This window comes from Trachurus japonicus, chromosome 8 (assembly GCF_045865225.1).
Source record: "Trachurus japonicus isolate A0001 chromosome 8, Traja_1.0".
Classification (NCBI taxonomy): Eukaryota; Metazoa; Chordata; class Actinopteri; order Carangiformes; family Carangidae; genus Trachurus; species Trachurus japonicus.
The window spans coordinates 18,340,132-18,457,918 of NC_140914.1; the positions used below are offsets into that span (position 1 = coordinate 18,340,132).

Consider the following 117,787-nt stretch of genomic DNA (forward strand, 5'->3'; position numbering starts at 1 on the left):
CTAATTGCAACTGACTTGAATCTTATTCTCAGTAATTCCTCCCATCTTTTTTATGTTTTCTTGTATCTGAAGCGATGTCTGCGGTGAGATCTGAGTCTGAAGTGAGTCTGTGGGCTCCTAAGAAAAGGGCTAATGAGTTACACACTCACAGTTTTATGTGTTGCGTTGTATCCTCAGGGGACTATGATGTCACTGGTTGGTAAAATAACCAGTTGTTTTTCTTTGATCCGCGAACAAAGCACAAAAGCATAAGAGGACAATGTTTTGCTATTAGCAACCCTGCTGCTTTGAAGGATGTTTTATCCCTTGATGTCACCTGGGTAATCTAAATTTTATATGTCGCATTGGCTCATCAGGAGAATTCTCTGCAGAGGCCTGTCTCTTTGAAGCCCTAACCATCCTAATTGCTTTCCTTGTTGTTAACGTGCTGAAGTTAATCTCAAACCTCATTTGGCTCATCTTTCCCCCTTTACGTCCCCCTCTTCCCTGCTCCTTGCTCTTTCTGCCCCCATGTCACTCACCCTTTGCTCTCCCCCCACCCATCCAGGTGGCCCAGCTCCCCCTGTCAGTGAGTGACGGGCGCTGGCATCACATCTGCATCACCTGGACGACCAGAGATGGCTTCTGGGAGGCGTACCAGGACGGTGAGCGACTAGGCACCGGTGACAACCTGGCCCCCTGGCACCCAATTAAACCTGGAGGGGTGATCATACTGGGTCAGGAGCAGGTGAGACTAACGGAGAGGCTTAGGTGGTAGAGAACAGGTGTGTGTTAATGTGTGTGTTTTTCCTTGTGTCGGAAAGATCCCTGTGTGTAGTCTCCCCTGAGCTCACTGCCAGAGACACAGCACAGGGAGCAGGGGGAGGGGGCACAGAGGCTCTTCTCACGCTACCGTGGCCCTTTCAGAATTACCTCATTCATCTACCCATAAATTGCAGCATTTTGCCCTTGGGAGCTACGTAAGCAGGGTATTGTAGTTGTTAGCTGCATGACAGCTCCCTGTATATGTTGAACAAACATACAGTGATGTATGAATGATCTCCACAGTGAGCTGTTAACTCATATTGCATTGGTTTGCAACCTTAGCAGCGCCGCTTTATGTTTCAGTCGCAGACAAGGTGAGATTGCTGCAGATTGCACAATACTGACGATCGCACTTGGAACACTTGGAGGTTTTTAAAGCGGCAGTGCACTGAGAAATATCCTGCACCATTTAGCAGTTTGATGAGAATCAAACAGAATTGATTAATGTTAATTAACTTCTGTTTACATTTCCTTCAGTAGACAACTTGTATCATAAACTTTCATCCTCTCTTCTTATATGAAGGATGTAGTCGGAGGCCGCTTCGACGCCACACAGGCCTTCGTGGGAGAGCTGAGCCAGTTCAACATGTGGGACCGAGTACTACGGCCTGTGGACATCATGGGTCTGGCCAACTGCTCAGCCTACATGCCCGGCAACGTGGTGCCTTGGATTGACGCTAACGTGGAAGTGTTTGGTGGCGCAAGTAAAGCTGCTCTGGAAATCTGCGAAGATCGTGCTTTTGATTCCTAAAGGAACAACTGTAAGGAATCCAAAAAGGCCGCTGGGACTGAGAAGCTAAGTATTCGGACTATTTGCTGCTTCTGTCGAATCCCGAGAGACAGGGTATCAGTGCAACATTTTTTCTACATAGCTCTACGCAATCACACAGACTGAGTGTTTATTGGGCTCACATTGGTCTGTCCTTTCAAGTTGAATCCTAAAGACATCACAGGAGATGGCAAATTAGCACCCTCATTTGAAGATCTGCTGTTGCATCAGTCTTCTGTAGTGATATTACCTACTGTCGTTCTGTGTTTTCACCTCAGTGGATCAGCCTTCATTTAACTCATCTTTGGAAACAGCTCTTTTTTGGTTGCATTCCCTATACTGACAATGCTGCACTGTATCCGTAGTGAATGTGAGCTCAAACAGGCTTTGATGTGCTATGGAACACTATTCCTGAGTTACGCGGTAGAGCGCTACCCGCTGTGAGCTTCCTCATTGTTTGACGAGCACCGAACCAGGAGCGTGGTGACATGAGGAGGATGTACGTGAGTTCAAAGTGGCCGAGAACAACCTGCTGATCATTCGGGGGGCGTCCTGACATGGGAAGATTTGTCTAAATGTTTTTAGCATGAGCGCGAGCAGTGAATGGACATCCAGTTCAGGAGGGACAGTGCATGCTTTCTGTCAACACACACAGTGTGTGTGTGGCATGTCCAAACAAGCCAATGCAGCGTGCTGACAACATTACGTAAGAGTGTGTGTTTGTGTGTGTGTGTGTGTCTGTGTGTGTGTGTTCATGTGCGTATGCCTTGTCTTGCGTGTAAAAAGACCAGAGATTATGAGGGAGGGAGGACATTTTCATTCTTGTAAATCTATGCTTAATACCTCTCTGCCCCTTGAGCAGCTGCCATATCCCAAACAGCTTTATGGATGGGCTGGCTCTGCTCAGGTTAATGACGATGTCGAACAGCTGCCCAGGACTGGCGCATCGACAGAGCTGTGGACGCCAGCCGAGTGCCCAGTGAGGCCAGGGATTGGGCTTGACCTTCAAGGACAATCCATCATTCCTCATTTGGGTAGTAATTATCTGTGTTTATGAATGAATGAGGCAGAGAGCAGTCACTTGTGTCTCTTGGCTGTGTGTCCTTATTGATACAATATTGAGATTTAGAGGTTCAAATGTCAGCAGCACTCTATGGACATGATGAATGTCACTGTCTGGTGGACTATGGTCTTGATTGCTGAAACAGAAGAATAGTTCTGCTCTGTGGATATGATAGATTACAGAGATACCGAGAATCAATACATTTTGGCAGCGCTTCGTGAATAAAAATGATGTTCTCTGCAGTTTCATTTATATCGGTCTTTAATGTTGTGGTGGACATTTGCTTCAACACTGTTTCTTTTTTGATAAACAGGGTAAAATATTCAAAGCAAAAGCCTGGTGCTAAAGCCCCATAATGGAACAAAGACGTTAACTTTGGTGTCACCTCCAGAGCTTTTCTGTCCTCCTTGTGGACTTTGAATAGACACTGGTGAAAAAAAAGCCATTAAAAAGCTTCTATACACATTTTGAGAGAAAAAAAAAACTAAAATGCAGTAGGTTACTGGACAGCGCAGAATGTTAATAAAAGAGCGTGCACACTCACTGTTAAAAAGACTTGTTCAATATGTCGCCAACATGTTGTGATTGTTGCTCTTCTGAGTGTCTCTGTTAACGATATTTCAATGTAAAATCAAGTTTTATTTCCTGTAGAAAGTGTATTTTTCTTGCTTTTTCTGCTCATGATTTTTGTCCATCAGCAGCACATTATGTAAAAAAAAAAAAAAAAAGCAGCAGTAAAAAAAAAAAGGCATATTTAAATGGTGAATGGCCTTTTGTGAGAACCATATGTGCTTTTGCTTGTGGAAAATTGGGATTTATTGTCAGCTTTTACAGAACTAACGGCTCACTAGCAGCACAGACAATGAAGGACTCAAGAAAAAGACACGTGTTTGCAATCATTGTTAAAGTCACCTTCATGTGCAGTACCCATTCAAAGTTTAGCACCTTTCTGCCATGTGAATGTCTTTTTTTGCACCCAATAAAAAGAGTGAACAAGTTCCAGAGGTGTGACAATTTGAGCAGCGACTCGGCAACAGAACAACTGAACAGCTGTATGAACGGTGGAGGCGTGTTTTATTAAAAATATCACTGCACAGCATGAGTGATGAAGTGAGAGCGGGGTGTGACCCGCTGCCAAGGTCGTGGCCCGTTCCACCATCGAAACCGCGCTTTAATCTTTGATGGAGATTAACAAAGCTCGCTATCTCACTGTCACATTTTTTGGTCACATTGATTCTAATGGAGATACAGGTGTTTGTCCAGTTGGTAGCCATATCATTTGTACAGGTAGGAGCAGCCATAATACACAGGGGAGGATACGTCCTCTCATCTGGGCAATGTAATGTTGTCAACAGTGGAGAAATCCTCTGGATTGGCAGACATCCAGGTGGAAATGAAAAAATCTGCCCATGCGGATTATGGACGCTGCTACAATGTAGGACACTGTGAGCCTGCTTCATTCTCCTGTGACGCTGTGTGCCGCCTGTGTGTTGATGGTGACGCAGCAGTAGAGAGGGGGGGGGGGGGGGGGGCCTGTTTTTTAATAGAACAGCAGTCTGAGACCTCCACTTGAAAACAAACCTATGTGAAAAGTCTCTCCCAGTGTGTGATGCTTTATTGATGTATTATTTAACATGTCTTTTTTGTCTCAATCTCACTGCTACTGTATCACTGAGCATCTAATGTTCTCAAGCACACATTATTTATTGAAGAAAGCTTTGTAACTAGAGTTTGAATAAATGATAAATAGATTAGTTTGTGCAAAACATACATCATTTCAGAGGTTTAAAGAAAAACAAATGCTGTAGATAATAATGACAATGACTAATGTTTGGAACTTCATCTCAACACTTTCAGCTGGGGTGAAAGAGGACAGAGATAAAATCAGACATCCAGAGGGTTGTTGTTTTTTTTTCTCCTGCTGCTGCTACATTGTGTTCTCTGTTGTGTTAGTATTAATGCAGGAGCTAATGTGTTGGCTGAAGAGTGAAGGTGCCTGTCTGTGCAGCGACAGAAACCCAACCAGAAATATTTGCACTGAGGGTTATGATCAATTGATGACTGCTGCTTTAACTGCAACTGCAAGCGCTCCCTCTGGTTTGATGAATGTGTGTCAGTTATCTTTCAGAAAGTGTCACATTTAACTGAGAGGGAGGGCTTCAGCAATTTCTCCGAATTTTTACTGATTTAATCCGTCTCTCTCTCTCTCTGACGGTGGTACGATTCAGCAGGGTAAACAATGCGTGTCTGTGTTTTTTAGTGTCAGTGTATGTGGGTGTGCGACAGAAAGCAACACTTAGTTGGTGTTTTGGTTCTGGAGAGTAGATTTGTTTTTTTTCTCTGCCACTGTGGTAAAAAAAAAAAAAAAAAACGTCAAAGGGGAGTTCTTGGAGGGATTTTGAAGAAATGATATGAGCAGCTGCTGCAGATGTATCACTGAAAACAAATTACAGATTCAGTGGTATTGCCAGCTTGTCCGTTTATCCATTACACACGACTGGACAGAGTGACAGTGAATAATTATTTGGCACTTTTTTTATTATTCGTTTTTATTATTATTATTATTGCAGTTACTCTTCCACATCCATGGGTTCTTTTCCCACTTCTCCGGATCATCTGGCTTCCCCCAGCATCGCCCCAAGGTTGTGATAAAGTGTGTGTGAGAAGCCCATAATTAAAATCAAATCACACCGAGTGTATTTGATTGTCTCTGGGTTTATGTGCAGCTCTGCAGGGGAGTGGAGGAGATGCTTGTAAGGTGGTGGTGGTGGTGGGAGAGAAGGGTGGTGGGGGGTAGGAATTAAAGCGCCATTCTGCTCCCAGCACCCTTTGCCTCGCACGCGGAGTCCCCACGGAGTCCCAAAAGATCGAGCGTCATAAAAGACTGTGAGAAAAATAAGTTTCAGAGTTGAGACTAGAAAAATCCTTTGGCTTAGTAATTAAAGCCTAATGGAAGAGAGGCCTGTGCAGAAGGCCAGGCTCTCTGAGGCATTTGAAAACTGCTGTTTTCTTGGATGTCACAGACTATTAGTGAGAGACCCACAAACGCCCTTCAGCCTGTATCCCTGCCTTTATAAAATTATGCATCACAAATGTTATATTCTGTTCCCATGCTTGGCTGTCTGGCAGCCATTTTTAAATTAGGCACACAACTCCTCTCACTTTCCAGCCTCATCGTGCTTGCGCAAAACAATACGTGGCCTTCTGTAACTGAGATATTGTTGGATCGCCATTCGCATTATTCATTTATTTATGGAGCATATCAGCACAGAGATAATCTTTAAGGGGGAGAGGTTAAACGTATCTCCTCTTCCTCTTCGCACCGTTTGACTTATTTATGCTCAGCTGGCCAGGGAGAGCTACTTGAATGTTGTTTTGGGGGAATGAGAATAAAAAAGAAGGAAAACATAAATGACGTGAGGGGAGGGGAGTAACAAATTCATCTGCACAGGAGAGGAAACAGCTGCTGTGTGACAGTTTGTAATGCCACCTCTCTGAGGATCAAAGAGCCTGTGGATGATAGATGGAGATATTCATTCAACTTTATTCTGTTAAGCATCGCGCAGTGTTTTCAAGCATTGTAGAAAATCAGAAATCTCACACTTCTCCATGCTCAGATTACAAAGCTCCATAGATTCACTGGCAGAATTTAAAGTGTTTAACCTGAGTACACTCCACTCTAAATGTCTAGTCTAATCTTACACTTTGTTCTCCGTTCCTGAGGTTGACATAATATACTCCTACAGGGACCATTAACATTTCTAACAATATTCAAGATTTCTGCAGAAGAAACTTTAATAATAAATCTGGAAGATGAGACCGTGATATATAATATTCTGGCTGCAAAGTTGAGATCTAAAATCTCTCCCACAAACCTCCTCAGATCATGCTTTCTGGCACCTGTGTAGACTGCAAATAGAGGAGCTTGACTGCCTGTTTTGCAACAAGCAGTAGAGCTTGCAGCTGCAACTACAAATCTCTCATTGTGCCTCTCTGAACATTACTTTCTCCCTAACGAATGTGTTCCCCAACAAAAAGAATAATAAACATGCTGACTTTAAAATGGCCTGTGTCTGATTTGTATTTACTTGCCACTTGACATTTAATATGCCTGCGTACTGGGATTGCGTCTTGGCTTGGAGCAATTACCAGCCTGGAGTGAGTCTCTGCAGTTTGCCCGGCACATATGCCCCTTGTGAAACTACAAGGGGCTAAAGGCTGACTCACTTTCCATTGGAGTAAACCAGGCTAATTCCCCCCTGTTTCCAGTCTTTGTGCTAAGCTGAGCTAACTGACAGCTGGCTGTAGCACAATCTTCTCCTCTCTCTTCCTACACTGTTATTGTAACACTATTTAAAATATACAGTGGGCTATTTCATATGAAAATGCACATCTTTTTAATTCATTTTTCATGATGCAAACACTTAACGAAAAAAGTGACACCAAATAAAAAAGAAGAATTCTGAGTATTATAAAAAAGACCAGAACAGTATCAAATTAAAACATCTCACATCAACACTGCAAAAAGATTTGTAAATAGAAGCAGATGTGTAAAATCAACAATTAAGGATGAAACATTATGAATAAAACATGTGTTGGGCATTACCAAAGGCTAAGACGAGGAAATGCATTTTAAGAAGAAATTTAAAGTGGGTTAAAGATTTTAAGTATCTTAATTGAAGTGGATGAGAGTCCCAGAGTGTCAGACCTCTGAGCCCAGTAAACCTTGACCTTGGGGTGACCAGTAGACCTCTCTGCATCTTCATTCTTCATTCTTGGTTGGGCACATACCCTGTCAACAAGTTAATGATGTAATTAGAGGCACACCAATGAAAACCTCAAAGATGGTAATAACACTTTAAGATCAATCTGAAATCTAACTGTGAGCTGAGCAATGGAGTAATGTGGTGGTACCGGCTGCTGTGATTAACCTGTTATTATTATTATGATGTGATATAAAGAAGAATAAGATCTGGTCTGAACTGAACTGAACAGATTTAAAGGTACAATACCCCATTCCCAGCTCACAACCACAAAAAACAAATCAGTGGCTCTTGACCTGAGATTAAACACAGTTAGTCATCACTTTATCATCTGCTGGTGATTCATGAGATAGACTTCCAGAGTCACCCGGTAACAAACTAGACATGTGACTCTTTGTGATCCTTTTATCTTTGTGGAATCTAATCAGATGTTGGTGGCTCGCCTCCCCCCACCCAGAAGGGCCGTGGATAAGTGCATTATCTGGATCATTCCACCACTGCTAACAAAATCGCCATCAGCCAATGTTTCCTTCTCAGGAGGTGAACCCAACTTCCCTTCAACCAACTCAGAGAACACACACACACACACACACTCGTGCTGGTGTGATTAAGTCCTGCTCTCGACTGACATTAGCGGATCATGTGACTTTCATCAGGGAAGGGATCTAAGGACATAAAACCTTTTTTTTTTGGGACATAAATCCGTTCTATAAATAGGGCCTGTGTGGATGCGTACTATTTATGAATATGAACTTCCTGTTCCCACAGGCTGAAAGTAAGCTCATCCTGCTTTGGATCAAACTACAAACTCTGCTTTATTTACTTTACTCTGAACAAAAGACAAACAAGGGGCTACAGGTTGAGACAGATGGGGAAACATGGCTGGACAGAGGACGGTTGTGAGAAAACAATAGTTCTAGCTTGATGTCTGAGCTTTTGACACCAAAGGGAGAGGTAGGGATCAACAGAGCAACTGAGAGCATGAAAAATAAGCATCTGTGTGAGAGGAATGGCGATGATACAATAAGAACGAGGCAGTCGAGATCAACAGCCTTGCCTCCGCCAAGGTCAGAATCGTCACGTTACCCATATGTCCCTCCTGCAGCCTCCACTTGGCTGAGACGAAGCGGATTTAAGCGGAAGCAGATGTGCAGTGTCTTCATGTATAGGCTTCACATGTTATCATAATAATGTGTGTGCATGTGGTTTAAACACCTTTTTAGTGACTGAATGAATTGGATTAGCGAGTGATTTGTGTGCCCGCTCTGAAAGATGTTTGTCACCGTGGGGTTTTCAAAAACGCTGGGACTGTGTATTTGTTCAAACCAAACTTTGAGCCACACACAGATGTACAGCTAATGAGTGTTTTCTGGATACTGCCACGAGTCCATGAGGCGATACACTGAATCGAAGCAGAAGGATTACATAATTTGATCATGTTTTAGCCTTGTTGTTTTTATGATTGAAATGCATCATGAGTTGCAGATAAAACCATTAAATAATCACTCAGTGTGCGAGGCAGTGAAACGCTGTTGATATGCACAGTTGGAGGAGATTTAGAGGCGGGCAAGTACTCGGCAAGGGCTTGGTTCGTGCCAAGGAGCCCATCCTTCACGTGAGTTACAGTGGCTGTGATTGATCACAATGAGAGTTTAGACTGACTCATTGTGGAAAAGCCCTGCAAGAGTTTCAAGGTTGTTTACATTAACCGCGGTGAGGTTTGCATAATTGATAGCAAGCATGTACCAAACAACTCATCCTTCACAAGACCAAAGACAACCAAAGCCATACTTTACCTCACTAATAGCATTTTCAGGCCCCAAATGTAATCCAGCTGGGTATGAATATGAACACGTGGTTTATAGACTGAAGAAGTTTGAGCAAAAACTTATGATGGATGTCGCTGAATAGCTCTGACACACCTGGAAGGAGATAATAACTCTGCATTTATAACAGCATGAATGAGTTGATGAACATTTTTCTTTTGAGAGATCCTTAAAGCAGAAGTAAGCGATATTTTTGTGTTAATATAAGTCTTAAATAGTTCCGACAGCAATCACTTACATAGAGTGTTTGGACCTAAACACGGGTCTCTCAGTCACTCTGCTCTGCTCTGAGCCGAGGAGAAAACTTTTCTTGTATCCTACAATTTTTATCCAATGAGGAGAGAGAACGGCATGAAGGGCTGTGTGTGCAGCCAAGGGATGCGCCTGAATGTGGTGACGTAGGGACGAGGACCAATAGATCCATGACGAGGGCGGGGGCTGCTAACTCCATCGGCTGACAAGAAGTTATGGTGCGTTCAAGGCAACTCGTAACTCGTGTTTTTCCGACCTGTGAAGTCGTACCAGTTCGATCTGGTACGAGTTCACGGGTCGGAAGTTACGAGTGGCCGTTATAGTGACTTTCACAGGTAAAACAGGTCGGAGAAACACGAGTGGGTTGCCTGGAACGCTACAAAGTCGTAAGTTGTGACTTGAAGCTGTAATTTACGGTTTCAAAAGCCTGCCTGGAACGCAGCATTAGCCAAAACGACCGGATCGCTTACTTCTGCTTTAACAGACACAAAATCAATAATATTGTTGACATGTTCATCATTACAACATTCAGAGTTGTTTGGGAAAAAATAAGCAGATTGGAGGTGTGGGTTAGAGACTTACAAAAACACCCAAACATTTTGAGTCTGTTTTTCCACAAGAGGCATCTGCTGAAGTGAACCATGCCTCAAAAGAAAGTAAAGATGAAAAACAAACAAAAAAACAAAACAGAGCTCTCTGGTTTATTTGCATTAAGGTGAACAGGTGTCAAAGAGTTTAGCTATTCATCTGTCTGTGAATGGAAAAGTTTTGGTTTTGTGGTAACAAAGAGTAGTACTCCTAAAGGTTAATGGCTTGAAGGAATCTTTAGAGCTGGTTATTGAATTGACCCAATGCAAGTTATAGTGCCTGTTGAATGAGGGGAAAAAACAAAATAGCAGCTTCAGATTGCAATGCTGGGAAAATGTTTCGTGGAATTAGGTTGTTTGGGCATGATGTAAAAAGAGAACTGCAGACCAATGTGAAAACATCATGGTGAAGATGAAGCATCGTGATATTGCGATTTTCTGCCTCTGGGCCTGGACAGCTCCACAACATTGAGGGAAAATCAATTCCCAAGTTTATCAAGATTTCTTATAATGTCCTGGTGTCTGTCCACCTGCTCAAGCTCAGTAACAACTGGGTGATGCAACCAGACAATAACCCTGAACATTAAAGTAAATCTACTACAAACTGGCCTGACAAACAAAATAAAGACAGGGCTTCTCCGGTAGAGATGCCCTGTCTTTATTTGTGACTTAAAGGGGAAGTCCGATCGCTTTTCCGCTGTTTTGCTGCTAACCCTACTCCCGGCCATGGGCATTTGTTTTCAATGAAGCCGGCGAGAAAGTAATCCATGGGGTGGTGGATAACACGATTTATGTTATATGCGTTACGATCCTAGCTATTTGTGTAGTCTTATCTCTCATAAACAAGAGATTACACCGGGGCAGAGGCGCTGATCTTGCAAGGATGGTTTTCCACCAAGACACGCCAGAAGTCATTTATTTAACCATCACAATTACTGCAAAGCTGTTTAATTAAGGTAAACTAAAAATAAAGCATAGTAAAAAAAATATATATATGGGTCATTCCAGAATTGGAGGACATTTACGGACTGAAACACCTCAAAATATATATATTTCGTCTTTAATGAAGATCTGATCAGATTTTTATGCACGCTACCTTTCAAGAGGGTTCGCAAACTTCTTTCTCCCATAAAGTGATAGTTGAATATTTTAGGAAATACACCTCAGTACCACTCTTGATTTGTAAAATGAAGCTACAACCAGCAGCCAGTTAGCTTAGCTTAGGACAAGGGGAAACAGCAGCGACTAAACTTAGGCTACTTTGCCCAACATTAACAAAATCCACTTAACCAGGAATTCTAGCTCACTCATTAACCTGGTGTGTCATGTTTGTGTAAAAATAAAATGCTAAGATGAGTTAAACTTGCAGGTGTTATTTCTTGGCTTGGAGCTAACTTCCCAGAATTAGCTTGTTGCCTGAGAACTGCTCAGAGGCATGAAATGGCTCTGAAGGTATCCTTCTGTAAAGCAACAAATTGTTATTTTTCCACTTCAGTTTTTGTGCTCATTAAACAAACAAGATACAACATGTTAGTGGGCAGATTAAACCACCGTCAGACAGTGCCTGGCTAAAGTCGTTATGCTAAACCAATCTACAGTAACTGCTGCTGGGTGTATTTAAAGTTTCATTGTGCTTCTCTTGCCTAGAGCCGTTACTTAGCATATTCTATTTAATAAAATTTGTTTCCGAAACCATCATGTCTCGGTGACAACTGTCGTATGTTCTTGTGGGATTTCTACATTATAGCTGGTACAGTGCTCAAACAACTGGAGGACATTGCATTATTATCCACAGCTCTAACCAGTGCCCTTTGAGGGGATTTCCAAAGCCTGTGTAAATATGTACCCACTCAAGGGTGAGTTACACATCCATGTTTAATCAGCAACAGAAAAATGCACAAGCACGCACACAAATACACCTTTAAGCATCCTTTACCTCCTGTGTACAAAATGCCTAATCATTCTATTCTGTCAGGAGGATGCTGCTGCTGAACTATGAATTAGTTAGATACTTCTTGGCTGTGGTTTCTCTTGCAGGTGGGAGCAGCTTGTGTAACTCCTCAGCCAGACACGCAGGTAGCTCATCTCTGCTTGACAGATGTCCTGAGGGACTCTGATACCAAATGAATGTGATTCTTTTAGGGTATGATATAGATTCGAGACTTGTTTGTAGCGGAAAATATGTCATGTTCCCGTTTAAATCATTAATACAAGCGTAAGCAATTTAATTTGCCACCCATGCCCTATGTAATGCGTTTGCAGATGAGGGGGAAAAAGGCAACGCATTAAATGGCAGGCTGGTAATGTTACACACCCAGTGCAAAGCTTTTCTTGTTTGTCACATGGCAAATTTGAACAGTGCTGTAGATTTGGAGGGATTAGGAAGGTGTAATTAACCCAGATACAAACCTTGAGTATTTAGGGAAGGCATCCTGATGACAGAGACAGCAATTAGTGTATGTGTGTGCGTGTATGTGCATGTGTTTGTGTGTGAGGAGCCTTCAAACACAGTGAATCAAGGTCCCCAAGCGCAAAGCTTTGTAGCTAAAAATGACAGCTCTTGTCTCATTCAGACAAGATTCGTGGGCGAGATGTCTCAGTGCCGCATTACGAGCTTTTGCAGCTCTGAGATGTTTAGTGTGATCAAAAATGTCTGGATTCCACGAGGAGTTCAGCACAAACACAATGATTATGGGATCAATGTTCATGTTAATGCCGCCAGCAGGCATGGAGGTGAGTTTCAAAATAGTAGGCCTAGCTGTTTGTGAGTTTTAAATGGGAGTCTGTGCCACCGCACAAGGCTGCAAGCAGTGCAGTGCATTGAACTCAGTGGATTTCTCCATGTGAGTCCTTTCCCGGGGGGGAAAAAGTTCACCTGTGATCTGTGGTACATTTGAAATGGCTCTAAATAACCATGGAGGTCACGAAAAAGAGATAAATGTCCCCTGACTAAAATGGGAGTTTTTAAAGAACCTGGCACAAACACTGCCTGTTTTCTGCCGTGCACCTAGTTTAATATTATTCATCCCTGATAAATAAAACGCCTCTCCTCAATGACACTTAGTGACTTTAGTTATATAAAGAAACTCACTGCTTCTACATTTCCTGCACCAGCTCAAAAATGGATAAGAAAAATAAAATGTTTAAAAAGGGATATCGACCAGCCCCCCTTGTTGTTGATACAGGAACCATGCCTGTTCTGTTAACTGTGGTTAAATGTTTTGGGGTGTCAGTGAAGCATGCAGAACTCATAGGGACTTCCTCCTTACCCGACCCGACTGATCCGCGGGGATATGATGCCTGACATCAACTCTGTTATTAAATTTTCACACACTGCTGACCGCAATATCATCAGCAGGAGCAAACGCTCGCGGCTGTGTACCCATGGGTGCCCAGGCATGCCTACTTGGGTGTGTTGTTGTATGTGTATGTGTATGTGTATGTGTATGTGTATGTGTATGTGCATACAGTATATGTGCATGTGTGTGTGTGTGAGCTGACGAGTGTGATATAGTGAACCCGTTAGAAGTCCTTTGACTTACATGCTTTCCTGCTTTATTTGTCAAAATAAGGCAAGTCAAACAAGCTCCTGCATGGTCCCCAGAAAGATGACTTATTAATTATGTTACTAATAACAAATGTGCATGTGATTTACGACAGTTTCAAGAATCTTCCTGTTCCTCGCTCTGCCGTACATCAAATCACCTCCTGCCTTTCTCCCTATAGTGTTGCAGAATACCTGAACAGATGACTCAGCTTTAGTGAAGCAGCAGTTTTTCCTCATGAGAATAGAAATCACACCTTTGTTCTTTTCATTTTAGAATAAGAATGAGTTTAGAAATATGCTTCTACCGCTGAGGAATGAACATGCTTTTAAAAAACAAGATCTGAAAATTTCAAAATAAAGATAAGACACTGTGCAGCACTAAATCTCAGAAATGGATAGCCTGATGGAGCTTTACCAGATTTTTAGCCTTGAGAACCTCTTTAGATTTGGGGATATTGAATCTTTGTACTAACCCTTTTTCATATTAACATTTTATTGCTGTAATCATTATATTTTATCGCGACCTGGCAAAAAGAAAAAGAAATAAGAAATACAAAATTTCCAAGTTTCCAACTTAAATATTTTTCTGTCTATTTAAAAATCTGTTTCCATGTGACGTGAATTTTTCCTCATAAAACTCAAGTACTCCAAGCATCCTCCAGACACATCTATTCAAGTTTTCACTTTAGATGGAGATTCATGTGTGCCTAGACGTGGAAAGGGTTTCTAGGGATAATCTGCACAACCAAAAAGCTGCTAAAATCCACTTTCTGTATCCATCACCGCGAGACTGTCAAAACTCAACGCTGATGCCTGCTTGTGATTTCTACCATGAACACTGTGACACAGGAGAAGACTGCTGCGCATAATGGATGTTTTGCAGCCACTGATTCACTTAAGCTCCTACTGATTTTCTGCTAAATGCACTGTGCTGCTCATTCACTGTCTTACAGCTGTTTTATTGACAGAGCACACAGCTTTACGGGAACATTAGCCTGTTGCATCTCTTTAACTCCCTGATCAAGCTGTTAATTCGATGCAACATATGAGAATTAGTTGTTTGGCTTCAGGTCCTCGGTCTGCCCATTAGATTAGGCTTGGGTTTGTGATCTTGCTCGGTGAAAGTAATGAGCACCAGCACTGCAGCTCAGTCAGGAAATAATAATGCTCTTACACTCTGTCCTCTGGTGCTGGTCAAAATGAATGAGTTTAATGACGAGTTTTGTATCTTCATCATCCTTGGATTTATTTCATGCTTGTTCTATTTTAAGAACAGTATGAATTAGGCCTACGTCAATAATAAGAAGGAAAAAAAGAAATGAGAAAAAGAGTTTATGAGAATCAGGGTTAAAATAAACACAGTTGCACATCATCTTTTCACACATCTACTGTTGATTAGACTTGCTAGGTTGTAAACTGCAAAAACTCATCTCAACTTCAAGGGCGAAAAGCAAATTCTGAAGCCGTCTACAGTACACGGTCTATCTATTGCTTATGTGAAGCACTGCTGGGGGAAAAAAATGCAATAGCTGCAAAGGAGGTGGCCTTGCTAGCATAACATAAGCAAGCTGTCTTTTAAATGCCTTGGTGCACTTAGCTATTCTGTCACAACGAACGGGGAGCTGTCCTTGGGTGGACATGCACAACAGAGACAATGAATGAGAGGTCACTAGCTTGGACACGATTGGCAGAGTGTCCTGGACTCACAGTAAATAGGCTGATGTGATATTTTGTGGATGAAATGTTCTGCTTTCAGTATTTTGATGAAGCACGACTACACACAAATACAAGACTAAGCCATCTGAGATAAATAGCGTTATATATTCAAACACGTAGTAACACACTGTGCACTGCTTTTATTTTATGCTTAATCATGTCTGATTCTTCTCTTCTGTCTCCTTGGCCCCCAGCTAGTGCTCATAACATAATTCTTTTAATATTGGCTGACAGGCTTCGTGATTGGTTGGACTCATGTACGCAATCACACAGATGAAGTGAAAGGGATATTGAAATATAATGAGCTCTATATATGTGGTTTCTTGAAAAGAAAATTGCCTTAGAAATATATTATCATAGCACATCTGTTAGTGAAAGCAAAAAAAAAAAACAGTTGCTTTTGAGTCCTACAGAACTCTGAGTGATGTGTTATAATTGACCCTCCTATTGCTTTATTCAGTGTGATATCTCCTTGCTATTGATTCTTGCCAACAGGAACATAACACAGAGGGAGGTTATTGGGACGGCCAGGATACAAGAGATAACAGCAAGCAGCAAGAGAGGTGAGAAAGTGAGAAAGAGGGTACCTCTCATATGGTGGCTTTGGAGACTAATTACATTGTCTGCGTCACCTTACAGCATTTTGAGAGGTTGCAAGCATTTGGTATGTGTTCAGGGCCTGAGGGCACAATCTCATTTGACATTCAGCTCGTTTTTGGAGCTCTCTGCGGCTGCAGGGAGCTCTCCAAAGTTTTTACCATCAAATGACATTTACAAAGCAAAGAATCGGCATATTTGCCCCCCCCCCCAATTGATACTCGTGACATTTGCCATTGCTTTGTTTGATTGGTTGCCAAGATGTCCAAATGTGCTACCAGAGGGGGCAGAGCTTGTGTGAGCAGATGCAGTGATATTGATTATGTCATCTGAGCTAAATCCTAAAAAATGTTAAAAGAAATATTCAAAATACCACTGAACAAAAAGAATATTTAATTCAAAAGGACAGCAAAGTATAATGGGGATTTGCATTTATAAATATATCATGCATATGCATGTATAGGCTATGTTGATTTTGTATTTCTGATGTTGAAAAGCTTCTCTCAGCTTGAGAACAAATGAGCTGACCATGGGGGACATCTAGTGGTAAATCATGAAACTTCCACTCATCAACATGTCACTATTCGTGTCAAATAAAATTGTTCAACATGCCGTCAGTTGGAAGAAAAAAAAAGATGAAAAAGTAACTGTTCAAAACATTTGATAGCTGATAGACATGTCCTGGCCTGTATATAGGACATGAATCCTTCACGGCCTCCATGAAATCCTTGGAGTAGACCTAATTCAATTCACCACTGCCTTATATAATTAGGTGCATTGAAGCTGCTGTATGTGATGGTGGGAGCAGCTTTAAATTTATGGAAAAATCGTGTTTTTATTTCAAGTCCACAAACAAGTAAAGATAAAAGGAAAATATTGATTACAACCCTTGTTAATTAGAATATAACAGCATAACCTGTAAGCCTATAGACAGGGTAATTACAGATATAGGTTTATAATTTAAGGCTTTTTCATGCTTTACCCGTCTATGCTGTCTTTTTAGTTTCAACACGCTGTGTAGCTACAGTAGATGGTGTGATGTGTTTTCTCAGCATGCTGTGGACCAGTTGCCTCCAGGGAGCGCCCGTGTCCAGTACTATTTAGTCTATTGTCCACCTTTTCTACCTGCCTACAGCAAGTGTCAAGTCAGTTGGGAATATCTAGAACCGCACAGGAATTAGCCCTTCAGAATAAAAGCGGACAGAAACAAGACGTGTATGAGTATGACTTCACCTTATACTTTAGACATCGAGTAGAAGAGATGTTAAACAACTATAGTGTTTTTTTTGTTTTTTTGTTTTTTGAAGTAGAATAATTTGACAGATTTTTTTCTTCAGGTCAGAGGAGTAAAAGTAAACGCTTTAATTTTAATTTGAAAGTAAATCCAACCGGAACAGGTGGTTTAATTCTTTAATTGCTGTGGGCTTGACGTCTGTCCATCTCTCACCTCCACAGGCCTCCTCCCCTCCGGTGAACTAACCACCTACAACAAGTTTGACAGCTCAGCTCTTTTAGTGCTCACATGCAGAGCAGCAGCAGCAGCAGCAGCTACAGACAGCTGGACTCACTCTCCTCCACTGGCACTACTTTTATCTCTCCCTCTCTTTTTTGATACCTCGGTTTCTCCCTTTTGTTTTTGTTTTTGTTGGTGATGAGTGAGTGTTACGTCTCCTGCTGGCTATGAGGAATTTCATGTGTCCGTAGGGTTTGGTTACTTTTTTCTTTTTCTTTTTTAAATATTTGGGGTGTAGTTTTTTTTTGTTGTTGTTCTTTGTCTTTTCTTTGTCGGACGTCGTAAAGGATTTAAACATGTCGAGGAGCGTGGAGGAGGTGAACAAGCTCACCGAAAGTACATACAAGGTGGGTGGGAAATACAACAGGTGCGACCACAACACGAGAGAAAAATACCTTTGTAGCTACGTCTTATGTCCACTATTGAAGCTGTTTCTCCCGCTGGACTTAACTTTACAGTGTCCTACAGTGACCACTGTTACCGGTTTAACATCCAACAGGTGTTTTTAATCAGCCTGATAGAGTTGGCGCAGGAATATAGCCTAACTTATGCTAATGTAGCATCTGTTTGAAAGAAGTGTCAGTACTGTTTATAATCCTTTTTCAGGGTCCACCCACTGAATTATAGGCTATAACCTGTTTTCTTTATTTACATTTGCATCACTGTAATATCAGGCAGCAGTGTGTAAACAGTTTAGTGCGGTTTACTTGGTGTTTAAAGGCTTTCTGAAAGCCACTAAATGGCTCCTAAATGAGTTTGGATCACTGGTTTTGAAGTGAAAATAGCCCCACCCTAGGAGTGCTATTTCCTCATTAAAGAGCTGCTCTGGTTGATCAGCATCATTTGAGCCCCTCTGTGGTGTAGCTACTCAGGCATCTGTGGTGCTATCCAGTAATTTACTTAAACTTATTTACTGAAGATAACTACTTCTTCTTTCTTTTTTTTCACAAGTGGTTCTAACCTACTGTATGAAATAGACTGCTTGGCTGAATGTGAGCCACCACACTGAGTAAATCCCTCTCAGAGTTACCACGCTGTACACTGAGCACTCCACAGGTGGGTCAGAAAGGGTGACTGTACAAAGAGGCTGAAGTGGGGGGAGAAAAAAAAAGGCTTAACGTTTCTCCTTTGAAGCCTTCAGGCTCTCTTGTGTAGTTGTTATCTGCTGGGCTGCTCTCGGGACAGCCCCCACAGCTCCTTGGTGTGATGAAATGCAGGAAAAAGACTCCTGGACTCAGGTTTAATAATTTAGCTGGCTGTGTGTGTTGTGTGGTAAGACTATACAGCAAACCTCTCCAGCCCTGCAACTATAATCACCCCGGGGCTCCAAGATCACTGTATGTGAACATGACTGGAGCACAGAAATAGGGTGGGGTTGTGTTTTGTTTGTTGCCTAGTGAATTAAGTTGTGTGTGGTTTAATTAGAAAAATACAAGGTGTCATGTCTTATGAATACTGTTATCAGAGTGACAGTATCTGAACCTACGTGTCACATAATGCTCCAGTCAGCCACTCCTGATACACTCCTATTTGTCAGATTCTATCTTAAGGTTGTAGACTGAGTTTTATTCATTTTCTGCATTCAGGGCTTGGTTGTGAACCTGAAGCTAAACCTTTATCCTACCATAGCCATCACTAACGACCATAATATGGAGACAGATTTGCAGTGTAATTTACATGATTACAGACATAAGTGCTCAGCTTATTGATGATTATGGATGGTAGTTTTTCTCTGATATTGATTAAGGAGGGTTAAGAATGAAGAGCCCACTAATGCTGGTATTAATTCATCTAAAATCCTCCAATAATAAAATATCTTATTGCCGTATGTCTTCATTGTCTTGTTAGTTTTGCATCCTCTCATTCTTTGGTTATTCCAACTTCTTCTTTTTCCTTCCTTGTTAGTATTTCATGCAGCCTGTCTGTCAGTCTAAGCTGCTGTTAATAATTAGTCAACAGGGTCCAATGGAAAATGTGTCACCCATATTTCCCACATTCAATTCAAACCAATTTAAAATGAATAAATAAACAGATTCACATTGTAACAAACTGACTCACCTCTTTTGTCTTCACCCACCCAGAGTGTGATGGACCAGTTCAACCCAGGACTGAGGAACCTGGTCAACCTTGGCAAGAACTATGAGAAATCAGTAGCTGGTGAGTATTTTTACTGCATTAGTAAACATACATAGTTCCCAGTCCACTTTTTTTTTTTTTTTTTTAATGAATGCCTGGACTGTGTTTTTGGTCTAGGTGCACCAGGTCAAATACCTTTTTATAAGAACATTGTGTGTGTCAAGTGGTGTCAACAGGTGTTAGGGAGTCTATTTTATTTAACCAAACCATTATGACAAACATTAATGATAATTTTATCATTTTCCCAGCAATGATCCTGGCGGGAAATTTGTATTTTGATGCAATGTCTAAGATTGGGGAGAATGCCGCAGTGTCTCCTGTCTCCAGAGAACTAGGTAAGTTTCCATGTTGCCCTCTCCTCTGGCTCTCTTCTGGGATAAACTTGGGGAGATCTGCAGACTGTGGAGATGGGTCCTTCTCTCCTGAAATAGTTGTTTATCTGCCTTGGGTCTCAGGGGAATGTGTTATTTTGTTGCCAGAAGTTCTTAAGACCATGCAAATTTAGCAGTATTAGCTGAATAGTACATGATGTTCATCAGACCAAGCTTTCCTTAAGTTCCAACTGCGAAAAAAGGGGCCACCTCTTTCTCTCCAGCCTCAATTTGTCCTCAGATATCCACTGGACAATCCATGCAAAGCCTTGAACTTAATTTACTGAATCAAATCCCAGATGTTAACTATTGCAGCTGTGGTACTGCCGTTGCACCTGTTCTTTTACTGAACAAGGTAAAGAGGAGGAAGTAAATGTGTGTGTACAAATCAAATCTTCTCCTTGTTGTTGAGATACACAACTCGATGAGCAATGTAGTGGCAGTTATACTTTGATAAATGGCAGCATGGTGCTTGTGATGGATGTGCTACTGTGTGTGTAGGTGTGTGTGTTTGCGTGCACGGCAAGCGTAGAAATACATTGTGACAAAACAGTTTGTTTGAGTGTTTGTTTGGAGCCAACTCCCCAGGCTTCAGCTCCCAGAAGCTCATTTGCAGTCCAAAGATGTCTGGCATCCTAAGTCGTTGTCACTAGTGGCACACTTTGATTTAACCACTGTACGTCTCTCAACTCCCCTGCTGATGCACTGCAAAACTGCTAATTAAATTCAACAGCACAATGGGAAGTGCCACCTGGTGTTGTATAGGTGACGATCTCCTGGCACACTCCAAGTGATCCTCCACACCAAAAATGAAACGTCTTCCCCTCATGCAGACTTGAAAGGTACGGGTAAAAAAAAAGAAAGATAATTTTCTCTATGAGGACGACCTGTGGATGGTTAACTGGGGTTTATGTTGGCAACAGCGGATTATATTGGCAAGACTCACAAGATTTTATTCTGCTAAACAGTATGAGTCTCATCTTTCTCCTCGAATGTATAAGCTGGCAGCAGCTGACAGCTGTCTGTAACAGCAGGCTGTCAAATATCTACAGATGGTGGGAAACAACCCAAAATGTTGATTTTTCATCACTGTTTAGTTTGTGGATGTGACTTTATTTGAAGCCAGTTTGTGATCTTCATTCACACATTGTAGATGAGTATTTTATTATATGTACAAACATTGTCATATGGCAGCAGTGGGTTGTAAAATATTTTAGTTGTTTAGATGATCCTTTGAAAATCAAACCTCCGTTTCATGACGCAGAGCTGTCTATTTTAGGAGTTATAAAGGATTCACAGTGTTGAATATTTACTAAAAATACCCAAATGTCTAAACAGGATGCAGATCAATTTGAAACGATTTTTCAGCTGGATCGAATGTCCATGTGCATCCAACAATTGCTGCTGTAATCAGAGTTGCAGACAGTAAATCATGTCCTCTTGTGGCAAGAACTGCTCGGGGTATGCTTCCTGTAATAGGAAGTGAAGAGGAAATGAGGGGAGGGACACAAACAAACTGCTGATTATTATCAGTGTTGATTTCGGTAATTAAAAATTGCATTTTTACCCAATTACACCTGTTTCAATTTCCATGATGAGCCCAGATGAATAACCATTAGAAAACTAAAGGTAGAACCAAATAAGTCCAAGGATAACACAGACATTCCATTAGCATTACAAAACGGTTTTATGTCGAGTGAAGTCATGATGTACTGGCTGAGTCACATTCACCCTGACCTGTGGATACACTCCAGTCCCCACTAATCCCTGTACGGGAGAGAGACACAGAGACAGAGAGAGAGAGAGACGCTCTGGTCTCATGACAGATCAGTTTAGTCTGAGTCATTATGAGGGATTATGTAGAACAGGGGGTGATTAAATGCACATTGCAAACTGTCATCTCGTCTCACCAGGCCCATAACCCTAAATGCATTATAAGCGATATATCTGCACTGCACATCCCGATTTAACCGAGTCAGGACGTCCACCTTGCGACACAAGGTGCTGTGATCAAGTCTGAGCACCTCGCCTCTTCTGCTGCTGGTGGACGTAGTGGATCTGCCCTGTCAGAAACCTGAGCTTCAGTGACGCGTAGCCAGCCAGAAACCAGATACTCTTGAGAGGCACTGGAGGACTGGTGCACCTCATTCCTCCTACCTACTTCCTTTAATTCTTTTAGTCTCCCACTTCCTCCTCCTCCACCACCTCGGCCAGAGTTCAGATGTCAACAGCTCTTTCATTCAGGCACTCGGGTATCGTACTTGTTCCGTTTTTTGGTCAAACAAAGAACAAGGATTAAGATGTGAAGGACCAGGATGACACACACCTAGTTTAGACCTTGCTGAATTTAGTCTTTTTATCTTCAAACTGTGTTTGAGGTGAAACTAAACCTCACTGATGCTGGAAAATATGTTGTTGATTTTTTAAGGGAACGTTGATAAGGGCTGCACATTGTTTCCAAAAAAAAGTATTAACCAGCCTGTGAGCATGTGAGCATTTTGTTGTCTGCAGGGAATTTAATCTCTCCCAGTTTTGTCCTTTCGCAGCAGAGAGGGCTTTATAGACGCTTCACAGACACAAGCAAACACACAGAAACACACAGGCATTCGCTGTCCTTTGATGGTCCTGGCCCCTTCAAATGGCATCAGGCTGACTTTACATAATCCAAGCATGTTTGCATGGTGTGTCAGGTGGCTCTCGCTGATGCCAAGATTATTTTGCCGACAGTCAAAAACAGTGGAAGAGCTGTGGGCCGCTTTGCATGCTAGCAGCAAGATGTTGTTTTCAAAATCAGCTCAAAGGAGGGAGTTTTTTTTTTCTTTCCGTCTTTCTATTTTTTGCAGACATTCACTTCTGTTTATTTCACTCTCAGACTATAGGGTATGTTTCATTTCTCTCTGCTTGTTCTACTTTATATCTGCCTCATGAAAGCCACATATCAGGAGAATAGAGCTTGATGATGTTTTTTTAATTTTAATATCGTATTCTGTGCAATCAAGCGATCATTGTTCAAAGAATGTATTTATAACAAGGCTGAGTATCTACCTCTCCTCAAACACAAAAACAAAAATGAGCATGGCAGATCTGCACAATGTGATTAGGTGAGAAAAGAACATTAACTCTCCTTTAGAATGATCAAACAGACCATATACTTGTTTGATGTTTGATATGGACAATCATCTGTGTCTTTTATATACTCATTTTGTCATTCTCGGCAGTCTCTCTGCAAGAGATACTAGACCTGCAATGCATAACTGAAAAATAATTTCAAGTCAGCTGTCAAAACATCTTGTGTTTGTGTCTTCTGTTCACCACTTGGCACAGCCCAACTCTCCAGAGGCAAAGACAAACTGATTTAAATCACCAAAGTGTGGGACAAACGTCACATACTGACACTGATATAAGAAAACTGAACTATATACTGTAGAACAATGAGTACAGCACCTACAGTCTAAGCTGTATCAAAAAGGCACCATAACATTGACAGCTTGGTACAATTTCTGAGTAGGTTTCTGCTGATTTGATGGACAGTTTTGCATTAGGCCCCTTAAGCTTGCTGCATTGTCAGATGCTGTCTTTTATATTTGAGCTGTTACATTGTAAATGTAAAACTGTTCCACAGAGATCACAGTCCCCAGCCTTGACTCCAGCCTGTCTTTATTCTGTGGCTTTATTTCACTCTGGTTTTGTTAGCTAATGGCGCTGCTCACATCATGACACGCTTTTGCCCTCACACCTTGCTCATTGAGCACACCTGTTGCTCAGCAACGTTTTGCACAGATTGTGTCAACAATAAACAAATGAGTGAACCGAGGGAAGGTGACTGTTAAGTCCTGTCTTCCTGGATTACTGTAACTAAGACACCTAAATGCAGTCCGTCACATGACGCATTTGCATTGATTTCGTTATTCAAAAAGTGACGTGTTGATGACTCATAACTACAAGTAAACCAGTCTGTCAGGTGTTCGACTTTCCTCACCTGCTGTTGTTCAGATTACATAATTCTTATTGTAACATAAAGTCAGATGTATCCGCCGTTCAGTATGAGGCAGTTAGCCTTGTCAGTCAAGCTACTGTTGTACTTTTAACTCTTTACTCCCTATCCTTTGGTGTCATGAGGTGGACACCAACATACCTTTTCTAACCTTTTCCCCCTCTCACGTTCTCATTTTCTCTCTCAGATATTTCAGTCTCTTGTCTCTATATCCAACATGTTTCATCCCATCTCTTCAATACCTCAGTACCTTTTTCTGCCTCACCATGGACCACCTTAACACATCTGTTCTTCTCCTCCTCCTTCTTCTTTTTCTGCTCCCCTCTCCTTCCATCTTATCTCAGGCTTTGCTCCCCTCGCAGTCAAGTGTCTGCTACACTTTCAAAGGACAGATTTACTGGGATGATCTGTTGGCATTTATCTTCTGAGCTGTTTGAACTGCGCTGAGTGACAGAACCAGTATGCCATAAGGGGAGGTGGAGCAGTCTGGGTGTGGAAGTGGAGCAGGGAAGGGCAGTGTTTACATACTGATGAATGTACAGGGGACAATGATGCATGGGACAGGCAGCCTATTGAACATCTGTCAGGGATTTGTGCAGTAAATTTGTACACGTCAGAGGGTTGTTGAGTAAGGGAATTGGGATTGTTTTTTCCACAGTATTCACCACCACTGATGACATGTGTTGATTTATTGAATTTGTGTAGATAATGACTGTCAAGGCACAAATACTGCATCTTTACAAAACCCTTCTGTGGGGTTTGCGTAGATGACTCCTTTGTTACATTATTGGTCCACGGCATTTCCATGATATAAAAAAGATAAAAAAATTGAAAAGTCCGCACACCAACAAAAGCTCCAGAGCAATAATTTATTATCACCCAAGGGGGGAGTGACGTTTCGGGCCACAGCATTTACTGTACAAACATAGAAAGATTGAAGAGCACCTCCTGTCTGTGGTGGTCCAAAGTCTTACATTTTCTAACAGACAAACCAGCTGTTCTGAAGAAGTCCCAACGTATCTCAACAGTGGAAAATCGCTTTTAAAAAGTCACAAGGTTAGGTCAGTTGTAACACCCACGGTACAGCTGTACTTGTTTGCAACTGGAGAATGTTTTGTGTTGTGGCCTAAATTTACTGTACATGGAAAACAAATACCCATGGGAGAAGTTTGCCGTGGAAAAATGTTATAACATGTGGTCTCAAGTTTCCATTCTGACAATTTGCATATCTGAGATAGGAATAACAATACATTGTGAAAACTGTACTCAGAATTAATAATTTTTTGAACAACCAGAAATTGAAGCTGCTGTAGTTTTACACTTTTTAACTATAATAAACTGACTCCTCATCAATGCTAAGATATTTTATCAGTCACTGGTCCACACACAAAAGTTGTTCCTCCATGTCTAGCAGTCATTTGAGAGCTGAAGCAGCCCGTCATGCAGCGTCATGCAATTAGTCACATGGAAAAGACAAGTAATATCTTTATAGTGGGTCATATGATGAAATTTGTGTATTTATGAATTGTATTTTATATTATTTGTTGTGTGTGTTGTAATGAGAAACAACATGACAACCAAAGTACTGTGACTTCAAGCATGATTATGATTTTTTGTGTAATTTTTTAAGAGTGCAATGTTGTTTAGTAGGCAGGTCAATTGGAAATTTAATTATAATTTTCCAAATAATGGTTGTAGTCCATAATCCTAATTTGATTGCTATGTGGCCAGCATGCAAAGACAGAAGGTTATAGTTTGTGGCTGGCTTCCACCTGAGCTCTTTTTGATTAGCTGAACAGCGAGTGGTCCAGTTATTCAGTTCCTGGCACAGGAGTCTTTTTTTTTTTTTTTTCTATCTCAGTGATGGAAAATAATTTGTAAATTTGTAACATGATCTTTAGCCAGTGACATTTGATGGTTTTGATGTTGCAAATGACGGACGTCATCTCAAACAATACATTCTTACAAGTTTGTGTTTATACATTGTAGCACTCATTGTTGTCGTTTACAGCTCACAGTGTTGGCCAATATCTTCAGATAGTGTCATCATTGCTATTCAGCAGAGACTGGAAGGAAAAAGGCAACAATTGGATTACGCTGACCTGTGCTGCACCAGTCATTAACCTGAACATTGTTTCTCTTCTTCCTCCTCCTCCTTGTCTCTGTGTGGCAGGTGTAGTGCTGATGGAAATCTCAGAGGTCCACAAGAAGGTTCATCTCGAGCTGGAAGAACATGTGAGTGCTTGATACATTTTTGCACTTGTGTATAAAAATTCCCATGTAACATAATTGCTGTGTAATAGTGCTGCCTCACCCAAATGCACCTCAGATACTCAGACTCTCTGAACCTGTTGCTCAGTATATTTCCAGGCAACTGAAAGTGAATCCTCAAGTCACCACAGCACCACTTAGTGACACACACAGTCAGCCAGTGGCTCACACTTTCGCCTCCGCCCACCTTTAATATACTACCTCTCCTCCTCCCCTCATCTACATGAAATACAAGGGAGTTGGAGGAGGAGGGGAAATAACAGGTTTGGGCTGTAGGAACATGAGTGTGTTTTCTTGCTGAGAACAGTGGGCAAGCCTCAACACGTCCTGAGAAAACACCAGCTGGAGCTGTTGCAGTTTAGGGCATAAACAAAATACAGTCTGATTTAGGCTAATCGAATGTAATGCCACTGTAGGAGTGCAAATTGTTAGTATTTATAGTATTATATTTATAGAATTATATCATATGTTTAAATGGATGCATTAATTAGCCTACATAATCTATGAAGCGTAGAAAGATGGAACAAATGCTCAGTGGAAGCTCACAGAATATCATCTTCCAGTTATTTATCTAGTTCAAATAAAAGTTAAGGAGAGCGGTTTGGTGTGTAATGAGCTGAAATATCTCACATTAAAGAACCTGGAGGACACGAATGTTTGCTCAAATCAGCTACTTGATCACCGACTGTTGTTGATTTGTTTTTTCTGTCCACCCACTGATTAATTAATTGAATATTTGTGCTGTCCCAGATACCTACAGTAATTAGGATTCACAACTAAACAAGCATAAAAAAGGGTCTGGCTGGATACTATCTCCTCATCTGAAACCCCCTTAATTGGTTTCAGTGGTTGAGAACAAGCTATGTAACAGTGATCCTGTGTCTAGACTCAGAGCCTCAGAGCCTAAAGTTTGCTCTTTTGCAAGATGTCAATCCTCTTTTTTTGCAAGAGCAGAGCACCTGCTTCTGTCCATTGTGTGCCTCTCAAGATTTAAAGATTTACCTTCTGAGTATATCACTATGTTTTTGGATTTTTTTTTTTTTTTAGATTACATGGTAGCCTTGAGGGTTTGTGCTAAAAATGTTGTGCTTGGAGGACAAATAAAGGCCAGATTTTGAAAATAACCTGTTAAAGTTGAACTTTAGGGCAGGAAAGTTGCGAGGCGCTCCTCTGAGACATTGTTGCTAACAGCATCAGTGGGTGTGCTGACTTGTTAATGGACTCCGGTTGGTGAGTCACAGCATCAGTTGGGGGCAGAGAAAATAATGGAAGAAAACCTTTTGTTGAGGGTGTGTGTTGAGTGCACAGCAAGGTCTCCGTGGTTGTCCGTGTGTGTTCAATAATGGGGTCTACCAGATCACTGATCTGCTCCATGTGGGTGCAGATGCCGTAACAAGGCTGCGTTGATGGGAGCGCTGCGACACCCTCACACTAATGAGAGAAAGCTGGAGCGAAAGGGAGAAATCGAAAGATGTCTGTTGGAATTCCCACGCTTTGTTTCTGACTCATTCATAAGCGCAACCTTGGACTTGGCTATCACCCCCGCACACACGTACCAATCCACTCCAAATGATTATTCCTCCTCATTTCTCTATTTGAAACTTGTAGTGTTTTCCCTGTGACAAACCAGAGCGCTCCATCCTCCTCTCAAGTTTCTAATCATGGCTGTGTGCTCTCTCCCTCTCCTCTGTCCTGTCCCTCCTCCTGACCTGAAGTTTAAGAGGTTTCACAGGGAGATAGTGATCGAGTTGGAGAAAAAGACCGAAATGGATGTCAAATACATGACAGTGAGTTGTGTATGTGTATGTGTATGTGTATGTGTATGTGTTTTCTTATAGTTTTTCTTCTCACCATCGGTTTGTTGTCTACCTAACAACATGTATGTTTATTAGCAGAAATAGCTCTAAGCAACATTTCAGATGCAAAAACTTAATAATTGTAAACACAAACAGAATGAGTATGGATGAGAATCTGATTTTAATTTAGTGCTGCATTTACAGGAGTGAATTAAAATCCTAAAAAAATTGTTGGTGCAGCATAACAGACAAAAAATGGTTCATTATCCAGCAGAAAAACCACCCAAAGCTGTACCACTCACATTCATAGGAAACAGTGAACATTAATCTGTGATGCATTACAAATGCAAATGTCCTCACGTAGGTAGCAGGGAACATTTTTGTTTTATTTAATTCATTATCATGGTAAGATTTATATAGTCCATTCTCAAATCTGCATTGTTGCAATTGGAACGCATGATCAATGAGTAGTAGATTACTTTTCAGAAATTAATCCATAGTCAGTCATTGTGAAAGTGCAAGTCTTGATTTTCAGGATTCACATATACTGTATCTCTCTTCTGCTTCAGGCCACATTTAAGAGGTATCAGCTAGAGCACAAGATGAAGCAGGACTCTGTGGAGAGGTCCCAATCAGACCTGAAGAAGCTGAGGAGAAAGAGCCAAGGCAAGAATGCCAACAAGTACGAGAGCAAGGAGAACGAGGTGAGATGACACTCCTACAGACACATGACACATACATGGCTGCTCTATCCTTGACACGCACTCAAACACACACACACATACGCACACATACACAGGCATGTTCACATGTCTACAGACATGATTACACAGACACCTGAGACGCACCATGTCAAAGCCAGTGTAACTTTAGTTGGGGACGATGCGTGAGGTGTCTGGTGATCTGTTTGTTATTAGATTCTTTTTGCCCATCCTCGAATACAACAACTTCCTTCACTGCCACTTGTGCTTCAGCAGCAAACAAACAAATAATGAGGATTGCTTTAAGTGAAGAGTTGCATTTATAGCTCCAAAAAGTAAGTATTAATCCATCTGGACCTCTGAGACAAGATTGTTTAATGTTGAACTTCAGCTGCAGCTTTAATATTCCACTCTAGTTTTATATCTAAGCTTGGTTAGTTATGCGTGTCTGGTTCCTTAGCAGTACTGCATTGTTTTGAACTTAATGTTTGTTTTGCTGTCTATGCTGTATATTAAAACCTACCATGGCCCTGAGGCACTAAGAAGAAATCTTTTGCCCATATCATACATGGTCCATTTTGAAAAAACAGGTAACTAATTATGACAAAGTTTCCACAAGTGGTTTCACTAAGTGTGCACAATTAATAAGTATAAGTCAGTACAGCCAGTTTAAGTTGGTATTTTATGCTGCCACCACCCCAGCAGTGATTCTGCTGCAGATGAGTTTGATCTCAAAGCTGAGACCCTGAGAGCACAGCAGCCTGAAATCTTGCATAACCTGCCCACTATCGATCCAGTCAGGCAGCCTGCTCGCCTGGGTGTGCGTTTATGTTTGTGTGTGTCTGTGGATGTCCAAGGTTTTGTGTATTCTGCCAGCAAAGTCAACCCTACCCTGGCCTGGCAGAGGGAATGGATCCACTGACACAAAAACACACAAAAGTGAGGGAGATGAATACACCTAAAAAGGATTTACACACTTGCAAATGATAGCCAAATATAGTTTTCTACTACCTCAAATTATGTAAAGCTATGGAAGATTACATGATAATGGAAAATGGCACTGTTCTCAATGTGTTTGCCTGTTAACCTGAATCACATTATTATATAAAGTCATGATAGAGCAACTGAGGAGCCATGAAACGGAGGCATCTTTTAATAACAAGCCTTGAACAAAATATGGTTACATAAAAATGCCTTTCCCAGTGGCCTTTCAGAATTGATAGATTTCCTTCCTCTTCTGTCCTACCTCTGACTTTTCGTTCTGTCACATCTTCACCTTCACCTCCACCTGGTTCAACTCCCCTGTTACCTCTTTTCTTGTCACCTTTGTCGTCCCTCAGCTTCCCACTAAGCCATGACTTGGGAGTATTCGTTCACTGCTTTGCTCACTTATCTGATTTAAGGCCATGTCTTAGGATTTAGATACCCAGCAGACACAGAGATACGCCGGCGAACAGACAGACAGGGTGTCAGGGCTTAGAGGCAGGATCTTACAGCAGCAGATGATTCACCAGACACCAAAGAGACTTCAAAGCCAGGGAACGATCTGTCAGAAAGTAGAGACAAGATTAAAAACAGAAAAAATAAATAAAAAAGAAAGTGGAGAGGCTGCCACAGCTGTCAAACAATTGATTAAAAGACTCTCCAAAAAAGTGAGCCCAAGTTTTTCTCTCTATAATCAAGAAGAACAGAGATTAGCAACGATTAAGATATGTATCAGTGGTCCTGCGTGTCAAAGAGGGCAGTGTGGGTTTTTTTTTCCTTTTACTATCTCTGTTTCCACACCTCCCTCTCTGTCTTACCTATAGTTCTTGGATAAACATGTTATCCATAGCAACAGGCTCACTGCGATGTTGACAGATTAAGATGTGATTAAGAGGGTTTGCGTGTTTGTGTGTGCATTCACGCTCCTTTAATGATATTCAGTTCAAATTATCTTTACTTGCATGAAATACAACAGTAATTTTTGCCAATTCAAAAACAGAAGACTAGATAAAAGGAACTGGAGTACTTTAAATGCATGTGATATATTCTGTTAATAATTTCAAGGCCAGTAATGAAATTATAATAAACCCGTAGAACATCTCAATTCGCTAAATGAATGCAAATGATGAATACAAATTTGGAAATCTAGTTCATGGTGATAATCAGTTGTTATGTTGGAAACACATTAAGCAGATTGTGTGGCTCACACCCTTTCTTCTACAAGACAAAGACTTGAGAAAAGGTTTTTGCATTTTCAATTACATTTGTTTCTTTTATAATAAAACCCAGAGAAATTGATAGATTTAATATGAAGATTTTCCATAATCTGTGCAGTGCCCAAATAAGTGTAGTTTTGACATAACTGGGAAAATATCATTCACCACATATTTTTTACTGCACATTGGTAACTGTTATACAGTATGTGTCATCATACGACAGTCCTTTTGAAGTGCTTCATACAAGTCTGGACCACAAAGCGGGGGTATACTTAAGATGTGTTACGTTATGTCTGTTATTTTGGGGGGCATTTAGCTTTTTTATTTGGAGAGGTCAGTGGAGAGAGACAAGATAGTTAGCCTATCCTTGGACTGAGCCTGCATGTTACACACTCTACCAGACAACGTTTTGTTCTTTATGGATACTTATTATTTTGAAGTTGATAATGCTGCAGTAAAGCTTTTACGAGGGTGAAATTATTGGTTGTCCCAGGCAAATGCAAACAGGAAAAGAAATGTAGGGGGAGTAAATGGGTGTTATTGTAGCTAGAGTTCAAGTTCAAGTTCTGCTATTTCATGTACAAAACTTTTGTGCACAATGTGTATATTTGCTTGAGAAATTTGCATCTGCTTGCTTGTTTGTTGACATGTAGCCCCAGGTGAGTTCATGAGAGGACTTCCTGGCATTAGACAGACATGCAGACAGGCAGAGAGACAGACGCTCATTTGGTCTGGCAGACCAACGGTAATGTTTGGACAAGGATGATATCACTCTACTGAGGGTTACTTAGCACTTGTCACTAAATACACACGGGCAATCGGGCATGCACAGTTTATGTTTCTAGTACTTCTCACCATGAAGAAAAATTATGAACTAGCCCTTGTCAGATTTCCATGCCTGGAATATCAAATAATATTACCTTCATATATTCCTAAAATCCCCTGAATTATTTGTTGATCTGAGTAATTTGTCATTCTGTCTGACTGTTTTATAGAAAAAGTTCAACAGCATTGTTATCTCTGCGAGTTGCGAGGGCATGTTTACTCCAAAGGAACAGTTAATAAATATAATACAACAATATAAATATAATATCAAACAATGGTTTGATTAAGTAATTGAATGTCAATTAGGAATTTTAATAATCTCTTTTGTTTTTTACACACTGATGGTTGAATTTATTAACCTTAACACTACAATACAAGATGGCTGACATATTTCCATGGTATGTTTCCATATTTCCCCCATGTTGTGGACACACAGCTGACGCAGTACTGTAGATGAGAAGCAGACATTTTACACATACATGAATTTTACCCACCACAGACTCCTGGTAGATAAAATCTTCTCTTATCAAATGAGGACAGTTGTAGGAGCTGAATGAAGAGGGTGTGTGCCATTGTATTAACAGCCGGTGTTCCGGCTACTTCCAGTAGGGGCGACATATTGATCTCACATGAAGCTTTAAAGACCCCCTCCCGTGAAAATCGTGTTTTTCGTGCTTTTCACATGTTCCTGTGGCATTTTTCTTGTGTTAGAGGACATATCAGCAGAAAAAAAAGTGCAAAATTGCATTTCTGAGTTTTTCTGCCTTCAAACTGCTGTGAACCAATGGCAGACGCAAACTGGCAGTTTCAGGGAGACTGGAGCTGACGTGTCACAGCTCCAGGGGAGGGCACTAGTGCTACAAGCTCCCGCCCCGCTCTGCATCTGGCTCAGAGGTGAAAGGCTTGGCAGCTCGGTGTAGCTGTCAAGGTATAACAGGTATAGCTCACCTGGTAGAGCAGCTTGCACCGTGAGTAAGGACTATGTTCCAGTCTGGGATCAAATCCCATTGTGGAGCTTTACGCGAAACGCGCTGAATCTGTAATTGTACAATGTCCAGCTGTCAACAAGCCGGGGGGTGGGGTGCGAGGAGGTGGCTGGGTGGGTGCAGAGCAGCGCAGTCTCCGCCCACCCTCCAGAGGTGCATTGCTAATGTGCATTGCTAATGAGCTGGTTTTAAAATGACCAAAAAGGGTCGCGGGAGGGGAACTTTAACAAGGAATCAGGGGAAAAGGACAATGTTACATGAAGTCATCTTTTTCTTCTAAATGTGAGGCATACACCCTCGTTTTGAGGAAATGACATGTATTGTGTGAACAGTTAGTTTCATTACAAAATCAGCTCTTTATTGCTACAAAAAAAACTGGTAACATACACTGAAACTGCAGTAGTGAGGTGCTAATGAATAACAAACACTATATTATTGTGTAACAGCTTTTTTCAGAGTTTAGATCACTCATATTAATTAATACAGTAACAAAACTGGACCAGAGATAAAATAAGCTTCAAAAGAAAAGATAGATTCCAAAAAGGATCATAGCTGAAGATTACCTGTGATGTGAAGTGAAGTCAATGTTTGCAGTCACTTTCATGTACATGGACGCACACGCCTGAGATCTTTTCAGAAGGCTTCTGCCCTTACATAATCCCAGGCTGTCAGTGTAGATAAGGCCGACGCTCTGTGTGACTGCTGCGCTCTGTCCCTCTCGTCCTGTTGCTCTGTCCTTTCACTAAACACCAATTGCAACCTAGTCTGTCAATACAGTGAACTCTTATAGTACCTGTTCTCCTGTGAGACAGAGATTAGGGTATTCAGAAAGGAACCCTGCTCCTTTCATATCATTTACCCTTGTTGGATTTGTATAAGGGTTGGCAGTGAAAGGGCCTTGATGGCTGCTGTGAACCATGTGCACAGGAAGATAAGATAACATGATGATCTATTTAAGATGGATTAATAGCCTTTCATTTTACAAACCACCGTCAAAATTGGCAGGATTTATTTCCTTTTGCGCCTATGCGTAGACTTGCATGCATGTGTGAAGTATTGTATTGGAAAGATTTAAATTACCTATGTTTGTACACGTGTGTGTGTGTGTGTGTGTGTGTGTATGTTTCAGTGCCTGGAAACACTGACGAATCGCCAGACGGACATGCAGTTGTTCATCGCAGACGGCTGTAAGGAGGCTCTGCTGGAGGAGAAGAGACGCTTCTGTTTTCTGGTGGACAAACACTGTATGTTGTCCTACCAGGTCTCCTCCTTCCATGACAAGGTACAAGACACGAACAGACGGCGGGACTTGCTCTCCCTTGACAAAACACTTGTTGTCTCATTATTTCACCATTATTTTGGACTTTTCTGACCTCAAACATCACATTGCTGGGTACAGAATAAATTTTTCACAGTAAAAAGTCTGATCAAAATGCCAGCCAAAAAAAAAAAATCCAAAACCCACCATCATGCATCATGTTACCATAGCAATGAAAATGTGTGTACTGTTCCGACTGATTACTCATTTTTTTTCTTTTAATATCTTTTCTTCTGGTCATGCCTGCTGGCCAGGCTAAAGACATGCTGATGGCAAAGCTGAGCAGCTGGCAGGACCAGTGCAACGATGCCACCAACATGCCGGAGAGCGTCATGACGATGATTGAGGGACTGCGAGCGCCAGTCTCCATCACACCGATGCCCTCTCCCGCCCTGTCACAGCGCAGCTTGGTACGATGAGAGGGATGAGGGATGAAGTAAAAGTGTTTTGTTTCATGATGCATTTTTGCACAAATTGTCTCCAGAACAACACGTGATAGAAACCTTACTAACTTGTATGTATGTTTGCATATTGATCACAAGTTAATTCTTTGGAGTGTGGCAATATCAGTACTTCATACAATTAAGATAAATATGCCCAAACAGAATATATTTAATCATGTCTAACTCAAGTGATGATAATGCATGGATGAATGACATTTGTTTGAATGGCTTCTGTTCACATCTTACATCTAGGCTGCTACTGCTGTCACCAGTTTGATGTTGTGACAGACATGTGCTTTGATGTGTTCAAATCTCAAAGTATCCACATCTGCCATCACAATAATGTCACATTTAATGTTCCTGTGACAGAATGTGGCTCCTCCGGCTCCGCCTCTGAAACCTCAGACCAGCCCTCTAGCTAACATGTTCACCCAGGAGGACAGTACCACTAGTGTAACCACCACAACCAAAAGCAAAGGTACAATGAGTATGACACTTCCTGGCTGCCTTTGTTCTTCTCTTAATTGTGACTGACTACAACAGTAGCATCTGCTTCACTTGGGTCTAGATTCATAACGGATAAAGTGGTTGTACCAAATTCATTTTTTTAAATAAATGATTGTTTCCTCCCACTATGACTCTTTATCCTTATCCTTATTCCTTCCAGATCATGGGAGCAGTGAGGAGAGCAGTCTCCCCAGGTCTGTGTCCGTCGCGACGGGCCTCAACAATATTGTGAAGAAGCCACGTGTGCGCACCATCTTCCCCCACAATGCAGGAAATAACAGCACGTTGCTCAGCTTTGACGAGGGAGATGTCATCATTCTGCTCATCCCTGACGAGAAAGACGGGTGGATGTACGGCGAAATGGAGAAGAGTGGAAAGTGAGTCCAACCACACATCAGAAACACATAGACCGAGGGCTATAATCACACAAATATGGACGACTAAGTATGTGCACAGAAAGATGATTTATAAGTGCGATACAAACACAGATAAGGTATAAACCCTAGCCATCTCATATGTCTTTGAATATTAACAACACTCTGTCCCATCTTACATGCACATTTGCCATAATCACCACCTGTCTCATCATCTGTTTGTATAAAAATGCCTGTCATGGTCCTCCGTCCCGCTACCAGTCAGGTGATGAGCTGGACTGCTGCTTTGTCCTAACTGCCCAGATGGTCCATTTGCCTGATTGTGATGCTGGCCATGCGCTCACACTCACACAGCTCTAGGCTGGCCGAGTGCTGCCTGAGCTGGTACACTCACTGATAAGGAAATCAAAGTAAAGTATGGCCTGAGGGTGGGATGTTTGATAGCGGACTGGACTGAGGCAGAGAGAGCGTTTCAGAGCACCACCTGCTCTCCCACACAGACAGGCGCCAACCATTCTCCCCAGGTCTCTGATAGCTGACTTTTTAAACAGGGATTTGATCAGAAGCCCTTGGAAGTGTGTTTTTGAATTTTAATCATTCATCAGGTTTGATCTTTATCACTATCAAGGGAAATTACCTGGCAAACATATCCAACAAACTGATCAAGGGCAGGAAAGAATAATGTTTGAGTTGCTTTCAAAAGTGAGGCTGTCGCAAAGGAAAACTTTGGTCTTGCTGCTGCAAGCGGGGCGAGCTGAAATGCCTAAAGGCTTAAAAAGTGTACACCAACGTGTTTATCAGAACTGTGCATTTGACAAGATAGGCTCCGTGTCCCACAGGAGGTTGGCTTTGATGCATTTGGGTCTCTCGCCGGGTTTCTCCTTTTGTCTTATATCAGCTTTGATAGTGTATCCCAGCAACCAGCCTGGCAACAAACAGACAGACATCCCCACATAGGCTAGTATTGGGAGACTGAGGAATGAATGTCACCAAGTTACATCTAGAATTGAATCACAACGAGGAAAATATGCACTGGTTATAAAACACCACGGCAGCGTACCTGACTTGTAACTACACAAATTATCATCACGGTTTATTTTCCTACATGAAATTGTTCCCACCGTCTTATCATCCAAGCATTCCTCTTAGCGTTTTACTTTCCTGTCCAGGAGAAGGTCACAGCCCTGGCTACCAGCGTTAGTGAGCTGTCCTTGAGCAAGGTTTTTACTGATGTCAAGTTGGTTAAGTGAGCCAGTTCAGTGGCCAGCACTAACATTGGTCCTGGAAACAAGAGTGTGTTTTCAGCAGAAAACCCTTCCCTGAATAAATAAATCCCATTATGAATATGAGTGTGATTGAGTGAAGGGTATTTTTCAGGCTTTTTATCAGAGGCACAAAAAGGAAACGCCTGTTCCTCAGCCTAAATGTGCAAATATTAACATTAATCCACATGGAGGGAGAGGCTGACTGGATACACAGATTACAAACAATCTTGCACACTAACAGGACAATGACACACAGTCCTTGGTCTGAGCTTGTGATAACACATTGCTGTTGGTCTTTGTTCTCTAAATACTTAATTCTTGTGTAAATTCCTCTCGTGTTTGATGGAAAATAATCGAAATAACTTTTTTATTTTATTGTATTTTATCAGAACAAGGTTAGAAACAGTGCATCGCATTGTTATCACTGTGGTTTCAACTCGACTCATAATGAAGTCAGGTTTATGTATGTGTGTATGTGTGTGGGTAGGAACAATAGGCAACATGGTTTCTATTACCGAGGCCACTTGAAACCTCACAGGTCTCTAATGTCTTTTTGAGATTCATTCAAGTTCCAAACAAATGTTTAGTAATTGTGTGTCAGCTCCGCAGGTTTGCGATGAGACCTTGTCCACAAGACACAGATGCATTCAAGTCATTGATTCCCTCGCACCTTAGAAAAGATGCACAGTAATAAGGCTCCAACCAACAACCGACAAAAGGTGGTTAGGGAGAGAAAATCATTAAAAATAAAGAAAAAAATGTTTCCTTCTTATTTTTTTATTTTTTTATGATGGATTCCAGCTTTCAGTTACCATGGTTACCATAGGCATACATACAACAATAGCTCAGTAATATTTCAGCAATGCACCGTGTGGGAAAATGAAAGCATATCTTCTGCCATGTCTATCTTCACATTAAAAGATGGAGAAGCCACTGAATGGAGGAGTGAAAAGCTCTTCACCAATCATTAGGAGAGGTTTTCAGGTTCGTGCTCAGTGAGTAGAGAGCTGATAGGCCGGCTGGCAGGAGGGTATACCCCAATTATTATCACCCCTAACCTCTCCGCTCTCTTTCTCTGTGTCTTTCAGGAGGGGCTGGTTCCCTTCATCTTACTGCCTTGCACTCTCTGAGACACTTGTGAATAACAACAGGTAAGGAGACTCCCGAGTCCCACTAACACACACACACACACACACACACACACACCAGCAGGTTTCATGTTGCAGCCAGCTGTATTGTTGGCAGACTGTGTTTCCTCTAGTTACTCCTGTCAGAGTGATAACCTTTCTAATCCTATAGGGGACTCTCCAGTTCCTCAACCTTTGATTCCTATTGTGCTTAAGTCACATTCTGCTTTCAGTCTCCTCATCAAGCCGCATGAAACCCTTTGATTTTTGTTTTCTGACTGTGCGTGTCATGTGATGTGACATAATGAATTATAAGTGAAGGAGAAGAGAAAAAGGAAACCAGTTCCTCAAATGTTTTAATTATTCTTTGATCCTACAAATTGTATAGATTGTGTAACCGTCACGAATCTTTATAATCGAAATGAATCTAAAATTGGACTTTTCGCATGAGCCCAGCGAAATATCAGGAAACAGGATGTTGTGTGCTGATGAATAGATTTTGCTGCTGATGAGAGAGCGAAGAGAGAGAAAGTTCAGAGAGTCGACTCCAGGCTTTTCTTCAAAGAGACTAATCCCTGTCGGATTAATTTATTAGATCTTAATGTGCAGCACCTCCCACAGAGAGGCTGCCAGCCAACTGCTACCAGTCACGGAAACACAAACTTTCAACTATAACCAGCGCTGCGGGACACAACAACACATATACGCATCCTTTTGTCCTTATGAGGAAAACTCCACAGACCATATTTACCGGTAGTTTGTGTCTCATCTAATTATGATGCCTATAAACCCAACCTCAACTGTAAGATTAACCATAATTAACCTTAACCTCCTGTAATTAATTTGCTTAAGAGGCTTTTTTCTTCCGTTGATTTATTGTCCACTCCGCTTCAGCCTTTATCCTTTCTTTTACTTACTGTCTTTCTGTTTCTATCCAGTCTGCTCATCTCTCATCCCTCTTGTTTCTCCTTCTCCTCTTCAGTGTGTCTGTTGCACCATACCGCAGCAGGAGCGTGGTCAACCTGCACCATCAGGACACAGAGACAGACGAGGCGACCATGGTGCTCCCCCCGGCCGACTACTGCGACACCAAGCAGTACAACGCTGTCAAGAACAGCACCTCGTCCACCAGCTCCATCACTACAAATAACAACCACCATCACTCCCCCACGCCCTCCGCAGCGTCCTCCTCTTCGTCCGATCACAACACGGTCAGTCAGCGGGCTGGTACTTAGGTTTATGAGTACTAATCTGACATTTTCACAGTCAGTTCTGGAAAGAGTTTTAAGCCATTTGTCGGTCAATGGCTTAGGTCAGTTTAGTCCTTTAAAAAATGATTGTTCTAAGAAATGTAATCAGGCCAGAACAATTTGACTCACTGTCCTCTGCCAGACCTTTCTGCTGCACTGGCTCCGCTCTGCTGTGGTGCAGTGACAGGAGCAGCAATGTGAGGTTTCACCTGATACCTGCTGCAGCAAGGCTACTGTACTCTCAGCTGAGCAGCCTCACCTGATGAAAGTGCCTCCATGTGTGTGTGTGTTTCTGAATTACAAACACACCCACTGATAAACTCTCACTGATATGCATATAAAAGATCAGTCATTGAGATTCAGGGACCAATTTACTCTAATGTTTGCTACTGATACATTTACTATGGTGTGTTTTTAAAGCTGCTATGACAGACTGAGGAGAGCTCATATACTGCGTATTTTAATTCTCTACTTCCACAAACAAACTGGTTTCATTCTCTTTTCTAAATACTCGTGCATTAGTGCCATATTTCATAAAATAAGGTGGACATTTAGTTGGTCTTTAAGGTGGTAGATAGTGTTGTTAATGGAGACCTCTATGATACAGTAAAGGGTTAGGCTTAATTTACCCAAAGTGCAACAAGCACCTGTTGCTCCTTGAAAAAGCAGTTGGAACAGCCAGTTAGGTGGAAAGCTTCAATTTCATTAACTATTAATGCATGGATGTAGACCTAAGGGCGATGTCTGGGCCTTAATCCGTTAACCAGGGCAATGCCAGCTCTTCTTAAACAGCCTGCCTTGTTTTCCAAAGTTGCGGTCCCAGGACTCGTGCTCACCCTGTCGTAGTGGATGAAAACGCAGCCTGAGCAGGGCACAGCTGTAAAGAGGATGGCCTTTGTTACAATGATCCCTGGTGTACTGATAATAGGTCTCCTGGAGACTGTGCTCCGGTGAGAGGCAGAAACACTGGTACAGACATGAGAACAGTCTGGGTCAGGTTGGGACTGACACACACACACTCATATAGTGATGACTAAAGCTTTGTCATGTCCATCCTCATGTTAACACACCTTATTATATAACACATTACTTCAGCCATTGTCCATTACAACACAGCCTTTTCTTTACAAATGCTCTGCCATTTGAATACATGCAAAGCATCAGCCAAACTTGTGGTTTCCCTCTGCGAAAGCTTTTGGCTGCTCCCCTGCACTGGATTAATGCAAATGTGTTGCGGTCCGTCTGGGTCAAATGCACCTGCCCTGTCTGCACAACCATCTACACACTCTACTACATCACACTGATGCTGCTTTTCTGCACTTCATGTCTACTTTTGAGAACATTTATGGTATGTCCTTTGTATTCAGAGTGTGTAAACCACTCACTAACATTTACACATATATTTTTAGTGTGTGACCTCCTCTACAGCCCCTCCCCAGTCTAACAGTTACATCTCTGTTAATCATACCCAGCTACAAATGCAACCCTATCAAATCTTTACTCGTCCCTTACTGATGAAACATTTACGCAATACCATTGATTTTCATTCATTTCCAGAACAAACTCCTGCATTGTTACATAAACAAAACACACAGACACACAGCCTGTGTGGTTTTGCTGGTAGGTTGTGATGTTTGACCCAGATAGAGGTTCAGCAGCCAGATTGTAAAAGAAGATACTTTTCTCTCTTGCCTCTGCAGTATTTATTATTTACCACTCATTTGGCCCACAGCCAATCATAGACATACAGTAGTAGTGTCTCAATGTGTGTGTGTGTGTGTCCGCTTTCAGGCCTGTCAGTCTACATCCAGCTTACATCTCCCCACCACTAGCTCGACATTATGGTGGAATTCCACTCAGGTTGAACCTGATACCCACCTGGCCCTGTGTGTCGGCCGCTCACGTCCTTCATTCTTTCAGTTTCTCTCAACATTGTTTGTCTGTTTATCTCCACATCTGTACACTTGTCTCTGCATCTTCAATACATACCTGTCTCTCACTGACTTGCCTTCCTTTTTGGAGGTAAATAAGGGCCACTTGTGGGGTTGTTTATCCTCCGTTCACTTTTATGGACTCAAACAAACCCTTGCTTGAACTCTATACAAGAAACACACACACACACACACACACACACACACACACACAAACAGAGAGAGAGAGAGAGAGAGGGAGAGAGAGAGATCCCAGAATAGACTTGTGTGTGTGTGTGTGTGTGTGTGTGTGTGTGTGGGAAAAGTTCACAGTAGTCTGTAATATGCTGGTTTATGTTTAGCTCAGTGTATGAGTGGGCAGCTGGAGTTGTGCATTTGTGCGTGTATCTGTCTGTTAGTGATTAGCTGCAGCTTTCATGACTATTGTCACTCATTATATTGTGTGCTCCATCAGTGCATGTGCGTTTTAGGTGTAAGGAGTATGAGTAAAATGGAAAGTGTTTTTCTGTGCACTGAAAAGTGTGAGCGAGTGTTAAATAGAGGATGCAACAATTTGTTTTGTGCCGTGTATTGTTTTTTTTCTGTAGCAGGCCCTTCACCACTTTCCAAATAATGTATTGTCAGTCTGTTTTCAATGGTGCATGTTTGTCTAGAGAGCAAAAAGTAAGAGGAAGAGAAGGGGAGGAGGGGCAGAGGAGTGAAGAGGTGGGGTTTCCCTGGAATGCACTGTCACCATGAGAAAAAATGCACCCTCACTGGTTTGGTGCTTTGTGTGAAAGAAAAGATAAAGACTCAGGAATGAATGTATAAGAGGATGGAGAAAGGGAGAGAGAGGGGGGAAAGTGAGCAGGTGATCAGTGAGACAGTTGTTTTACATAGAAAGTTGTTGGAACAGACCTTGTTTTAAACTCGGCGTTGATTTGCTGTTGATGTAAGTTTATGAGAGGATAATCTATATATGAGAAACATGATTTGTATTCCAAACATCCAGAAGAGGAGGACAGATGTGAGCCTGTGAGTCTTGTGGGAAATGACAGTGGCCACAATGAATGGGATTTTGTCAAGGCTGCCACACTTAGACCACCACCATAAGTCTCTCTAGCCACTCCTGACCTCTTGTGGAGTCTTTGATGTACTGCAGGATAAAGGCTGCTTGCCATTTTACAACCAGGCTAGCGCCTGTTGCTAGGAAGATCAACAATTCATGTTTATTTGACATACATGCATCAGTTTACCATGGCCCTAATTCACTCATTTATTCCTGCCTGTATCATAAACGTGTCATAGAGTGTTTTACTGAAGCAGTTCTAAGTTCAGACATTGATAATAAAAACAAGTTGTGGGAATTTCCTGACCGTTTGAAGCTCAGATAAAGTTGGACAATAAATCTAGAGCACTACATAGTTTTGGACACAGTCCTTGTTTACATTTTTGTTGTGTTCCATGAGCCACAGCGTGTGTGTGTGTGTGTGTGTGTGTGTGTGTGTGTGTGTGTGTGTGTGTGTGTGTGTGTGTGTGTGTGTGTGTGTGTGTGTGTGTGTGTGTGTGTGTGTGTGTGTGTGTGTGTGTGTGTGTGTGTGTGTGTGTGTGTGTGTGTGTGTGTGTGTGTGTGTGTGTGTGTGTGTGTGTGTGTGTGTGTGTGTGTGTGTGTGTGCGGCTCCATGTGCTCAGTCTGTGTCCAACTTCCTTGTTTTTTCAGTTTTGCTGTCATAAAATATAATTTGTGAAGTGTACCCATGACAGGTGTTGGACCAATCACATGTCTTTCCATTGGATAGTAAGGATGCAAACTGGCTGTTCATGCTGCACACATCTATTTCAAACATAACTCTGCAAAGATGAGCAAAAACATCCAACTCTTTACATTTATGTGAAAATGAGGTTTGTGTGCAAAGTGGCAGTGGCACATGTGAATCCTGTGTCTGTGCTCAGACACAGAGACACTGGCGTCAGCTCATCAAAAGAAAACTTGATGGCGGTTTATTGTGGAACAGACTTGAAATTCCAGAAGGTCCAGATTCTTCACGCTGCCTCGTGATGTGACGCGTTACGCTGTCATTCCCACGCCTCTCGCCCTTCCATTCATCCAGTATGTCCAATCCCTCCACGGCCTTAAGTGTCGTGTGTGTTGCGTGATTATGCAAGTCAAACAGATGTAAAGGCACCAAACACGGCAGAAAAGCTGCTGGTTGAGGCTGTTGCATAGAGTCACAGCGAGCGTTGGCATGGTGACCACATGGTGATAGTGAATCTGTGTTTTTGCTCCACAGGCAGCCCAGTCGAATGGCGTCTCGAGACCTCCACCTGCTTACCTCGCGTAAGTCACTCACAAACATGAACACGGTGGTGATGTATGTGCTTTCCACTCGCTGACATGAACACTCATCTCTGCTGCGTTTCTTTTTTTTTTCTCCACAGGGGAGGGAACCCGTTCGCCACAGTCAGGCTACGTCCAACCGTTACCAATGACCGCTCCGCACCTGTTATCTGATCTGTCCACATCTCCACCCATCCTTCATTCCCATAACCCCACCCCCTCATCAGCCTTCCAGATTCTTCTCCCAAGGACGTGCGGCTCTGTCCTGCCTTCACCGTCCAGCAGCTTCTCCTGCTCTGAGTGAAATTACACAAATCTTGGCCAGCACTGAGGAAGACGATGCCATTTGAATCTGGGAACCCCTGACTGCTGCAAACTCTCGTATGGAAGTATTTTGGGACCAAGATATATTTAAAGTTATGTATTTTCTATGTCTATGTTTGTCCCTCTGTGTGTGGTGGTGATATTTAACTGACCACATTCTTACCTGCACTTGAGAGATAGATTAATAAAAAAAAAAAAATGGTCAAAGAAAATATTGGAATGTATTTATGCTGTTCAAGATTGCTTGTGCGTCATCAAAATAACTGCTGGAAATTGTTTCTGTTGCCATAGGACAGTAGAAGAAAGTACTGTAGGGGACCTCTGCATTTCACCTTCAGGTCCTCACGTGTGTAAGTCAGTGTTGATAATGAAATCATGTTGATCGTTTTAGTGATGAAAGAAAATTGCAAACATTGAGAGAGATGCACAAGTTATGATCCATAGGTCCCTCTTGTATATACATTTGTACAGATGCTATAAATATATGTCCTTTGCCATCTAACTTAACTTTTTGCAGAGCTAGATGATCATGGAGACGGGACTTTTGCCTTAACGACACATACACATCTACTGTAAAACCTTCCCTGAGTTTGTGGACATTGAGTTGTGAGCATCACCTCATCTTCACACACAGTGCAATCATTTCTGCTTTAATCATTTGAAGACCACAGCTTGTGCATTGTTTTGGTCTTTGGCCCACATTACACCATCAGTAGAATTTGTTGTATGAAAAATAAAGATTTTATTTCTTCAAGTTGTCGTTTAGTTTGTTGTGTTGTAAAGTAATGATAAAAAAAAGTACCCAAAACATAAGTAGCATTCATTTCATTTTTAATTACAGTAACTCATATATAAAAAGTAAGAACCTCAATCATAAGAGCGTGCGTAGTGCGTTCTCTAAAGCAAGAAGATTTTCTTTTTTTAAATCCCTCCCACCCAGCTATATTTCACTTTTTCCACCATGGATAGTTATATAACATCTTGCTGTGATGGAAGACATAGACATGGAGATACTGCAGATACAAAGACAAAGACATTCTTGATTGATTGATTGATTGATTGATTGTCTGGCTGGGAAGAATGGGGCAGGGCGACTTGTCACAGAGTAGAGTACTAAGATAAAAATCCAGAGGTTATACACATTATCAAGAGATTTCTTCAGCGTTTGCTCTCAGCATGCTTCCTCGAAGTGAAACTCTGCATGTTAAAGGACGAGTCTGTGTCGATGCGAGTTTCTCTTAAAAGTCCAAAGTCAAACAGTGATTGAGGTGGTAAAGTCGAGGGCGTTTCAGATTGTATGTACCTGAGGTCTGCATTGGCCCTGGAAAAGCACAACCCAGCAAAAATAATAATCCAACAAAAACGGTCAGTGCAAATATGGCCCCAAGAAATAATATCAACAAAAAACAGACACAATGCTGCGGGCGCTCTGTCTGACACAAGTCCATCGTTTCAGCCAGGACAGTTCATGATCTGGGATTTCTTTTGTTTTGTTTAAACATGTCGTTTGTCTTATTCCATGTCACACTTGACCAAAAACAAAACATTTTTAAAAACAGGTCTGCATTTCCTGAAAAAGCTAACACGTCAGTGATCAACATATCAACATGGGATGCTGTTACTAAGTTACTAAGCACAACATTAACCAAAAAAATATGTATGCAGTGTGCCAGCAAATTAAAAAAAAAAAGGAGAAAAAACCTCAGGCAAAAACAAACAAACAAAAAGGACACTACATGTGCCTTGGTTAATTCTGGCTTGTTGAAACATTAAGGAATCTGCTCAGACCCTTCGGATGACTGAGCCAAAACTACTGAAGACTGATGGAATCTGTGATGCTCACTCTGCAGGTAGTGAAGGCACAGCAGCTGGATGCTTACATATGCTTGAATAACTCCTCAGCTAGCAGGTGAAAATACATTTCTACACGTGCTCCTAATAAAAAAACAAAACAAAACGAAAAAAAAAACAACTCGCATCATAATTCATGGTAATATCTTGATCATTCGTCGTACATAACATAATGGCAACAGCAATGTGCAATATTAAGAGAAGATAACAAAAAAAAAGACACATAAATGCTGGATTGTGTGTGTGTGTGTGTGTGTGTGTGTGTGTATGTATGTATTTATGTGTACGTGTGTGTATACAAGCATGTGTGTGTATGTGTGTGTGTATGTGTGCATGAGCTGTGGTTTGGTCCCTCTAGCCGAAGGTCGCGCCACAGTTGGGACACCTTCTCTGACGCAGTGCGAAACAGAAGAGGATTCCCAGCGGGAAGAAGAAGATGGCACACAGGATCCCAAGGCAGGTGAAGTCATCCTCCAGGACACCAACTCTGCAACACACACACACACACACACATGTAAGAGAGGAAGTATTTAATGATTAGATGATGCAAGATTTCAATCCATCAAGAGGACACAGCTCTGTTCGAGTCCAAACACATTTTAATTTGCATTACAGTTGCAAGAAAAAAGGAAGAAAAATCATCCAAATCTAAGCAACTCCCCTTAAGTCGTTTTTAGATTTAAGAACCTTTGAAGAAAAGAAAGCCCAATTTTTCCTTGTGTGACCAATAAACTGTTACAACGTGACGCAACCTATTTTGAAGGCAGTGTGGAAAACTGTGTGAGAGCAGCTTTAATCCAGAGTCACGGTAAACAAAGTGCTAACCATGGTCTCATGACTTGACCGCACCGACCAGCGTGTGAATTAACAAGCCAAGACCCCACCGACACGGGAAGTGAAAAGGCTGCAGCACCATTCAGAACAGTTACTGTGGTAAATGGGTTGTTATACTATTCTACCTCCTAAAACCTGGTAATCTTACACAGCATTTAGAGTCAAACTACTACGCATGTTCCGTCTCTCGAAAAATGTGGTGCCGTGCGACGTCCCAAGTGTTTGCATTTGCACAGCTTATTTGTGCACCGCTGCCAGGAGCTGTGTGGTCTTCATCAAGCTCGGGCAGCGTGCTCATGATGCAAATAACTGACTAAAAGTGGAGCAGACACCTTTACATCTTCCTGGTTGTTTTACATAATGTAATAACAAGCACAGTGTAGTGTGAAGTGTGTCAGATGAAACGTCATGGAGCAGCTCTGTCTGTGGCGTTTATAGGGAAAATATAGGGCTTTATATGCAAAGTGCTGTGTAATAACAGAAAGTACAAATTCGTGCTTTTTCAGCTAAATGTGAAAGTTCCTCTTTCTTTTTTTAATTAGGTGCTACATTTACAGGACAAGTGGGAACAGATGCACAAAAAATAACTTATTACAAAGTTTGACAAGACAAATTAGACCAATTAACGAAGACAAGTGCTGTGGTTTTAGCGGCGCTATACATTATGTTGTGGTGGTATATGATTCGTATGCGTGTGTGTTTGTGAATATGTGTGTGTTGTTCTATGTGCCTATAAGTATGGATGAGTATGTGCTGAGGATTGAGCTGGTTGAGCTGGAATGATTGAATGAAGCAAAAGAAACTGGAGTGAAAGCAAGAATAAACAACGAAAGAGAAAAAAAGAGAGAAAATACAATATACTAAAAAAAAGTAATAAAAAAAAGAGAGAGAGAGAGTTCCTCTTTCTTTGTGTCTCCGTAATAATCAAGTATACAGTCAAGTCACTACATTTACTAGCAGGGTATTTATCAACCTCAAGACAGTTACAACTGTGGTGCATGAAATGCTTCACAACCTGGTTATTTAAATACAAAGAGTGAGATGTGTTGGAGTTTGTCCCGCAGCCACCTTCGGCCCCGACCGGCACTGTCACATGTCTGAGGATGAAATCATCTGACTGATAGGATGTTGACTCAGGCGCAGTGAAACCAATGTGAAACCTTGTCTTAAAAAAAAACTGAGCGACGCAGCCGCCCAACATCTGGTCACACTGTCGACCTGACAGCACACACGTTGGAAACAATGGGTGTACACATACTGTACTGTACACACGGTGAGGAAATGTATGACGAGAGAAAAAAAAAAGGGAGAGAGACAGAATTGATGGTTTCAGCCTCAAAAGGGAACTCTTAGCTCAGAAACCAGGTTAGTCACAGCGAGCATGGGACTCTGGTGTTTAACCACGACCTCATCCACAGAGCTCCCTGTCAGTTTTATCTGCTTCATCGGTTTCATTAATCGTTGTCCTCGTCCTCAACGTGCATCTGTGAACACAACTATTCTCATTCTGTGACTATTTCAGCTTCTCTGTGGATGTTAATCACTTTCCTGTTGTGTACAGAACATGTAGGTCAGCGAAAAGCCATGTGATAGCTATTGCCCTCAATTACACAATGTAATATGTGTGTGTGTGTGTGTGTGTGTGTGTGTGTGTCCTCACCTGCAGGCAGGGCAGCCTCCCACCACCACTACAGATGGTTGGATGATGGTGTAGTTCCCAGCGTAGGGCTGCTGGGATACAGCCGGACTCATTTGGGCTGATGGGTATCCTGTGGTGGACAGAGGGAGAGACGTCACATTACTCTATGTGTTATTGTGAAAGTACTAAACTATGTGTTTGTTTTGATTCTTGACTATAACTTTTATATTTTCATTCTCTATGAAGGTGGAACGTGCACACTCAGCAGTGACACACATCAGGCTGCACTTATCACTGTGAACAGGTTTGTCAACACAGTCTGATAAAACCGACGTAGACGGGAGCAGAAGATAAAGGACGGGACGAAGGGTCAGAGGGAAGTGACACTAGAAGTGCACTTTATTCTTTATTTGCTGTGGAGGAGGAATGGCATAGAGAGTGTGGAGATGTTCAGTGTGCTGCCGTGTTTGTGGGTTTATCCACTGGCCTTGGCCCATTTTCATTAACTGATAATCATAAAAAAAATAGGATGAAAACATTTTGCATCAATCCAGTATTAAGTTATAGTGAATTTATCAGTCAATAATATGAAAATGGAGAATACACCACTGAAGTAAATGGTTCCAGGTTATCTCTCGGCAGTCGTGCCTTTGTTCACTTACAAAGTTCAGCATTTTAAAATGAACATGTGAACCTCTACTTGCAATAAACAGCAGCAGGCCTGAGATGCCTTTGTTATAATAAGTTATGACATGTGTCAGTGTGTTTGCAGAAGAGCTGTGGATTCACAGGAGCAGAGGTTATATTGATTTTTCTGACCATATTTGTAACACAGTGAACTTTGATACCACACTTGCATTCCCAGAAGTGTTTATCTAGGCTACACATTCTGTCTGATACGGACGCCTCCCTGTGGGGAGACCAGACGTTTCACCAAAGTAAAAGTTTTCCTGATGAAAGTAATGTTGTAGAAATGCTTGAATCGTGTTTTAGGGTTTACCTCAGGACAAGCGCTTTTCACACAGCTCATCTGCACAGTGTTGAGAACAGGGTTGGGCTGTGTGGGACGGTTTTAAACTGGTTTAATCATCATCATCTCTTTGTTGCCATTGAGAATCACATGTCAGGGCAATATGATTTGCCCTTTTTGTGTCACTCATGGAGACAGTCTTGCTTCAGTGCTTTTCTTTTTTTAGCATTAGGTGATATCAGGGAATAGATCATTGATTTTAAAAGTTATAATGATGACACTCTTCCACTGTATGTTTTGATCAAGCCTGAAGATGAGCAAGGACCAGCTTACAGCTGCTGGGTTTTTAGATAGAGAAAATTATACACACAAGAAAATAGGCAGCACATCTGTGGAAAGTCCCAGCGAGAGCTATAAGAGATGCCCTGTGGATATTATTAAACAACAACTGAAAACCTATTTATTTCATTTCCCTTTTAATTAATACCACTTCACTTAACATATTCTCATATTTGTGTTTTATCATTTACTGCCTTTTCATTCACTCTTGAATGGTTAGCTATTTCATTATTGTTCATTTTTTGTAAAACACCCTGAGCCACATATTTAACATGAACAGTGCTTTTAAGTTAATTATTAGCAGTATTACCATAACTCAAACTAGAATCCCGCGTGGGGCAGCCCTTTCCTGCATGTCATTCCCCCTCTCTCTGCCTCCCCCTTTCCTGTCCATCTCTACTGTGGACTATCGAATAAAGGCAAAAAGCCAAAAAAAAAAACTCAAACTAATGGAAAAACAGGCAATTACATGCTACAGGAAATGAGACTTCATTCAACAGAACTTCCTCACATGCTGAGTGCAACTTTTACCCAATCACTGTCAGGTGATGACCACCTCCTCCTTCTCACACACACACACACACACACACACACAGTCCACAGGCCTGCGGCTACAGTAGCACCGCTCTGCTCTCAGATGGTTGGACTAAAAGCTCCCTGCTCACATTGCCAACATGTCATCATTAACATATTTAACATTCTGTTTCCTCCAATAAAAAACACTTTCGGCTTTGATTTATGACAATCACCTGAATGCTGCTGATAAAACTTTTGTTTATTTGGTTGTGTGCTGCTGGACACGTGCCACACCGCAGTGCATAATAGTGGCGCATATTTTTTTTATGTAGCCTACTGTATGCAAGCAAACAAACAAACAAACACACAAAAGTCAGTATCTGACTGCCACAGCTGCTGACGTACTGCGCATGCGCGACGCTGTAGCGGATAAACGACAGTAATTAATTAGTCTTTCACAGTAAAACTCAACGTCTCAGATGTGTTTATTATCTACATGTTGACTTAATGAGGCCAGCAGACCTCGAGACCAGACAGAAAACAGAAGCTCCCCTCTAAACGAACCCGGAAGTGGGAAGCAGCAGCAGCGGCTCCATGGTGTTTCAGTGTGGACGTGTGGACCGTGTGTGTGTGTGTGTGTGTGTGTGTGTGTGTGTGAGTGTCATGACGCTACTTGCCTTGGCCGTCGGGGTAGGGGTATGGCGGCGGGGCCGGGGGCGGGATGGCCCCATAGCTGTGCTGCTGCTGCGGGCCGTACTCGTACGCCCCGGGGACGGTGTTGTAGGCGGGAGGTCTGTCCTGGAGGAGAGGTTTGCTGTCCACCATCTCACCCGACGGTCGGAGTTAGTTAGTTAGTTAACAACGCTGTGTCCGCTCAAGTTTCCTCGTCCCCTCCGCCGCGAATTCTTCCGCCACAGAAAGAAAGAACAAAAAAGGGAGGGGGGGTCGCAACTTTGAATCACGGTTGTTTGTTACTTTGCTCCTGTAGTTGTCCCGGAAGCCGAGCGACGCTGGCAGACACGAAGAGGCAACAAAAACAAAGAAAACAAAGAAAAGACGCTGCGCAAAAATGAAACTTCGTCCCTCTCCATGCGCCAACTTTGTCCCCGGCGGCGCAACAACCCCCCCGAAAAAAATATTTACCAAAGGTTTCACTTTTAAAGACAAGGAATGGTCTGGGTCGGTCTGGTAATGGTTAACTTAACTCCATGTCCCTCCTCGCAGTTGGTCCTTTGGTACCAAAACAACAGTAATCTGTCATCGCAGCACCCAATAACTCAGCTGGAAGTCAGAAAGGCTTTTCCTTTCTGTCTGGATTGTCACAAGAGAAGAATCATGTGATGAGCTGCTGTGGCCTCTGCGCACCGACAGGCTTCTTAAAGCGACAGCTCAGGAAAATACAAAGGCTGCGGTGCAGCTGCTGCCTGCAGTGCTCTGCAGAGAGGCAGCTGATGTTAGAGACAGACACACTGCAGACACTGGACACATCTGTAGGCTACATCTGATGAGGTGACCGTGAAAGAGTCCGAGCTAAGCCCACGTGTGCAGGGCTAACTTGTTTACACTTTAAATTACATAATTACCAGTGGGCTGCTTTAGAGGGTTGTGTAACATTAGCCTGGCATCATGGAGGAATAGTAGTAAATATAATTTCTGAAGGAATATAGAGCCATGATTATTATCAGATCATGGTTGTGTGCCTCCACCACTCAGAGTAGTTGCAGGTTACATCCCAGTTTATCCAAAATTATATAAAATATTAAATAAGGCTGCCCAATTAATCACAATGTGATCACTATGTAGCAGTGTTTAAATGGCCAGAAGTGTCCTCCTTATTTATTTATTTTTGATAAACCATAAGTGTTGTTGCCCTAAAAAAAATTACATAATCAATTTTATATCTTTTTGAATTAATAAGAAAATTAAAATATATATATAATTCAAACTGAAATCACAATATCTGCCCATTATCGCAACATGGTGTTATTTGCATATCCAGCAGCTCTAGTGATAACCGTTTAAAATTTAATCAAATTGAAAGTCCTGAGTTTGATCACCAAAGTAATCAGTTCATCCAAGTGCACATTTTGACAGAATTTAATATTCCTTTGATGATAATGTGCTCACAAAGCCAAAATCATAGTTTGGTAGGTCAGTGCTACCTTGACCTTTGACCTTTAGTCAGGAAAATATAACCAGTTTGTACTTGAGTACAGGTGAATGTTTTGGTTTTTTTTGTCCCAAATTTGAAGAAATATCTGTCAGGCTTTAAATATACTACCTTCACAAAACCTTTTTGTAAAGTCTCAAGATGTTGTGTTCACAAAGTTAAAATCATGTTTTATGAAGTCACTTACTGATGATAAATTAACTCAGATTCTGATTGTGGGACTTTTGTCGATAATTAGGTAGATTTTTTTTTTTTTTTACATACTACTTATGAGATATGATGTTTCTTTACCCACTCCTTTTCAAGGCTGATGTCAATGACCACTTCAGGTCTACAGCTCCCTCTGCAGCCCAGGTGGATTAGTCTGTCAACACCCCTGTCCAAGGTCCTAACCCTGGGACGGCCAGGGAGCTGTCCATGGTCCTCCCCCACAGATTAACCATGTGGTTGGACCACCACCACTATACATGGTAATCTCATTACTCCCTCACCCCAGGCACCCACAAACTAACCAGTGCGCTATAGATTAAATGATTACCGGTAGTTTTAAGATAACTGATGAAGAAGTAGTCAGAAATAACAAGATTCGCTTTTATTCCAACATCTCAAGTGTGAATATTTACTAAGTTGTTTCTCCAAGACAGAATACATACTGTATAGGCCTACTTTACAGTATTTATTTGAATATATTTGAGATTTAGTGAATAATGACAGTGGATAATTATTATCTTACATTTATTCTCTGAACAGTCAGCAGATTGTTAAAGAAAAATAATTATCAGATATACTGAGAGGCCTTTATGAAAACATGACAATTGAAGAAGAAAAAGTAAGTGGCTACTGGTCACAGTTTTACAGTTTCCTCATGATAGAGTGGTAAGACACTGCCTCAGGTTTTCTGTCTCCTTTTTGGAGACAACATTTATTAAATTATTTCATTTGTTTTTTTTGTTTGTTTTTTTTCATTTAGGTATTAACTGTTGCTCATTCTGTTCTGCCAGACCAGGGTCTAGTTTTTAGTCTTGTCAGTATACACACATACATAAACCATTAAATGCGTCAAATACTAGCACTGGTTAGGAGGGAACTGAAGAACATTATCTTGTATTATTATTTTCTCTCTGGTCAAATATTCCATTCTGTTAACAAGTAAAACCAACCTTGCGCTTCAATAATTTATCTGGCGCTGAATAAATTATTGAAATATGCGCGTCAATCAGCAGTGACCGTCGGAAAAAAAAAAAAGAAAAAGAAATGTCACGAGCTCAGGTGTTCCACCAATAGGAGACAGAGATCCCACATTTCCTGCCGAGTACCAACCAATCGGAGCGTCTCTTCGTCCATTTCCTGTTGTGGACTCGGAGTTGGACGGAGCAGCATTCCTCTGGTGCTGAATGTGAATTAAAAACCACAGTCGCTATGAGCAGCATGATGAGTGACTTTACTACCCCGCTGCAAAGGCGTTGCACATGACATGATGAGCCTCGTACGTAAGTAAACGTGCTGCATGTGAACGCCTCACCGGGCGAGCCGACCGCTGGTCCGGGTGTCCGAAGATGTAAACAGCTTATAGGCGACTTTGCGGCATAAGAGAGAGTCCATATCAGTTGTGTGCGCAGCGCAACGCAGCGCAGCGCAGCGCAGCATGCACGACCCGCTGGTCGCTTCTGTTGTTGTTTTGTTGTTGTTGTTTCACATGCATTTTGAACTGTAGACCGTGTCCCAGCGTGGAGGAGACGCCAGGTGTCGGGCTGTTGCACCTGATGTCATGACGCGTGTGGTGATATTCCCTTGACAACCGCGGATCGGATAGCCTACCAATAATCAGGTAGGCTGCTGTTTCTCTCTCTCTCTCTCTCTCTCTCTCTCTCTCTCTCTCTCTCTCTCTCTCTCTCTCACTCTCTCACTGTGTGTGTGTGTGTGTGTGAGTGTGTGTGTCTCCACTGCAGACTTTCCACTCCAGGCTCCTCACTCTGTGTCTTTACTGACCCTGGTTCAGACTGTCTTGATCATCTCAGATAAATCGATTATAAATAGATCATATAATAATGATAATATTATAATTTCACATTCCCCTTATGACACGTACATAAAGGCCTGTGACAGTGGATAGCCGAGGCGTAGTTACAGTCAGTGTTGTGGCGGATTAGTATCAGTCGATAAAGTAAGTGTCAAGGTAGCCAGTCAGAATAAAAATAAGACTTCCTGTCTCAGATTTCAAAATAAAACGATTGGCAGTGCCAGTGACTAATATTTTCGCTCACATGAAAAAATTGTTTTAATAAAACAGGATGCAATTTTTTACTTTGATGTTATCTTGCAGTTAAGTTATTACACAGGTTTTTTTTAAAAAAAGTGTTGCCCCTATTTGTTTCATTTTTCCTTATTCACAACACTTTCAGGTAGAATGCAAGTTGCCATATATTTTCCACATTAACTCTGAATGTGATGAGAATTCAGTCTGGATAAATCAGCAAGAATAAATCCTGACTTAATTGTTGAATTTATAAAAATTAATTAAAATCAGTATCATTGCTGAAATCACATCATTTTTTATGCCATCTCTCACCTACTCACACACACATATTGCACTTAGACTTAGGCCTGTGGCTCTAAATGTTTTTATTATTATGGTGATGGAACCAGAGTGGGAAAATAAGACTCACTGCTCATGCAGCCTTTACTTATAGTTGTGCTTCTGCAGGATATCAATAAAGCTGAAGTAAATACAGTCATAAAACATCTACCTGGCAGCTTTAAAGGATGAATGTGTCTTGCTGTCTCTGTCCAGGGGCCATCATGCCCATCACTCTGCTGTGGGCCGTGGACGTGTACGGCCGGGTGTACAGCCTCTCCACAGCCGGCCAGCGATGGGAGCGTGCAGACGACATGCTGCTGGAGCTGAAGCGTGTCACTTCGGGGAAGGGGCGCTGCTGGGGCATCGGCTGCGACCATCATGTTTACCTCTACATGATGCCCAGCGAGACCCCCATCCGCTACCGGGAGGAGACCTACGAAAACCAGGTCAGCCCGACAACCTAATGTACAGTATGTGTGCATGTTTGGCAGCGGCGTGTCATCAGTGCTAACGTGCTGTGTGTGTTTTCAGAGGTGGAACCCAGTGGACGGTTTCACTGACACGCTGCTGCCCACTGATCGCTGGCCTTGGAGTGACGTGACCGGGATGAATCCTCAACCGCTCCACAGCTTCCAGTTGCCCACGCGCAGCTGGGAGTGGGAGGGAGACTGGTATGTGGACCAGAGCTGCGGAGGAGAACCCAGCCAGACCGGGGTGAGAGAGAACACACACACACACACACACACATTTCTGTTTATTTGTGTCTCTCTTTTTCTTTTGCTGTCATTTTACTTTTGACTGAAAGGTGTGTCTTCCTTCAGGGCTGGGAGTATGCCGTGGATTTCCCGGCCAACTTCTCACCAGACAAGAAGTGGAATTCCTGTGTTCGTCGTAGGCGCTGGATCCGCTACAGGAGATACATTGCACAAGGCACCTGGGCCAAGGTTTGGACACTGTCCCTTCTTTTTTTAATTGTTTATCTATTAGATCTAGAACTGTGAGCCTGAGATGTCACTACTGTCTGTCTGCAGATCCCATTGGACAATCCAAAGAAAGCTCCGCTGCCGCTCTGTGACATCAGCTGTGGTGGTTGGGAGATGAGCGACCAGTCTGGAAGATACCCCTACCTCTGGGCTGTGTCCCAGCAGGGACAGGTCCGTCTCAGAAGTACACCGTGATGTTTTCCTACACTTCAGGAAGGATTGAGGACTCGCAAATACATATAGTACACATACAGTAGTACTGTTAAATGGTAACAGTTCAACTGTTAATTGTAACCTTTTAATTTACAAGCCGTTAATTACGTAATAATGTCAAGAAATAGCCGGAAATAACAACCAATTTCATAGTAATGTCATGTTTTCCATAAAGGCAAAAGATTACACATGCTTTCATTCTTTGAAATTATTGGGAAAGGCCAGAATATTTCTCCACCAAGTCGTTGCAATTGACCGATATTTCTGGGCTATTTCTATGCAATCAATCGTTATTTCTTGGCTATCTTTTTTGACATTACTACAACATTGACCGGTATTTCTAGGTGATTTTCTAGACATTATGACACAATTGATTGTTATTTCTTGGCTATTTCTTAACATTATCATGTAATTAGCAGCCTGTTGCTTAAAGGGTTACCAACTTAGTTTCCAGATTAAAAAACACTTTCATAACATATTATATTATGATAATAGTAATAATTCTTAATCTAATACACAAATTAAAAAAAGAGGCAATTTGTCTGCATTAAGTTAAAGCAGAAGTAAGTGGTCCGGTCGTTTTCGCTAATGCTGCGTTCCAGGCAGGCTTTTGAAATCGTAAATTACAGCTTCAAGTCACAACTTACGACTTTGTAGCGTTCCAGGCAACCCACTCGTGTTTTTCCGACCTGTTTTACCGGTGAAAGTCACTATAACGGCCACTCGTAACTTCCGACCGGTGAACTCGTACCAGATCGAACTGGTACCACTTCACGGTCGGAAAAATACGAGTTTCCTTGAACGCACCATAACAGTCCTCGTCGCTACGTCACCACATTCACGGCGTTCCTTGGCTGCACACACAGCCCTGCATGCCGTTCTCTCTCCTCATTGGATAAAAACTGTAGGATACGATAAATGTTTTCTCCTCGGCTCAGAGCAGAGCAGAGTGACTGACAGACCCGTGTTTCAGTCCAAACACTCTATGTAAGTGATTGCTGTCGGAAGATATAACTATTTAAGACTTATATTAACACAAATATATCACTTACTTCTGCTTTAAGTTCACTTCTGATTTTTGGCCAGAAGGGGGCAGCATGACTTCATGTGTTTTACACAATCTAACTTTTATGTCCTCCTGAGCTTATGCTGTTGACAGGAGAACGTAATTGAAACGGAGCATGGTTTGATCATTTGTCTTCCTGCAGGTGTGGTTCAGGGAAGGCATCCACCCTCGTGTCCCAGAGGGCTCCAGCTGGGAGGAGGTGGAGGTGCCCAAGGAGGTGGCTCAGTTATCAGCTGGTCCCGGGGATCTGCTCTGGGCTTTACTCTGGGAGGGGAACCTGCTGGTCCGTACCGGCCTCAGCCTGGACAGTCCCACTGGTCAGAATTCACTGTAGTTCACATTTACCCCCTGATTGATTTCCCGTTATTTCTGACCTCAGACGGCCCTGTTTTTTATTATGGTCCAACTCTTCCTCTAGATTGTGAGTTCTCACTGTTGCTCTTGTGGAAGCTGTATAAATTATCAGTGCAATTTCGAGGGAGATGATGCTTTAGGCTATTATAGCATCAGAGTATATGAGATGATCATAAAAGTTACACATAAAATCCCCTTTGGTCCAAAAAGGGCAAAATCCCAGACTGATCATGACCATGTTGCCATTAAAGCCAGAGCTGGCCTTGTAGGGCATTATGCTTTACAGAACATTACTATCATGTTTAATGAAGACAGTTTGTGTGTATAAGGTCTTGTTTTGGTTCTGTGTTTTGCATCAGGCACATCATGGGTGGAGGTGGAGTCACCAGTCAAGGAGGTCGAAGCGCTTCACGTGGCCGTTGGGATCAGTGTGGTCTGGGTGGTAACTAAAGACTACAAGGTGAATCACGACTTCCCACGCTGGACTATGTAGCTGTATGGCTGGGATTGATTGTGGTGATAACGTGTGTGTTTGATTGTGTGTCGGTCCAGGTGTGGTTCAGGCGTGGCGTCAACTCTCACAACCCCTGTGGCTCCGGCTGGATCAGCGTCGGAGGCGAGATGATGGTGGTGGATGTAGGACTCAACGACCAGGTGACAAGATTTCTGTCACTGTGTTTCCTTCTCACGCAACTCAGTTCAGATATGGACGGTGTACTTCATAATCCTGCACAGAGCATAAAATATTATATTCATTCAGATAATGGGAGAGGATGTATAAAGTTATTATTCAGATATATTAAAAATACTTCATCATACAAAGAACACAAAATATATATATTTTTTAGCATCTACACATATGAAATTATATAAACATATATGCACACTTATCATTTACATATATATATTGGCCAAAAAGTTGACTTTTTTATGTTAGTATTGTAGTTATTTTTCAGTCTTTTCAGACAGCAGCCTCTGTGCGTCCCCTGTGACAGTTCACTCTGCAGCCTCTTTGGATCTGGTTTCAGGACAAACGGCATCAGGGCCGGGGTCGGGGCAGAAAGGCTTCACTGTGTATCTCACTGCTGAGGACTTTGCTAGCATTGCAAACCCACTTCTCACACCTCCTCCCCTTCTGTCTCTCACCCCTTCCCCCTTCCCCCAGCCCCCTCTCCCTTTAGCCTCTCTCCGTGCCCGGCGGGTGCCCTGTAACACGAGTACGACCAGCCACTCCAGCCAATATCCCAGCAGTAGCACCTCAGCCCGAGCCTTATATATCCCCAGACTGCATTCTTACTGGCCTGACATATGGGAGAATCCCTAATTAGAAGCTGGCCAAGCCGTCGTCATCATATCCCATATTTCATATTTCAAGGCTGCAATTACGGATATGGCTTGTGTGAGGCGGCAGGCGCCAGTGTTACAGTATATGGCCTTATAAAGTAACAGTTGCTTGTGTCCTACTAGTGGCTCTGAAGCATCTTTGAAGAGTAAATAAAAATTTAATTTAATTTAATTTGACATTTATGAGGTATTTTGCCAAACTTATCACATGTTCTTACTGGATTTCCTTCCTGTGATAACTGAGAGTGAATTTGTTTGATGTGACACACTTACAACACATGCATCGGTGTGTGTTTGTGTGTGTGATCATTGTGTTTCCCGTTTTCCCTCCACATTGTTGTCTTCTGTCAGGTGTGGGCGGTTGGTGAGGACCGCGGCCTGTATTTCAGGATGGGTGTAACTCCATCTGAACCCAGTGGGAATGGCTGGATTCCTGTTTCTGCCCAGTGGGGCAATTGTAAAGAGGTTATTCCTCCCAGGTCTGTGTTGAATCTTTTATCTGACACATGAGGTACAACCTTTGCATACAAACAGCGCAAACAGCGCTTTTGTAATGTGACCTTTTCTGTTGTGTTTGTGTTGTTTAATAGAAATGAGGGTGGCCAGATGACCGAGGCCTCACAGGGCTCAGTTCTGAGCTGCACCGACTCTGACTCAGAGTTGGGACCTTCTGACCCGCAAAACAGCACTGATACCCCAGTCCTGGAGGCAGCGGCCCCCTCTGTAGTTCCTCTGGGAGGATCCGACTCTCTTACACCCCCTCTGGAGGCGGAGGACGCTCCCTTGGCCTCCCAACAGGATGCGCCTAAACCCTTCATCCCTGCCAGCGACAGCTTCATCAACAGCCTGGTCTCGGACCGCGACAGAACCTCCACACCTCAGCCGACCATCATGGAGATACCGCAGGAGGAGGCGGAGCAGCCGTCACCGGCCCCCATACTCCTGACCCCTGACGCTGCGGGACCCGATGTCCCGTGGATGAATGTGGATCTGGAGGGGGCAGAAGCAGCTCGCAGTGCACAGGCGGCGGCGGCGGTGATGGCGTCTTCATTAGCTGACGGCGGCGCGGCTGCCACCTACACGCTGGGGGCTCAGGGTGTGGGAGAGGAGGACAGCCCGGTGTGGACCTGGATCTCCGGTGGTGGCTGTGATGTGGATGCTACTTCACAGATCAGCTGGCTGAGCCCCGCAGGTAGATGGACAACCAATATGCACGTTAATGTCTCATACATTCACTGAGAATTTTGGGGGGAAAAAATGCCTAAAAAAGCCTCTTTTTGTTTGAAGGTCAGTTCATATCTGTGTGTTTGTTAAATACACTGTACATGTCACCTCTGTGGTCGTCTGTCTGTCTGCTTAAACGTCTGACTTGTATGTCTGTCCGTCAGGTCCTCTCACCAGCTCTCTGTCGCTGACCCCAGTTCAGTCGGCAGCCTGGAGCGAGCAGCAGCAGCAGGAGCACAGAGAGGAGATCAGCAAGAAACCTCTGGAGAGAAGCCACGTACGGCCGCTTTCACACATCCCTTGAATTGAATTGATCTCTTCTTTTCTTTTTATCACCCCTCTGTTGGCATTTTGTCTTATCTTTGTCCCGTTTCCCTCTCCAGTCTGTGTGGGTGCGTAAAGGTGCGCTGCGCTGGTGGAGAGACTGGAAGCCTCAGCGCTGGGTGGACGTGGGTGTTGCCCTGGAGCAGTCCACTAAGTCTGATGGCAGGAAGGACAGCATCTTCTTTGTCTATTACATGCATTATGATGACAAAAAGGTTGGTCAGATAGAGAGCGAGCACCTCCTTCATTTATAAGCGTGTACTGACAGATGATGATGCGTGTTTTTATGTTGTTTTTTTTAGTACCTACATGTGTTTATGAATGAAGTGACGGCCCTGGTCCCAGTGATCAGGGACTGCCACTATGCCTTTGCTGTGTACACGGCCCAGAGGACCAAACAGAGGTGGCCTCTGGTCCTGGCAGCGCAGACTGAACAGGACATGAATGACTGGGTAAAGTTAACAGATTTGGCGGTTTCATCTTTTTTATTTTTCCGTTGGTTGTTGGACATTGCTGACAATGCCCCCTTGTTTCTCTGCCCTCTTCTGTGTGACCAGCTGTGCCTGTTGTCGGACTGCTGCTGCGAGTGTCGAGGGATCTCAGGTCCCCCGTCCAGACACGCCCTGTGGTCCACCACCTCAAAGGGCGACATCATGGTCCATGAGCCGTCCTTCTCCCTGGAGGCTCCTTCAAACACGCTGGCCTGTGACGCCATGTGAGACCCACACTGTCCTGTCTGTTTGTGTTTGTGTTTGTGTGTTCACATTCACTGAATTTCTGCTTCGTGCCAGTTAACAACCCACTTCTCTGCCTGGTGACTGTTTCTGCCTCTAATGTGCTAATCTCTTTCAAACTGTGTGTGATAACGTGTGCTAACAACAATGTGGCTAATGCTGGGTGCTTGCGCTGTGTGGTGCTGCAGGTTCTGGCGGCAGGTCCCGGGACACCTGCGCTGTGTAGAGTCTAACAGTCTGGGACTGGTGTGGGGCATAGGGTGGGACGGCACCGCCTGGGTCCACAGTGGGCGCTATGGGCAACAGCCCACCCCGGGTAAAGCTGCCCCTGCAGACATCTGAAAAAGAATTCAGATAATCATCCACACGCCTTTTGACTCTGATGGGTCCTTTAATTTAGTTTTTCTTTTTCTTTTCTGTTAAGGGATAGTTCAACATTTTGGCAAATTGGCCCATTGCCATAATCCCTATAGTCTTAGCAGTAGGTTTGTTACCTTTAATTGTCGGTGCAAGCTGCTTACTGAGTTGTTTTTGAGGCAAATGCCTGAGACTGCTTGCCGAAAAACTGCCTCCAACGGGAACGTGCATCAGTGGTTTTGCATGAATTTACCTTGAAAACAACACTGTCTCGTAATGTACCATTATCTCATAGCGTGGTTAATGTGCAGGTCACAACTTGTCCACCAGAGCGTTGTGGAGTTGTTGGATTGTGTATTTGATGAGTTTGATGAGGAAAACCAAGAAATCCCATTAGCCTCCGTAGCGTAGCTCTGAGCAGCTCACGGCTCTGCTCCGCCGTTCTAAAAACAGCGTGCACCGACAATTAAAGGTAACGAACCTACTGCTATTATGCGATTATGGCAATGGGCCAATTTTGCCAAAATGTTGAACTATCTCTTTAACATTGTAACAATGACTTATTTGGTCAATTAACATCAAATGTATCTCTGACCATTCTAATAATTGCTAGTTACTAAGAACAATTGAATCTATCTTGTTTTATATTTAAAAGCTAGATATTTATACCATAATCTATTTCTATTTCAATGCCTTCTAATCTGTAATGGAAAAAAAAGTTACTTTAAGAACTATTTACTACAAAATTCAAATATTTTGCATTGAATTGCAATAATTAACTTGCAAACACATGAGACTGAATCATTATTCTATCCTCTTGCTAACAGCTTGTAGTTTGGTGTGCGGTTGCCTGAGCATGGTTTTAACAATCTGCCACCTGTTGCAGCTGTAGAGACGTGTGTACACACAAATATGCTTCCATCACAGTTTTGTCCATGTGTGTGTTTACTGCAGGAGAAGCTCCTCAGATGCACCAGCAGTCGGATGTCAGGAGCGTACACGTGTATGAGAATCAAAGATGGAACCCTATGACAGGATATACAGACAAGTAGGAACGTTTTGTCTCTTACACCGTTTGATAAAGTCCCTGTGGTTGAGCTTGATTTTTGCAGTTGTCCTCAGTTAAAGGCTGTTGTCTTGTAAAAAAAAAAAATGTTTTGGTTGTGTTTCTGGCTCATTTCTCCAGAGGACTTCCCACAGACCGCCCCATGTGGAGTGATGAAAGCGGGCTGAAAGAGTGCACCAAAGGCAACACACACCCTCCGTCGCCTCAGTGGTCCTGGGTAGGTGGTGTCCTGAGGTCAAATCCCAGTAACAACTCCTTTTCTGCATGCATTTCATTTCTTGTTTCATCACCAGCTAATTCCATGTCTCAGGTGTCGGAGTGGGCGGTGGACTACATCGTCCCCGGAGGAACGGACAAAGAAGGCTGGCAGTACGCTGCAGACTTCCCTGTGTATGTAACATTTTCTCAGCAGGTTGTCTCAAAGAAAAAAAAATCAGCAATTTGTGCCACGCATCTGTAACGTCTCTCTTTCTCTCTCTCCCGAAGGACGTTTCATGGCCACAAAACCATGAAAGACTTTGTAAGGCGCAGAAGATGGACAAGGTGATCGATCACACACACCCAAACATTTCTGTGGTTTGTAAATTCACAGTTTTCTACAGTATCAAAAACAACCATGTGTTCCTTATGCAGGAAGTGTAAGATCACGTTGAGAGGTCCATGGCTGCAGGTCCCACCCATCCCACTGAGTGATATCTCTCTGATGCCGTGTCTGGCCCAGAGCAGAATGGAGCAGGTCCCTGTCTGGGCTCTCAATGATAAAGGAGACGTCCTGTGCAGGTTGGGAGTCAGCCCCCAAAACCCAGCGGTGAGTAGGTCTGATGCCTTACTTACTGAACTTTACTTTATTTGAAATCTGAAGCAGTGGAGACTCACATGAGTGCAGCAGGGAGAGAGAGAGATGTGTTTCTAGATTTCTGCCAACAGACATTTCTCTGTAGTTCCTGAGTGTCAGTTTGTGTTTTCTTGAAAAGTATGTTATGCTGCGTTCATAACAACTCGGCGGTCGGAATTCCCAACTCGGAAATGTCCGACTTCCGACATCATTGCGTTCACGCTGCAGGAACTCGGAAGAGAAAGAACATGGATACCCGAAGGAAGTTTGGCATATTGTGGCTTACGCTGAATACGAAAAATACATGCAGCAGTAAATTATGTTTATTTTGGAGGCAAATGAAGAGGAAACGAGACGCCGCAGATGAGTGCACATATAACGTTATAGCCTTGATAACCGTTAAACGTTATTTCCGTTACATACGAAGACCACAATTTCACACAATACAGCAATCACAGCTTAATATAAATAGAAATATGCATTAAAACCTCAACAAACAACTTCAAATTTTCAAATTCTAACCGTTTAAGACGAGGGCCGCCATGTTTTGATGTTGTCGTGACGTCAAGTCGGAAAGTCGGAGCTCTGAAATGATACCCGAGTTTCCGAGTTCCACACCGTTCAATTCACTTTTTATAACTCTGAGTGTGTGTGTGTGATCTTACAGGGCAGCTCCTGGCTACACGTCGGCACAGATCAGCCCTTCAAGTCCATCTCCATCGGCGGAGCCAACCAGGTGTGGGCCATCGCCAAGGATGGAGCTGTGTTCTACAGAGGATCGGTGTCCCCACAAAACCCTGCAGGTGAGTTTAGGACATGAAAGTCAGCAGTGTGTGTGTGTGTGCACCCAGTGCCCACTAATATCCCCAACAATGATCCAAATGAAGCCCAACGTCCAGTGTTACTGTTCCTCTACAGGGGAATGCTGGTACCACATCCCCTCCCCTCCGAAGCAGACCCTCAGACAGCTCTCTGTGGGCCGGACCTCCGTCTTCGCTGTGGATGAAAACAGTGAGTACAGGAGCTGTTGACCCTTTTAGAATTAGAGAATACGACTGGCAACGGCAATAAACTCATTTTCGACGTCCGGTAGGTAACCTGTGGTACAGACAAGGCCTCACCCCCAGCTACCCTCAGGGCTCCGCCTGGGAGCTCATCTCCAACAACGTCACCAAGGTTTCTGTGGGACCTCTGGACCAGGTCAGTGTTACAAGAGCAAGTCCGTTTTAGGTGTTTGGAGTAGACAAGTTTTAACAGGATGTTTTGTGGACTCTCAGGTATATTATACATGACAATAAACCATGACAGGCTGATGTTTGACTCAGTGCTTCTGTTCTCTCCAGGTGTGGATCGTAGCAGACGGAGTCCCAGGCTTCCCTGCTGAGACTCCAGGAGCCGTCTGCCACAGGCTGGGGGTGGGACCCATGCAACCCAAAGGCCAGTCCTGGGACTATGGTTTAGGGGTAAGTTCATAAGTAGTAAACTTGCAAGTACTGTAATAAAAACCAAAATGAATATGTTAAAAGAAAACAAGACACTTTTATTACATTTATATATGCATTGTAAATGATAAAACCTATTTTTAATGTTGACACATAAAATAAAGCTCAGAAGATAAGAAGAATAAGTGTTATTCTGAATTTATTAACTGAAAAGAGCAAAGTAGTGGTATGTTTGTCAGTCTCCTCCCCAGCCTCCCTGTGGCTTTCAGCCTGAGCCAGAAGATGGAAATCTTAAAAAACAGATCACAAACATAAAGTTTCACTATTTAGAGAAGCTCAGTTAATTTATAAAAAAGCAAAAACGCAAGATGAAAAAAATTATTCATTGTTACTCAGTCAGAAGTAAGTAGTGTATTTGTTGGGGACTATTCAGTTTGGTGCTCTATTTTAGTCTTGTAAAGTATTTCCAGTTTATGTGACTCTGACTCAAAGTTAACTATGTGTCACTCAGACAAGTGACTGTTTGCAGTGTCGATTTATTGTTGGTTTTGGTCTTTTCATGGGTTTTGTTGGACAATGATATAAAACCACAGATCATCAGCAGTCTGAAACAGTGCAGATTGAGAGTTTCTGTTTATTAGATTTATTAGGTTTATAGAAAAGGGTTTTCAAATGTGTTTCCTGGATATTGTTGCCTTGTTGCTGCCCTCTAGTGCATCAGTTAAGTAACATGCACACAAGTTAGCAGATAGACGCCTGCTGATGTATTTCTAACACTTGTTTCAGATGCTGACAGTCTTGTGTGTGTGTGTGTGTGTGTGTGTGTGTGTGTGTGTGTGTGTGTGTGTGTGTGTGTGTGTGTGTGTGTGTGTGTGTGTGTGTGTGTGTGTGTGTGTGTGTTTGACTTCCAGGGAGGATGGGAGCATATCAGTGTGAGGGGCAACTCAGCAGAGGCCCCACGTGCCCCCCATCCTCTGCCTCCTCCTTCACCCACTGGACCCCCACGCAGCCCGCTCCCGCCGCGGCCTCCGGCACAGGTGAACGGGAACGCTGTGGGTGTGTAGCACCCACCTACCCATCTCCTCCTCCTCCTCCTCCTCCTCCTCCTCCTCCTCCTCTCTTCTGCCCTAGCCCTGTTTGTGCCTGGATCTACATTCGTCTCCTTTAGACCATTCCCACGGGCTCTTATCCCTTCATGCCAAGGGAATGCACAACCACACCACTGAGTTTAAACTGTATATTTTTGGTTGGATGTGACTCTCGATCGATGGATGAATGTTACTCTGCTGGCAGAAACCATGCCAGTACGCAGTGGTGACCAAACAGAAGAGGGAGCACAAGAGCATCTGAGTAGGACGGACCTTGACTGCATGTGTTTGCTCTTACTAGGCTTTGGCTACTGGGTGTTTGGGGATGCAATAGCTTTTATTTTTACAACATCCTGTGAAAACCTAAGAGGGTGGGACTCCGAAAAAGGGCTAAGGCTCGGGTACCAAACCAACTCTTCTTCAGACGTACAATCCCGCTGTAGCCTAGATTGTCTTGATTTATAGAATCTTGTTGTTTTGTTTGTGTTTGTGTCAGATTTGCCTGTCATACATTTGCATGTGACATATATCATTTATTTATTGACTTATTTATTTATCTATTACTCATTGGCTGAATTTTGTTTCTCCATTGGTTTTGGCCTGTTATATGTTTGCAAAGGCGTGTTCATTGCTATGTCAAGTCCTTCTAATATTGAGGGTGGGTTTTTTTTTTTTTCCAAAAAGACAATAATAAAACATGAAACTATTCAGTCCACATCACCAATAATACCTCTCTAACCTCCTGCAAATGAGGACAAGTTCTTTCCGTCAGTATCACCCATCCACATAACTGCTATGACTGTGACTGTTGAAACTGCTCAGACCGGACATTCATCTTCCAAGGGCATTGAAATATGAAATAAAAACCTATTAACGTTGCTGCATGTTCTGACGTCATTTCACAATAGGTCTGGAAAACAGCAGCATGTCGAAGAACAGCAGTAAATCATTCACCTTTTTATTTGTATTAATTTGACTGAGAGTGTGTCCTAATGAAAGCCGTCAAGTCTTGTTTTGAGATAAAGAAGAAAGTGGTTAATTTGTGACACTGCATTTTAATTTGTTTTTGAAATGAGCCGTGAACTGTATTAAATATCCCCCCAGACATGTTTTAACACTGAAACAGATTCCACTTTGAATAAAAATGTGTCTGATGCAGTTTTTCCACAAAAAGCTCAATCTACTCACTATAAAAAAACAACAATTTACAAATCTGTGACTATGCAGAACTTTGTGATGCATGTTCAACTGTTACATGGACATGAGACTTTTCCTGTTTCACTGTAAAGTCCATGCTAAGCATTAGTGAACTGGACGTCTCTGAGTTTGAATATTACACACGTCTTCTTGCAGATAGAAGGTTCGATTCCCGAGCCTGGGGCCTTTCAGTGTGGACTTTGCATGCTCTCACTGTACCTGCATTGGTTTTTCTGCTTCCTCCCACAGTTCAAACACATGCACACTAGGTTGATCAGCAAGTGTCCATAGGTGTGAATATGAGAGTGTGAGATTATTCGTCTTTATAGTCAAGCTGTTTGATTGGCTGGAGACATGTCCAGGTTTACCACACCCTCACCCCATGTCGGCTGGGATTAGCTCCAGACTCCTGCATGGAGAAGTGGTACAGACAATGGATGGATGGGTGTCACACAAACTCACGTCAAAGTCAGATTCTTCATTTATATCTTAGTCTTCTAGTGTCAATGTCTGCAGATACATGATCCCAAACAATGATGCAGCCATGTGAAGTACTATATTGCAAAGTACATTATACACTGTATTCTTATTCTGTCAGTCACATACTGCAGAGGTGACTCCAGCACAGCTGCAAGGTGAAAAATGTCACACAAGGTACAAGATAATTAGAAGTTCATTTGCATTTATTTTCATATTAAACAGTGTAATTATAAACATTTCATTCAATTACACTAAGCATGATCAATATGAAGTAAAAATATTTTTAAAATCTACAAGTTTAAAGGACAGAATGAATTCACATCCGCTTCTGTGTCTTAATTTAACTGCTCTTTAGCCAATGACTGTGATATGTTCCTCTGATCAACTCAGCTTTAAGTTACAAAATGAAACCTCATACCTATAACTCAGTTAGATTATTTCCCCATTTACAGACAAAGAAAAAAAATATATAAACATTTATATACATCAGTACAGTTCAACATTAAGTTACATTTCTCAAATGTGCAAGATTAAGCAAAAAAAAAAAAAAAAAGTATACTGTAGTCAAATAAAACGAGATTTTCCTTAAATAAATGTTCAAGTTTAACTGAAGCACAGGCTGCTGGTTTTTAAACAGAGGTTAACATTGTCTAAGATACAGTGCCTTCTGTGTGGGGTCGGGGGAGATGGACATATCTACTACAGGTGGAGTATAGCTGTTTGAGTCATTAAAAAGGAAAGAACCATAGTCACTGTATAAGCTACAGTTTTAAATAACCGATTTATAGCTGTACATGGAAACCTTGGGGGAGGGGAGGCATATCTTCATCCATAACCATTTGTATTATGCTTTTTATACAGAGACCAATCCTGACACACACATCCCCAACCGACCCTGTACAGCCACAGAAACCATGAATGCCCTGCAAATGATACACAAACGCTCCAAATTTCAACTGGATTCCTAAAAGGGGTTCTTTTAGGAGTAAAAAAAGTACAACAAAAAGGCAAATAACTCTGGTCATGACACTGAAGTTGATAAAGCAGCAGTGTTTTTTTTTGTTCTAGTAGTGATTTTTCTTTTTTTAAATGAAGCTTCAAGTCCCTGCACATTACTGAAGAAACGCCACCTCGTTCACCGGCTCGTCCTGTGAACTCCGACGCAAGCTTCAACCAATTTAGTGAAATTCATTGCACATTTGTTTACAAAGAGCTCGACACAATTTCTTCATTCATGACAATTAAAAATAAAATCTCCCGCCTTTTTACACAGTCTCACTTCACGTGTGATTCGTAATCTTTTTTTCCTTTCTTTTTTCTGTAGTGATAGCAAAATGGAGGAGTGCAGCTGTCTTTACAGCATCATCCGACCCGGTGACGAGCAGCATAGACAAAATCCATCCAAGCCGCACGTCTCAGAGCATTAAAATGAAGCGTTACAACATAAATAACTTGCTTAAGCTTTTCCTCAAAATTGTCTTTCATTTAATCCTCATCTTCGAGGATTAATCGGACAATTTTTGTCTAATAATACCCACAGTTCTTACTGAGATGTCTCAAAAATATGAAACTTACTGTAAACGCTCCTTTTAAATATAAATAAAGGAGCATACAGTGTGTCGCTTCTGTAGATGAGGGATTGTTTGCTATTCAGTCATCCTATGCATGGATGGTGCTTCCTAAACTTCAACCCTTGTTTTTCAAAAATGCTGCTACAGAAGGATATTACACACAGTACCTCTCCAGTTTGGAGACTGTGACTACACCCAATGAAAGGTTACGAAAAAAAAATCCCTCTTCCAAAAAAATAAAAAGGCAACCACTGAAATAATCGCACAACATGAAGGAGCAAAAATGATCTATGTTACAGAGAAAGCTTGGATCTTCAGTTTTAGGTCTGCTGAAATCAGAGAGCTTATTTCTATTTGGCTGTAGTGATAAGTTTGCCAGCCCAGTGTGTCCATCAATTCAGAACACAAAGTATTGTTGTTTTTTTTTCTTTTTTGGTGATGCAAAAGTCCTGGAGGAGTGCACTTAGACACACAAGAAAAAGACGCAGCCAAACACTTTGAATGCGCTTGATGAGTCTTTAAAGCAAACATTTAGAAGCTAGGCCCGTCGTTCTCTTTTGTTTAGTTTCTTTTTTTTTTCTCCCAAAGTGGAATTGCACGTAACTGAAATCACACATACTGATGTAGCTGGAGAGGTGATGTGGCTCAGACTGGGACTGGGCTTTGTCTGTTTGATTTGCTGAAAGTCAGTTTACAGCCTTTGTTTCCATGGCCGACATCTATGACGAACAGTTCTGCCTGAGAGAAGCATCCACGGTTTTCCCCCACAAGCCGTGTCATTTGTCCTTGTTCAGCCGTTCTCCACCCCCCCCCCCGAAAAAAAAGTGCCAGTATACGCTCAATTCTTAACAGTGTGATGATAAATGGTCCCTTCATTTATCACACTAGTCTTTTTCTCCGTCCTCACTGCTTCCTGAAATGGAAAAAAGGGAATAACAAAGTTTAAACGCATGAACAACTGAAGGATTTTACACAACCTTGACTATTTCATGTTATTTTAAAATCTAATGACCATGAAACATGTACAATCCAACAAGAAAATAATGATGAGATGAAGATTGCAATGAAAGAGAAGCATTGAGAATTAAACATATGATCAGGTCACACTTTCTGGTTAGAGAATTTGGTTTGTTATTTGTTTAGCTTAGTTCTGCCCAAACCTACCCCACCTCCAATGCTTACTAATTAATATGTATGATCTCATGTTGTTACCATCAGATTCTCAGGCAGCCAGCAGAAACTTCAGCTAAGCTAAGCAGCTTCATATTTATTTGTTATCTTATTCAAAAAGGTGCTCCAAAAAGTATATTTCCCAAAGATGTCAATGAATTTGGTGTGACGCTATGCCCAACTGACCTCCTTGTTCGATGTCGGAGTCGGTAAGATGCGTCAGGGAGAAGCTAGCGATGTTGGCAGGTGAGATGGAGAAACGGGAGTAGTTTGAGGAGGTGGACCAGCTGGGCTCCAGCACACGCCCGGTCGCAGGGGGCGGAGAGATGAAGCGAGACGCTGCAGACGAGGACGTGGCCTTCGATACTAGGTCTTTGTTGCTCTTGGGTAGAAAAGCAGGCGCAGGGGAGGAGAAGTCATCGTCCCACTCGAAGCCGCCACCTGCAGGGATTCGGTAAAACAAGGCGTTGAGTACTTTATTTGTCAGAATCTCTCCTGAAATTTTTCTTGCATCCAAACAAAAAACATTACAAAAATATAACACCAAACAAACATCAGACAAAATGTCACATAAGACAAAGACATTAGAATTATAAGCGTAGCATCAAAGTGGCTGCAGCGCCTCCAAGTCCCTACACTAACAGCTATTCATGGATGGACCATTTTTTTCAGCAGCTGCGTACGTTTGGTGGGTTTCGGTTTTACCTTCTTCATCTGTGGAGCTTTCGGAGTTGGTGAACCGGTTCAGGTAGCTGGCAGTGGACACCGGGCTGCTGAACTCTGGTACCTGACTGTTTGAGCCCGAGGAGTGGTCGCCCAGCTCTTTAGTGGGAGTCTCCTGAAAAGCGATGTGTGGAAAATGTTATTAGCGTGACCACACAAACAAGTTTTACTTATTGCAAAGAGAAAGTTCTGAGTTGTCTAATACTTCACCTGGTCGAACAGGTAGACGGTGACATCGTCGAAGAAGGACACGGCTCTTCTGGAGTTATCGGCGTTGGTCCTCGCAGCGAACGGGGAAGACGCCGCCTCGATGTTCAGCGTGGTGGGTTTCAACAAGCTCCTCAGGTTCTTTGAACTGCTGTCGTCTGAGATGATGAGCGGCACCGCGTGCACGGTCTCGTCCTCGCTCTCCGAGCTGGAGCTGTGCAGCTGATACGCGCGGATGTCGTCGTCAGAGTCGTCGCTGTTCTCGTCCTCCTCGTCGGCGTCGACGCCGTCCTCCTGCGCGTCTAAACCCGAGCCGTCCCGCCTCCCCAGGTAACGCCCCTCCATGTCCGACTCTTTGATCTTATGGCCGTCGCTGGCGTAGGTTCTGGTTAGTTTAGCGTGAGCTGTGATCTCTGGTGCTGGTTTTACTGAGGCAGCAGAGGGAGGTGGAGTTGATGTCTCTGGATCTTCTGGCGAGGCTGGCTGATCTGGAGATGTTACGTCTTTGAAAATCTCGACCTTTTCTCCATCTTCATCGTGGCTGTTGGTCGCATCCTGCTCATATTTCTCTGCGACACCTGAACCTGCCTCCAGGATCCTGCCCCCACTATCGGTGCTAGATGTTTCTCCGACCTCTTCTTGTGCTTCAGCAGCTTCAGAAGTCTTCTGCTGAGATAATAAGGAATCTACTGGTTCATCATCTCTCTCCTCATGCTCCTCCTCCAGCAGCGGACCGCCGTGGGGGGCTCGGACCCTGTCAGTTGAGTTCCTCAGCCACGTCACCTCCACAGGACCTGCAGCCGTCTCTTCTGACTTCTTCTCCGGTTCCGATTCGTTGTCTGAGAAGTAGGCAGAGTCTCTGTAATTACTGCCCATGAACGATTCCTCGGCAGGAATTGCGCGATCCGGCTCCTGGCTCTCGCTGGGCTCCTCGTCGTGCTGAGTGTCCAGCACACCCTCCGCTTCAGAAATGATGATTTCCGGTGGAACTAGATTTGATGAGGTTGTGGACGCCTCCGTCTCCGCCTCTTCTTTGGCATCATTCGTGCCATTTTTTACAGGGGACTGCTCTTGGACGTTAGGCTGAAAGTTCCACTCGGGAGACTCCAGGTTCTCCGTCTCATACCCGCTGTCTGATATTTTGTACGGAGGCTGGAGTTTGTGTTTCGCAGTTTGACCGTTCAGATCTTCTCCTTGTTCCCCAAGCCTGTGGATATCGAGGGAGTCTAGAGAGTCCGGCGTCTCTGCTGAATTATCTACGGTTGGGAGAGTCGTGGACATGCTGTCTTCCAGTAGGCTGTCCTGGCTGATCTGGTCCAAAGACGGCCCGGAGACCAACAGAGAAGATCTAACAAGAGGTTTTCCATTGGTATCTATAAAGGACTCTTCGTGGTCAGACTGAGTGGTTTCCAGGTCTATATCCGTATCCTCAATGAGTTCACTCAACAGATCGTTGCTGGTTAGGTCTTCATTGTGTCCGCTGTCGGAGGACACAGCTTGGACTTGCAGGTTTTCAGCCGTTGCGCTTTCTGTGGCCTGATCATCGTCCTTTGAGGTTCCAAGGTGGTCTTCAAGGCTGGGAATTTTGGCATCTGTGCACAATGAGTCTGTCGTGGCATTTTCAGAGAACTCGGGGGTGTAGCCATCAGTTTGACTAATGATTACCTCAAACCTCTCTGAGGCAGAGTCAAAACTAGAGTTTATACCTTTGTCTGAGGATTGCAGCAGACCGAGGTCTTCGGTGGAAGAACTGTTTCTAACTGGCAGCTGGTTGCTTGTGTCGTCGTCTGCGACCACTGTAATGGAAGGCACCAGTGTGTCGTTTTCTACCAGAGACGGACTTAACTCCCCCAAAGTGGTGCTTGGAGAGTCTAAAAGGTTCTGTCTTGGAGATGTGCTACTTGCTGCAGGTTTTAAATAAGTGTCCGCTGTGTTAAAGCTGCCTAAAGTCTCAAGTTTGTCCCAAGAGCTCATTTTGAATCTCTCCTCTGGTTCGTGGGCTAAGCCGGGTGAAAGGAAATTCTGCTGCGGACTTGAGAAAAAAGATCCTTCTTTCATCAGGTTCTGTTCTCTAAGAAACAAATAGTTGTCGGCTAGCTTTTCAGTGTTGAGAAGCCTCATCACGCCGGGGTCCTCCGCCTCCACCTTTGCAGGATCCACCAGGTGACTGGCTTCTGAACAAGCCCCTAAAAAAGACTCCCCGTAGCGTTTATCCTCACCGGCTTCCTGAAGGGTCAGAGGTGCACCTTCGTGGAAAGGGTTCCCGTTGCGCTCTGGAAGCTCCATGAAACTCTCTCTCCAGGAAGGCGAGTCGTCCTGCTTGGGCCCTCCCTCTGTGAAAATGTTGGTGTGGTATGGGCTGTCATTTTCAAGAGATGACCAGATGTGACTGTCGGGTAAGTAGGAATCCTTGGAGTCGATGCTTTGGTGGAAAAAGTCGGCATCGGTGCTGGACTCATCCAGACGGACATCTTGGAGAACAACAAAGTCTTGTCGGCCTGTACTGAAGTCCATGTCTTGCCCTCTACCCCTGTCCATCCCGACAGCGCTCTCCCCTTGCTCTTCTAGTTGTATGTAATATTCATTTCCATTCGATGGCTTTTGTGCATCAAACACAGGTACAATCCCTGGTATTCCCGAAGGAGTGTTACCACTTTCAGCGCCCGCTGCTCTGGCTGCAGGATCGGGGAAATGAGCTTGGATGTCAGCGCTGGAAACAGGAAAGAACATGCTGTGGTAGTTCAGCGTCGTGTCCATGCCGGAGCGGCTATGGCTGCCTTCATAGTGGTCATGCTTAGCTGCCTCCCAAACATACTCGAAGCTGAGACCTTTGCTCGTTTCAGTGACGGTAAGAACTTCATCGATCTCTTGTCGTAGGGCGTCGTCGGCAAACTGTTCCAGGATGGGGAAAGAGGAGTGGCTAACGGTGGTCTGTCGTGTGGAGGGGTTAGGCTTGAGAGCGTCCCAGCGTTGCTCAAAATCTTCTTCAATGTCTTTCTGGCCTTGCATGCGCAGATAGATGAGCAAACGGTGCACTTCCTCCGCTGTAGCTCGCTTATCTGGTGACAGCCAGCAGAACTGGAGGACTTCATACCTGCAGTTACGAGCAAAACAGACATTTCTTTTTCAAATAAGATTTATATTTTAATGGCTAAGTACTTTTGTTCAAATTTAGTTTCAAACTCTTTGCATGTGTCCCATTTTTTTAAGGGCACACTCACCATCTGTCAGAATACGGCAGCTCAAGCTGTGGCTTAAATAGTTTGACTTGTTGCTCTTTGATCACATGATTGAGAACCTCTCGGTCAGACAGATGTGGGTACGGCTGGGCGGCGTTCTCGAAGAGTTCCCACAATGTCACCCCCAAGGCCCTATGCAGGACAGAGCACAAAATAGCAGTTGGAATTTACTGCAGGACAAGAGGCGAGTTGTTACGAGTATCCAAGGTCAAGAAAACAGTAGTTTTAAAATAAACAACATGATAAATAATGCAGCTACAATAAGTATTTACATGAGGATCATCACATTTATACAAAGGCAAATCTAGTTTTTGTAACCAGAACTACCTTACGTAACTGGGTAATTTATGAGCGGCCGATATGTCTTCAAGTCAGGAAGGGGCAGTAAACTGTTCAATGTGGACAGATGCTTCGATGGTGCAGCGTCAGTGTCTTTTTCTAACCCTGTGGACATCGGCCCGATTGTGATTTACAAGTTCTGGTGTGAGCAGGGAGCACTTGTTTCTCAGCAATGACGCAAGACGTGTACGACACGGAGCGCCTTATTATTATGATACTTTATGTCATGACATAATTCAGGCTGGGCATCAATTATACCATAATATTCAATCAGGCAATATAACTTAATGGATTTTAAAACTTAAAATAGGAATGTTAAACTGCAATATCTTTACTTCTCTCTCAGAGGAGTGTCATCTTGAAATGGATCTGGATTAAATTTGGGTTCACCCACGGTCGTTATGAGATATGGATTTCTAAAAATGTTGTCTACTGTCAGTGTCAGAGTCATGAACCTACCACACATTGCTGGGCTTGGTCTGCTCCATAGTAATCACACCCCCATGGCGCTCGCCCACCAGCTCAGGAGCCAACCAGCGAAGGGGAGCAAACACGTCATCCTCTGTGATGATGAAATCCTCCTATAGCAGAAAATAAAAACACGGTCAGGTTTTTCTTGTGCATTTTTCTAAGAGACGCTGGAACTGACTGTACAAATGTCAGCTTGTTATTGCTCAAACAGGAGAAATATAGCAGCGTACTAGCTCTCAATGAAGCACTGCACTCTCACTTTGCCTCTCCCTTTCTTTACAGAAATAGATTTACTGGATGACCTTATCTTAGGAGTATTAAATTCAGACAGCCAAACTGTCAGATCAGCAGTATTTAAAGAATGCTGCAGACAAACCGCCTGACGACATATGCAGCATATCAAGTTACAACCAGATGATGTTAATGCTTCCATGAAATATGCAATTGATCAAAGACAAACATCTGCACAACCTATGGTGTGTTTTCTGTCATGTCTGCAGCTGGTTGCACAAAGCCAGATTTGAACTGTGACTAAACCTTAATAGCCAGACTTCAGCTGCACATCTTAAGCTCGTAAGCTTCATTAAGTAGAGTACTTCACAGCTATGGTAAGAAGGAAATTTAAGTTCCTCTTAATCTTTTGAAATACATCCACCCGTATTTTGGGAACATTTTTGGGCTTGTGCACAAAACCTGTTGTTTTTTCTATTTATATATATATATAAAATAAATAAAAAACACAGCTCACCTGCTTCAAACTGCTAAAATGTAAAACACAGCTGCTAAATATGTGGTTTTTAAAAGTGTGAATGAAGAGAGAAAAATTTTCCCTTATCGCTTTGTTGCAAACCACAAATTTTGAATATGTGTTTCTCTGTCGCTCCGAACACAGACTCTAGATGGCGCTCTTAATCTCAGTGGGAGCTGTGTCTTTGGGGCTATGTAGTGGGGGAAGGTGGGGTTAAGGTGGCAATGAGGGGGGGAGGCATTTCGTAACATGTTACGAGCTGGGGAGCTCACACAAAATTTCAAGTGTCTTTTTATTTGTCATTTGGAGCATTTGTTTGATGTATTCCTGTCTCTAGTGCCACAGTGTGAGGTAAATGTGTTGGAAATCAGTTTTTACTTTCACTGCCTAAAAAAAAAAATACAAAAGACTTCTGCTTATGTGCATCTCCTCAGCCCTAAAGTGTCTAATTGCTCATTTATATTTTTAAGAGTATAAATAAAAAATAGCCTTTGTCAACAGATCAGTCAGATCCATCTTTGCCAGAGCCTTAAAATAGAAAATAGTTGTCTCTATGAAGACAGCGTGTAAAACTGAACAGGGTCACGGCTTACTTTGTATCTGTAGGGTCCAATTCCATAGTCTCCCACTTTGACAGTAAGATCTGCAGTCAGGTAACAGTTCCTCAGAGCCAAATCACTGTGAGAGCATGGAGACAAACATGACATGTAGGAGTAGATTAGACACTCACGCACACACATTTACCAAATTGTTCAGCGATTATTGAGCTTGCGGGCAAGTTGAGGAGTTCAGGCTTGTATTAAAACGTTCAGCTTGTGTGTGTGTGTGTGTGTGCATGTGTCTGAAAAGAGAAGTTAATGCAAATACCAGTGTTAAGTGAACACAAATTAATCTTATCAACATCAAAAAGGAATTCACCATCTGCTCTTAACCTCAAAGGCTAAGATTACAGAGCAAGAATAGAGGACAGGGGAAACTGGCAGGGAGCATAAACGACTTTAATTACTACAGGAAATTGGCAGACGGGTTCATGCCACTGCTCTTCACCTTGCAACAGGACTCACACTGGGCCTATTCCTGACTCATGCATAAAGCAGGGTTGTTTTTGGAGGGAAACTATAAGATATGTAAACCCTTTGTGTGTCGCCCAGGAGACAGCATACGAGGCTACGAGGCTGTCCCTGCACATCAGGGCAGACATATGGTGGTTCATTCACACTGAACGAAGAAAACAGGCTTTGGTTTCTCGCTAGCCCTGCGGCGTTTCCCTGTGCACAGGTTCCAAGTAACTTTTGCCCGACTAATGACAAACACTGCTGACACCAGTGTTCTCGCATGCACATGTCCCAGCTACTGTCAGAGCCTCTGAAACCTCCGTAAGATGAATGGACATTTATTTTAAACTCCCCTGTCCCCCTGTCCTCTGCTGCTGACATATGGTAACAGAAAACAGGCCAACATGTTAAACCTTACAAGGCTTATACGTGACAAAACAGTGATTGAGATGAGACGTGTGTGTACAGTTTGGTGAGATGTCACATCAGTGATCAAGAAAAAACAAATAATCATGATACTGTGATCAAAACATTATGCTCTCAACCAGCAGTTGTTCACAGTCACCATCTTTCTTTTTTTTGCCAATAGATAAACCTCTTCTGATGTCCACTGTAAACCAATTAGTAGTACCTTTGCATCCCATAACTACAAATTAAATGTGTAAGATATTTAACACAAAACAATAATACATAAGCTCCTTTATATAGCGTAACAAGTAACAAGTGTTTGAGTTGGCCATATATTACCTAGTAGAGGTGAAACAATTGGCCAATTAATGATTCGTTATTGACATAAGTGATAGTTCATTTTTGATCATTATCATTTCAGTCATTTTACAATATTAATTGATGATTAAAATAACTGCAAGTTGCCTATTACATGTCGACTATGTGATGATAAATATGAAGATGTTTAAAGGGTTAAAGGACTCTTTGTCCCGTCAGTAATTTCCCCATAACAATTAACTTAATGGAAGAGATCAACACATTTGGCATGAGCCAAATCAGAGTATTAAAGTCAGGTGTAAATTGACAAATGTAACATGTATTTGCCACATTAAGTTAGTGCAACTGTGAATAAAACCCACTGGCCAATTTAGATTTGGTAATCTGTACCGCATCAACTGTACGTTGACGAGAGGGAAGTAACATGCCATCATTTGTTGTTTTGTTGGGCAGGGCGTCATTTGTCAGTAGGATAATGATGCTAAACGTCGGTGAACGCTCTGCCAGGCCTATTTTAAGATCAAGGATATGCACGAGCACAGACTGACATCATTTTTCCTCCACAGTCACCAGAATTCAACCCCAACGAACCAATGAAACTGGATACGAGCTCATGTTACTGGGAGCAGAACCAAGACTTTTAAAAGTGACAAGTACAACTCATGTTGATTTATAAAGTAATCTGGAATAGAAAACAACAATCTAAAACATATTCATTGCTTCATCATATTTCTTATTTATCATAATATTAAATCTGAAGAAAGCTTGCCAGCGCTATTGTCCCTGATCAATGCCTCCTTGGTTTCTGAATGAGAGTATTCTTACAGTGCAGCATATGTTTTGCTCTTCTGCAGCACTGTTCTCAACCTTGCAATGCAAAGCTGGAGTTTCAGCTTTGGATATCAGCCCACACAGCACTTGGCCTGGGGGTCCTGTGTCTGTGTTGCTGCAGCATCAACAACCTCTTATTCAGCTCTGCACTCGCTTTGTGAGTCTTTTTATTGTGTTTCAAAGTGCCAGAGAAATATATTTACCATTGTAAATTCATATTTTAAAATAAAGGTATCAGTTCAAATGAAATGAACTCACATGGAAGGAAGCTTGCAGGACTTCCTTTGAGTTGTAACAAGGATTAAAACACAACGCCCAATATGAGGCTATCCTTTTACAAGCAAAGTGCAGAATCATCATATCCTTCTGGCAGTGGACAGCTGACACTGTGGCAATGCATGGGAGCTGTGTAATTGGAGCCCTCTGAGCTTATTCTGAGCATGCAAAATAGAGCTGATGAGCTGCGCATCATATGTTGACCCCCCCCCACACCCTCCCCTGCCCAAGCCACACGTTTCCAACACCCCATGTATCCCGCTGGCTGCTAGTGGCCAGACATCCAGTGCTTGCTGGGGTAAAAATGAAAATGAAACAGAGCCTCGCTGCTTCACACACCATTTTTGGAGAACACTGGTTCTCCTGAGGCCAGTTGGAGAGTAAGCACTAAAGTAAAACTAACAGTTGACCCAAGTCTTTACAATCATAAGCATGAGCTTCATGACTGTTGACAGTTACAAGAAGACTTTATGTATCTATCACAGACAAACCATGTGTGGAAGAGAAATTAAAACATGGAGCAGGTTTTCCTTGATCCACACAAAAAGAAAAAAAAAATTAAAAGTAAGATATCTGCATGACAAATGGCTCAGTGATAAATATAAAGCATCTGTGAGCAACTAAATGCTGTAATCAAGACTGACTTGGTGTTCTGCTACGCCTGGCAGACTGAGCATTACCTCTCTTCACAAAAAGAAAAAACAGTCGTACGAAAAAGACAATGCTTCGTTTAGTGCTTTGAAAATCTGAACGTTTGCTTTAGTGTTGCATTTCTGAAGTGCTACCTGTGCAGGAAGTTGTGTTTGTGAAGGTGAGTGACACCGGCAGCAATTTCACAGGCCATCCTCTGGAGCTGCAGCAACTCAGCATTTCTGAACATCCAATCCTGCTGAGACAGATACGCCCGCAGGTCCCCCTGTAAACACATAGACACACACAAAGACAGACAACAACACAAAGATTCATTAGCTCAACAGTATCAAAGACGTACACATTTAATCTTACTTGTATTATAGCTGTTATTACAGCAGTTTAACAAGTGGTCCTATTTGAGTGCATTGTGCAGACGCCACCACACGGGGGCAGTAGGCTCTCCTGTTCCTGTCTCCTCAGCACTTCTCACTGCTGATGTGTGAGACGACCAAATAAGGGTAACGCTGCTTAATGGACCTCTATGCTGTGTCACAGTGATTTATAAATAAAAGAGTCCAGCTCAGGTCAGTGAAATGAACTGTGTCCGTGTCCGGTTGAGTTTCGGAACGGACGGGAGAAAAGCGCGACGGAGGCAGGACGAGGAACTGCGTTTATTGTGTAATTAACGCTAAAACACACACACACGGGGTTAGTGAGTCTCATGCTAGAATGTCGCATGTCAGCTCGCCAGTGTGACTGATCCGAGAGCTGTGAGAAGTTGATATAAGAAAGTCAATCTGGAACTAAGGGTTTATCTCTGTTAAAATCGCAGTAGTCTTCATAGCTGGAGTGAGTCCAGGGTCACGTAGACCAGCCGAGGGTCTCAGCTGTGCGCAGCTTCACAGTCCAGGGGCTGGGTGAGAATTTCTGCAGCAGACACCTGTGGTGATCATTCATCAATACATACAATGGTTGAGTAACTGCTTATACTCTACTTTGAGCCTCTCCTGATATTCCACTAAAAATATGTGTAAAGAGCAAAGCTATGACTTGAGGTAGTGGGCGTTTTATTGAGCAGCTTATTTAAATCTTCCCAAGTGTATGTGCACTTACGTTATGTGTGCTTTTAAGATCATGTTCACTACAGAGCCGAAGCAAAGAAGATCCCCGATTAGCCCGGCAGAACGGAGCTGCCCTGAGGAATTAGCCACTAAGAACATACTGTACACACACACACACACACACACACACACACACACACTGCAGTCACACAGGATATGAGGCACTTTCATGAAATATGTCAAGTCACATGCAGTTACTGTGCAGGCAAGTTTGTGTTTGTGTGTTTACTTTTCCCTGAGCTATCTTACTACAAGCAGCTTAGATCAGTCGTCTTATGTAAGCACTATTTGTTTGCTTTGGCCACATTCAATTTATACGCCATCACACAGACAAACACACACAGAAACAAAAAAGAAAAAAAGGATGAGTGAGCTCTGAGAAGAGTCTTCACAGAGGAGCTATATTCAATGTATGGTAAGTGATAGCGACACCCCTCTGCCTGTCTTTATTTGTGAAGGCTCCGCAGCAGGTGATTAGCTCTGGGTTCCAGTGGGAGGATCCGGTGCCGTTAATGAAACAACATCGACGGTGAAAGGCCAAAACAATTAGGCCTTGTGTCTGACATGTGAATAAGCGAGAATGTGCCAAGTTCCCAGTGCACAGATTCAGGTCTGGCTTAGACACCACATGATCAACTTATGTAAAAAAAAAAAATATTCAAGCTATTTTAAGTGGTTGTCATTCAAGCTGCTCATGGAAAAAGCTGGTTGTTTCCTATTTACTTTACATTAAACAGACCAAGGAGGCCATTCAGCCATATTTGTTGTTGTATGAGAGTGAATATGCATCACTGGAGCAAGTTTCTGAAGATGACAAAAGGACACCAGGAACAGAAGGGCAGCTTTTCCTTCAAGCTCAGTATGCTTAAGGACAAAGTGTCGTCAGTAATCTATAACTCAATGACCGCAATGACAATAACATCAGAGCACTTCAATCACACGGGGAGGATTGTTGCCTTAACAACCATAATAAATGAAGATCAACGGCTCTCAAAAGCCAGAAGTCAGCTGGCTTGTATCCGAGACCCTGAACCAGAGACGGGGTCTGACTAACGTCTTGGCCGGGCCCCAGGCAGGAGATCCATGCATTAGAGGCCGTCACTCACACTATGGTATGTGACATTCTGTGGCCCCTGCAACAGTTGCTTGATGTATTCTGATGTCTAAAATGCTTCGAGTCAGGGTTACCCTGCACGGGTGATACAGGACAGAAAAACCACCATCAATCACCAGGGCTGTCGGAGGGAACGTCACCGTCAATTGGTTTTTTGGGGATTCACCTCGTCCGCGGCGCAGCTGCAGTCTCACGTTTCATGTTTCGACATCGAGGGGATGATTGACATGCCACTTGTTTCTATGCAAACTACTTTTTATTTGGATGTTTTTAGTACAGGGCCATGTAACTGGGACAAAGAAAGACAACGGTTCCGCCCGGATGAAGGGCTTTGAACTCTTTATCCAGCGAGGGATCACCAACATAGACATCAGTCATTTGTGCTGCTCTCACACATTATCACCTTCAACAAACGGGACCTGCTCTTCGTCACGTCATCTTCCGTGACGACCCGTACGCACTTGTGATAAGTTATTCACCTTGACTCATTTCCATCTCCTGTCAAGAGCTGTTACTGGAGCTCGCTGGGAAAGACCACAATGCCAGGACACCGGCCAGGCTTGGGCGGCTGACAATACTCCTGCCCAACAAATATATGCAATGTCTGGCAGGACGAGCTGAACTGGATCCTGCTGGACACGTTATGATATTGGACAAAATGAGCAGCCAAGTTGTTACAAATATCTGTAGTAACTCTGCCCCCACTTTCCTGCAAATAAAGACTATTAAATATGCCTGAACATCCAAGGAGCACAAGTCAGAATGTGCAAACTGTGTACATTGGCTCACCTGCAACTAATACATATATATAATAACATGAAGTGTAGATTTAAAGCCACAGGCTGAATGTGATGATTCCTTCAAAAACAACTGTGAAGTCTAACTTTATGGCTCAGGTTTGTGCCAACTCGCTCGTGGTCACCATGATAAAGGGCATCAAGCAGTTCCTTCATGGACCAGTGCCCATCCTTTACACCCACACCCTCATACGCACAGTTACACACGCGCACACACAGTTACGCACAAGATCATTTGAAGCTGGGTCAGGTATAGATGAAAATAGCCTATGTGATCATTTCTGGGGTTGTAATAGTATTTTGAGGCTGTGGTTCACAGTTACCTTCTTACTACAGATCTACATGAACAAATTAAAACTTAAGCATTTTCAGTTGAAGAGTAGGTGTGCTTAATGACACACACACACACACACACACTACAGTCAGTCAACCATTAACAACCATAAAAGACAAGTGGCATGCGGAAACAGACAAGAAAAACAAAAAGAAGAAAACCAGGCAGTAACCTTTGGAAAAAAGTATGAATGATAACCGCGTGTAAAAAAAAAAAAAAAGAACCTTTAACACCCCATGATGATTATTTCAAGGGAATGCTAATAGTTATGGTGGTATCTATTATATTTGCGTGCTTAATGTGCAGTGTTTTCTATTTTCCGGCTGACTAAAATAAAGAAATTATTTAGGGCTCATGACACAAAAAGCTAGGGTTACACAACTACGAGGGCAGTATCTCTGATCGTAAAAGTTTATCCTATTAAGATAAATCAAGCAGACACGGAGGTGGGTGGATATTTTTAGGTTACATTTTTTTTTGGCCTCTTGCATTCTTCACCTTGCATTCAGCAGCCCATAGGTTTCTTTAGGAACAGCTTAGTTTACTTTACACTGAACTCGACAGTCTCCAACATACACAAGGTGCTACCCTTAAAAATGCACAAACACAGCAACTGGCGGGAGCTGACACCAGAGGAGCGTAAATGGAGCCTGTTGCTTTACTGGGAGAGGTGGGAATGTGAGAAGTCCCAGGCTTAGACAAGCTATGCGACTTGGGCAGGGAAGGGAGGGGGGAAGGGGGGAGCAGTGGGGCAGGGGGTGAGGGGTTGGGGAGGGGGCGGGGGGTAAAGGAGGGGAAGGGGGCTCCCTGCAGCCAGGGCCTGGCCCACCCAGAATAGATAAAGAGAAACGGTGCATAAATCAGCTGCCATGATGAAGTTTCAGCCGCTTCAATAAGTTAAGATGAAAGGAGGGGCTAATCTGGGATTGAGACAGTAAGCGTCCAGAGCAGAGAGTCAACAGGGCAGGTCAGCTATGCATTCAGGCCGGACAGTACTTGAGGGGGTCTTGCCCTATGAATCTGGGAGCTTAACAGAATGACAAGAGCCAGTTCTCAGATTTCTCAATTAATGAAAATAAAAAATGAAGTGAGGAAGTTCTGAAATACCATGTTGTAAATAAACCACCTCTGAATCACTGGACACTAGTGTATTAAACCTCTTTGTTAAACGGAGGAAAACCTGAACAGTGTTTCAAAATACAGTTGGAGATATCACACCTAACACGCAGCTGTCAATTTTTGTACAAAGGGGTAACTGAACTATTATACACATGAGGCCACTTCTTGTGCATTAACAGCTGGTTGTTGGTATGTTTTGCTTCCAAATCACATTTAGTGGAATTAAGTGATCACTCACCATTTCACAGTACTCAAAGATGAGTAGGAAGGGAATGGCTTCAACACACTGCCCGAGGCACTGCAGGATGTTTGGATGCTGCAGCACTCTGTGATCACAAAACAACATGAAGCCCAAGGTTTAACAAAAAAATAAAAAAAAATAAATACATTTCAGACTTGCAAGGAGATGAGGTCTGATGCAGTGTGTTAGAGGAAAGGTAGAGGGTGCTGCTAACTTTACAGTGATGTAATGGGAGCTATTTTTACATATACTGTGTGCATGCCACACTATGCCAGTAACTGAGGTAACTCTAAAATAGCATCATAAATCAATCAAATATTTTGTAATTGAACAAAAGGTCCGCTGATTAGAAACAGCTAAAAAAAACAAACAGATGAAACAAGATTGGGATGCATGTACCTGTATGGATCCCCCTGCTGCAGGAAGTCATTTTGCTCCTTGGCACTTGCATTAGCTTTTAACTCTTTCACCACCACTCTGGTCCCACCTGGGTCAGTGTAGATTTCACTCAGAAGGACCTGTTAATTGACACATAATGACACTTTCATCTCAACAGTGTTGTATGGACAAAACCCATATAACATTTATCTCTCCAGGTACATTTGATCTTTTTCTTTTTTAAAGAGGTCAACTGCAAAGTGAAATGGCAACAGATTTGAAAAATAGGGCAAAATTGGGTATTCCACCGGACGGGTTGAGGATTATTTAAAGACCATGTATATTTAAGTAACCTTAAAGAGAGCTGCAGATTAAGCATTAAAAAGAGGGAGGAAGAATATGCGCATAAGCCTCGACATAAATGCAGCCTCTGATACAGATGGAGCAAGAACCCATCTGAAGCTTTCTGATTCAAAGCCGTATTGAATTAACCTACTGAAGGAAACCTTACGCTATCTTAAAAACATTTTCTGACCTGTGAATTAAAAGATAAAATCTTACCTGGCCAAACCAGCCATTTCCAATCTCCTGGATATAACTCAGATTGTGACGTGCCACCTGGAAGTTTGTGGATCCCTCTGTGAAACCAACCAGAAAACAAGTTTCACTTGCAGTTTCAGAATCGTGTCATTAGGTGCGTTTCCATTACCCCTTGAAATGCGCAAAACCTAAATATCGAAATTAAAAACTGGTAATGGAAACACCTACATTTCGAAAAAAACTCTCAAATATCACCAAAAAGTTTTTGCGCTCTCATGAGGTGGTTTTTGAGACGTATCGATACAAACGTGTATCGCAAAAGTGTAATGGAAACACTTTTTTCGCTTTTCTACACGTCATCGGCGTCACCGGAGTTGTGTGTGTGTGTCCACGCGCTGTGTTGGTTTATGTAACTTGAGGGGACAAATGAACCACATGTTTATTGTCATGCATTGCTGACCTGGGCATTGTTTCTCATTAAATTAGAAAAACCTTTCCTATCCCCTTTTCCGTGCATGGTTGAAGGAGATTGGCTCGCATCCACGCTCCCACTCCCTCCTGCGCCGAAATGTCACCTTAAGTCACATAAACCAGTACGGGTGTGTGGACACCACCACCTATATTGTTGTCAGCGCTGGTGTTTAAAAGGCTCCGTTCTTTCTGCAGTCAAGTTAAAGCGCACATCCGCCGTGTTGGTAAACAAATAATCCCTCTATATCAACGGAGGCAACCATGCTTGAGCAGCTTGGGTTGGAGGTGGTGTGAGTGTGGGCCAGCGGGGGACAGGGGAGGGGGCATTAGAGCTTCAGCACGGTACAACTGGCCCGTGTGAGTGCGTCCTTATTTGTGGCCGCTGCCAGCGCCACACGGGCTTTGCCTTTCAGCAATCAAGCGCTGTTTTTGTCTTTGTTAAAAACAATAACAGCAACAGCTGTCGGCAGCTGAGATCGCTGTGCCGTCACCACAGAAACGCAAGACGCATTACGGCTCATTCGCAAAATACCTTTCAATGGAAACACCCGCAAATAGCAATTGCACTTTTTCGAAGTTTCAGAAATATCGCTTTTATTTTGCGAAAATCTGTAATGGAAACGCAGCTACTGGTGATTTGACTTTGATCCAACATCTATGACGTCTGAATGTGCACAAGTCCAGAAGTGATCGATGTACGTATCCAATGTGTTTTGACACTGTGAGTCCGTGTGTGCATGTGTCTGACCTGTGATGCGGGCAGGAGGTTGGAGGTGTGGGGGTCCGGGCAGGGCCACGGGGGACACAGCCAGGGTGTAGACCTCAGCTGGGGACTGCATAGAAGGCGTGTCTTCGGCTGGCGGGGTGAAGTCGATTTCATCATCAAAGTGGTCCTCAAACTCCTGTGTGTGAAAGGACAGTGTGAGTGGGGAGGTCACTTATATAAATTCATACACGTCGGGTCAGTCCCAACCCGCCGCCACTCTCGATTCACCAGGTGCAGGCTGCACGGGAGCAGGTGGAGCCACCCGTCTCCTCGGACTCTTACCTTGAAGTTGATCTCCCTTTCCTTGCAGCAGGTCACACAGTTGATGAGCAACACCACCAAGGCCACGAGCGCCGTCAGCGACACCACCAGGGACAGGCAGAGAGACGCAGACACCGGGTCTCCTGTGCCTCCACCTGACAGAAGAACAACAGGCAAAAGCTATGCTGAATCATTCACATTCATAGCTGTGCTTCGAAATGCATTTAGAAGAGAGGGATAACTGACAGCGCCGCTACGTTACAAGCATAAGAAATAATGGTGTTTGACAGAAATACAGCGCACTGTGGCTGGCTGGGTGTGCTGGCTCTTTTTTTTTTACTAAATCCACCCACAACAAAAAGGTATGTTCAGGCTTGACAACAAAAATACCCCGCAAACTGCTCTTTGCAGTTAAACTTCTTGAGCTTTATTCTTCTCTTTCGCTGCAGTGGGAAGAGGCGTCAACGCTGAGCAACACACACAGCAATTCTGACGGGTTAAAAAACTGATTTTTTTTTTTTTTTTTGCAAAGCACAATGGTGATTCTTCCAGCCCCAGAAAAGCCCAGACTCAATCCCTCATCATCAGCCATTCAGACAGACAGTTGTGGGGGTTTCCACTTGCTGATGAGCAGCTGATGATGCAGCAGCGGTGACAGAAGGTGTGTGGGTCTGCGCCGGTGACGATGCTGCTGGCCCAGCAGTTCGAGTGTCAGGGCTGACGCCGGCAGCCTTGCAACCCGCCCACTGTGCTGCCCAGCTGCTGCTTTACTCGGTGGCTACACTGATGCCAGGCGAAAGCTTCCTATTTCTCTGAAAGCGGTTTTCAATTCAGTGCAAAATCTTTTTCTTTTTTTCTGCTCCTGAGACTGAGACTGAGACTGAGACTAAACAGGCCTTGGTACTGCAGTATATTAAAGATCAGTGCTACTATAGAAGGTGAAAATGAACACCATATGTGACGTGATTGACTGTGAAGCCATACACAAATCTCATCCCTTTGTTGACTGTAGTTGTGCACCTGTCACCCTGCTCCTTCACCACATGTCCGCCTTGTTTTCTCATCTCCTAAACGTCCCTGCTTTTTTTTTTTTACTGCTCATTTGAAAAGGTATGACTACTGGTGGTGACTGCATCCCTCATCATCATCAGTGTGAGCGAAGAGTCACATGAGATTTAAGTCAACCCCTCCCCCCCCAGTTGCAGCTTGAATTTTCTCTCGCAGATATCACTTGTGTTCTCACGGGGAGACCTGCTGTGCTGACGCTCACGTTTACATTGTAATTACCCCTTTGTTGTATCATAACATATTGTAATAAAATGCGAACCATAATCTCAGGGCATCGCATTGTATCCCAACATGGCCATGATGTGTGCGAGTACGCTGGAGTGTGTGTGCCGAGAGAACAGCGAGAGTTTGTGAGAGACACTCCTCCCCGTTCTCCCTCCTGTGTTTATTCTGTCTCCCACTGGTCGTAGCTTGTCAGGTACATCCTGCCTGCTAGAGGGGGGAACCAACACCTACCGAGTCTCCTTCTGCTTCAGGGACACATGAAAGCAGGTGCTGAATACATCCAGACTACAAACCTGCTTCTCGGTGTCTCATGTTCTCACATCAGCACATGAAGGAGATTCGGGTACGACAGCAACACAAACAGTTCCAGCACTTTGGAATAAATGTGTCTGTGATGTCTTGCACAGGCTAGTTGACTAGTCGACTTTACTGCTCAACAATGACGTTTTGATCTTGACGTCGACTAGTCGCTGATCACGTCGTGATTTCGGCAGCACAAGAGGAGAGCCGCTTGAAACAACAGCTCAGTGCGCTGAATTAAATTAGTCCGTCACCATAATTGATTTAAATTGTATTCTATTGCTGAATGCACGGCCTTGGTAAACTTGGTTATTCATTTTATTCTAGGTGAGAGGGTGTCCAAAGTGAGGACGTGGATGATCGTGAGGGAGAGCCAGTAGTGGTGCAGTGGATCAGTGTTGATCCGTGATCGCTCTCCACGGATCGGCACGCAACTGTTCCACGGATCGTTGATGAAAAAAAAAAAGTTGTGCGTATAGTGTGTTAACACTAGCACACCACAGCAGCCGAATAAGGAGGCAATTAAAAAAACTAATAAAAAACTCTGCTCATATAGGCAGCTTTACGTCGCGCACAACAACAAGCAACAACAACAACAACAACAACCAACCAAAAAGGATCTAAAAACAAAAACTGTCCCTGAAACTGACAACAGACAATAGGTATAGTATTTTCTTTTGCACTTATATATATGAGTGTACTGTATGTTACAAAACTGATTTACAACTTGTTGTTTACATAGCCACCTGCTGTTCTGTACTAATTTATGTGCATGAGCCGTCTGTCATTGAATACAGATTGTTGCAAAGCGTTTCCCTCCTCCTGTGATTTATTCATTACAGGAAAAATATGAATGATGTCATCAGCGACTAGTCGATGTCGACTCGACCATCATAACATTAGAGTCGACTTTAAAAAATCTGAAGTCATGCAACCCCTATGTCTATCTATAACAAACATCTAAATTTAAAAGTGCATAATTATTTTCCTCTTTGATTTGGTCTTCCAACATTAAACTGGTCTTTTTCAACTTCCTGAATAACCTGGGCTAGTGAGGATTTCATACACAGAGCTTTTCCAAATGGTGCAGTATGCTTACTAGTGGTGGACACGATTTTGTCCTGCTGTGTTTAAATCCTTTCTGTCCCCAAACCTCTTTTGATCATTTTATTTTATACTAAAATAAAACCTATCCCATAAATGCACACGTCGTCACCATTAAGCTTCATTGCTATTTTGGTTGTTGGGGGGATTTTTCAAGCATAAAATTGTGATCTGCTGTGCTCAGTGCAGCAGTATAACAATAACTGTTATCCTTAACTGCTCTCCATTCAATACCCATTAACTCTGACAGCACTGAGAACAAAGGTTTTAACTGCCGACACTAAGCAGAGAAACTGGGGTGAATGGGGTACTTATAAGATTATATATAATTTGCAAACAAAAAGCTGAAGGTGAAAAGACAAACAGATTTAACAGATTTACTACCGTTTTGGCAAATCACTGTGAATGAAACTTCTTGGGCTGATGCTGTGCCAACCGTGGCCGAAGCGTGGCCTCAGCACCAAAGGTCTGAAATGCAGAACGGACTTAATTAACCTGGCAGCAAGTCCTAACCCTCACCCCCCCAAAAATGTTCTTGAATAAAATATCCTCTCAAAATAAACCCGTGCGTGATAAGATCTCACAGAGACCGAAAAGCGTCTCAACGGCCAACATGAGCGGTGATACCACTACCGGTCAGGCCTGGTCACACGCAGCAGTTGTCTGTCCAGACAGTGCAGGCGATAAGGCGGGTGATGATGAGATGAGCAGCAATCACTTAAACTCCCTGCGGAGCATTAGATATCCAAAGTGTCAGCCGTGATTGAGATTCATTTCTTCTCTGCCACCAGATGCCGAGCCATCGCTGACAGAAATAGAAGGGATTGCTTAATCTGCTCTCTTTACTTAGAATCAAAACAAAATGATTCCACACGCTCTTAACAAACGTCTGCATGCTTTGAGTTTTCATGGCTGCACTGAAAACCGTTAAAATACAGAAAATCCACATCAAAGCGTGAATTTTGCTCAACTGAAGGCGCCACGGACAACTGGGCCTTAAGGGAAACTAAATAGAGATACACTTTGATACAAACTGTGAATACCTGATATTTCAACCATTACTAACTAATGGTCTTCACTCTGGGATGCTTTTGCACACGCTTCTCCTCTGTGCTGAAGACTGCAACAGAGAAACTGACTGCAGTGAAATATTGATGAGAAGAGGAATTAAAGATTAAGCTGGTCTGTCGTCAGGACCCAGGACCAGTGGATGTAGCTCTAAATGGAGCCGTGTACTTACATCTGTTAAATTAAAGTGTTTCCTACCTTGCAATTTATCAGACATCACCAGGGAGATGAAGGGGCCTTTGAAGGTTGTATACTATATAAGGAACAGGACGCCAACTAACATAACGTCATAGCCTGACTGAATCACTGTAACGAGCATCAATCAAAACCATGTGAGGGCACAAGATTTGAATAAGTGTTTGAATAATCATTTCTCTTCACTGGGGAAGCCACCACATACACATCATTACTGCACATTTTGGCAGCATAAGAAATGGAAATGTGGGATGGAGGGAACAGCACAGAGATTAAATGGTGTCTGTCTGCTGGTATAAAAAAAAGAGGGTCATACTGGGTAAACAATGACGACAACAAAAAAAAAGTCAGGAGAGCCGGACACAGTACTGGCCACGCTCTCACTGCACAATTTAAATTTTTCATGACCTTTTCATGAAAGTGTTTTTCTCAACCAAAGGAAAAACAGACACAAGGAAAAAGGAAAAGCTCATGAATAAGGGACAAACTGGGTGATGCTGGAATATGGACAACGCAAAAAATAAACAACCCCTCACTGTTTTGTGCCATCCAGCGAAGACCACTGATAGTGATAGTCATTGGCAGAGGCTCAGCATGCAGACTGCCCCTAAATGGGGGCATTTTGCCCCTAAAATTTGAGACAGTGCAAGTAAAATTTCCATCTACTTGCACATGTGTAACCAGTAAATTTGCTGTTTTATTTTTGACACTGGTGAAACATGGAAGTGGCAACTGAAAGAATCTGGTATCTGTCATTACAGGTGTCAGGCAAATGTGTGTGAGAGTCATGAATGAAAAGGAAATGTGAATATTTGCTTTCCAAGTCAATTTGTTGTATGTGCCCCTAAATTTTCTGGTTGCGCTCATGAAATTTCAAGTTAAGCCACTGTGCTCCTAGTAAAAAAAGTTCATCTGGAGCCCTGGCATGTGTTTGTAAACCAGAAGTTGGTCTAAATCTGCATAGGGACACTGTCCACCACTTTTATGCTAAAGTGCATCAGGTGAAATCAGTAGCAGGTGCTCCATGGTTTAGGGCAATCGCTGTAAACCTCCTTAAAAGTGAGCAAACAACAACAAGTACACACTTTTACTGTACTGCTCCCATAAGACAAATCCAGGTCACCATGGGAAAACCCCTAACTGGGGTCTCTTCCATGTGGCACAGAGGAAAGGCTGAAAAAAGAAATGAGGGGCCGCCTCACCCGAACCACATTTCAATCGGATGAGGACATTATCAGACTGATACCACTGGCAAGAATCCCTCCCATCATGAAACCAAGAGGAGGTAATGATAAACCAGACTGTATAGCCTTGTAACGGTCAGCTCCAAAATATGTTTGGGCTAGTTTCAGCTACATTTACAACTTACTAAACCCTACCTATCAGCAGCAGCGGCAGTCATTCAGAGGCCGTTACAACCCACGTCAATCTTAATTTCACAAGCGTCTGGTGAAAAACATTTAGCTGCAAGCGGCTTTTTGATACAAACCCCTGTCTGCTTGAGCGGAGCAGCAGGGATCCCGGCGGAGCAGGACTCCCAGAGAGGCTGCAGCAGTAGTCATATCGGAAAAAAAACAGGAGCTGGGTCACGGCAGCTCTACATGAGATCAGTTCTCCTCACTTAGGCCTTATCTGAGTCATGGGTTCATATTATGACTTGGCAGGCCCCTCCAAATGACTCAACTGGTTTTTGGGACCAATACGGCAGGGAGCTGCCAGGTCTTATTTCGGTTCCACTGCATATTTCAGTAGGCATTCATGCAGAGGAGGAGCTGACCCATTTTTTGCAGATTTTAACCCACCAGTGTGCACAACAGTGGATGTCTGCGCTTTGGGTTACGTACAGGATGAAGGACGGGCACGGTCTGGCTCACACGTTTTGATTCGGATGAGATTTGGCTGCCTGCTGTGACAGGGAGCACCGAGCCTCATCGATCAAACTTGGAGCACACACACCTGAAGCAGCCAATGCTTCTGGCTGCCTTTGTAAGGATCCAAATATTTATGTAATTTTCAATTACAAATCACAACTGTTCCACTTAAATGACGAGCCAACATCTGAATTCATAATGCAAAACCTCCTTTGTGTTGGTTTAGCGCCAAAGCGTGCAAGCGTATAGTGATCGGCTCTGGCTGGAGACTTTGCCCTCTTGACAGCAAAACAAAGCATAAGCTGGTGTGTAATAGCAACATCCCCTATGGCTGGAGGTGGTAGACACTGATTATCAAGCAAGTTAGCAGAAGGTTAAGGTCAACGTCCACTGTGACTAACAGGCGAGGCATACCGCTATCACCTGGCTGTTAACTACAGTTCAAACAATGGCATTTCAAGTAAAGCTGACCTATCTACCTTTGCCTGTGTTTGATATGTGCAAACACAACACATTCCACTTAAAACTGGTTTTTAAAGAGACTAGCTCAGTTCCTGTCCTATACATGTGATCTCAGCAATAAAGCATGATCAAAAACAAAACATTAAATCAGTGAATCAGTTTGTTTCTTGTTTCTATGTCTTTTATGTGCATACTGTGGAGTGCTCTGATAGTTTTATGCCTTGTTGTCTTGGAGAGGCCGAAGACAAATTTCCACTACGGTGGACAATAAAGTCTTTCTATCTAAACAGTCAAGCACTACTATACCACACCTGTACACACTGCGAAATGAATACTGACGAAGTGGAGTGATGGATAGGCTGCAAGCAATAAAAGCATAAAAATCATGCTCATCTTGCAACATGACTTTCTTGCATGATGTATTATGATTAAGCAAACTACAATTGTGAATCATTGACTGGTCCTGATAAGACTGGAATTTGTAATGGTTACACATTACTGACCACAATTACAACATATGCACCTCTGCACCTACAGTATTCACTTCCCACAAGGAAGCAGGTTACACCAAGAGAGGCCGTAGTGACTGAGCATCTTGCTCTGAGCATCCATTCCCTTTCAGGGTGATGCATCCACAGCATCAGGGCAGCAATTGATTATTTTTCAGAATTATTTGTTTTCAAAAGAGACTCATCTACCCACTTTTATTGCTGCTATTTTTAAATCAGTCAAAAATGTACTACAAGATCTTTAAATAGCCATTTTTTGTTCCCTTAATAAAAATATCTGAGTAACACTGGTGTGAATAAAGGGAAACACGAGATGCTGCAACCTTCAAATGCTTAACTTGATTAATGATAACCAACATAGCTATGTATTTATTTTGTGTTCATCCACTTCTGCTCACACAACACGCATCCCAGGTAAAACCACTGGAATTGAACTGATAAGTTCCTCCTGTTTGTGTAAGGGTTGGTTAATCAACAAATTAAGTGTTTTTGATTACACTGCCTTTTACTTAAATGGCAAACACAGTTTTCTTATATGACTAATCCTTTCTGCGTCCTAAAATAAACAAATGATCACAACCCTGACAGGAACAGTGATCTGTGATGACACTATCATCATCAAAGAGGTTCACTTCAGAGCGCAAAGAAACAGTGTTTCCATGCTGGTAGGCAAACGTCCATCCTATTGTCCTATAAACTTGATTTTATGTCAAAGTGTGGACCAAACCTACTGAAAGGTTGACGTGCCTGAACCTGCAGTTACAATGGGCTGTATTACATTAACTAAGACAAGTTACTCCTGTCTGGAAAGTGACATGTCCGAGTTAAAGATCAATCACAATGAAACTAGATGAGGTTAATAAATGTTTACTGAGCCTGTTACAGAGATGTTTATTCTTCCCAGTTTGCTATCAGCTGAATCGTGACGATGACATGTTGTTACCTGTCATTATAACCATTGATAAGAATATAACCAGTCAATTTAAACAAAAAACCAGGACTGCCATGGTGTTAACTGTTCGTGACCACATGAATAACCAATAACAGTCAGTTACTACAAGTGTCCATTCATGTAGTCTTTGGTTTGCAGGGGATACAGACAGGTTGTTGTGTTGTTAGCTTTTAGCTGCTGATTAGCAGCCAGGAGATATTAGCTGACAGAAACATCTGCTAGGATTAGCAGCTGGACAGACAGCGGTTTCAATGAGTGAGTAAACAATCGCTTAGCTGTGTGTGGGCTTGCAGTCAGCTGTCTCACCTGATTTATGAGGATAGTGAAGAGGGGCACCTTCAGACAGCCAAAACGCCGACAGAAAAATCCCACTGGCCAGCAACAAAACACATCCATGGCGGCTCTCCATCCTCCTAGCTTAGCTAACTAAATGTTAGCTAACTGGTATCGTCGTCCTAAACGAAAAATGGCTGATTTGGTGCCAAATAAAGTGGTTTAATCATTGATTATAATGAGTTTAACGTCAGTGTAGGCTACATAAATAAGCATATTTTCTGTTTGTTTGGCGACTTGCTGTTAGCCAGCTAACTAGCTTCAGCTAGCATGTTAATGCTAACAGTTTCCGCTGACGACAGCAAACACCGTTACCAAATGTAGTGTTCCGGTGTCCATAGAGACGAAGGGAGCGATCATCTTCCACCACCTGTCATCTATGTGTGCGCCCTAATGTTGTTTAAAAAGCATAGCTAATGGAAATCATCCAGTTACCCTGACTATAACCGTACACCTCTCCTCCGAAGCGCCATGTTCCTGTACAACGTCACATCGCTGAACGGGGCGTAGAGCTCCTAATGATTGACAAGAGGCTGGGCCAATCAGAACGAAGAATTTCTTCGCGTTCAACACGCACAGCCAATCGGATTCGACCTGTCCCATCAGTCATGTAAATCCAACGCTTTGTATCAAAGCTGAAGAAAGCTGTACACATCCAGTCACTTGCCAACCATGTGAGGCACGCAGTCCTGATTAGGATACAATCTTTCCACAATGTCTTGTTTTTAATAATGTTGTTAAATTGTTATGCTCTGTAAGGTGACCTTGGGTGTCATGAAAGGCGCCTCTAAATTAAATGTATTATTATTATTATTATTATTATACCTTTGTACATACAACCTTTTATTTATGGATTCACGGCCAATCATTAAACACATTGCAGCAGTAGGGTAATTTCCCTGGTAAACTGATCCTGGCTTCATCGTCGTCATTTATTTATTTATTTGTTTGTTTATTTATTTATATATTTTTTAAAAAGTCAATTTCCTTGCAATGATTTCGTATTATCATTAACCAAAAGTCAAACATACCGAAGATGTATTCCAATAAAAAAAACATAAAACTGCATTAAAACTACTTGTTTTTCTTTCTTTCTTTAATTTTTTTTTTTTTTTTTTGAAAAATCACAACAGCCTACAAGAAATAGCAAATATGTTCATGAACAGTAAAGGTTATTGGTCCAAGGTGCTTTACATAAAATAAATAACAATAAAATACAATGGTACATTTCAGAAGACAATTTTCGGCAATGACACATATAGGCTACTATATACCATGTTCTTCCTACCTGCATGCTTTTCTTGATGTTCTAATCTTAAATAGCACATGATAACTGATTCTTTATGAGGTGTGACTAAACTTTATTAAAAATATATCAACAGATTTAATTTCTGCAGCGCTTTGTGCACTAGTTAAGACAGAAGACCTCTTTACTGCACCTATTTAACAATGATTAAACCACAATAATAATAGGTCTAATAAGCATTTTTATATTATATGCTATATATTTTCCTTTTTCCTTGTTAATATCAATATGAAACAGAACAGAAACTGTAGTACTGGTGGCAGTGAAAGCAAAAGTAGAAGGATAAATGTTACAATGCATTACATTTTTTGAGTTTTAATTGCAATTATTTATTTGCAGTGATTTGTTTTTTTGCCTGCAAGTTTGCAAAACAATGAGTGAGAAGATTATCTGCTCTGATTAACTGATGAAGGAGGAGGAGGCATTCTGTGGCGTGGGGGAAATCTCCCCTGGTTTGAGGACAGATACGTCAGGTTGCTTCTTGCACTCCGTATCACGAAGCTGCAAGAGAGTGTTGGTGGCTTAGACGCACAAAGCAAAAGAGGCAGAGATCTGCACATCACAGGCTCAGAGAGTGCAAACCTAACCCAAAGCACGGTGAGTACCAAGCTTTTTGCAAATTCATGTGCACGACAGTGTTTGAGTGATGATTGCTAGCAGTTCTTTGCCTGTCTGTGCCTTGGAGCACCTTGATTTTTTTTCTTTAAAGGATGTGGAGATAAATGCTGAAATGTAGGAGGGGGGGAAAGGATGTTCAACCTTCTTTGTGCTTGCTCCCTCAAGTTTCAACAACTTTCTTTGTGGGAAAGGAAATGTTTCCATTTTGTGAGACAAAGATTGTATAATCAGCCGATTCTTATATGATTCTTATATGAAAACATGTCATATGATAAAATATCTCCCCCAATGAGAAAAGAATACTGTGGTTTCAATAGTTATTTGCTTTGTTGGTATGGTCGTGCTTTGTTACAGACCTAACTGATAAAACATACACCTCAGCTCTATGGGTTTGGACAGTGCTAGTGTTCCTGAAGACTACCCACTGAGGAATAATAATGTTTGATAATCTTTATCTATTGAAACTATCCACAAGTTCTGACTGTTTTTAGACTGTTATCTGAGAACAAAAAACACCTGCGCCAGCTTCATTCATTGTCACTCTGCATTTCCTCCATGCGTGTGTGTCTGCATCCCTCAGGCAGCCAAAGAGGACCATGGCATTTGCAGGGATGCTGAGCGACAAGGACATCAAGGCTGCGGTCCAGGCTTGTCAAGGTGAGTCAGACAGCACAAGCAGTGAGACACGCACTTTGCACAATAACATGTTCTTGTAACCGTAAGTGAATTGAAAGTCACTTACACACTACACAGGGAAAGAGAGACAAAGGCAGTGTTTAAACAACTCCCACTCCCACCGGGGACAGCTGTATGATGTGTTGTTCACAGTGGGGACAGGGGAGTCTGCAGGTAACCTGGCAGCCATGTGGTGGGAGGGCAGTTACCACCCAGATACCAGAGTGTTTATATGTTGAGAATTCTCACAGAGAAGACCAAATCACACACGCTACAGTCCTCTCATCCCAAAGCACTTAATTATTTATCTCAGGCCATTATGTCTGCATGACAAGGCAGACACAGCTCAACTGCTCCAATGCAAATCAAATGTCAGTGCTTACATGCCCTTTATTCCTGAAACCTCTTCTCTAGGCAATGTTTTAGGCAACAACAACAAAAAAAACGTGTACATATCAGTAAAAGGAGGTAATATTTCTATGATTTATTTTTTCTAAAGGATGCAAAACTACAATATCTAATGAAATAAAAGTGGGAATAGCAAACAAATCACCTTTGGGAAAAGGATTTAAAAAAAATATTTTAAAATGATCAGGTTTGAGTATAATTATAATTTAATTAATGGCTGCACATCTTTTTCTAATCATTTCAGTTAGTTGAAAAGAACTCATCCCAGATCACAGCATCTTAATAACCTAAAGGCTTGCAACATTTAAGTGTGGCTTAGGGCCATTGGTGATATTCATTGTGTTTTACTGTTTCAATGGCATATTAAGATTGCCTATCGTGCTATAAGACAGTGATGTGCTACAGGGTGTATATTGGTAAATGTCATCAGTTGTAGAGTGAAAGTCATCTGAGCGAAAGAGTAAATGCGACATCTCCATTCAGCCCCTGCACCATTCTTGCTTTCTTTTCGTTCTGTGATTGACCCCTCGCTCCCACATCTGTCTGTGTCTCTGTCTCTTTCTTTCTCTTTCTCTTTGCATGTGTAGCTCCAGGCACATTCAACTTCAAGACTTTCTTTGCACAAGTAGGACTGACCGGCTCATCTGAGGCACATGGAAAAAAAGTGTTTACAGTCCTGGACCAAGACAAGAGTGGATACATTGAGGAGGAGGAGCTCAAGTAAGAGTGTGGTTTGTGTGTGGTTAAAAGGCTTAAGCAATGACACAAAGTGGTATATATGGGTGTGTGGGTGTTTGTGCATGTATGTACATACAGCTATATTGTAAATCCTTTGCACTGGCCCTTGGGCAGGGGTTTAGTGCATTAATGGAACAGCATTTCTGCTATGAATGAATTGAGAAGTACATGAGGGGAGGGCTGGTGAATGACAGAAGCAGGGATTACAACACCTCAGAAAGGCCCCCGAGGTGGAGAAATGCCATCAGAAAAGATAAAGTCTATTGATTTGATTTAAGTCCAAACTTATCTCTGGTATTTTTTGCCTCCCCATTAGACTGTTCCTTCAGAATTTCTCCCAAGGGGCAAGGGAGCTGACTGTGTCTGAGACCAAGAGTCTGATGGCTGCGGGTGATAAGGACGGCGATGGCAAGATTGGGATCGAAGGTGGGTGCTTGTAAAACATCTGGGAAAAAGAAAAAAAAGGTGCCTTCTGCACAGAGGAGCTGTCCACTACCTAGTGCTGAAATCACAGTCTATCAAAAAAAAAAACATGCAAGGAAAGTAATGAAGGATCTCAATCAAGCAAATAAATAATGTGTTGTTTGTCCAGCTATCTGAATGCTCAAAGAAACTGACTTCTTGCTGTCAAAAAACTGAAGTCTCCTTTTTGTTTCCCCCCCCCCCACAGAGTTCTGTGATCTCCTGAAATAAAGAGAATAAACACACATGACTGCAGCTGTCTTTCCCTGTTTTTAAATAACGGATTTCTCATGGCAATCCTGACTTTCCGGATCATCTGATGCAAAGACCAGACACCTCAGATATTCTGTACCTGCCTGCTGCTCTCCTTGTTGATGTGATACATTAAGATGTTTGGTGGAATGGACGACTACAGCTGACTATTAGTTGTGTGTGTATTAAATAAATCAGGTACCTGGAATGGATAAATAAATGTATTTGGTAGATGTGATATCACTGTCTATGGGTCATTATTTCTATAATGGTGTAATGGAGAACACATGAAGTATCTAATTTCTTTCTTAATGTGAAGATAAGCTCAGGGGCCCACTTAGAGTTTCAGCTTCACCTGCTCAGTCTTTATATCATATCATGTGTTCCTGCTGATGTGAAAAATAAGTGACGAGGGATGAGATTCAATTCATTTTGCTTTTGCTTTTCATCATATGACATTGATGCAACAGTAAGGGAGAGCCGGTTCTGACATCAGGTGATTACTGTTCCCTATAATAAATAGAAATATGAATTACATAGTAAAGGATTAGATTTATTGCATCAAGAAGACACTCAGCACTACGGTGGAGAATTACAATGCATGGGAACACACTGATGGCTTTTATCCCAAAACCCCACCGAGTCCAGTCCCACCATCATTGAAAATTGAAAACCATTTCAAACATGAATTAATTAGGCATCCAATTTCAATATATACATTTTCCATCGGTGGGACCCCTCTTTAAATCTTAGGACACATGAGTTCTTCTAAAAAAAATTCCCCACGTTGTCCTTATTAGGACTAGCACTGCCTTCTGCTGGACGGAGTCCGCATTCCTGCAAACCAAGCAGAAATACCTACTGAGAACACTATTGATGTAGGATATGTATAGGTTACAAAACAGAGATAAGTTTCCGCAATGACTGATTAGGGTTAGGAGGTTTAAGACTAAAGATTAAGGGCGTTCTCATCAGGTTTAATTACTAATGCGCGAAAAATGAGCCGCGTTCAGGACTATATGAAAACGTGTCAGGGTAAAAATGAGTTGTCAACATATTGGTCACTTGTTCACGATTAGTTCATTGCCTACTAAGGATAGGGACCCAGCGCTATGGGCCCCTGAAGTGTTGTCACTATTGGGGCGCCGAGTTCGCTTCTTATTCCCCCTTTCCCTTCTCAACCTCGACCCGTTGCACATGGAGGTCAGATGTACCATATGGAAATATAGCCTAGGCCAGGACAACTGTCTGTAGCATGTACTTTAGGTATAGCTAGTTAATGTTACAGGGGGGCATATAGAGGCAGGGGCCGCGCATAACTATCAGCTAAGACCATTTTTGGGGCGGTGCATGGTGCAACCCCAATCCTTCAGATTTAAGAATAGACGATAGAAAAAAAGACCACCTTCAATAATCTATAATGAACCCATTATATAAAAAAATATGGGCATGTTACACGAAAAGTTATATGAAAAAAATAAAAACTACACAATAAAGCCTATACATTCACCTCTGAGCAGGAAAGATGACCATCAAAGATACCACGTAAAGCCCGAGACGCTCTTTAGGAATGATTAATAGCCTACTGACACCACCAAACACATTAAGCAGCCTAAACAATCGATCCCAGGAGTACATGTGTCGATATATAAAATGATCATAAAACAAAAGAGATCAGACCAAGTGCTGCTGTTCAGTCCCTACACACAAATAAGAGTGCCATAGGCTTTCTTTTCAGAGAGATGAATCACATTTAAAGCAGAGACTTAAAACCATTTCCCCTGTTAATTAAGACCGTGAAAGCTATTTGGCATTTGACTCTATAGGTTTTCATCACAACCCTGACCAGGGGCCGAAATATGACCGACGGCCTGCTCTCTCTCACCCTTCCATTCATTTCACTCGGGCTATAACCATCGGATGAAAGTTGCAACATCGAAATCAGCCACTTAAACGCTGACTATAACTCAAATGAGTGCAACATGTCAGAGAGCAGCGGGCCTGCTCGGGTTTCCACACGTCTAGCTATAGGCCTCGACACACATGGTAGCATCCTCATTTGTTCACCTAAAAATAGGTCGAGACTACTAGACACATTTTTTCGAAACCCATGCATCTTGGTACCCGATACTGAAACTCAAAGCTCTGTAAATGGTGTTGCTCAAGGATATATAAGAGAGAGGGAAAGGAGCTAGTGGCATTCACTCGAGTCCGCCTGGGTTTTTCACTCACCTCAACGCAACTCTAAGGTGAGTGGGAAGTGGCACACTGACTGCTGGCAGATTGCACTGGGAGGACAGGGATTCAGTCAAGGAAATCTCCGTGGACTATAAACTGTAGAGAGAAAATGGAACCAACATAGCCAGCAACTACTCGGACCAAAGGAGTGAAAAGGAGGCCAAGTGTGGCCATTTGGTTTCTAAGGATCAACGTTTTGGGGATGGATGACGAATACTCTATTTTACATTATGTCGCTTATCCGGATGAAAAAAAAAAAACATGCCTAAAACTAACGGTGCCTTTTCCCCTGCTGCAGTGTTTATTTGTGGCAGTGATTTCGTGTTGCCATGATTTTTTCTCCCAGTGGGAGCATCATGTATTTAGTGCCACTGCCATAGCAGCATAACGCTTTGGGATAAACAGAGTCAGACATCCAGCTCTTTAGCGAGCAGAGAAAACAGGACTGCTGGTGCCTCTATCCCACTTTGCAAATTCAAGCAATTAACATGTTTAATGGTGATCAGCATAAACAAGTAGTTTTGAAAATGGCTCAAAAAGATGCTTTCCATTATGGTGAATGTTTTATCCTATTCTGATGCTATTGGAGGAATCGACTAGTTTGATTGATTAATGTTAATGTTTGGACACTGAGTCCTCAGACTGTTTCATGCCATTTGGGAGAGACACATTCATTTCTCTAAAAAACCTCTCTCAAGCTGTTGTGTCCTGGTCCCACAGAGTGTGAATTTTCTGGACAAACAATATATTTCAATCAGGATTGTTTGCAGTACAAAATTATGACATCTATATATGATTTGTAATGATGCTTAACTGTGTCTTCTCTGCCCCTGCAGATAAAAAATGGCCTTCGCTGCTGTACTCAAGGAAGCCGAAATGAAGGCAGCTCTGGATGGCTGCGCAGGTGAGCCTCATTAACCTTGTATAGATTAAATTAACCAGAAAATGCAATGGACTAAAATCCTCATCCTTCTTCTTATCATTATTATGAAATAATTTTTTTAAAGACTACTATATAGGCTACATCAACACTTAAGTCCAATGTTGTGCTCATGAAGCCAGATGCTAATGGTGTTAAACCTGTGTTCCAGCCGCTGACTCCTTCGACTACAAGAAGTTCTTCAAGGCATGCGGTCTGGCCGGCAAGACCGCTGAGGATGTCAAGAAGGCCTTCCTCATCATCGACCAGGACAACAGTGGCTTCATTGAGGAGGAGGAGCTGAAGTAAGACATTCCAGCACTTCACACTCAAAGCTGTCACTCAATGCTCAGTGGCCTCAGTGGCCCAAAATATACCACATATCATATTACTGTCTCATGTTTCAGCTGGGCATAACCCAATCTGAAAACAAGAGGTGTAGCATTTACTTTCTCCCCTTATTTACATGCACATGACCTGGCTCTAATATGGGGGTCAATTAACACATACTGACTGGACTATAGAAACCAAACGGACATCAAGCTGAATGAAACCTAGAGTTTTAATGACTTTATAGATTTCAATCCTTAATTCACAGGCTTTTGGAAACACCACATTTTGCTGTAAAATCTTCAACACAGAGATGGTTATGAAGGAAATGTATTCTTACTGATCAATACAGAGTGAGATGCAGACGATTGTAACCACTGCTGTTTGTCCACCTGCCAGGCTGTTCCTGCAGAACTTCTCTGCTGGTGCCAGAGCACTCACTGACAAGGAGACCAAGGCTTTCCTCGCCGCTGGCGACAGTGACGGTGATGGCAAGATCGGTATTGATGGTAAGAGCTCTGAAGTGGAGCAAGGCACTCTTCCTTATTTATCTGAATGTAGCAGAACACAATGAAGTCAGACATGATTATTCCTGATGCCTTTTAACAATGGGCTTTAAACTAATCAGTATTACAATTACATTTTTAACATCCATTCACATAGTTTCTACCTCTGCACAGATCAAACTCTTGGTCACAGAGTGGGTCCAATCAATTCTAGATCACACCACCACAATAACATAAGAGTCTGAATACCTTTTGCTGTCCGCTAACAGTGGTTTTATTCTACTTTCACAGAGTTTGCTGCCCTTGTTAAGGCATAAATTTCCATTGACCAAGATCTACTTCCTATCATGGAACTGCGAGCTCCTTGCAAGATTCAGTATTCATCAGCTGAAAGAATATTTTTTATACCTTATTTATGAGTTGCCTGCGGACAATTTCTCAACATTGAGCACATTTTACTGTAAATGTTACGATAATGTGTTATATGTTCTGAAAAATGACTTGTGCAAACTGTAAAACACCATCTGCACTTCTGAGGAAGAGTGAATAACCAGGAATAAATACTCTTTTGGTGTAACATCATCTTGTTCCAATCAGTCGTCTTTCAATTGGTCAACTTGTCTTGCATTGTACAACTCACTGTATTCACTTAGCTAGCTATGTCAACACAGTGGGCTGAGGAAGGGGCGGTGCTAAAAGAGTTTCCACCTGCCAGGGTTTTCAAATACTTGGAAAGTGTTGAGAGATGGTTGAACTGGCCTGCCCAGCCCTTGTTTTGATAATTGGTTAATGAGAAGGGGAGTGCAGGTGGACTAAGGCCAGTAGCTGGCAACTGCAGCGGGAATGGCCCTGGGGCTTTACTCGCATACTTCCTGCATCCAGGGAGGTCTGCAATGGATAGCTGTCACACGCAGCTTAATTAGATGCTCTCTTCCAAGGTCTTTTTCTCCACCAACTGCTGAGTAGCCAATTAGATGATGTGCTGTGGCAACAGGAGGGCTATTAACAGCCGCCGTTGCATCAGCAGGAACTTTAAGCAAGCTACATCTCCTGCTAAAGATGTAAATCCTGCTTGGTCTGAGGGGCTTTTGATTAATACTTGAATTTTCTCACAGCGTTTGCAATGTGTTACATTTTCTTTAAGGACTTTCTATATCCTTAAATCGGCCAAGAAAGGAACAAGAGCAGCTCATCAGTCCTATCAAAGTCATATTACAGCTCAAGTGGAAGTTATGAATGCTCAGGGAACTGCAAGACAGCGATATGTAAATCCTCAAGACTATCAGATGACCAACCAGTGGTCAAAACAGACACAGACATAACGATGGCAGTCTACTGATTCCTCAGTCTTAATCCCCCTTGCCCCCCCTTCACAGGACAGTGCTGCCACCTGCAGGTCAAAGCTGTTCTCTCAGCATTTCAAGCAGAGCTGTAGAGTGTGGTGACAAAAACTTGGATTTGAGCTTAATTTGAAGAAACAAAAAAAGACATTTCCTTGAGCTTTTAAACATTTTGTAGCTCTTAAAATAACAGGAATGGCAAATGGAGTTACAAATTAAAAGGGCTTTAGCTGTAAGTAACTGAAAAGGGTTTTTTCCCCAAAAAAAGAATCACTCAGTCCACTTTGACTAATGTGATAAACAACAAAACAAAACAAGTAATTCGACTAGAATATGTGAGGAACACAACTGACTTTCCAGTCAAAGAAATTTGACTAATTGTAAATATGGACACTAGGCTACTGCTTCTATACAAAACAATTTGGCTGTTTGGTTTGATTTGAAGTAGATCAGTGGAAACTTTTCCGACACAACCCATTTTGACACAATACAAATTATTACATCATTTAGGCATCTGAGGTAGACAATGCCGATGTAACACAAGTTTACACAGCAAAATCAAGCTCCTCACTGCGTGAACTATAATTTATTTTTGCACATTTAGCAGCAACATTCAAGACATAAATAGGCATATCATATTTAACGACTGTTTTCCCCAAACACGCCAAGTAGACTTCAAATAAATTCCTGAATAAAATAGCCGCCGCCTTCCAAATGAACAATGCTACAGGAAAAGAGGGAAAACCACCAGTTAGTGCCACTTACGCCAGCTCTAATGCATGCATGCTCAGTATCCACCTTCTTGAATATGGCTCTGTGTTGCCAGCAGCATTTGCAATTCGTCCTCCTCAGCAGTGTGCACAGGCCTATTCTTAGCATTAGGGGGGGATATTGAAGACTTCTTCAAACGCACCTTTTAAGCGTCTTCATTTGTGAAACTTAAAATAGACCGCTCTCTGACTGCAGGACAAATTTTCGCCACCCCAGATCCCGGTGGTGTCAGTTATCTTATGCCTCAGATTTCGATGGAGTGAAACTATAAAAGGTCACCGGGAACAGAGGGAAGATCACTGCAGTCGACTCGAGACTTGTCTGTATCATCTGTACCCTACAAAGCAAAGACACCAAAGGTGAGTTTGAATGAAGAGAAAAAAGAAAACCCGGGACCCACGCAGACAAAGCCGCAGCATCAGGCTTGGGCTCCTTTGAGAAAATATCCATGATTTTTTTTATTTTTTAAAACATTACGTTTAAATAAGGGACTAAACTTTGCAATGAAGTGCCGCATCTAAAGAACGAGATGGTTTTTCCTTTTCTTTTCGGTTTGTTGCGGGAGCGTCAGCTGCATGAAGACTTGGATTACTGGTCAGACCTCCCAGCATCTGTAGAGTTGCAATTGGAAACCCGAGTCAATCTCAGTCTCTGGAATTGGATTTGGAAATGTAACATCGAAAACTGTGCCATTCAGAAATAAGTGGACTGAATGATTTGCCCACTGAAATATGAAATCTTTATTTCCGTTCAGGTTGGAAGAAATGTGAACCCTAATCCATATAAACATGTGTAGGCTGTGCTTTAGCTCCTTGGTGTGTGTTTTTAAAACCATATTTTCACCTGTTCTACTTAAGCAAGTGCAATTATGGTTCCGATCTCTATTCCGCAGCTCACAATGGCCTTCAAAGGTGTACTGAATGATGCTGACGTCACTGCAGCCCTGGACGGGTGCAAAAGTAAGTCCTGCAAAATCACAGCCACAGCCTCCACAGTGTGCAGTGCGCGCGTGTGTGTTTCTTTTATTTGTATGCGTGCTTATCTGCCAACCTGCGTTGATTTCAGGTGCATTCGACCACAAGGCATTCTTCAAAGCCTGCGGTCTGGCCGCCAAGTCCGCCGACGACATCAAGAAGGCCTTCGCAATCATCGACCAGGACAAGAGCGGCTTCATTGAGGAGGATGAGCTGAAGTAAGACGCGCACAAACTCCAACTAGTCTACATCTGCACACCAGACCAGTGCTTACAGAAGACAGGCTATTATTGCTTCTCCCAGTGAATGACATTCTTCACTCAGTTGTTTCTGCTGTGTGGGCTGTATGTAGGAATGTAGAGGTGTGCACAGGGTCAAACTATCTTTGGACAAGGGCCCTGTTTTTCCCTCTTTGTCCAACTGGATGCAGACCTTTCCGTTTATTATTGGGAGAACACCTGTCCTAACTGTAGTTCTGTAATATTTCAATGGCACCATCCAGTTGTGTAGCGTCTGAAGCCTAAAGCTGAGGTCCGTGAACTAACCATCGCCTCTGTGTGTTGCAGGCTGTTCCTGCAGAACTTCTGCGCAGGTGCACGCGCACTGTCCGACGCCGAGACCAAGGCTTTCCTCAAGGCCGGTGACAGCGATGGTGACGGCAAGATTGGAGTTGATGGTAGGCTATGTTCATGCTGCAGCATTGGATCATTCTGGTTGAACCTCCGATCGGTTACCAACTGAGTGTTTTCTTTGCTTCTCCCCCCCGCAGAGTTCGCTGCCATGGTTAAGCATTAAAACAGCAACTGACCAACAACACCTGCTCTGATGGAACAACAAAGCCCACGTCGACCTCCCCCCTTTTCATCTGAATATAAATAATTTTTATACATTTGCTTAAGAGACGTTTCCTCCTATGCAACACACTGTCCAAAATGATGATTGTGAATGTCGCTCGGTTGTGTTCATGTCTTAAATATGAATTTTGCTTACTGTAAAATCTATGCACTTTCCAGGAACGAACGATATAAAAAGAAAAGAATAAATATTCTTTTGCTACGGTTTTTATTGGGTTTTTACTCCTCACGAGTCTCTTTCTCAACTCCCTTTGTTTCTCCTTCAAATTCAATTGCAGTTTACTCTTTTGACCTGAAATGGAAATACATAATAAGGAAAATAGTGGTCAAGAAAAACAAACAGTCCAATTACACACACACACACACACACACACACACACTCTCTCTCTCTCTCTCTCTCTCTCTCTCTCTCTCCCTCTCTCTCTCTCTGTGTGTGTGTGTGTGTGTGTGTGTGTGTGTGTGTGTTAATCAGCACACTACCTAACCAACAAAACAAGACAATTCAACCATACTAGAGAATGCATTTCCTGAAGGAAATACGGGTGAATGCTGAAAGCTGGAAGCTAAATGAGCTGAATAAATTGTTGAAACAATGCTGAATTAAGTTAAGAAATTCTGTAGCAATCTTGAAAAGATGAAACAATATCTGAAGGGTAAAAACTAAAACATGTAAAAAGGAAAAAGGAGGCTGTATGAAATGGTTGGAAATTACTTGAATTGTTGAAGATTAGTATGAAGAAATTGAAAGGCACACACACACACACACACACACACACACACACACACACACACACACACACACACACACACACACACACACACACACACACACACACACACACAGTTTAAACAGTGATCCAACTCCACCATGCAGCCACTAGATGGCGTTAGGTCCATTCACAGGAGATACTGGAACACGCGCTCTAACTGATCTCACAATTCACGCAATGAAAAACTCAAACAGCAAAACCAGAACTAAATTAAACTTCGAAGGTTTCGGAAAAATACACATCTTGAGCATTTTTCCCCACGAACCTGTTGTTAAACGAAATTGATTTAAATTTAATTAATGGGTCAGAGTGCAAAATTTACTGCAATCTCATGGTTGACTTTAGTGTAGGCCTGATTTTATTTTATTTTATTAAGAAAAACATTTCAATATTGACTGAATATAATTTCTGTTATGCAGCAACAGGGGGCAATCTGAATTAATATAGACCTATTCAATTGTTATTTTTCTTAGTGTCATTATATGTATTACTGTCAGCTCTTTAGTCGTTTAAAGGACTCTAGGGTCGTCCTCTCGACAGTCTGTGACCAAGGGGGAGGCTCGTAAAGAAAATTAGCAAATGTAAATGAATAAATGATTGCCCAGTAACAGTATAGTCCGCGAGGTATCAACATGGCGGATGACATCATGCACCGGCTGTGGGTGAAGTCGAACCACTTGCTCTCATTCCGGTGTCCACAGTCTCTTTTTCACACACAGCCTGGAGCAGATGATAGAGTTTCTCTTTACCTGCTCAGGGGACAACCTCACAGTCTGTCAGACATCACTTGTTGAGGGGCCCCATTAACAAGTTGGCACCGGGGTTAGGTTTAGGAAACGTTGACAATGACAAACCATCGGAGATACAAGCTTTTACTCAATAATGAAAGACGCCAGGAAGCTGCCAAAGAATTAAACAAAACGCTACTGCAGGTACACTGTGCGTAAAGCTCATACGCAGACGCACTTTCACAATTCTTACTTAAGACAAGTTCTTCAGCCAGTAACTTGATCATGTCTCATTTACAAACAGAAAATGCTGTCTCCTCCATTCATTGCACCACCGCGTTTCAACTGATTTCAAACGACATTAGGTCATCTTCATCTTCAGGCCTTTGAACAATGTTTTGGATGACCTTTACGCACAGACGCCATAGTGGCTTTACGCGCGGTTCACCTCCGCCAGCTGAAGCGTGCGAGAGTTTACTGGTGCCAATAAGAATCGCAGGTCTCTCACGCACGCATGCACGCGCATTGAGTGACTGACTTGTAGCGTGAGGAAGCTGCTTTTCCCCCTGAATTTGATTATATGCAAAGATATCCCCATGTGTCGGGTTGCAGGTGAAATTCTGGAGCCCTTCCAGAAAGCCACAAGTTTCATTGTGTAATGCAATCTAATCAACTCTCTGTGAGACATACAGCATGTCTATTCATTTTGTTTAATGCCTATATTACACAAATTAATCAGACAAAAAAAGCATCTCTGGCAATACAACCCTCCCCATTTACACTGCTGCTGCATATGCACACCTTCAACTAACCTTAGTATGATGGGGGAAATAACCTTCTGCGAAACATAGGCTACTGCAGTGAGCACTCTCCTAGGAATGGGCTTAATGACCCCTGCATTTGTCAGAGCGGTTGGGGGCCACAGAAGTCCTGGGTACAGGGAATCTAAACTGGTCATTTTGCATCCGGACAAATGGACAGTAGTGTGCAGCTCTGAAAAGCAAAGCGACCAAACAGGACGAACGATGAAAACACCAGCAGAAATGAATCCAGCGCACAACCCCGCGTGACCTCTGCCTCCAATACGTTTATTTAGACGGTCCACGAGAAGACCTGGGACACTGTACATTATGCATCATCATCACCATCACGGCGAGACACGGGGTGACCTCTAGTCCCTTCATCAGCACAGTTGACAAAGCAATTTAGCCAGGCTGTCCCCGCTGTCAGCGTGAGACAGTGAGAAGGTTATAAAGCACCGGCGTCCCTGACATTTACTCATGTGCAGCTATGATGATGATGATGATGATGTGTGTTTGGGGTTACACGGGATTTGTGTTGGGGGAGATCAACCTCCACCCAGCACCCCCCACTCACCTCGAGGTGACTCAATAATCGCGCAATAATGCTGCTGACACGAGAGGCACATGGTCTTTGTGCAAGACATGGGGAAGTTATCAATGTCAGCTGACATTATATTTCCCATAACTCACCTCAATCGTATTTATAAGGGCATAAACATTATTTCCAGTGGGATGTGGCTCAGGTGTGTTTTGGGGGGGCTGCTGCCTGAAAAAAAGAATATCTGCATGAAAGGGTGGGTGGGGGTGGGGTGTGGGGGGGTAGATGGAGAAAAGGAGAGAGAGAGATTGCAGTTACAGCCTCCCTGCATGTTCTATGATTCTAGAGGTGAGAGGAGGAGGAGGAGGAGGAGGAGGGGTGATGGGGTGATGGGATGAAGGGAGGGAGCGGAATCTGCTTTTTAACGTAATTTGCTATTTACAAGGGCGTTACAGATGTCCACGGTCCGGTCTCTCTGCCCCGGGGCGTTAAAAATAGTAAAGGTTAATTAGTTAGCTGAGAAATTGGATCAGGGGCGGGCAGTTAGAATTTGATCCATAGACAGGTAACTTAAGCAATCCCCATTGTCACTGCAATCAGACCTATATAAATCCGCCTTGACGGACAGCAGTCACCACATAGCCTTACCTCTCCGCTGAATCACCGACCGGGCACCAACCCCCCTCACACGGTAAGTTGCTGCGTGGATCTAAGAAGGTCGCTTTTGATGGAAGCTGCATGGCTACTTTCTTTTTCTTTTTTATATTAGTTTCAAAAGACTGTCTAGAAGCGGGTTCTCTTATTTCTGTTTATTCGGCGCATTTGTGATCAGCTGTAGAGGCTGCAAAGTTAGGTGACAGGTGAGATAGTCGGAGACAAAGTAAGAGCGCAAACGATGTTTCTACCCTGTTTAATCTGTGAGACCGAGGGACTTTTTTCTTTTGCTTTGTATATTTACTTATTTGACTTATCTAAGACTTGATCTAGATTGAAGGACTTTTATCATATCTGTGCGCTGCTTCACTCTGCTGGCCTGCTGCTGAACTGACTTATTGCTGTCAGGAATGTCACCTGGACACGTTTTTGCTCCTGATCAGTGTCAAGTTTGAAGGTTTGCCACAGTACCTGACTAAATGTGTTAATAATTCACTACGGTTGTTCCTCACTACAGGAATAAAATGTCGCTCTCATCTATCCTTTCCGCTGATGCCATCGACAGTGCTATCAAGGACTGCCAAGGTATCGTCTTCCACCAATATCATTATTGCTCTCTTCATTAGTTTTTTTTTTCCCTTCTAGTTTCATACAGTATTTCTACTGGAGCCTGTGCAGTCACAGGAGAACAGGATTGTCTCTATATGTTAGTCTGCTGAGAGGCTGCAAACTGGGATGAAGAGATGCATGCATATAGACTAAACAACCTTGGGGACTTGACTGAGCAATTTGACTCTAGCCACTAGCCAAAGAAAGATCAGATTTGATCCTTTGCTACAACTGGAAGTTAAACAGCAAAAGCTCAGAAACCTTTAAAATATTAAAAATTCAGACTAAAGCTGTGTCTATGGGCAAGAAGAAGAAGTGACTCACATCTTACTTAATGACACCTTCTCAGTCTTATGTCATCTTGTCTCCTGAATTTAAACTGAATAAGCCGTTTAGGGATTTGCCCATATGACGACTTTGCTTTAATTCTAGTGCAGCGGGGAAACTATAATACAAGTCTACGCACATATACGCAAGTCTGAAAATTTAACTGAGTGCACAGACTATTGTCATTATCCATCCTTGGTGCTGTTCCTGACTCTAACTGCTCTCTCTCCTCCAGCACCAGACTCCTTCTGCCCCAAGAAGTTTTTCCAGCTGTGTGGCCTCTCCAAGAAGAGCCCCCAGGATGTGAAGAAGGCCTTCTCCATCCTGGACAACGATGCCAGCGGCTTTATTGAGGAGGAAGAGCTCAAGTGAGTGAACGGCCAGTTCTCAAACTGCAGAGTTTTTTTTGGTTGTGGTTCAGGATCTGATGGGCCAGGGACTGTTTTTGCCACTCTCTCCAATGGGTGAGGAGATGTAACTGAAATGTCTCTTCCCTAAAGTTGATGAAAATTTCCATACAGCTGTAAACACTTTCTGAGCTTGTCTACCTTATGAAGATAATGCATGGTCAAAGCTGAGCCACAGAAGATGAAAATGAAAGATACACGTCTCACAAACACTTATGAGACACTGTAAGCATTAGCTATTGTAGCTTGTGAAAGAGACAAGCTTATCACTACGGGTTTGGGGATTTGGGTGCAGCTATACACAACAGCAATCATCAGTTTTACTATTAGGCATCACACTCCGTCTGCATACATTTAGGGGATTTGTATCAAGAAACCTTTCTTTGCATTAGGGCAAATAAGTCTTCAGTGTTGATACTAAGGATTACCTCTTATTTTTCTGTCTTGTCCCTCTGCACCTGCCAGGTTTTTCCTCCAGAGGTTTTCTCCTGGAGCTCGCGTTCTGACGGACACGGAGACCAAGGCCTTCCTGTGTGCTGCTGATGACGACAGCGATGGCCGGATTGGAGCAGACGGTGAGTGTCCTCACTTATTCAACATACTGTGGGAAAAATACTGCACTAAGAAAACGGCATCCATACTTTTTACATTTTCAAGTAACATCAGCTAAATTAGTTGTGTTTCCTGAATAGTCTGGTAATTCATGGCTAGTAAGAAATAGCGGCTGGTGTATTTACAGGAGTAAAGCAGAAAAACAAATGGTTTCTCCCTCCAAGTCCCTACACATGTTTTCTGTCCTACATTAATTAAAACTGGATTTGACTAAGCAACAGTATAAAGAAGATGCAACAAGTACTTAAAATTGTCAATGTTACTAAAGAGCAAATTTTAGATCCGATTAATGACACTCTTAATTTGGACGCACAACAACTCTTCTTATCATAAATTACTTATTTCATATAAAACGCATATATTTTAGTGTTTAATTTAAGCAGGTGAGGTAAAGATAAATAAATAAAAATAAGCTACCACCCCTAAGTAATGCTTTCTTTTCTCCACAGAGTTCCAGGCCATGGTCTTGTCCTAGACAGCTGGACTCCATCTGTCCAACTTCATCAGACCCTGCTCCCACGCCTGTTCCACTGCGTCAAGGGCTCTCTTAGTTTTAGTCAATTGTTTTCAATTTGGTTAGATAAAATAAAATGTCATGTCATGTTATTTTGCAAGACTCACCCCGGTTCACAGACATCCACAGTCATCCTTTTTTTTCTTTTTCATATGTTTCAGACAGATCATAAACCTGCATTGCCCAAAATCAATGTACAATTTACCAAGTTACTGAGAAAAATAAAATAATAAAATCCATGTCTTTTGACTCTTGGCATTATTTTTGTGTGTACATTTCTGTGCGTCTTGTGCTCGCATAATAGTTTAGAAACAGTGGAGCACAACCAGAGCAGCATTATGGCAGTGTCATCATCACAGCTTTTACATAAGGAAGCACTAAATGATTTATAAGGATGAAATAAAGATAAAAAAAAAAAAAAACTCAATGATTGAGACACGCACAAAACAAAACAAAAATAGACACATGCACACACACACACACACACACAGACTCGCCATTTCCCTTACAGTTCTAAGGTGTTCTTAAATCTTGAATGACCCTATAACCTATCACAGCAGTAAGTGAGGTTGAACGAGAGAGAGACGGTGTCAGGTTTATGCGAATTGAGACATGTTCTGATAACACAGGGTTTCTGAGTGTACATTGCATACAATTGAGGTGTGTGTGTGTGTGTGTGTGTGTGTGTGTGTGTGTGTGTGTGTGAGCGAGAGAGAGAGAGAGAGTTTAAAGAGCCATATACAGTAGAGCTAACACAGGGAGAAAGCCGAGGGATGTGACCTTGATGACCACCTGAGTGTCATCGTGACTGGATCGAGTGACACCTGACCTCAGCTTTGTAAATAAACCTGGCTGAACCTTGGTGCTGCTCAGACTAGGGCAGCAATACACACACATACGTACACGCACAAAACCCAATGCATTTGCAAAAATCAAATATGCAACCAGACATGGCCAGACGGCCATCCATGCAAACACACTAAATCCAAAATATGCATATTTAAATACATGCAGCTTCTTAATAAATGCATCTGTCTGGGCGTGTGCTGGTCTGTAGGTGTGTGTGTGTGTGTGTGTGTGTGTGTGTGTGTGTGTGTGTGTGTGTGTGTGTGTGTGTTGTACAGGAGGAAATGCACACTCTGCAGAATGCTATAGCTGAGGATACTAGCCGTACATGCGATCCTTTGCCAGGTCTCCTTGAGAGCTCAGGAGAGCTTACTCAGGAAATATTCAAGAAGAATCATTTTATTACACTCGCCCATATTCTCAGACAGAGCGTTGACCACATGACAAGTCCACACTCCTCCTTCAAATAGCACACGGCAGTTTAATTCTCTGCACTTACAGGACTCATGGGATTAACATTAACAACCACCTCACTATCCACCCACCCACTAGAGGCGCCAAAGTCAAGAGTACCAATTTTTTTTCACAGCTTCCACCTCAGTGTCATTTCAATTATCTGTTTATTATAGGGCGAACCTAACTATTACAGCAACACACCTGCTACTCAGAACCACGGGGCAAACCCTGGTATTAGCATGTGGCTGTGCTCACATATGCAGGATGTGTATTATTGCTGCTGGATTCAGATGGTGTGTGATGATAATAAAGGTTTTTAATTGTGTTATTTCGACAGCAGCCAATGAGAGGCCTGTTTATGTCTTAGCATGTTATGTGTGCACTGATGAGCAATTTCACTTTTCACATTTCATTGAACTGTATCCACTTAAGTTGTCAGCAGGTTGTGTTGCTATGTAGCTATGTGTGTATTATGAAGAAGAAGAAAACGAGCTACGCCATGTTAGCACACTTCAGTCTGTTTATTGGCCAAATTCTAAGGAGTGCTATAGGCTGCATCATATTGGATCCACGTCTGAAAAACCGCCTCAGGTGATGTCACTTCAAGTGTTTTTTGTTGTGAAGACTCGTCTGAAGATGAACAGCAGTCTGGGGGTGTGGGGTTGGAAAGAAGAGAACTTACCAGCAGTCCTCTGCGGCCTCCCCTCCTCTCCTCCTCCCCTCCTCACCTCCTGCCTGAGGCCCCGCCACATCCCCTGCTACTAGCATAACACACCTGTTCGGGGCCGAGGTGCACTGTGGGTAATGTAGTCACCGGGTGTTAGACAGCAAGAACGCGGTGAATTGAAAACCGTTCGTCGTGAGTTTGAGTTTTGTTTTACAACAGTGTTGTAGCAGCTAACTTTTTTTTTAAAAAGGCGTTTATATAATATATTATATTATATTATATTATATTATATTATATTATATTATATTATATTATATTATATTATATTAGGCTATATTTTATTATATTAGCTAATTTGCTGTAGCAGCTAACTTTTTTTAAAGGGGTTTATCATATTATATTATATTATATTATATTATATTATATTATATTATATTATATTATATTATATTAGCTAATTCGCTGTAGAGCTAACTTTAAAAAAAAAAGAGGTTTATATATTATATTATATTATATTATATTATATTATATTATATTAGCTAATTCGCTGTACAGCTAACGTTTTTTAAAAGAGGTTTTTATATTATATTATATTATATTATATTAATAGTCTATTTAATTGAGAAAAAAAAAGTTTAACAATAACAGACAACCAAGCCTGTGTGAAGTAATGCTGATATCATGAAACTGTATTAGTAGCCTAAACATTGTCACCCTGATGTGAACTACAGGTTGGTGTTCTTGCTTGACTCACCCGGTCATTCCCTAAAAGTAAAACCTGCCTTTAATTACAGCCCCGATATTCATGTCTCACATGTGCTCTACTTATCGAGATACAAATAGTGGACATGCTCAGAGACATGGCACTAATTAGATCATCATGTTCCCATATCTGTTGTTATCAGTTTCGGATCCTCATCTCTGCAGACGAGCTGTGGAGGAGTGTGAATGGGGGTGGGCCAGTGGGCTACGTACATTGCTGAAAGCAGGACAAGGTTGGGGAAGCCAGTAGGTAACACAAGCCAGGGGACACACAATGGAGCTGTGACCCCTGCAGGTCAGGAGCGGCGAGTGGTAAACAGGAAGGAAATGTGAGCCAACAGGTCGACGCTAACTGCTGGATCTGCTGCTGTGGGACAGCAGTACAAGATAATGTGACATGCAGATCACCTGGACTCAAGGGCAGAGAGGGAGGGAGAGGGAAAGAGGCAGACTGCAGCTGTGCTTCTCTCTGGGAGACCACAGCTGTGACAGGCCAGTGATGTCCAACGACCCTGTTGGTCTTACATTGTGAGAAAAACGTTAACAGAAGTTTTTGGATAGCAAGGTGAACTTATGCACTTATTTTCACAATAATTACCTTAAAACAACAGCTACTGGTATCCCACATTTCAAGCGCTTATAGGCTACAGCAATTTAGATATAACATAAGAGTTTAAGTGCAGTTTCTGTTGCTGTTGAAAGGGAAAAAAGGTCCAATAACCAAAGTGTTCAGCCGTGTCATTTCAAATCAAAGTGTGGTAATATATTATATTTTGTATGTATATGTCATTTACCACGACATACAAACAAAATATAATATCTGAGAGAAGGGGGTCATGCTAGAAATGACTTTTCTTAAACGATTGTCCAAAAGATTTAGTAGACATTATCAGCAATGTTTGTTGTTTTGTATCCTGAGAATTAAAAAAACTAAGGGCAAAGGCTGCAAAATATAAAACAAAAACGGTGGAGAGGCTGAATTCAGTGGATAATAGTAGTAGTAGTTGTGGTAGAAACCTTGAAATGTGAGGATGCGGTGTTACGGCAAGTGACAAATGATTGACTATAAATTAAGCAAACTTAACTTAACTCTCTAAATATGTTGTGTGACTACTGATAACATACCGTGCACTGTCTGGATAAGTCCTTTGGGATGGACACACAGACCTAGCCTGCTTGTCTGCTTGGAACTTCAATAATTGATGCCCTCGCTTCATTGTCACCAAAAACTCATATCAAGAAAGGAGTGTCAGGCTCACCTTACTGATTAAGTCTGTGTGAAACTTTAATGTGCACCCCATCTTCAGCTGATAACAAAACTTGTAATCAGGCAAACGAGGGAATGGGAGGCTGAATGGTTTGGACTCGGGTTGTTCATCCAGGATTTTTCTGTGACAAACTGCACTAGTCATATTTTCACTCATTCCCAGTCTTTTGGATCCTGGAGGTATCAGAGATGTTGCTACCTGATAGTCTGAACAGGGAGGAAGGTCGTAAAAGATTTAACTGGCGTGTTAGGATGACTGAATGGGCTTTGTGAGCTCTGTGCAGGAACTCTATCTATAATGCAGGGGATGACAGCACTGCCACTGTTCCCCAACAAGCATTAGTCTTGAGCCTCTACTTATGATGTCTACGTGTAGCTTCCCCTCATTAATGAATGATAGGCCATGCGCCTATCGATGGCCATTATTCCAACCGGGGCATTCGTGGAAGGCGATTTCTCGAAATCTATTTCCACCCTGGCTTGATCCTATTGTTTGCATGTTGGCCGTTTGTGCTTTTATATATACATTGAACTGTTTACATTAACTAGAAGAATGCACATTTGCAATTCGAACCAAAGCCACACCCTGCTTAAACCCCTGAGCAGCTGTTACATGTGCTGACTCATCTTCAGACTAAGTAATGGCTGTCATGGAAAGGTAGTACTTTACAGACTTTTCCAAATGAGAAGGCACAATCAGATAAGATGGTGAGTGTCATGCAGGACAAACTTAATTTGACTAGCTGAATAATGGAGGTGAACTGTCTGGCCAGACAAGACAACTAAAGAATGTTTATGTCTAGGTGGCGTTTGGTCGGTAAACACTTTACAGCATCCATAAATATCAAAGTAGATACGTAGAGACAACTCAAAAAGAAAACATGAACTTGGATTACACTCAGACAAGTGTAATGCAATTTGTAATAAGTCTGGACATGTTTTTTTTTTAATCACCAAACATTACACCACTGCTATTAGGGCCATGCTTTTTCTTTTGCAGTAATTATCCTGTTATGTTCTCTATTATGTATATTTGTACA

The 117,787-nt window shown here is 42.6% G+C and overlaps 9 protein-coding genes across 13 annotated transcripts in view; 7 read left to right on the top strand and 2 right to left on the bottom strand.

Moving 5' to 3' along the window:
• The window catches only part of nptx2a (neuronal pentraxin 2a), a 12,322-nt gene extending 8,164 nt beyond the window's left edge, over nt 1-4,158 (top strand). For both annotated transcript variants that reach the window (XM_085784357.1, XM_085784358.1), the window contains exons 4-5: nt 548-727; nt 1,328-4,158. In XM_085784357.1, coding sequence (XP_085640483.1) covers nt 548-727; nt 1,328-1,555 — 408 coding nt within the window. In that variant the 3' untranslated portion in view covers nt 1,556-4,158. The remainder of the gene's footprint in view (nt 1-547; nt 728-1,327) is intronic.
• A 13,265-nt stretch (nt 4,159-17,423) lies between these two features.
• Nucleotides 17,424-44,328, top strand: baiap2l1b (BAR/IMD domain containing adaptor protein 2 like 1b). 3 transcript variants are annotated; one of them, XM_085784360.1, is made up of 14 exons: nt 17,424-17,784; nt 19,519-19,594; nt 19,822-19,908; nt 26,112-26,173; nt 27,925-27,996; nt 28,575-28,709; nt 33,848-34,000; nt 34,291-34,446; nt 34,849-34,957; nt 35,147-35,363; nt 37,714-37,776; nt 38,735-38,963; nt 43,204-43,250; nt 43,352-44,328. In XM_085784360.1, the coding sequence occupies exons 1-14, from the start codon at nt 17,734-17,736 to the stop codon at nt 43,422-43,424; spliced, it is 1,530 nt and encodes a 509-aa protein (XP_085640486.1). In that variant the 5' UTR covers nt 17,424-17,733; the 3' UTR covers nt 43,425-44,328. The 3 variants fall into 3 exon arrangements, with proteins under 3 accessions (XP_085640486.1, XP_085640487.1, XP_085640488.1); XM_085784361.1 differs by having other exon boundaries at nt 17,445-17,784; nt 43,213-43,250; nt 43,352-43,564; XM_085784362.1 differs by lacking the exon at nt 19,822-19,908 and having other exon boundaries at nt 17,567-17,784.
• A 60-nt stretch (nt 44,329-44,388) lies between these two features.
• bri3 (brain protein I3) lies at nt 44,389-51,046 on the bottom strand. Its single transcript, XM_085784363.1, has 3 exons — nt 50,401-51,046; nt 47,920-48,028; nt 44,389-45,912 (listed from the first exon to the last, which is right to left on the bottom strand). The coding sequence occupies exons 1-3, from the start codon at nt 50,546-50,548 to the stop codon at nt 45,780-45,782; spliced, it is 390 nt and encodes a 129-aa protein (XP_085640489.1). The 5' UTR covers nt 50,549-51,046; the 3' UTR covers nt 44,389-45,779.
• A 2,181-nt stretch (nt 51,047-53,227) lies between these two features.
• tecpr1b (tectonin beta-propeller repeat containing 1b) lies at nt 53,228-66,674 on the top strand. 2 transcript variants are annotated; one of them, XM_085784365.1, is made up of 26 exons: nt 53,236-53,383; nt 53,608-53,721; nt 54,685-54,917; nt 55,003-55,185; nt 55,293-55,415; nt 55,503-55,625; nt 56,876-57,050; nt 57,447-57,547; nt 57,640-57,741; nt 58,783-58,910; nt 59,022-59,623; nt 59,820-59,932; nt 60,039-60,194; nt 60,282-60,431; nt 60,537-60,694; nt 60,902-61,029; nt 62,025-62,118; nt 62,257-62,353; nt 62,447-62,526; nt 62,623-62,679; nt 62,770-62,944; nt 63,639-63,774; nt 63,890-63,982; nt 64,065-64,171; nt 64,315-64,434; nt 65,325-66,674. In XM_085784365.1, exons 3-26 carry the CDS (start codon nt 54,693-54,695, stop codon nt 65,475-65,477), a joined length of 3,579 nt encoding a protein of 1,192 aa, XP_085640491.1. In that variant the 5' UTR covers nt 53,236-53,383; nt 53,608-53,721; nt 54,685-54,692; the 3' UTR covers nt 65,478-66,674. The 2 variants fall into 2 exon arrangements, with proteins under 2 accessions (XP_085640490.1, XP_085640491.1); XM_085784364.1 differs by having other exon boundaries at nt 53,228-53,721.
• A 689-nt stretch (nt 66,675-67,363) lies between these two features.
• On the bottom strand, nt 67,364-94,890 carry lmtk2 (lemur tyrosine kinase 2). Its single transcript, XM_085784377.1, has 15 exons — nt 94,712-94,890; nt 94,370-94,533; nt 86,331-86,464; nt 86,031-86,184; nt 84,833-84,909; nt 84,293-84,411; nt 83,891-83,978; nt 79,320-79,450; nt 76,240-76,324; nt 74,887-75,008; nt 74,071-74,220; nt 70,853-73,943; nt 70,625-70,757; nt 70,106-70,360; nt 67,364-69,662 (listed from the first exon to the last, which is right to left on the bottom strand). The coding sequence occupies exons 2-15, from the start codon at nt 94,470-94,472 to the stop codon at nt 69,634-69,636; spliced, it is 4,671 nt and encodes a 1,556-aa protein (XP_085640503.1). The 5' UTR covers nt 94,473-94,533; nt 94,712-94,890; the 3' UTR covers nt 67,364-69,633.
• A 1,271-nt stretch (nt 94,891-96,161) lies between these two features.
• pvalb5 (parvalbumin 5) lies at nt 96,162-99,093 on the top strand. The gene is made up of 5 exons (XM_085784390.1): nt 96,162-96,299; nt 96,901-96,977; nt 97,991-98,123; nt 98,458-98,567; nt 98,812-99,093. The coding sequence occupies exons 2-5, from the start codon at nt 96,917-96,919 to the stop codon at nt 98,832-98,834; spliced, it is 327 nt and encodes a 108-aa protein (XP_085640516.1). The 5' UTR covers nt 96,162-96,299; nt 96,901-96,916; the 3' UTR covers nt 98,835-99,093.
• Nucleotides 99,094-100,872: 1,779 nt separating this feature from the next.
• LOC146983035 (parvalbumin beta-like) lies at nt 100,873-103,430 on the top strand. The gene is made up of 5 exons (XM_085784389.1): nt 100,873-101,104; nt 101,930-101,997; nt 102,185-102,317; nt 102,742-102,851; nt 103,140-103,430. Exons 2-5 carry the CDS (start codon nt 101,937-101,939, stop codon nt 103,163-103,165), a joined length of 330 nt encoding a protein of 109 aa, XP_085640515.1. The 5' UTR covers nt 100,873-101,104; nt 101,930-101,936; the 3' UTR covers nt 103,166-103,430.
• Nucleotides 103,431-105,257: 1,827 nt separating this feature from the next.
• LOC146983036 (parvalbumin beta) lies at nt 105,258-106,994 on the top strand. Its single transcript, XM_085784391.1, has 5 exons — nt 105,258-105,318; nt 105,852-105,918; nt 106,025-106,151; nt 106,500-106,609; nt 106,703-106,994. Exons 2-5 carry the CDS (start codon nt 105,858-105,860, stop codon nt 106,726-106,728), a joined length of 324 nt encoding a protein of 107 aa, XP_085640517.1. The 5' UTR covers nt 105,258-105,318; nt 105,852-105,857; the 3' UTR covers nt 106,729-106,994.
• Nucleotides 106,995-110,799: 3,805 nt separating this feature from the next.
• On the top strand, nt 110,800-112,988 carry pvalb8 (parvalbumin 8). Its single transcript, XM_085784366.1, has 4 exons — nt 110,800-110,865; nt 111,452-111,584; nt 112,089-112,198; nt 112,685-112,988. Exons 1-4 carry the CDS (start codon nt 110,805-110,807, stop codon nt 112,708-112,710), a joined length of 330 nt encoding a protein of 109 aa, XP_085640492.1. The 5' UTR covers nt 110,800-110,804; the 3' UTR covers nt 112,711-112,988.
• Nucleotides 112,989-117,787: the final 4,799 nt, after the last annotated feature.

Bases quoted from the DNA above. Each gene is read 5' to 3' on its own strand.
- baiap2l1b (XM_085784360.1), top strand. From the start codon at position 17,734: ATGTCGAGGAGCGTGGAGGAGGTGAACAAGCTCACCGAAAGTACATAC. The intron at 19,909-26,111 runs GTAAGTTTCCAT...TCTGTGTGGCAG, and splicing joins TCCTGTCTCCAGAGAACTAG to GTGTAGTGCTGATGGAAATC. The intron at 27,997-28,574 runs GTGAGTTGTGTA...CTTCTGCTTCAG, and splicing joins TGGATGTCAAATACATGACA to GCCACATTTAAGAGGTATCA.
- bri3 (XM_085784363.1), bottom strand. From the start codon at position 50,548: ATGGTGGACAGCAAACCTCTCCTCCAGGACAGACCTCCCGCCTACAAC. The intron at 48,029-50,400 runs GCAAGTAGCGTC...TGTCCACCACAG, and splicing joins CCCCTACCCCGACGGCCAAG to GATACCCATCAGCCCAAATG. The intron at 45,913-47,919 runs GTGAGGACACAC...TGTGTGTTGCAG, and splicing joins GGAGGCTGCCCTGCCTGCAG to AGTTGGTGTCCTGGAGGATG.
- tecpr1b (XM_085784364.1), top strand. From the start codon at position 54,693: ATGCCCATCACTCTGCTGTGGGCCGTGGACGTGTACGGCCGGGTGTAC. The intron at 63,983-64,064 runs GTGAGTACAGGA...GACGTCCGGTAG, and splicing joins CTTCGCTGTGGATGAAAACA to GTAACCTGTGGTACAGACAA. The intron at 64,172-64,314 runs GTCAGTGTTACA...TGTTCTCTCCAG, and splicing joins CTGTGGGACCTCTGGACCAG to GTGTGGATCGTAGCAGACGG.
- lmtk2 (XM_085784377.1), bottom strand. From the start codon at position 94,472: ATGGAGAGCCGCCATGGATGTGTTTTGTTGCTGGCCAGTGGGATTTTT. The intron at 76,325-79,319 runs GTAGCACTTCAG...ATGCTCTCACAG, and splicing joins AAACACAACTTCCTGCACAG to TGATTTGGCTCTGAGGAACT. The intron at 70,758-70,852 runs GTGAAGTATTAG...ATCGCTTTTCAG, and splicing joins CCGTCTACCTGTTCGACCAG to GAGACTCCCACTAAAGAGCT.
- pvalb5 (XM_085784390.1), top strand. From the start codon at position 96,917: ATGGCATTTGCAGGGATGCTGAGCGACAAGGACATCAAGGCTGCGGTC. The intron at 98,124-98,457 runs GTAAGAGTGTGG...CCTCCCCATTAG, and splicing joins ATTGAGGAGGAGGAGCTCAA to ACTGTTCCTTCAGAATTTCT. The intron at 98,568-98,811 runs GTGGGTGCTTGT...CCCCCCCCACAG, and splicing joins TGGCAAGATTGGGATCGAAG to AGTTCTGTGATCTCCTGAAA.
- LOC146983035 (XM_085784389.1), top strand. From the start codon at position 101,937: ATGGCCTTCGCTGCTGTACTCAAGGAAGCCGAAATGAAGGCAGCTCTG. The intron at 102,318-102,741 runs GTAAGACATTCC...TCCACCTGCCAG, and splicing joins ATTGAGGAGGAGGAGCTGAA to GCTGTTCCTGCAGAACTTCT. The intron at 102,852-103,139 runs GTAAGAGCTCTG...CTACTTTCACAG, and splicing joins TGGCAAGATCGGTATTGATG to AGTTTGCTGCCCTTGTTAAG.
- LOC146983036 (XM_085784391.1), top strand. From the start codon at position 105,858: ATGGCCTTCAAAGGTGTACTGAATGATGCTGACGTCACTGCAGCCCTG. The intron at 105,919-106,024 runs GTAAGTCCTGCA...CGTTGATTTCAG, and splicing joins AGCCCTGGACGGGTGCAAAA to GTGCATTCGACCACAAGGCA. The intron at 106,610-106,702 runs GTAGGCTATGTT...TCCCCCCCGCAG, and splicing joins CGGCAAGATTGGAGTTGATG to AGTTCGCTGCCATGGTTAAG.
- pvalb8 (XM_085784366.1), top strand. From the start codon at position 110,805: ATGTCGCTCTCATCTATCCTTTCCGCTGATGCCATCGACAGTGCTATC. The intron at 110,866-111,451 runs GTATCGTCTTCC...TCTCTCCTCCAG, and splicing joins TGCTATCAAGGACTGCCAAG to CACCAGACTCCTTCTGCCCC. The intron at 111,585-112,088 runs GTGAGTGAACGG...TGCACCTGCCAG, and splicing joins ATTGAGGAGGAAGAGCTCAA to GTTTTTCCTCCAGAGGTTTT.